Source organism: Nipponia nippon, unplaced genomic scaffold (genome assembly GCF_047370975.1).
Source record: "Nipponia nippon isolate SJK-2023a ecotype South Korea unplaced genomic scaffold, ASM4737097v1 scaffold_9, whole genome shotgun sequence".
Taxonomy (NCBI): domain Eukaryota; kingdom Metazoa; phylum Chordata; class Aves; order Pelecaniformes; family Threskiornithidae; genus Nipponia; species Nipponia nippon.
Genome location: NW_028262413.1, coordinates 7,682,897 through 7,827,075, shown reverse-complemented (window position 1 = coordinate 7,827,075; position 144,179 = coordinate 7,682,897). Strand labels below are relative to the sequence as shown.

Below are 144,179 nucleotides of genomic sequence, written 5' to 3'. Positions count from 1 at the left end.
GCACAATATTTCTTCTGTCTCTCGGTTTTTGCTCTGCTACTGCTGCTCACTGATGCCCTGCACACATCCATGGAGGAGGCTTGAAGGGGACCAAGCAGGACTTGCCACCCTCAGAGGGGCTCACTGTGCCAGGACTGGGTTTCACTGGCAGGACGTGAAAGACCCCAACGCAAGCATGGAAAATCCAACATCGTTAACCTAGTGCACATTTCAACTGCGGCATACCGGAGGGAGAAGCATTGAAAACCTGCTGGAGAGTTTTTGCAGTAAAAAACTAAACCCAGCTTCACTGTAAGACATATGAGAGTCCTGACCTTAACTTCTAGGTCGAAGACTCAGCCCTGCCCACAGTGCCACCTCAAATCCCCAATCTTCACCTTTCCCAAAGTCTTTTGCAGGTGGGTGACCACGCTGTAGTAATCCCTGAGGGGTTTTGTCTTTCCAGCTAAGTGAAAAGTGTATTTGTCATGCAGAGGCTGCTGGGCAGCTCTCCCGGGGCCCATGCTGCTGCGGGAGAGGTTTACCCCCCGACGTAGGGGCAGGAATACACCTGACACCACCCAGGCACCTGCTAGAGTGGGTGATGTTCCACCTCACTGCTGGGGTGCATCCCTCAGGATCACTGGGCAGGATTTAGCCCCTCATTGCTATTCAAGAGCCAAAAGACACTTGTGTCTCATGGCTCACATCCTGCTCACCCCCAGTCTCTGCTGCCGTGGCGGGAGCTCTCCCCCACACCCCCTCCCGCTCCATGCGCCAGGATACCAGGGAAAGCAAATTACACCGGTTTTAGGGTTAACGTGTTTGCATTCATATTCCAAGCCTTGCTTTCACATCTATAACTCATTTTCCAACATCTTCAAGCAAATTTCACACTGTTGGAAAAATGTCAAGGGTTTAATCTGATATGTGTGATATTTACTGATGCCACTAGGGAGAGCGATGATCATATCTTCCATTTCCCATCATGTTTCTTAGAAGAGTGAAAACATATCAGGAGAATTCACTGGGTTTCGCTATACTTGGTATATGCAAATGAACGTAAATCAAACTATCTGAGGAGCACAGGCAAGTAACATTGCATATAAGAGACCCAAGGAAGATCTTATGTGACCGAAAGCTTATCTGTTTTTTCCAGTTGTATTAGATGGTCTTAGGGTATGTGGCTTTGCCGACAAGCCTCACCACAGCTGTACTTTAACTGCGTCAGAGAGCAGGACCCGAAGCCTAGGACCAGCCTCCTGCAAGCCTTATGCTTGGCATCAACTGGATTGAGTGGAATTAAAGAGAGCAGGGAAAAAAGGTAGATGGATGAAAACTGTAGTGCATCAATACTGGTATTTTCCTCAGATTAATTTATTCCCTGGAATATCAGCAGGAAAAGAGTCCTCCAAATCTGCAAGAAATCCAGAGAGGGCTTTCACATGCAGCAGAGCGGTCGGTGGCAATCTTGTGCCACAAAACAAAACAAGCAGAATGAAGCAAGCAGCAATGTTCTTTCTGGTTTGGGTTGATTCGAAACCGAGGATTTAAAACAAAGCGGCTGCAAGACTGGAAATTAGTGGTTTGCAGAGCTGTGGTGGGGCTGGGGCTCACAACGGGGTGGCAGGGCTGAGCTGGGCACGGTTGCCCGCTCGGCAGCCGGCCCGCAGAGTGGCACAGAGGGGGTCTGTGCCACGGAAACAGCTGAAGGAGCTCAGCGTGCCCAGTGCCGGAGGGAGCGGGGACGGGCTGGGGGCTGCAGCCCCGGCTGCTCCCACTGCAGCCGGGCAGCCAGGCTTGCACCGCTCCGCATCTTGGGCAGAAGGAAAAGGCTCCAGTTAAGCCCTTTGCTGTATTAAGCCCTTTTCTCTACCAAGAATACAAATGCTCTATTTTAAAGCTTGGGATGTGGTGAACAGAGAAAAAAAAGCTCAATATTTGAATTTTGGTCCCCTTCAAACCTGGGGCAGTGCAGGAGGCAGGGACTGGGCTCCAGTACCCATGGTGGGGAGGACACCCATCATTGGGTGGAGAGGATCAGGCACGTCAAATGTCATCCCAGCCTGGCCAGTTCCAATAGCCACAGGGCCAGGAGCCCTCTTGGGCCTGTGCATTAAATTCAGCTATTATTAATGCATGACATTCTGCTGATACCCAGATATCAGTCAATATTATTGACTTCAGTAAATTTTCCTCTGAGACTCTAACTGTAATTTAATTTTGCCCAGACCAAAAAAAAAAAAAAAAAAAAGCCCACTGCATGAAAGCAATATTCCTAAGGCTTCATTTTAGAAAGACATTCAGATCTCAGAAATAGGACTTGAAGTGTTTGTGGCAAGGAATATGCTTAATTAGATTCATGTCTGAGAAGTCCCCAGCTGTTCTGCAGACAAACAGAAATATCTGAGATTTCTTCCAGCTCTATGGAGACACAGAGATTGGCTCCTCTCCCTGTTGCCTCAGTCTGAGAGATTTGCACGTATGATTATTATCTGGTGCTGTTTCAGACAATACAAGATGCCACACAATTTCTGAGCACAGAGCAAATATTCCAGCATTTTGTCTCATGATTACTTCCACCCTGTTCGCTTCAGCATCTGAAAAATTCTTTGCTTTTTTTTTCATGTGAAAGGCTTTCTGGAAGTTGGACATAACATGCATTCATTATGAAATGAAAATACCTCATGTGTTCAGGATGGAAAAAAAAATCCCTGGCTTTCAAGAAAGCTTTGTGAGCTTATTAAAAACAAGAGCGCTCGCTATGCATGTCGTTCTGCCAAATGAAAAATTCCCTCCTCTCTTCTCAGGCTTGTAAGCTGCTTTGTGTGCTCAAGACATCTCTTTCCAGAGTCCAGCACATTTTCATGGTTAGGCTAACTTGGAATAAAATATCAGCTGCCTTGTAACGACAGAAAGGGACCGCAGAGCAGCCACACCTCGGCTTCATCGTCATTGGAAAGGGATCCTGGGGAAGCCACCGGCGACAACACCCTCCCAGCCCTCAGACCTTGGGAGCAGACCCCTGTGCCACAGGGAACCGTCATACCCAAACCACGCCTCTGGGGAGAAGCTGAAGCAGGAATCATGTGCCAAAACCACAGCCGGCCATAAACACCACAGCTCGAGAAGAAGCGAGCCGTGAGCGCTCTCAAAATCCACATCCCCGGGGCACCACGGCAAGTCCAACCACAAGCGGAAAGATGCAGTTTGGGAACTCCAGCTCCAGCCACGATTCCCAGGCCCATCTCACCAGCCTGGCCACTTTCCCCTTCTCTTTCTTGCTCCCCATCACTCACCCAATCCCTGTTTTTAGGGGTCCCAGCCCCTCTCCTGACTAGTGCTTTGAGACAAAGCTGCAGTACATGGTGGGGTGGTAAACATAAGGGTTGGTCCTCCACTGCCTCCTTTCCTTTAATTTCTCCTGCCACCCCTTGGACTTCTCCATAGCCAATCCCACCACCTAGGCTGGCCCAGGAAGAGGTGCAGATAGGCACTGTGCAAATCAGGCAACCGATCACTGCACATGGAAGAGCCCAACTGGGCATCTTGGCACAACCGGCTGCTGTGCTGCTGGCTACAGCCCTAAACACGTGGCATTTTGGAAATGCAGCTCTTACCGAGGTTTGTCCCAAGGTGTTGGGGTTGGATACACAGCGGAGCATGAGGACAGGAGAGCATCAAACACCAGTGACCCTTGGGAAAGTGACGTTAACCTCTCGTTGCTGGAGCTACTCACAACAGGGAGTCTCTGGGTCCTGGTGAGACACATTGGATAAGGAATACTGCCCCAAACCCCGCTGTGGTTGGGCTGGACCTGACAGTGAACAATACATATTGCAAAGATCAGACTAGCAAAGCACACCAGCAGACAGTGGAACAAGTCAAGGCTCTAACTGGTCAGTTATTTAAAAATAACTTATTTCCAGGAAAAAAGCCTTCCCGAGGGAGAAGCAGACTTTTTGAGCTAGCTGGAAAAAACTGCACAGACCAGCTTAATCTCACATATCACTGAGATCTCCCTCCCCACCCAAGGAAGGCCACACACTGCTGGCAAGCACCCAATAGTTTTCCCAGAACTGGGATTATTTATTCCCACAGGGCAGAGCAATTCACCCAGCACGGCTGCAAAACTCTGCGTTTCATCTGACTAAGGACAAGATGAGTAAGAGCAACTACAAGGATGAATAAACACTTAAAAAGCTTTGAAGAGCTGCTCTCGGTAGCCAGCAGCAGCATTCATTATCCCATAACCACCTGCAATGGGACCTCTCGGTCTCCCTTGCACGCTACGAGCCAAGTCAGCCAGTTGGTAGGTGGTGGCATTTGGGCGGGCAGGTTGGTAATTTGGGACGATTCAGTACTGGATCACACGCGGCTCATTTGCTACAGCAGATCACTTTCTCCATGTGGATTATCTGCAAGGCTCTCTCTTTCCCCTAGTTCTTCATTCCCATTTATCTTACAAGCAATTAAGACTGTTTAAGAAGACGATCGCTTTGGACTTTGAAGCTTTTTTCTCTGATCTGGTATGTTTGTTCCTTAAAATATAACTTCAAATACTGTGGCATTCTGTATGTTTTCTGTTTCAGTAACAGGCTGGTAATTGTAATTAGTTTTATCATGGTGGAAATTCAAAAAAATCTGCTCTGAATGCGTTCCTTTGAATTTAGTTAAAAGGCACTTTTTGAGCTGACAATCATTTTGACTGTAGTTTGTGAGAAAGACACAAATTTTAAACTTACTGGAAAGGCTCGTTTTACTGCAGGGTTGAGAATCCACTGTCTCAGAGCTCACTGGCATCGCGAGGTGCTAGCGAGAGCCAGAGCAAATATTTCTCTGGGCTTCCACTTTCCTGCAGTATGTTTTAGATTACATTTAAGTGGATTCAGGAGAGGAAGCTGGGGGTGGTGGGAGGGAAGGACGCAAGTAGGTAAGAATGAAAGGAGGCAGTACATGGAAAAATGGAAGGAAACGGTCAACTAAAGAAAAAAAACGATGCATAGAAAGAGTGAGGAGGTACTGGCAGGATTGAGAGTAGATCATACAGAAAGCTCAGAGTTATAGGTACCAGAATGAATAGATAAGATAATAGATAAGATAATAGATAAGGATAATAAGGAAATACCTAAGGATAACGTATCAAAGGATTGCTGCTCGGCACTTAAGGAATAGCTGCGAGTCACTAGAGGTGGGATGGAGAAAACTGGAAAAGGGGAATGAGTGAGAGGGAAACACCAAGAAGATGCTAAAAAGGTTAAAAGATGTTGAAATACTCAATATATGGTTCGAAATACTCGATATACGGTTCAAAGTATTCAAAATACTTTTTTTCATGTTTGGAGAACTCTGCAGTACGAGAGTGGCAGTTGAGCAACGTGCCCAGGAGGGAGGATGTGGCAGGGCAGAGGCTGTGCCCAGCAGGAGCCGGTGCTGGGGTGCGGCGGGGGCAGGAGCCAGGCAGGGCTCAGGCTCGGCACAAGCCAGCACCCACACAGAGCACAAACCGGCTCTTTCCACCCTCCTCTTTTATTCTAGCGGGTACCAAACCTGGCTCCACTGCGCCGTTGGGAATTCGTGTTGGGCAGTGGGTTACCTTGCACCAGGCGAAACTACTCCTTTCTACGAGTCCTTCCGTGGGTGATGTGTCCTCTTCCACTAGCCAGAATACGCTGCTCCTTTCAAGGATAAGATGGCTCTGCCCTCCAAATAATTTCCATGGCAATATGCGGAATGCAACATATATTATGGTAGCCTGCAGCTCGTGCTAGTGGGACATACAGGAGATATGAAAATAAAAAATTGAATTGAGCATGAACTTCTGCAGTCAGATTCTCAGATGGGCAAGAGCAAGGGCAGCTTTGCAAAACAGCAACCAAGGGCAAGGCTGCCTCTAACTCTGGGGATAATTGTCATGGAAACTACAAGTAAAGGAGCACAAAACATAAGCAGGTATGAAAAAGGTAGCAGAAAATAGCTGCTCCAGGAATGTTTCTTTGCAAAGGTTCTCAACATTAAAAGTCAATTGAATAAACAGTTTAGTAACTTGAGATGTTCTTGGAAAATAAATTTTAAAGAGCAAAATGGGACAAAACAGAAAATTACGGCTCGGTGAAAACTCCAGGTGAAAAAAGCTCTGAGAGGAAAATGAATGCAAGTAAGACTCCTGCAAGCTTTATTATATACATACCTTCATATGCATGTGTGTGTGATTACATATATATAGTATAGTGTGCATATATATAACTATATATAGTGTGTATACATACATGCACAAACAATACACATACACTACTGAAAAAATAATACTGAAAAAAGAAGTCAGCAAAAACCAAATACTTCCTGCATCAAACTGAAGATGACAGGGTTTCTCAGAGGTTAACTGTGCTGAAGTCCAAGGCCTTGAGCAGGAAAGCAAGTTGTTTGATGACTTGGACCGGTGTCTAAATGGCATCTGACCAAGGATGGCCATGACCAGAAAATACACACTGAGGGTGAGATCCAGCCACCCAACAGCAGAATGGATGGATTCCAAAGAGCTGAAATAATCAGAATATGCATGAAACAGGGAGCTCAGCGTGTCTGCAGAGCGTCCTGATGGGCAGAAAGCAGGGGTACAGCCTCCAGCCGACTGGGAGGTACTCTGCAATGAACAGCAAGTATTTGATGGCCGCAAACCAGGACACCTTTGTCTCTGCTCAAGAGAGCAGTAAACCGCGTTTCACAAAGTGCTTTTTCTTTGCTATGAGGAGCACTGTGCCAGACAGACGGCGGCACATCTGGGGTTATTCTTCCAGCCAAAATTGCCGGCGGGCTGATGCATGTGAGCTGCAAGCACAGGGGAAGGAGGAGGGGTGCCAGTCCAGAAAGCAGAGCAGCAGGTACAACCTCTGTGGGACGGTGCTGGGAACGGCAGGGCAGGATTCAGCGTGAACACAGAGGAAAGCAGATGAGATGTGGAGGTACTGTCATGCAGGTCGCACTAGGAAAACATTAAAGGGCAATTTATGCACTTAGAGAGGAAAGAATTGAGCTGTAATAGGGAAAAATGTTAGCTGGAAGATGCAAGAAGCAGCAGAATATGTTATATCACTCACCAGCACACACTGCTGGCTGGGGCCAGGATAATCCCGCTCCATTTTTTATGCCACATTGGAATAAGCATTGAATAAACGGGAATAATCCTGCGACAGCGAACAGTGTCCCTGTGCTAGTAACTGCCAAGCGGTATGTCTCAGCAGGCGAGGTGAAAAGAGGTTGGTTCAAGGGCGAGGAAGTGCTCTGGCATTGCACCAGGTTCACGTGAGTTGGGGGGAGATTTTAGAAGCTGGTCATATCCACACCATGTAACATATAACGATCAGAAACTCGAACTACACCCCAAAAGGAGGCAACAATGGGAGAACCATCTCATTTACCAGAGGAGGTAACACAGGGAAAAAAGAAAAGTACAGAGAGCAAGAGATGAGGAGGGGAACGTCAGGGAGAGTTGAAAGGAAAATGGAAATCAAGGGAAAAATAACCCCACCAAAGAGGCAATTCTAATCAGCTACAAAAGCAGAGCTAAACGCAGCCCCAGTTGCAGAGCAGTGTGCCATGGAGACGGGCGGATAACTGAATGCTGCAGCCAGCCGGGGTTTTACAGGGCACTACCCAGGTATTTATGAAATATCATTGAGGCACAGGCTCCTTTCTTTACTTCTGAGCAGTTACAACATAGAAAGACACCAAAAGGAACTGATTACATAGGTTTTTTTACTCAATAATGTCAAATCACAGCTGAAGAAGATTAAATATGCAACCAAAAGTTACCTACACTGCCATAATACCACTAATAACACTAGCATTTATAGAGGGCTAAATCACGCTTTCCTTGCTTAAGGCCCTTCTCTCTGACCTTTGAAGGTTTGATCTTGAGACAAGATGTAAATCATCTGGAGAGTTTTCTTCACCTCCACCAGATGAAGGATATTCCTATTCTGGGAAAGCAGGGTTAGTCTTCCAAATAAAAGAAAGAAAGATACTGGCGGTACTTGGGCATCCCAGCTCTCCGCTTCCCAAAGTCCCTCAGACACCTCTGTGCTGTGGCAAAGCAGTTTCCATCAGCCGAGGAGCACCCTCCAACACCGCACACTGAGATGGACTCTCAGTTCCAGATGGCTTGAATTTTCTGCACACTTATTAAAACCGACATAAACCTCCCTAAAGTAATAACCCAGCTATTTTCACCCAAACTGAAGTTTCTCAGGCTAGCAACTTGCCTGTTAGTAAAAGTACACCACTTAGGGCGACTGGTGCCGGGGCAGTAGAGCACAGCACTCTGAGTGTCTACCCTCAAATCCCACTCGCTCTGGGACTCGTAGTGCACTCAGGAGAAGGAAAAAAAGAGCAGCTTCTTCAGTTAAATTGATGTTTAAGTCAATGGGCATTTGGTAGATGCTCTCCAGGTACACCAACAGTCTGCAGCAATGGCCAGAGCTACATTCCCTTATGTTTTAGAGAAGTACCTTGCCCTGTGAACTTAGCAGGACATTCAGACTGCATGCACTCCACCAATGGGTTTATTGTAAAAGCCAACAGGGTGATAAAACATCAGACTGGTGTTTGCATCAAACACCACTTCCCCTGGTTAATAAACGTGTGCCTGGTTTGCTACAAGATCTCAACAGAAGTTACACAGCACCTCTCAGCCAAGCGCTTTTCTTTACACAATGTGAAAACGACTGGCGTTATAAAGAGTGAAAAAAAAAATAAACGAGACTTGTTTGACAAGAAGCTGTGGAAAATACATCAATATTTGTAATTACAGCAGCAGCTGCTGCTCTGTGAGCAGTCATGGATGAAGGCTGCTTTCCCACGGACCCCATACCACTTCTCCCCACTTCGCCCCCATCCCCACCATGGCAATACTCCCAGCTTTTCCTTCCTACGTGCCTCACAGCTATATATTTCCCATCCCTCCAAGCAGCCTGCAATGGCCACACAGCAGGCCTTGCTGCTGGCCACGTTCCCTAAGTACCAGCTAGGCAAAAGGCATTGCTAGCACGGGGCACTGAGATACAGGCGCTGCAGGGCAGGATGGCACGGGTTAGCCAGAACGGTCGATCCTTTCCAGTTTGGATCTGCTATACCCAATCTGCACATAACTTCAAGGAACTGGACAGTGTCAAGAGCTCATGACACCTGCCAGATTTGGTTCAAGTTGACCAAGGGGTTCAAACGCATTAGCGCACAGAAACCCAGACTGATGGGCAGAGGGTAGATTCACATGAGACTATTGCCTTAGGAAAAGAGGCTTAAAAAAATCATCAAAGGACAAAAGTCACTAAGGCACCACAGGGAAGGCTGACAAGGCTGAGCTAAGGAGGAGGAAAATGGAGTAACTCCCCAGAGGACTGAAAGATTTCAAAATCCTTGCTCTCCATTTCAAGTTATGTCAGTAAATTGGTAACTATCACACCAACCAGCCAACAACCTGAGGATTTAAATATGCTTTTTGCTACCAGCACATGTAAACCCCAATGAATTCCAAACAGATGGTTTATTTAAAGATCACATTATATGTACTATAATCAATATCCAGATTACAGCGGGGCTGTTGCAAGGAAAAAGATATAATTGTAGACACGTAAAAACCCTCCGGTTTGGACAGAGACTGGGCAAGAGTAATCAGCACTTCTTAAAGTCTTAGAAACGTAGTGAAAGAGCTGAAGTGTGTGTAATTACCAGTGAGAGGCATTGTAGCAAAGCAGATAAAGTTAATTATACAGTACAGGAGCATTTTCAGTGGATGTGGTAGTAATCATAGTCAACAGAGAAGTGCCCAACAGAAGGAACCGCATACAATAAAAGCAATCATGTGGTGAAAGTGTGCAGCACAAATTACCTAAAAAACAAAGGCAGATACAGACACACAGCTGGAGCTGACAAATCTTAATAAAGATTTGTGGATCTCTACATGCAATAGGATACCTTAAAAAGCAGCAGCCCTTGCCCTGTGGGTGGTACCCCCCAAAACTGTCACATCAGTCTGGAGGAGGTACCAATATTTGTGCTCCATGTGGGGAAGCAAGGGATGGATCCAGCACCAGCCTGTGACAATATTCACACCATTTGTCCTGGGAAACACCGGTTATGTCCTGGGTGCTGCTGCTGTCTATGAAACAAATGCACCAGCGGGTTGGTCTAGAGTACCAATTTTCTGAAAGCAAATCTGTACTTAGGAGAAAAGACGCAGTAAATAGATCTCACGTTGAAATTCAGGCTCACGGGCTACGATTTCATACAGACCATTCAACGTCTACATCCACCAGTCTGCATTAAAAGCAGGGAGGCTGGAACACAGGACCTAAAATGAAAGGTTCAAGTGTGTGTGTATATTTGTGCACCTCTACAAACATCTTTTCAGAATCTCTTGGTTTGATGATGGGACAAACACGGCACAGAATTTCACCTCCCCATGCTGGCAGCAATCTCTCCCGCTCCTCATTACAAGCCATTTCACCCAGGAGCTACCTCTTCCCATATGTTTTCGTGGCATCAAATAAAGTGGGTTCTCACCTCTTCGAAAAGCGCTTTCCCCCCAAGATTTCCTGAAGCAGTGGCATTAAACAAATCCAGTCTCAGGCAACAGCATGCCATCACCCTCCCCTGCACCCAGGGCTGCTGCAGGTATGGGGTGAAGGAAGAGGCTCCCCCGCCATCCCAGCCCTACCTGCCAGTTTGATTTCTCATGGCCGTTAGACATTAATAGCTTTTCAGCTCTCCAATTAATGATCCCGTTTCATCCTGTCTTCCCAGGATAATAAACACCCCTAACATAGCTGTTTGTTGGAACCCCTCGATTCACAGACTTTAATGCTGTAAAAGACTTAATTTGGGGACTAGGTGAAATGTTCTCCTTCAAAACATCCTGGTGCGCTAGTGGGGAAGGATTTATTGATTTGAAAATATGCAGATAAATAAATAAGAGACACTAATTGCTGTGAAACAGATACCTGGCTGATCAGACGCAATTAGCAGTACGGAGAGGGTGACAAAACATCAGGAAGGTCAAGAGATGCCGAAATCCCACTCCAAGGGCATTTTCTAACTGTCCTCACACTTGTGCCAGGGCTTGTCTAGTGCCAGCAGGCCAGCAGAGCTGTGCGGGCAGAGGGCTTGACCCTGTGCCTTTCACTCCTTGCTAATACAGACCGTAATTTCTAAGAGCCAGACTTGCAGAGACAAGAGACATATCTATGCCAACAATAATTACTTATGAAAACAGATAATCTCTAGGAGCTTATTCAGAAGAAATCAATGCCTAACACCTGTGGGTTTATATAGTGCAGCTCTAGGGCAGATATGAGTATTGCTGTCAACACTTCCACTAGTGAAGGATGAAGAATGAAGCCAGACATGACTCAAGTGCCATCTTTTCCAAAGTTAAGTTAAAACAGCCCTGCAAATGAAACAAATACATCGGCCTTGAAGATGCTTGAGGATCACAGCAAGCATAAAGAAAGCATAATTGGTATTACCGAGGTGAGCCTGCAGCTCAGGTTGGTGGTTGTGCACAAAGAGCTCTTCATTAGAGCACAGACAGGCCAGCCAGCTCCCACGACCCTTCACGCTTTTCATGATGGGAATTAAAGCCATTCAGCAACACTTGGGTCCAATCCGAGGCCCTGCTGCGGATCCTGATCTGCTGGCAGAGGATGCTCACAGTGCCGGGGTGGTCCCTCTCTCTGAAGCCCAGGTAGTGCCACAGGACCTCCTTGGAGAGGAAAGCAGAGCACTTCTGTGACTTGTTGCTGGAAAGTGCCACGTACCTGGAGGTGATGTGAGCTTTTCCCTTTGCGAGCTGGGACAGAGGAGCCCTCGCACCCGGCAGGGCTGGATGAACAGAGGGAGCAGTGACAGCCAGGGTCCCTGGCTCCATCCATGGCACTTGCAAACAAAACGCTCGTATCCCTACACTGCCATAACGGGGGGCTCCCTGCAAGCAGCAAGTCTGGGTGCAGGAGCCTGGACACCAGGCAGTGGCTGGGGAGGGGGACATGGCAGGTTTCGGGTGGTCTGTCCCAGCTATGCCCCTGCAGAAGGCTGGTGGCCCCCAAAGCTTTCAGTTAGCATCTAGTGAGAGCAGACCTTCACTTTGCATGCCTGGGGCAAACCGAACACCCAGAAGGTAGAGATGCCGCACAGTTACTGCTCTGAAACACTGTCACCTTGTGGCTGCTCAGCCGCAGTCGGACATGCTGCAGCCGATGTGCCTCACTGGACATTGGGGTGGCCTGGGCACGGCTCCGAGGGCGAAGGGCTGGCCAGGACACAACAGGGAGCAACCTCACACAGGGGCCTTGCTCCAGGTAGCATTTAGTAACAGCTATTACTGGGGAAGGCAGAGGACTGGACATCTGTATTTGCACTTCCAGCTCTGTCTAGTGGCCTCCCACTTCTGCAAAAATAAGAACAGGGAGGGTGGCATTAGTTGGGGTGCTGGTGATCACCTGTAACTGCTGGGAGTACTGACCACGTGGGATGTGTCCACCCGGGAACTGCAAGGAGCAACCGAACCTGTCTGTGTGTCTGAGCATCCCTGGGGGGACTGCCCATCTGGGGGCTGTAGGTGACAGACACACCAGGTAACGGGTCACGGGAGAGTCTGCAGGACTGTGCCCAGCCCTGACCCTGCTCCCCACGCCTGCGTGCCTCATCCAGAGACACCCATCTGCTGCTGCTCCTGCCAGCACGTCATGCGCCAGGGGAGCGCGGGGGCTTCGCCGTCCTCCAAAACACCCGGGAAAGGGAGCCCTATGCCATAGAGAGAACGGTCGGAATGCCTGTGCCTGTTAGACACTGGAGAGTTGTGATACTCCTTGATTTAATGAGCAGATGGGAGATCTCCGCTCCCTGTGAGAAGAGTGCAGCCATCAGCTGCACAACAGGCAGGACTGGAGAGCTAGGCAACAGCAAACAACACTGTATTTTGCTCTTTTTAAGTTTGACCGCACGGCCACAGGTGCTGAAAAAGCTGTCCTGCTCCAAAACCACCATCAGGCAGAGGAGACCTGCTTAGGCGCCCTGAATGCCACCGGAGCCACTCCTGGGGTTAGTGCAAGCAGGAAGGTGGACCAGACCAGCGCTTTGCGGGTGCAGAGTCGTAGGGAGGTGCTGAGGAGCTCCTGCCAGCTGCAAAAGGGGCTGGCTCCTACTTTCAGCTGGATAACCAGCGTGGATGATGCCATTAAAACAACCTGCAGCATATCTATATCATTGCTCTTCAAGCAACAGAGCATCATCAGAGTTATGAGGAGCCACCACAGAGCTCCTGCTGCATCTTGCAAGGAAGGAAGCAATCATTTGAAGTCCATTTTGGAAAAAAAAAAAAAAAAAGTATTTATTTATTTGGATCCTTTTGAATGCTGTAAGGCCACGTGAGAATTATGGTCACCACAAGGCCTTATTTTGTCATATAAATATTTGAGATATAAATATTCTCTCTGAATTTCCTTTCATGTTTAGTAGGGAACGTCACATACGTGTAGCCAGCTCCCTTGTTCCCAGTTATTGCTTAAATATACGTAAATATAAAAATGTGGGCAAATATTTACAGACAATAAATACTGGGGTTTTTAATTAACTAGGGTTTCATACGGTTAAAAAAACAAAAGAACATTTCAGCAATAACTAAACCCAGGAAAATGAAATCTTGGCTCCCTTACTCTTCTCACACCTAGCAACTTGTTTGGGGGTCAATTAAAAGGTGGCAAATCCAGAAAAGAGAGAATGAAGAACTTTTTCTCCCCCAGCACATAACGAAACTGTGGCTTTTATTGCCACAATGAACTGTGGATGCCAAAAACACAGCGACGTTAACAGGGCGTGGGTATTTCAATGGACAGTAAGAATGGCCAGAGCTATAATAGTTACGAATGACGTGAATTTTGGAAGAGAGGCAGACCTCCAGCTGTGGTTGCAAACCAATCTTTATTAGGGATTAGGAAAAGAGCTAAGGTGACAGCCAGGTTATCTGCTTACAAGGGAGCTGAACATACTTGCCACCTTCCACCCAGCGCTGGAGAGACCGGCTGCAATAACTGGACATTGGAGCTGATTCAATTTTTTTTTTCTTCTTCAATTTTTGTGAGCTAATTCCAGCTCGGCTGCTCACACGAGTAACGCTCACCCGTGTGTGCAGTGCCTGAGCGTATGAAACATCAGCTTTGCTTAGCAGAAAGAAACCAACCGTCCTTTTCTTCCTAAACAAGGCACGCTAAGAATAAACAGCATACCGCAGCACCAGAGCACACTGCCCAAGAAATATAGCTGGGGACGAGATTCAAAAGAAAAATATGCAAGAGGTCTAAAAGTGTCTGTCATAAAAAAAAAAAAAATCTAATAGGTCTCTGAGCAAATGCAAAGGCCAACAGGCAAATAACATAAACACTGCCGCAAAAAGACCCCCGTGCAGTTCTCTGCAAAGCATCAAAGCAATTCCTTATTGTGCAATCAATACAAAAGAGATTGCAACTCAAAAAAACAGAAACAGAAGACAAAAAAAGAACCTGCTCCTAAAGAAACAAAGGAGCTACCCAACTTAAAACACAGATTCTCCTTTATTTTATTCTAAAACACTAGAACTACAAGCCAATGACTTAAATGAAGGAAAAAATAATCAGAATCAACATAACAAATATTAGCACTTATCAAAAGCTAATGTGATACCCATCTACAAGAAGGGTCGGAAGGAGGATCCAGGGAACTACAGGCCTGTCAGCAGGTCATGGAGCAGATCATCTTGAGTGCCATCACGCGGCACATGTGGGACAACCAGGGGATCAGGCCCAGCCACGGGTTCATGAAGGGAAGATCCTGCTTGACCAACCTGATCTCCATCTATGACAAGGTGACCCGCTTGGTGGATGAGGGGAAAGCTGTGGATGTTGTCTACCTGGACTTTAGTAAGGCCTTTGACACTGTCTCCCACAGCATTCTCCTGGAGAAACTGGCTGCTCACGGCTTGGATGGGTGCACTCTGCGCTGGGTAAAAAACCGGCTGTACAGCCGAGCCCAGAGAGTGGTGGTGAATGGAGTTAAATCCAGTTGGTGACTGGTCACAAGCGGTGTTCCCCAGGGCTCAGTATTGGGGCCAGTCCTGTTTAATGTCTTTATCAACGACCTGGATGAGGGGATCGAGTGCACCCTCAGTAAGTTTGCAGACAACAAGAAGTTGGGTGGGAGTGTCAATCTGCTGGATGGTAGGAAAGCTCTACAGAAGGATCTGCACAGGCTGGATCGATGGGCCGAGGCCAACTGTATGAGGGTCAACAAGGCTCAGTGCCGGGTCCTGCAGTTGGGTCACAACAACCCCATGCAATGCTACAGGCTGGGGGAGGAGTGGCTGGAGAGCTGCCTGGCGGGAAAAGACCTGGGGGTGTTGGTCAACAGCCACCTGAACATGAGCCAGCAGTGTGCTCAGGTGGCCACAAAGGCCAATAGCATTCTGGCTTGTATCAGCAATAGCGTGGCCAGCAGGACCAGGGAGGTGATAGTGCCCCTGTACTCGGCACTGGTGAGGCCGCACCTCGAGTACTGTGTTCAGTTTTGGGCCCCTCACTCCAAGAAGGACATCGAGGTGCTGGAGCGTGTCCAGAGGAGGGCAACGAAGCTGGTGAAGGGTCTGGAGCACAAGTCTTATGAGGAGGGGCTGAGGGAGCTGGGGTTGTTTAGCCTGGAGAAAAGGAGGCTGAGGGGAGACCTTATGGCTCTCTACAACTGCCTGAAAGGAGGCTGTAGCGAGGTGGGGGTCGGTCTCTTCTCCCTAGTAACAAGCGATAGGACGAGAGGAAACGGCCTCAAGTTGTGCCAGGGGAGGTTTAGATTAGATAGTAGGAAAAACTTCTTCACGCAGAGTGGTCAGGCACTGCACAGGCTGCCCGGGGAAGTGGTGCAGCCGGAGTCCCTGGAAGCGCTCAAAGCAGGTGTGGGTGCGGTGCGTAGGGGCACGGCTGCCAGGCGGGCCGGGCAGTCGGGGGGCAGGGCGGGCTGGGTGACCGCAGGGGTCCCTTCCAACCTCAACGACTCTATGACCGATGCCATGAGCCGAGCAGAACCGGCCCCGGCCGCGGCCGAGGGCGAGGGCAGGCGGGCCGCGGGCACCGCTCGGCCACACGGGGGAGGCACCGGAGCGCTGCGCCGCTGCCCCCTATAGACTGCGCGTGCACGGCCCCTACAGCCCGCACTGTGCGTGCCCAGCTCCTACAGCCAGTGCGTTTGCAGCCCCTATAGCTCGCACTGGGCGCCTACAGCCTGTGCCTGCTCAGCCCCCACAGCCTGCACCAGGTGCACAGCCTCAGCAGCCTGCACGGTGCACGCCCACCCCTACAGCCCGCACCGTGCCCATGCACCTATAGCCACGGCTGCCGCAGCCCTACAGCCTGCGCGCGCCCACCCCTATGGACGGCGCTGCGCACGCGCGGCCCCCCCAGCAGCACCCGCAGGCCTCCGGGGCGGCAGGGGGCGCTGCGAGGCGGAAGCGCGCCGCCGTTTCCGCCCGTCGCGGCTGAGTCACTGGGCCGCGCCGCCGCCTGCCCGCTGCCGAGCCGCCCCGTCGCCCCGTCCCGGTCCCGGTCCCGGTCCCGGTCCCGTCCTGCCGCCATGCCGCTGGAGAACCTGGAGGAGGAGGGGCTGCCCAAGAACCCCGACCTCCGCATCGCCCAGCTCCGCTTCCTCCTCAGCCTCCGGCCCCGCGCGCCTGACCCCGCCGCGCGCGACGAGCTGATGGCGGCCGTGCGGCTCCACAGTGAGTGCGGCCTGCGGGGGGTGTGTGTGTGTGTGTGTGTGTGTGTCTGTCCGTCCCCCGTGGAGCTGGGGCGGCTCTGTCTGTCTGTCCGGCCTGTGTAGGCAGGGAGCCGGTCTGACTGTGTTCGGTTACCGAGGGGTGTGGGTGTGTGGGTGTGTGTGTACGTGCTTCCCAGCGGGAGGGCATCAGGCTGCCCCCGGGGCATGGACAGTCCGAGAGCAACGGGGAGGGGGAATGGGGGGTTGGACATATCGGTAAGGTGCCTTGTCCCCAGCTGTGGCCGCTGTTACATCATGCTGGTGTTTTAAAAGTTGAGCACTGGGGTCCACTGCGCTCAGGGTCAGATAAATAGTCAGGGAAGTGCAAGTGGGAGGGGTGTAAAGAGAGCAGTGGTAGTAAAGAATCAGTAAAAAGAAGCGTGACAGGCAAGGGCTGCTGAAACACTGGCTCTGTAATGTCTGGATTTAATAGGTACCTGATTGTAGAAGGGACGTGGCTGGCATTGACGATCTTGTCCTTCAGTGCTCTGCTCTAGAAACACGCACACGCTCGTTGCAGCGATTAATAGCAGAAGCCTTCCTGCTTTTCTTCTAGATATGGCTCCGTATTATGAAGCACTCTGCAAGTCTCTCGAATGGCAGATAGACATGGATCTGTTGAACAAAATGAAGAAAGCTAATGAGGAAGAACTGAAACGTCTCGACAACGAATTAGAAGATGCGGAAAAGATCTTGGGGGAGAGTGAAATCCGAGATGCAATGATGGCCAAAGCTGAGTACCTGTGCAGGATCGGGGACAAGGTTGGTTCATGGCAGAGGCTTTCACGTTAAAAACACTGCATCATAATCCTCTTAAGCTAGGCAGGTTCCAGTGAGCGCCGTTCATAGGGAGGAAGCTGCGTGACTTACAGTGCTTTTTCTCTATGGCACAACTCAGACACGGGTGGGAGATAGGGGAGGGGGTTACAGAAATTTAAATTATCTCGAAAAAAAACAAGCAGGCCTTAAAATAAAACATTTTTTTCTTGAAAAGGGAAAAAGTTATTTTCCATTTGCAGATGTTATCTTTCAATTTCCTTGTGTCTTTAGTCTTTTCTAAACTATTTACATAGTGCCACTTAATTTCAAGTTACAGAGTAGATTTTCATAGTCCTTAGATTTAAAAGATTTATGAGGATTGGCTCTTTTAACTTGATTTAAACTTTGATGCTTGAAGATTATTCAGAATGCATAATGTTAAAGTTCTGTGGGAAACTAACAAAGTCACGACTGTCAGCAGAAGACAACACGTGTACTTATGACAGACATTTTGTAAATATTCTAGGTGCTTTTAACATTCTTATAGTAGAAAATACTGTCTTGCTAGGAGGGAGCTCTGACTGCGTTCCGCAAGACTTATGACAAAACTGTGGCACTGGGACATCGTCTGGATATCGTGTTCTATCTGTTAAGGATTGGCTTGTTTTATATGGATAATGACCTCATCACACGGAACATTGAAAAGGCAAAAAGGTACTGCTTGGGTTGTTTGAGTGCACTAAAGCACTTTTGAGACAAACCGTAACAAAAGGCGTGGAAGATAAGTACCTTGCTGTCAAGACATGACTAAGACTGGTTCTGAGGCAGAATCACAGTGATGGGCGGGTGTTACCTTGTACTAGAGAGCTTCCTGTTCCTGGATTTTTTTTATGAGGGGGAAGAGAAAAGAAAAGTTCATGTTTTGTGTCAGCTATTTTCTAGCAGCTGACTTGATTTTAATTTGTAGCTCACCCCTTGCTCCCACTTTTCAGTTCTGTAGCTGTTGGAAGACAAATAACTTTGGGCGTGATTAGATCGTACGATTGCCAGCTGAATCCAGCTGCTGCCGGTGCCACCCAGCTGGCTCTGTGAAGTGCCAGCTTTTCCTCTAGCCTCAAGAGCCCAGTGTCAGCCCGGTGTGCTCTGGTGCAGCTCTCCTTCCCTCGTTTCCACTGTGAGCTTCAGTGTCTCTGTGCTCCCAGCACTCTGAACTTCAGTGGTTCCTGTAGCAAGGTGCGGTTTCCAGTCTCTTTGCTGGTGCTGAGACACCAGGGCAGAGGGTCTTCCCAGTTATCATGTTCCCTGGGCAATGATTTTTTTGTGTTGCCTTTTCAGCAGATTTTGTCTTGGCCTGCGGTCCTGCTTATAGCCACATCAATTTTGTGTTAATGTGATTCTTGAAAAGCGGCAACTTCTAAATTTTTTCTATGCTGCTAGTTGGATGGCTTTGATTTTAGCAGCATAGGCAGTGGAAATCATAGAATAGAATCATAGAATTGTTAAGGTTGGAAAAGACCCTTAAGATCATCGAGTCCAACCGTTAACCTATCACTGCCAAGTCCACCGCTAAACCATGTCCTCAAGCACCACGTCTACCCTTCTTTTAAATACTTCCGGGGATGGAGACTCAACCACTTCCCTGGGCAGCCTGTGCCAGTGCCTGACTACCCTTTACATGAAGAAGTTTTTACTAATATCCAATCTAAACTTCCCCTGGCGCAGCTTGAGGCCGTTTCCTCTTGTCCTGTCGCTTGTTACTAGGGAGAAGAGACCGACGATATGTTGCCACAGCCAAGGTTGGCAGTAACATTTGCGTGCACATCTCAAAAGACAGTTGTCACGACTTTAAAGGCTTTAAACTCTTCCTTTCAGCTGAAACTTGCACTGTGCAAAAGCGTCTGGCCTCTCCTGTCCCAAGGAAGCCACTTCCCTACCCCTGACAGGTGTACAAAGCCTGGACTGTTTCAACAAGCTGTAACATAAAACAAATTATTCTTTCTCTAATCGCATGGTATCAGTTGAGTTACTGTACTTGTTTCATATAACTTATTACATAATACATTTACGTAAGTAAATATTTCTTTTTTTCTATTTTAAGTCTAATAGAAGAAGGAGGAGACTGGGACAGGAGAAATCGTCTCAAAGTGTACCAGGGCCTTTACTGTGTAGCTATCCGAGATTTCAAACAAGCAGCAGAGCTCTTCCTTGATACAGTTTCAACGTTTACATCCTATGAACTTATGGATTACAAAACATTTGTAACGTACACGGTCTATGTCAGCATGATTGCATTAGACAGGCCTGACCTTAGGGAAAAGGTAAGGAAAGCAGATGAAAACACCAGCTGAAACAGACACAGCCTTTCTTTAACCTGCTCACCTCTAGGGTGAAAGTGATGGTATTTAAACATGTTGTTGGTTTGCTTTCAGGTTATTAAAGGAGCAGAGATTCTGGAGGTGTTACACAGTTTGCCAGCTGTACGACAGTATCTCTTTTCTCTTTATGAATGCCGTTATGCAGCCTTTTTCCAGTCATTAGGTAAGGCTGTGTTTTTTCCTACAACGCTGTTTCAGGTGCTTCAATTATTTATGTCAGATCATGCACAACTTCTGTGGAGTAGCTACAATCTAGAACTAAAGCTACTTCATGCAGGAAAAAAAATAGAGATTTCTTTGTTTTTTTTTTTTTAAACAGCGACCTAAAATTTGCTGCTGTTTGATTTTTCAAACAAACCAACCTTTGCATACAGTGAGCTTTTTGAAAGGTCCCATCTGATGAGGTGGAAAAGCATTTTCAAATGGCTATGGAGCACTGTCTTGCCTGAAGAGCCAGGTCAGACGAAAAAGCTTTGAAGGGTTTTATCTTTGGAAGAAGTTATAGGACTTGTAGTCTAAAGACCCTGAAATCTCGACCGTAAAAGATACTACAGGGAAAGTTTTCATGGTTGGTGTTACACTGGCTTTCTGCTCTGGTTGCTCTGTTAAAGGGTGACACTGAAAAAAAGCTTTTCAGAAAACTCATTCTTGCCAGTTCTCAGACTGCTTGTGTTCCTTCTGTGAGGTTTAGAATACAAGAAAAGAAGATATTGAGAGAAAGCAAAAAAGAACCCTTCGTTTTGTGGAAAACTAGGCCTGATGAGATTAAGAGCTAGGGGCAACATTTTTCAATCGCTGGCCTTATCGCTAGCTGAGAACTAAAACTGTCAGGAGAAAAAGTCACTTCAGTGCCTAGAAATCCTTGTAACTAATTTAAGAGCTAGTACCAGAAAGGTAATCTTATTTCCTTACCCAGCTTTTGGTAACAACGTTTCTTCAAGTAATTAGGTACCAAGCACTGCTTGTTTCCCAGCACCACGTTGCTCCTGTGTGACCGCGGCTCCCCACGCCTGCCTTCAGTGGGGTGGTCCCCCTGCAGCAGAGGGGAGACTGGCTCACGCCCCAAAAGAAGTATTCTCTGCTGACAAACGGGGTCATCAGCTTTGCCACAATATTGTTTACTGCTTCTGGCTCTAGAAATTACACAGATTATACGAATTTACTTCTCTTTAGTGTAGAATAGCTTTCATATCCTGAAGTATGCAAGAATACGATAGTTATGTTCACACTGATTACTTATTAACTGCTGTTATGTGCTTTATTTACATAACTGATATTTTACATTTCTTAGAGATTACTGACTCATTTTCTTTTTTTTTTTTTTCCTTTTCAGCTATTGTAGAGCAAGAGATGAAAAAAGATTGGCTGTTTGCACCTCACTATCGATACTATGTACGGGAAATGAGAATTCATGCCTATAGCCAGCTCCTAGAGTCTTACCGGTCATTGACATTAGGATACATGGCGGAAGCATTTGGAGTCAGTGTAGAATTCATAGATCAGTAAGTTATTCGGCTTTTTAAGTTCATAAAGATCTCACTTTACACCTTTTAATTATTTATAATAATCCCATTATGAATAAAAGTCTTTGTTCTACTTTGATTCTAAACATGCCAAGTTATGTTCCTATGGAAGAGCTTGGCTAAATTTAAGTGAACCTTTATGTTTCGGTAAAGAAAATAATCCGATTGCCATCCCTCATGACAACTTTTTCCAGTATTTCTTCCACCCTAAACACCATATGAGAAACTAGTCTTTTATTAATAACTTTGTTCTTTATACTGCTGTATCTGTTGACCTTCATGTGTATGAAACTTAAGATTTTAGAGGATGACTTAGTTCACAACTATGTGAAAACTTAACTGTTACAACGTTAGGGATCCACACATTTTATGTATCGTACAAGTCTCCTTATTTAGTTTTGCTTGCTTTCTGGTATATGGACAGGATCTGATGTTTTCTGCTTAAGTCAAACACACACTGTGCTCTCAATTTGCAGTTCTTTTCTAGTGTAAAACCAACAGATTTAGATCATAATGAGAACTAACGTGAAGTGAGAAACTGACTTTTACTCTGTGTGTGTGAAACGCTTTGTTTCAAATGCCTTAAGAGTCATTCTTCTTTCATAGAGAAGTTTCAGATTTTCTGACATAGAAAAGTGTTACGGAAATATGAATACTGCTTGAAATATTCAGAAATGAATTAATAGGTGTTTCAAGAGAAACCAAATACCATTCAATTCAAAGGTAAATGTTTTAAAGTCATGCTAGTTCTTATGCTTCCCAGTAATTTATTAATAGTTGGAACTTGTCTTACTGTTGATCGCAGGAATATTTTCTTCTACAGTAATGTGCTGTAGACCACCAGTTGATTAAGCAAAATAATAATTTTTAAAAAGCAGCATATTTAGAGCTCCTGGAGAGTAGGGAACTATTAAGAGACTTCTCTAATGAACTGACTGGCAAGAAGAAATTTCCATCAGGATAAATTCCGAATAGGCACGCTACATGATTGTGACCTTTGAATTTGAAGAGTAGCTGATGCTAAGCCAAGTGATAAATTTCACTAACTCAAGTATCACACTTTGGCATGAGAAGAAAATACTACGACGTTTTGTATTCAGGTCGCGAGAATGATTATTCTTGTGTGTAACGTCCAAGCTTTAATAAGATGAGGATGCATAAGATGATACCTTGTGAAAATACATAGGCTGTTGCTTCAGAAATACAGTGTGGTGACAATGTTGTTTTGTAGTAGCAGGTTCAGCACTGCTAAGTCTGCAAGTCCTTGGTGAAACATGATTTAACGCACTTTTCTTTTTCCTTAGGGAGCTTTCAAGATTTATTGCAGCTGGGCGATTACACTGCAAAATAGACAAAGTAAACGAGATTGTAGAAACTAACAGGTATGCTAACAATTCCTAGGAATCGTTTTTGACGGCCCAGTTGAATTCTATACGTTTTGATGACACTTACTACAGAAACGTAAGTGGTTTGGTATAAAACATATTCTCACTTCTAAACCTTTTTTTTTTTCCCCCCACAATTCCTAGGCCCGATAGCAAGAACTGGCAGTACCAAGAAACCATCAAGAAAGGAGATTTGCTGCTAAACAGAGTTCAGAAACTTTCCAGAGTAATTAATATGTAATTTTTTTAATGCAAGGAACGCAAAATTTAGATGTTTAAAACATTTTGGAAGTAACCTATAAATATATTGTATAACTTGGTATACTGTAGGTAAAAAAATTACTAGCGAGAGAGGTAGTGTTTTTACTTTCCACTTCATTATGTAAAAGACGTTCTGTTTTGGTGTATGGATCCCAATTCATTTATTAAATGTATGATACAGTTGGTGATCTCTTGTAATATGCTTTGTTCCTTTACTTGACTCTGTATACAGCGTTCAATATTTAATAGCAAAGCAGGGCCAAGAGCTGTGAACAGAGAGAACTAATGTTGATTCTGTGCTTGCTTTTTTAAGACTTCTGTATTTGATTCAAAGGTGAAAAGAATCAGTTGCGTAATAGTAAAGCAGCCAAAAATTTTAGTTTGTGTTTTAGTAGAACAAGAGGGTTACAGGGAGAAGGAATAAGGATACAAACGACTGCGGTGAAGCAGTAATATAACCATGAAAACTGTAAGGACTATAACTTTGGGAACATCTTTAACTGAAGTAGCCTCTCCCTTAAAATGACATTTTTGCTAGCTATTGACAAGAAAGTCAGCACATGAGCAAAGCATTACATTTGTAACTGCTTCCTCTCTTAGCTTTGCAGATGTCAAAACGATGGTAGGAAGAGTGGAAGATCCTATTGCAGTTGAACACAACTGATCACATACTGTAGGGGGTTACGGTTTCTTTCTCCACAGCTGCTGAGGAATAAACATTTCAAGTAGGCTGCTGCCATGCTGATGACACATGGTTTCTGGCCGTAGCAGAGCCTACGGCAGCAGCTGTTTACCCGGTTTGCTCGGCTTGGCTTGAGGTTTCTTTTTTCCTCCCAAAGAAAGTCTGCGACTTAGTTCTGTTGGCTGTTTGATGCTGCTGCGCTTAGCAACAGAATCCATTTACTGCCTGTATTCGCTGTGACTTTAATGCTTGAAGTCACAGCAGGTAGAGGTACGCACAGAACCAGCCTGACGCTTGGACGCTAGGAACAACAGCTCGGGGCAGTGCGGAATTTCACCGGCCCGCTCCTCTCACTGGGAGATCACGGAGGATCTCCCGTCTCGGAATCGCTGCCCCCTGCCCCAGGTGAGACTCCGCAGCCACAGCATTGAGGGCCCATTAATATTCTCTGTTGAGCTGTTCTGAAACCCAAAATACGACCTAATGATTTTTGGTTTTCTTGCACCGATTAGAAGAAAATTCTGATCTTTGCTTTCCTTAGAATAGCGAGAGTAATAAGAGAACCCTAGTTTGTTTACCATGCGGTCAGCTATTGATTCTATAGTTTGTATGTTCACACACATATCACTTCTTACAAAGTTCTAATTGATTTAGGCCACTATTCAGACTTTTCAGAGCTGCAATAATACCAGTTTTTCTAGATCTGTTCCATATCAGATAAAGTGTAGCTAGCTAGGAAGACTTTAGTTCTGGCTGCCTTTTGGTAACATCTTTTCCACCTTCCATACACGTTAAGCAAACGTTAAGCGTATCAGAAGACCGTGCTACAGACAGGACGTACGGGCCGTAGGCTTCACTGAATTGAGGGATTTCATTTCTGGTACACGGATGAATTTTCCTTTCCAACATATTTGTACGTGAACTGACCTTAATTAACTATATCGAAGTTTCATGAAATAAATCTCAGGACTTCCATTCAGCTTATATATTACCATATATATTTTTAACTGTAAGTTGAAGGGAACAGAATCTTACTCAAGAAAAATAGGCTAATGTAGGCTTCATTCACTTAAGAGAAACCTTGCTGCTCTTTTAGTATAAGTAAGAGCAACAGGAAAAAAAAAACCACCATACCAGAAATGTCTACTTTGCAAGGAAAATAAAAGTATTACTAAAGATTCTTAGCGTGCTGTGAGATATTTGCAGAGCTTTCACTTTTTATTTTATTTTATTCTAACCATCACTATCATCCTGAGGGAGCCAAGCATTTCAGAATCTGGTGTTGTCTGCTCAGGTGGGTGAAAAACCAGGATGTGCAAAGCGGAAGCGCATGTATCCTGCCAGAGCCAATGAGAATTCATTTTCAGGGTGCCGCCGATAAAACAAATCTTTGTCAAGATCTCAGCATCATGTAGAAAAACGCTAATTGCACTAGAGAGAATTTTTAAAGACGTCCTTGCCTTGCTCATTTCTTGATCTCAGCCTATGTCCTGCAAAGGAGGATCCGGGAGGAACCTGCAGAGCCTCTTGAAAAAGCTTTTTGGGCCAAGGCCCGGCAAGAACATCACGGCAATTTTACCTGAACAATTGTAAGGCCTTCAGCCTCTCAGCCATGCCAAATAGTGGTGCGATAAAATTCTGGAGCTGTAGGGAAGAACAGCTCCTGAAGGCCGCAGCTGGATGCACAAAGCATAGCTGAAGCAGCTATTTATTGCTCTCCTGAAAAAAGAAAAAGCAATATCCGGTGCACAGTCTTTTCCAAAGAGTAGGAACGCTGAGGGGTGCGGGGTGTTCAGGCCTCCAGCTGATCAAGGGCACGATTTTTTTCCTATTTCATCATTTTTAACTGCCTGCTTCAATTTCCGTGTCAAATCAGAAGCGATAGGATTTCTGCTTCCTTTGAACCCTGAAGTAACTTCAAGTTGCCTTTCACTGTCCTGTGCTCACGTTAGTTTTACCTTTCATTTATTTCATCTCACAATTTCCATTTATTTAACTCTGATGGTGGCTGGCACTCCAGACACACCCGTTCATGCCTCGGTCTTGACACCTTTCCCTGGATTTATAGTCCACATGCCAAAGTTGTACATTCGCTCTCGTAATTTAAGCTTGTGCAGTTCCTTGAACTAATGCCATTCTCCAATTTCGCTTTGGAAGGCCGACTTCCAAAAACAACAAGGGTAGCCAGAATCAGACACAGATTTCAAGACGCAGCCACAGCGCAGGGCCGTTCGCCACCTTGCGCTGCAACGCGTGCGCTGCCGTTACGCTCTGGGACCGCAGGAGGGAAGGACAGGAGATGGAGCGTTGTAGGGCTTGTCAGGAAGGTTCTGCTACAAAACGGTTGAGATCTCGTTTGTGTGCAGACGTTTTTTGGCTCACCTGCCTGCTGGCCTGCCAACGGTGCCATTTCTTCTCCCACTGAACGCTGGGCTCCAGAGTTTAAGGTCTGGCCTTGCAGACAAGAGACAAGGCGCTCGCTCTCGAAAAAAGTCACCTGTTGTGGACTGGAAGGGACAGAAGTGAAGGGAGCTCAACTGCCAAAATGGAGGACAAAGAAAAACTCCAGCACTGTGTTGGAGAGCAGCGAAACCGAGCAGCAACGCACTGGGCCTGCTGATGCTGAAGAAAGCTTTTGTACTGGTTTGGCTGGAGATGTCAGCTACAGTCATTCCCCGTGGGCTTGGGCCAAGGTTTTTGACTGACCGCATCGCTCAGGCCAGTTTTCGTCCTTCGCAAGTTTGACTCCAGGTTAGTTTGAAGAGCTTCAAAAAAAGTTTGAGATTCCCCTGAAGTTTGGTGGGCCAGAAAAATCAAAACCAAAACAAGCATATGCCGCTTTTCCACGACAAAGATCCCATGCTGCTTGTTAGGAACAAATCCAGCAGCTAACGCAGTTCTGAGCCAAAGCTCTGAGAAAAGCATTCAGTCAAATTAAGAGTCCTACAGGCCTGGATCCTACAGGCCACGTGTGTTTGATTATTTCTTGCAGCAGAATGTGATAATAATGAACCAACAGGAATTTGCATTTAAATAAAGCCAATTGCAAGCCCTTGTATTGGTTGTTTCAGTAGTTGGCACCAGTAGCGGCGGCCACAGAGCACTTCAGCCTGCAAAGGCAAGGGGTGTCGGGGCCGTTCGCTGCCGGCCCGGCGGTATGCAGCCAGGGCACCGGGCCAGCTGCGTGCCCCAGCCTCCAGAGCTGCACACGCTGCAGGCACAGGACCAGGATTTAGGACTTTTCCTACCAAAGGTGGTAGCCTTTGAGCCCAACATGTCTCCACCAGAAGGCTGACACCTTCGGGTTCAAAGGACACATCACCAGCTTCCATTTTAAATGCACAGGGTATCGACAATATGTGCACGTACACAAAGGCGTACACACAGAGAATCTCTGACATTCGGATTTGTGTTGCACGCACTATCAGGCTCAAACTCCATCACAAAGTAGCTCTCCCTGGATATAAACTGGAGCATTTTCCTGTGAGACAACAGTGACAGGAGAGAAACTGCTCTCTATCCACTTCAGGGAAGTCTGTGTTATGGGGCTCTACTCCGGCACCTGGTCTGAAGGCATTTTTCATTACAAATGCCTTTACTGAACCGATCGAGTCACTGGGAGCAGCGATAACCACCGAGCAGCTCGGCTCTCTGCCCCCAGGTCTGGGCTCCTGGGCACGGCGCTGCGCGGTGCCTGTAGCACGGTGCCCGGCGCAGCAAAGCAAGGGGAGAGGGAGGACGCTCCAAACCTGCTGAGCTCCAAAAGACCTAAAAGAGCTCAGGTTTATATGGGATAAACACAACTTTTCCCCCCTCTTTCTTCACCTTACCAGTTTGAGAGGCTACAGAACCCTACTTTAAATGCAGTTAAATGCAGAGTTAATCCTTCAGTGCTGCAGCAGCCGCCGGCAGCCCCGAGTCACAAACTTGCCTGAAGGTGGTGACAGGCGGAGCGCCCTGCTCTGCTGCGCCAGCTCCCGTCTCCTGCACGCTCCGTGCTGCCGTCACCTGCGCAGCCCCGCGCAGCCAGCTTCCCTGCCGACAGCGTACAGGGTGGCGCAGAAACTGGAAACTGCTACTAGAAAAGAAAGATATTTGCAGGAAGGTGAGACAAAAAATAAATAAAAACCTGCAGTCAACACAAAAGACAAGTTAAATGTAGAAATATTAGAAGTACTCATTATAAAAAGGCAAAGCAGAACCTGCTTGCTGCCTGACCCCCCCATTTACATCTTGTAGCGTTTATTCCAAACACTAAAGAAAACTTTGTTCTTACTGTTGTAAGAGGAAAAGAAGGGGGGGCTTGGGGGGGGGGAGAGAGAGAGAGAATAAAGGCGGCATTGCCATGGATGCAATTATGAATCCCACTGACAGGAGTTTTACCGGTTTTACAAACTGCTCCTCAGAAGTCATCCACCACCCGCGAGTCCCGAGTCACACGCAGAGGAAAGCCTGCAAGAGTATTTAACCTGTTCAGTTCACACACTGGCTCTTTAAACTGTGAAAACACCGAAGATGCTTTTTTGGAAGGAAAAAAAAACCCAAAAAACCGAAACACGATCATTCCACATACCGCATTTGGGGTTGCAAAGGCTGCTTCTCATTATTCTACTTAGAAAACAATTTAAAGTGTGACCCCGAAGTAACAAAACGTCCTTTGCATGGGAAAAACACTGCGGAGCTGGTACAGGTCCCTCCGACCACCAGGCTCCCGAACCCCCGCAGCACGCCAAGGTCCCATCCTACCGCGCTGACCCTGTGGCCGCTCGCGCGATGCTGAGGTTCAGCGACAGAATTTGAGCACGTCCAATTCTCTGAAATTAGGTCACATAGGCACCGATACAGATAATGTTTTCTTTAATGGTGAAGGATTTTATAATGAAGCAGAAACATATAATGTATTCCATGCAACCAACCTCATTTATTGAAAAGTCCTAATTTTATTGCCTTGTTTAGTAACATGTTTGTTCAACAAACTAATCTTTTTCATGAAGCAAAGCACAACTTTTTCTTATAAATAGTATAAATTATTTTATTTACAGAAACTTGTTACAAAACAAATAGACTATATATTTATTTTTCTTTTAAATATCGAAAGTAATTTTTCTATCCCATGACATTTGTTCAGGTACTATACAGCAGCCAACACAGAGTTCAGCTGATCAGATGCTCTTGATTATGTATACAAATTATCAAACTATTCACACATTTTACACAGGAGATTGCTTTTAGAACCAGGCTCAACACCGAGCAAGATGCTTTCAAGGCCTACATTCACATTGACATTATGTAGTGCTCATTTTAAAATTATCTTTAAAACGTAAAATATCTTGCACAAAAGGTAAAAATGATCATTTTCTGCTGAACAGTGAAACATCTAAGAATCTTTCTAAGCCCAATTCCCTCCTCCAGGACAGAATGAGTGAAAGACGAGAGAGAGATTCCTTGGCAAGAGAACTCTTACAGGAAGACAACTGCCTTAGAAATGTCATGTGGAAATCACATCTTTATCTTTTAATGGTTTTAAGAGGTACTTACTTGGGTTTTTTGTTTGTTTTGTTTTCCTGGAATACCAACTATCGTGAAGATTTTCTATATTATTTCATTTATGAATGAATAACTTCCCCTCTCCCTCCCTTCCCCAAAGGAGACACTTAAATATATTTAACGGCTGGTTAAAACCATATTTCGAACCCTTGGCGTTGTATTAAATGTGTTATCAGTGGGATTGTTCCAACACAAGGTATTCTAATTAAAAGATTTTACAAAAGTTACCAGCATCGTTCGCTTTCTTTTGTCAACCCATCTCATTAATTTCAGAAAATATATATATATATGTATGTGTGTGTATATATATACACGGACACATACATATATATACGCACACATATATTTATATATAGGTGGAAAAAGCAAGCTCCAAAATTTCAACTGAACATTCAAGTCTTTTAAGGAGAAGCTGTCTAAACAGTCCAAGCTTAAAACTAGTTATATCAGGCACTTTCAGTTTTTCCGTTAGTTTTAAACCACATGAGACCCACACAAATGCGCACGCACACACACGCACACAAACACTAAAAAAAGAGAAGCAGTGTGTCACTTAACTAAATGTAGTCTTCTGGGAATCAGGCAACTGACAAGCGATGCCGTATCGACCGTTTCGGCTCCGATCCTGCGCTCGGGTTCCCGCGGCAGAACCCGACCGCAGGACCCGGGCAATAGCTCGCATGTATCCGCTCCCAAGACGCGAAAAGGGACACAGCTTTCACAAAACGGAGGCATCCCTTAAGTTGCAAAGTAGGCATGTTAACTATTGGCTTGGCAGTGAACCACTTCAAATTATAAAAAGGTATTTGCTTTTTTTTTTTTTAATTAATTAATAAATAAATACTAGATGATCTCAATTGTACCAAAACTGGATATAAGAAAAAAAGACCTGTGCAAAAATACATATTTAAATATGTACAATCAATTAACAAAATATGTCTTCTGAAATAGGGATACTTCAATATTTATAATAGAACAAGAAATTCCAAAATAAAGATACAAAAGTATGTTTTTTTTCTTGTATAATTCTTTGTTCATCATTGCAGCAATTTTTTAGGTTAAGAAAACTGCAGGAGTCATAACGAGAAGTTGGAAAGACTATAAAAACTGTATCTCTTAAATTAATACCAAAATCTGTCTAGAAACAACCCAGCCACTGCAAATTCAATTTTGCAAGGAAAATTAATTTTAAGCTTCCTTAATTATTTACAGTAAGAACTATGTGACAATAAAAGCTTCAGGAACAATGTTCTGCTTATAACCAAGATCTAAAACATACTATTTAAGCAGGTCTATGCTCAAGGGCAGACAGAATTTACGATGTTCTAACTCTTTACCCCCAATGGCTTAAACCCACACGACGCAGGTGACTGCAGACACTGGCTCTGTACGAGCAGCGCTCAGAAATTCACTTTTTAAACACGTCTGCATGCTATCAAAGGAGCACGAATTTGCCATTTATGCTTTCAGATCAACAGAACCTTAAAAAAAAAAAAACAAACAGAGGAGGGTTCGATCACAAACCCGCCGGCGTTCAATCTTGCCAAATTTTTGTTTCCTTTACCTTTGTCTCTATCAAGAGTCAAATTGCACTTGTGACTGACGCTATCCTGAAGTGGAAGCTCTGCCCCAGGGACTTCATCAGAGCGTGGATTTCACTCCAAACATGCAGGATTTAATACGCTTTGATTTCTCTTTGTGGCATATCACTTTGGTTCCTTTTACGTTAAACCAATCGCAGTTCTAACAATCCTTTCAAGAGGGCATCATATTAAATATGAATCCTTTTGTTCCTGAAAAGGTGTCTATTTTTTTTTTTTTTTAAAGTTTGCATAATAAGTGTCTCTAGTACGTTGCTTTCTCAATGTGATCTTTTATATGAATGCAAAGTTAACGTGTCTGCATAGAGGCTTCTTGTTGTTTTGCTGTATCACACTGATTTTGTAGCAAGTTCAGGTTAAACTGAAAGCATCGTTAGGTAAACAACTAAGCAACTGCTACTCAGAGTGGCTTTGGATTCCCTGATGTACTACTTGCCACCAGAACTGGGGAGAAGGCTGGGCTACGCGAACAATTGGACAGGCTCAGATTGTCTCTTCTCAGCAATAGCTGGTGCCCCTTTAAGGCAGAAAAAAATATCTTCTTGGTCAGGAATTTGTTTTCCTTTGCTTTGCCCCTTAATAAAAGTTGAGTCAGTTTTGAGACTTTACTCGATGTTTAAAAACTTAACAAAAACATCCAGACAAATCAAATCATAATACAATAAGCCCTTTAGCAGAATTAACTTTTGAGGTGTTTCGAAGCAAGACAAAATATTTCATAAAAATTGACTGGACTGTATAAAACTGTGTAAAGCCCCCTTTATTCTTCAAGCCTGGGTAGGTGTGGGCTGACTGCGATGCATACATCTGCGCTTTACAGTGAACTCGGCTGTCAAATTGGCGTTCATTCCAGAATTTTGAAAATCTTACTCTGTGGTTGAAAGCGTTACATGTTAAGGATTTAGTTTTACAAACAAGGCATAAAGTAACTGACTTCTATGTTTTTTAGAAAAGATTTAAATACTTTAAATACTTAGTTTTAAAAGGGCTATTTTTACCGGCCGGAAGGCAAACCCAGCCTAATTTAACCAATACAGTTGTTATTTTTTTTAAATAACAAAGGCCTATGGTACACAGTATAGGCCAATAAATACGTTCTTTGGGCATACAGTTTTAGAGGTTATTTGCCTTTGTCTGTTATTTTTGGATTTTTTTTGAAAAGCAAAATTAACTTTTATTTTCTTCTGCAATCAAATCTTATTCAAAAGAATAGAAAATAGGTTTTGTATCATGCAAGTATGACATTTTTATACTTGTTTTCTGAGCGATGGCCTCAAACAAGTTTTTCTGGTTTTTGTTGGGTTTGTTTTGTTTTGTTTTTTAAACTCCTGATAGCTTCTTATCCCAAATTACTTGCAAAAGGCTGGGCAAAACACAGACTATTTTTTGAATTGTGCTATTTTTATATTCCATTAAAGGAACATTGCTATAAAAACACTAAAGCCATATTCCCTTCTTGAGGGCTTCTTTCCATTGTGCCTCACACATTTCTCCCCCTTGTCGCGGGGTCCTCTCCATTGAGGGTGTCTGTCTGGTTAGCTATCACCTACAAAAGACACCATCAGTATAAAAATAAGTCCACAGTAACGTTTATTTCCCCCCAGAAAACATTCGTTTGCCCAGCCAATCTATGTCAAATAGTGGCAAGATGACGTACTCCTGTAAGTAAAATCTCACAGATTTGTAGCAAACAGTCCAGACCACCGTTAACACTGATAAGAGCAATTATGTGGCTGAACTTCATCCAGTGTCCATTTCTAGTATATTCGCTGCTACAGACATGGCTTCAGGGAAATTCCTTGTTTAAGTGACAGTCCAGTAGCTTTCCACACCTGAGGACCATGGGAAGTTGGGAAAAGTCAAGGCATCTTGGAGTCCAGAATTCCAGATGGAGGTTTTGCTTGTAGTGAAAATTGTCCAGTTCGTTTCTCACCATGGTGCATTCAGCTATCAGGGACGTGCCTTTGGCTTTTGAGCAAGCAAAAGAAAGAGGAGGATGAGTGAGCCAAGCTGTTACAGCAGATGCCCTTAAAAGACATTTTTACAGATATTTTCTGGATAACAAGAGCATATTTGGGGGACAATCAGCAGGCACGATGTGACACCACTAACATGCGGTTGGCTTCTCCAAGACTTGACAATTCTCAAGGGAGAGCTCTTTAAAGTTGTAACGGTTTCAGACATGATTTCCTTCCTTAATTCACTCAAATTACATTCCCCCTTTATTTATATTGCACAGTTGAAATAGTAAGTATTAGATAAGTCCAAAAATAAATTCAGCCGTCTGAATGCTTTTCTGGTTACAGTAAACACAACATAATGGTGAAAATCTTCCTCTGTGGCTGAAACTGAAAATTCAGAAACCGTTCTGAAAAAGCTCTTACTGACCTCCTAGCTCTCCAGGTACAGATTGCAGGTTATTAGCACCAGAGGAAACAAAAAATTTCTTGGGTTTTCAATCTTGAAAAATCTAGTTCTAAAGCTACTTTCTACAATTCTTCTAATATCTTCTATACTCTCCTCCAGCTGTATGAAATTATTTTTACCCCTCCAAGTGATCCTCCAAGCCAATTTGAACAGTTTTATTAAGAAGTCTGAGCTACTGGTTTCTAAATTATCTCTCATCCCAATTTCTCAAGAACTTTCTCTCCCAATACACTACTTTTCCAGTGGAATTTGTTTAAAAAACCAAAACCCCAAACTAATTTTTAAAATGGTATCTTACATATTCATGAGATCTGCTGCCTTTATAGTAAATCTGTTTGCTTTACTGACTAAAAAGGTTTCTATCTTATTTATAACATTTAATCTCGTTATTACTAAGAAGTTAGCCAATGACACCTTGGGATAATAGGCTTATTTTATCACAGTATCACAGTTCTGTTATCAGCATCGTTATGTTCCACTTTGTAGGATGTTTATTACTGACTCAGAAACAAGAAATCAGGCTGAGACATGCAGCTCAGTTCCATGGCAGGCTGGCAAGATTTACTTCTAAAGTTATTTTTTTAAAGCGTGAGGACTGAATTTCATCCAAGCGTAATTCACAGGCAATACTTAAGGAACTTGGATCATGATATTTAAGGTTACTTTAAAAAAGAAAGCTACACTTTATGAGAGCGTTTATAAAAATCTTGTGTAAATGTACTATAAAAACACTCAAAATGAGTAGTGGACAAATAAGAGAACTGTCTTTTACTTGAACAGGATCTGGAATTGGCTAGCTAATAATTAAGAGAACACATCCAATACAGGCATGTAAAGAGCCATGTTCATATTGGCTTAGTTAGAGACAAAATTTCATACCTGATGAAAAAGAGAATTGTTCATCAGTCCTTGTGTCCCTGGGATTGCACCAGTGTGTTTTGCATGAACATTGTTCACCGATGTCAATTTGGCAACTTTGTTTGATTTGCTGCTGCTGCTGCTGCTGTTTATGCTGCTTGAACCAGGTGAGCACTTTCTTTTCTTTCCTATTAATTTGTCGAGGGAAGTATGCGAATGTGAAAAACTGCTGTGTGAATTTACAGTCAGCTCGCTGGACTGATGAACAAATGGCCCTAAGGAGAGCGTGGAGTCGCTGCTGTTCATCATCACACTCATTCTCTTTATCGATTCTGCAGGGCTTCCAGTCGGAGGACCCCTCCCTGATTGGTCATGTTTGAGGCTAACAGAGTTAGCTTTGCTAGTCATACAGTTGAGGCCAACGCTGTGGGACGAAGCTGTCACCGATGGATGATAGGAGGTCCCAGAGTTTCCAGAGTTAACCACACAGTTTTTTCTAAAGGACTCTGTGGAATGAGAAGGTGCTAGCAGTGCGGAACTGTTTTTACGCTTCTTTCCTGAGCCGCCGCTGCTACTGACGCTGCCGGTACTGTTACAGGTGCCACTGCCAGCAGAAGATTCCTTAGGTTTAAAAGATTTGCTGGATTTCATTTTCTGAGGTTTGCTGGGCATAGGTGAAGGTACAGAGGAAAGCACTGTAGGTGTTGAAGGGGATGAAGACACTTGTCTTGATTGCATACTGCAGACAGGATCCACTGCACCCAGACTAGCAGGATTGGCATTTAGTGTCGTTCCATGTGATGGTACCGATTTATTATTCAGAGACACACAGGAAGGAGATACCAATGCTGGCGATGACATAACCGTGGTGGGTAAGAGGAAACCTGCTGCACTGACACCGTACTGTGAAGCAGGCATCGAGTTTGTCCGATGTGGTGCACGAACTGATGCTGTGTTACCAGATGCTGGAGGAATTTTCCTGCAGGTGAACAGAAAACCAAACAAAAACCTACATAGCTACCATTCTTCGGAGTAACACCCCGTCTCATTACGGGGGTATCTACATTAAAGTTGATTGTATCTTGAGGCTGATTAATGCCACTAAAATATTTCATTAAATTAATAGTTAATTGTTGCAAAAATGTAAAGCATAGACTATCAACCTTTGATCCGATTAATCTGAATACAAGGTTACTGTTCTGTAACTAGAATCACAGGCTTCATGTATTTCTACAAATACCAAGAAGAGTAAGAACTCTTTCACTTCTACTCACTTCCACATCTGTGAATTAAGATGCTTCTCCAACATGAAGTCAAGTGCACATCGAATATGGTTCCACCGCTTGTCAAACACGTAATAACCTCTTCCAATTTGCCGACTACCAAATGTGCAAAACTGAAAAGACAGATTTTTATTGGTGTTTTCTACTTTCAGTAACAACTCTCTGAATAACAATGCACTTTTTAATAAATAAATATGGCTAAACAAATATGCTTTTAGACGTTTAAATCAAGGATAAAAAAATGCATTAGAATTTTTATTTCTATGGTATAACAACTATTTTAAATTTCTGGCCTTGGTATATTGGGATAATTTTCTTCTCATCTGATACTTCTGGCCAAAAGCAGTGGTCAGATTTGAATCCCTCAGATTAAACAGGGAAGTACAGTAGTGTGTGTTTGTGTGTGTATGTAAAACCATTATTTAAAAAACAGAGACAATTTTATATACAGGCTAGGCAATAAAGCTTGTGCTTTTAGTTAGACTAACTAGCTTTTGTCAAGATTTAAATATTAAAGCAACACATTACCACTACCCTTACTGTGATGACTGGCACATTGAGTAAAAAATGTGTGTGTGTGTGTGTGGTCAAGTCCAACAACAAAATCTCACCAAAAAGGCACTGTCTACATGTCCTTATTCCAAAACCACAGCCCTTTAGAGCAGTTACCAATTTCATCTTCAGTATTTTGGCATTTTGATTTCGTTTGGACTGGGGAAGTGAGCTCCAAACATATTTCTTTAGCACATTTACTTTACAACTACAGTTGCCTTCACTACCTACTAGGCAACAAAACAATTTTCTTAACATCTAGAAAAACCAAAAATCACATACCCAATAGGTGATAACCCATAACCACCCTTAAAACCCCCAAGTCATTTGTTTACAAGTTCAGAGCCTGCAAGAGACCAAGGTTAACTTTTACTTAGAACGTACAGCGGCTGGTTGAGGATGATGACCTGAATAATGACAATCCAGTTTTTCAACAGGCTCTTCTTTTTCATCACATTCTCCCTCATCACTGGATAACCGAGATGCTGGCTCAGCTGCAGGCAAGGGAGGGTGCGGGGACTCATGGACAGAAGGAGACTCGCTAGGGGCATTTCCACTGTGCTGGGCTGGACAGCCTGGAGGCCTGGGCAAGGCAAGCAGTAAAGGTGTTACTGAACTAAGTCTAGATAAAAATTCCAAGCTTAAGTGCTTACTATTACTGACAGAAGGAAACCTACATTAACAGATTTCTGATATTTTCCGTAGTCTCATAACACATCTACCGTGAGGAAGGACAGGAGGTATGGTACCCCTGGAAAAGTAGCACTGCCCAATCGCTGCTGAACTGCTTTCATCGATGCAAGTCAGCTTTTACTATTTCAAACACCATACCCTCCTTGCTAGGAGTTACAGCTCAGCATGTAATTGCTACTTGCAGACAGACAGTCACCAGGCCTAAAGCAAAAATACTGCCCCGTCCAACAGATCCACATCGCTCTTTCAAAGTCACCTGATGAAGCTACCAGTATTAATTTCATACCATTGGATCTGCAGATTTTCCTTACCTTGGAAGACTGGGGGGGTGAGGTTTGGGTTTATTAGGTAATAAAGGCTTTGACTCTGTAAGAGTAACTCCATAAGAATTTTGGTGCAGCTCCTGGGAAGTTTTAGTAGGTGAGGGATGTGGTTCCCTGAGAGGGGGCATCTGCTGATGATGATCCGAATGTCGAAGAAGTTCCTTTTCCCTGGTTTTGCTTTTGTGCTCGGCTAATAACACATCAAATCGTTTTCTTCGACCCTGTACAGCCCTCCGCTGGGTTAAGGAATGTGTCTGCAAAACCATGAATAAATCATTAATCCCAGGCTATTAGATTTGTGGAAATAAACACTCAAAACACGTGTCTAGAGCTCTAAACCAGAGAAAATCATCACACTCATGGTTTAGTAAACAAATGGAAGAATGACTGAGAAAACAAACTTTAAAATTGCTTGGTGGATGATTATATCCCTGTCTGATACAAAATAACAAAACCCAGCAATTGAGTAAAAGGCTTCTTTCAAATTTCTTTTTTAAAAAGAAACTGCAAAAGTTCTTATAAGGTTAAGACTAGAATTGAAAAGTCTTTTTTACATTGATATTTTAATTGCCAACTAGTGCACAACCAAAAATGCTAAATATTTATTTTCACTTATGAAAATATTTAACACAATACTGTTTAAAATTACACTTTTAATGGGAGACATGAGAAATATTTATAAAAATACTTTGCTTCCTTCTAATATATTCCTTGAAAACTAATGTAATCAAATAGATATTAAGGAATGCAAAAAATACAGCGGAATCCACAGTCAGACGGAACTCAAAGTCCTTTGAGTGTCCTGAATGCTACACATAGTAAGATGTATATGTGTATATATGGCACAAACTCTAGGTAAAGTGAAATAGATGGTAAGTTATTTTTCTGAATTGTTAAAGTCACATACGATACCTTTTTTTTTTTATATGGCATAAAAGGTTTGATTGGGTTCGTTTTAGTAGGTAAAAATTATCACATAATTCAGACACAAATACCAATTCCGAAAAATATTTTATAAGTAGGTATAATATAAGGAATTGCTGAGAAACATTTTTACTTTCTTTCTCTTTTACACTTTTAATTTGCCTAGTTCTCTTGTAAAATCTTGATGCTTTTCTCTCCTCTATTAGCAAAACAATTGCCTCCCTCCTGTAATTCCAAAAGGGCAACTGTTCAAGTTCAGTTCCTCCGGGTCATTAGTACCAGCTTCATTTACCTTTGTTCTGTAGGTGGTTTATTTACCAGATGCTTCCCCTACTGACAGCTCAGCTGCTTTGCAGGAAAGTCGCTAAATATTACACAATTGCAGGGGATCTGGATTTTTGGTTCCTCCTCAGGACTAAGGGATACCCCTCTGTCCCCCAAGATTTTTGAGCTGGAGGACACATTTCACGTGACCAAAAGTTTTTACAGATTGTTTAATTTAGAGCTTGACCTCTAGGCATACTCCGTGGCTTTTTCAGAATACTCATTTCCGAGTTGGCTGTAGCGGTACACCAAGCAGCATTAGCATTTACGCAAATACCTCCTAAGTATCTGCTGCAGACTCTGCTGGGGGAAAAGGTGGGGTGTGAGAGGGGAGGAGCCTGATTTATTTAAATCCTGCATAAACAAATAATACTTCTAATGTTTATGAGGAATTTTAAAATTCATGATCTATGACTCAAAGGTTATCCCCAAAAAGAAGAATGTGTTGGCCCCTTACTACCTACATGTGGCGTAACATAATCTGTCCCATATCAACATCCATGATTCAATAGTTTATACAGAGATACAAATCTCCAGGTTACTTTAAGAAATACGGTTTTGAATAAATAATTAACTGAACTTTGAAAACAATTCATTCTTGGTTCTGGGCAACATGTTTGGAGAGGTACCATTTACAGTGGTAATCACTGACAGCAAAAATTTGTACTTCTCTATTTCCTGTCATATTCCGCAGGAACTTGAATTAAAACTTTAGATAATCTTATTCTGATTAAGATATCCTACCTTGCATGTCAAAGACCTAGTACAAGGTTTCCTGGTTTCCACATCAATGACACCACAGTATATATCAGGATCAAATTCTCTCTCTGTCAAAGGTACACAGTATCGAAAAGTTATCCAAAGACATTTTGAAATACTAACATTTATTTTCATTATAAAAAGGAATCATACTGGAAACTGTTTTCAAATGTAACACAGGCAAATGTACAAATAAAAATGCACAATAAAACTGTAGAAATAAAGTTTTCTACACTCTCAGCAAGTTTATGGTGTGCTGAAATACAGATCTCAAGTCTACAAGCAGAATGGAGAAATTTACAGCTGTAAGGGACCCCAAAGGAGGAGTAGATCCTCCACGTTAGGATTAGAGGTCACCATCAATATGAACTGCGATAAACAAAGGATGGGTTTTTGTTGTTGGTTTTGGTGTTAAGAACTTTTCTACCATTCTACTCACACTCAAAGTTACTGTGTTTAAAAAGTGTAAAGAGCAGACTGGGTTTACATTTTTGAGTTTATGCGGTGCTAGTTGTTCCATTTTCTATGTACATTTGGATCTTCCATATAGAAAAAAGGAAAAGAAAATCTTTAAAGACAGTAGAAAAACATAACTTTAAAACTGTAAGAACTGACAGGCCTTTGAGGTCTGTATGGTTTCTGAAAGCAACAGCCACACTGCAAGTTGTTTGCGTCCTTTAGAAGTATGTCAAGTTATAGATTTAATTTCTAATACATAAAACATACCTCATTACAAGTTACAGTGCTATAAAAGTGTTTAATTTACTTCTGAAACTTATTTCTATATATCCTATATATGTATTTCTATAGATACACTACTAAAAGGAATATAGCAAATAATAATTAAAAACAATTACCTGACAATCTTTTATGTAAAAATTTCCTATTATTTGTATTTTCTTCAGATTTCTTTTCCAAAAATGGAGGCACAGAGAGAAGACCTTTACCATTCAGTATCTGTCCAGGGGAAGGCAAGGGTGGCTTTGGTATTGAGGGACAATTAAGGCCAGTCTTTATTGAGGAACTCACAGTAGTAGAACAAGTTGGACCAACAGCAGCTTTCAGTTGGGCACCATCTATCTTTGGATGAATCTTTTCCACTTTGACAGATGGAGTCATACTATTATTTATGAAAAACAAAGGGGGGGAATTGAAAATTATAGTCATAAATTATAAGGAGTACTTTAAATATGCTATTATTCGCCAATACTCTGATCTATTCATAATGCAAATGTAGACCTTCCTCTTTCGTTCCCAGTTTTCTTATTCTTATCTTTTTTATTTTCACATTTTTTTATGATGTCCATAACCTCTTCTGTCCTCTTTTCCCCATTTCCTCGTAAGTATTTCAGAGAGACGTCAGGGACTTCAGAAATTGTTATTTGGATTCACAGATACAGTGTATCACCAAAGCAACTGGAATGGGCTTGTTGTGTCCAGTGAGAAATGCCCCATTCTGTGACAGTAAGTTGTATTACCAGTTCTGCAATCTCACATGTGCAGGTCAAAAATCACCTGAATCAGAGCTCTCTTATAATCAAAGTATGCAGATTAGATCAAAGAATTAAGAGCCCCTAGTAAAACGACCTTTATTTATAGTGATTCAAGACGCAGCTTTGCAAGCGTTCTTGTTCAACAGTCATAAGCATTATCTATAATCTTAGACTAGGTAGCTGGAAAAGATCTGGAGGAGTTTAAAGTGATTATCTCTTAAACCAAAAAACCTCTGAAACAAAAGGAAATTCTACCGATATAGCAGTGTCTATGCAAATAAGAACATTTAATTCTTTGTCAAAACACATACTCACATTTTATCATGGGGAACTTTGCTATGCTGTACCGAATGCATTAACCTGTTGTTTCCGCTGATCTGCAGCTTGTCTTTGGGCGATTTCAACAACTTGGAATTTGATGATGATGCACTAGTACCTCCACTGGATGAACGATTGCTCCCACTTCCACTGCTACCTTTGTTTTTTGAAGGGAAAGATGAAATGAGGGAAAATACTGAAGAGGAGGGAGGAGTCAAAGGCGGCTTGCTGGAGGAGCTGTGTCTTCTTTCTGAAAAGGAGGAAAAAAAAAAGGGGGTTTAAGCTCCCATACAGAAACAATTCTTAAATACTTCATGTTGTCATTTACTCCATTAACATTTTTCCTTTATTGGCTTAGGAGGTCCCCTGCCACACACAGAGCATAGAGGATTCAAGCCTCACTGTATTCCATGAGGCTCCACTCATTGCTGGTCCCCAGCTGGTTACGGGAATCTCTTTTAACTTCGGGAGCTACATTCCTCAGCCACTAAAGCTTAGCTTTTAATAACACTCCCCACTCACTCTCCATCTTAAAGAACAAGAAAGTGAGAATCAGACCTAGACCTCAGACACACAAAGCAGAGACCCCTATCCTCAGGCCAAGCAAGATTAAATATCATATTTCCTCAAAGCATAACAATTATCTGTAAATATGTCTTCTAATGGTCAAAATTACATTGGAGCCAACATTTTAACTTTCACTTCATGACAATCTTTTGGTATGGTCTACCAGACCTTCAGGTGGAACGCCCCTGAGAACAGCAGCTCAAGTATTGACCTAAATTGTATTTTTGGGGTGTTGTGTTTTGGGGTTTTTTTGCTTTGTTTTATTTTCCTCTGATTAATTCGATAGGATTTCTATTTAGGAACAACATCAAAAGGAGCAACAGATATTCTTCTGCCAAAAAAAAAAAAAAAATCTCAACATTTGAATTAAGAGTGGTCAGGTTCCACCAATGAATGTGTTGGAAAAGAAATTATTTAGTTAACATTAAACCATTAACATTAATATATTGCTAGCACCATTTCCGTTAAAATAGCGTATGTTATAAAGATAGTTCTTTGGAACAACAAATTCTTAGTCAGAAAACAGCTGACAGCTTCAGGGAGTACCCAGCTCTGCCTACACATGGGCACCTTAATTGACCGTTTGCTCGACCGATGCTTGGACACCTGTGCTTCCTCGATGATCAGTGTAATCAACACCTGCTTAAGAGACATGTCTGGCAACCAAGTACATGCAAACCACAGATCTAAGAGAGAACCAAGAATCAGCAGGTCTATCAGGGGAGTGGAAAGGCACTTCTCTCCTCGACAGTGGTAACACCTCTTTCTCAGCCAAGGTGAAAGGTGCCCAAATCCACTATCGATCAATCCCAGGATCAGCTTACAGATTTTGACTTAAGTTTACTTAAACTACGAAAGAAGCAGGCTACTCATGAAGTTACACCTACAGCCAAGAGTGAAAGTCAAGTCCAGTGCAACTTGTACAGAAGTCTGTAACACTCTGGAAAATGTAAATTAATATACCCGTGTTCTGCATATATGACCTATTTTCGCCCCAGTCCTAAATACAGCAATCATGTGCCACGCAGACGATGACCAACCAGGACTCCATTCATAGCTGGAAGCCATCAAACAAGCCAGCACCAACCCTGCACCAACGTTGTCTGGCACATCACCCGCTGCACGGCGCCTGCAAGCAAGACTGTAACAGCAATAACCAGGGGGGAAAAGGCAAGCCACGGTGCAAGAGGAAGGCATAGGAGTCTAACACCTGGCAAGCTAATTTCTTAGAGAGGTGAGGAAGCAGCATGTAAAATATGTTCATTAGCTTGGGGTGGGAAACATAGAGCTTAGACTAGGGAACTCCAGTCAAGAAATGAGACCTGAGACTGATCCAAGTGATGTGTGTTTCTCTGTTTAACTGCAAAATGGATGCAAACTACCTAATGAACCTTCTGCAAAAGAGTCATCACTTCTTAATTAGTATTTACCAAAAAGCTCCGAGAGGTCAGGTGAAACACCCAAGAGAAACACATAACAAATGCAGTAATTTATCACCCATCTCAAGAAACAACTGCTTCAAAACTATAGTATTTAGAACAACTAGTTACCTGTGATGTCCAAAATCATGTTAGTTTTCTCGAACCAGATGCCACTGTAGAGTTTGTAAGTGAAGTATGTTAGCATATTTATGTTCTAGTAAATGGCTGTGCTTCTAATATGACATACTGCATATTGCCAAATGTCTTTTTATAGCAATGGCAAGAATCCCTGAGCAGCTCTGATAAGTTACTATTTGAGGGCCATTAGTTCAGCGATGCTACACCCTGTGAGATTACTCTGCAAGATAATGAGAAAAATTGCTCAATACTCTTCCACCTTCTGCATATTTAGAAAATTCAAAGTCCAAGTTCTTATCACAGTTACAAATAATCTCTAATAAACCAGTGGATGACTAATGCAATCTTTGGGAGTTTGTTTTGATTTTTTTTTTTTTTAAAAGGAAGAAAGGGTGTTACTTCCTTGGAAAAAACCTGGCAGATGAGAATGGGATTAGAATAAGACTGAGTACCTCCTTGCGTCCCATCATTAGGAATAAGCTAGACAAAATATGAATCTCAGCTATTAATCCAAATGATATGAACACTTCTTTTCTGGCAACTTTAACTGGTACTGTTCTCGTACTAAACCGAGATGTTACGGACTACTACTTACATGAATGTTTCATAGCACCAATCTCAATACAAGTGAGTTAATATAAAAAGAAAGTGTTTTAAACTGCTGATCATAAAAAAAAATTACCTAAGACAACTGAGGCTAATGGCTGATCACACACCAAGATTAGAATCTACCATCAGAGAGAATTTCCATTCTACAGACAGACATATGATTTGGAACACACACACGCATGCGCACACACACACACACAAAAGCCAAATGAGCTTCTTCTAGAATTCTGGGAGAATTTCTGAAAAAGATACTGTAACTTTGTAAGTCTGTGAAACCTTCACTTACTCCTTCTGTACGTAACCAGGACTTGTGTAGTTTATCAACAAAATGAGAAGACTTTTCAGCTAACTTTTTGTAACCTGCCTGGACCTGTTTTGTGTTGACTTACACACAAGTAGAGGTAGGGCTGCTACTAGGATTTGCTTATATTTAATGTTTCAGTCTTTTTATAAAATTCATGTTTTTAAGTGAAATCTGCTTAAGGTCTGTTTTGTAAACCATCTAATACAACTGATGTCTTATTGGAGAAAGCTAATATTATTTTTGAAACCAGACATGTTTTAAGCATGGCATACTTGATCTAATGAACGTATTTATTGACAGACTGACAGAGTCTCTTAATTGAAAAATTACTACACAAACCGTCACTGAATAATCAAGACTACCATGCTAAGCATATTATAATGATAAATTCTACTAATCACCTGCCAATCTAATATGGTTCCCATTTGCCATTAACTCTGACTCAGCCTGAAAACATTTAAAAATGTAATTATCTCCAGGTGTTCAGTTTTCAAATTTTACAAGTTAGCACTCATGTCACTTCCCTTCACATAACTCTTGAAAGAAAAACAATTTTTTTATGTCATGATTGCTTTTACAACATGTCAAACTGGTATTTCAAACACTGTGCCTGTATTACACAGTTCTAAACTCTAAAATCTGGGAGGAGGATTTGGGGGGCGGAGGGGGTGTTGCAGGGAGAGGTTGTTTTTTACGTATCACAAAGACGTAAGTTTTGGCTTCGGACAAAGAACCTGGAAGTCTTCCTTGATCCCACAGCACTGGGTAGTATCTGACCTAAAATGAAAGCTGCATTTAACACTAAACATTAACAGATAAACTCCTCCCTAAGTATCTTTGCATTGATATAACATATTTGTGACCCTAAGAAGGGCTGTACAGAGAGTTAGAAAGCTGTGAAAAGAGATGACATGCCAGCAAAGGCCGTCTCTGCTCGGTGACTGGGCTATCTGTTAACTATCAATTTGGAAAAATGCAGCGATAGTTTGTGTGCTATTGGACTTATGCTTGAGCAAGAATTACATATGCATATTGCCAAAGCACACAGGACTTCCTGATAAAATGGATATTGATAATTTAAATCTCTTCAAGAGCTCTAACAAAAAAACCCAAACAAACAAAAAAAACAAACAAACAAAACCAAACCACTAAACACCTTTGCTTTGCCCTTAAGAGTCTGGCTGCCAATTTTCTTGGGTCTAGAATCTTCTTTTCCATTGCATATTTCCTACTAAACATGCACCGATTTCTGACAAAATGCAAAAAAGTAACCGGGAAGGGGAAGAAAAAAAAGAAAGCTTCTCACTGTGTTTGGCTACTACTTATTCTTCCATCAGTGGGTAAACACTCAGACTTACTGTGATTCATAGCTTTATTTTTGTATTAAAATAAAAGAAGATACCCTTTTATAGAGAAAAATAGTCTGGGTTTCATGAAATGCTACTTTCTTTGCTGTATACTTAAGAAAAAAAAAATTAAGAGTAACAATACTCTTAAAATTTTTCAAAACGTTCCTCCCAGGTCTACACTTAGTTCTCAAAATCTAGGAAGTGTTCTGTGCTCTTCATTCTCTCTGGGCATAAATTAATAGCTTTGGGCAGCAAATACAAGATGTACAGATCAAATTCCATAAACCCATTTTTTTATACTGACTTCTTACGTAAGTACTGGGCAAAAAGTCAAACTGACCTGTGTCAGTGCTAGCAGAACTGTCCTTAAAAATGAAGCACACCCATTCACACACACACACACACAAGTTTAGCTCAGTGAAATACGTTGCAACTTCAGCTAACATTCAGAAAGATAGTTTTAACATAGGTTAGCCTAGGTAAGAGTGTAATTCAGGCTATCGAATTAAATGTGTATATTGAAACAAAGCATAAAGGTAACTTTATGTTTAAGTAATTATTATTTCATGTATCTGTCTCAAAGTATAAACAGGATACAAGTGCAACTTAAAGCAAACTTTTTTCCCATCATACTGAGCTTGTCATTTGAGAAATTGTTTAGCACAGCCATATTAAAACAAACATCTTTTACCTGAGGATAAAATTTATTTTCTGTCAGCACGACTATTACATTTCTAGAGTAATTGCGGAGAGCTAATTTACTTGATCTTCTAATTTCTCTAGAAGGATCAGATCCAGGACATGACAGGAGAGCACAGACTGGGACACTGCTGTGGAAGGGCACCTCAGCATAGCTCCAAGACTTTACTCAGCAACCAGCTAACACCCCTTTTGCGGCTCTACTCCAAATGCCTGTGCTGGGCTCTGATCCACCACCACTCGCACCTCAACACGACAAAGAAAAAAAAAAATTAAGATAATTAGAATTAGATCCATGAGGATTTCACAAGGGGAACTCGGGAGCTAAAACAATCATGGGCATAGCAGGCAAATTCCTCTTCCTTTGATGCCACCGTGGCAGCGTGCAGCTGCTTGGGAGCAGTCGCCTGCACGGGATCTTGATCTGCTGCTCGCTCACTTATTGCTGCTTCATTATCCCGCTCTAATCACGGGGCCTAGATACCAAGGATTCTGCCTTAATCTTCCACTGATGTCCCTTTAATCATCCCATCAGTTCTGTTTGCACTGTAAGTCAGGATGAGGTCACTCCATCTTCCATTGTGTGGTGTTTGAACTTACACTCTGAGCTGAACAGACAGCACCTAAACAAAGTTATATTTTTCACTCCAGCCAGAAAGTTACAGAAAAGAATATTTACGGAGTCCAAGCTATCAGTATGACAGACTGCCAAGGCTTGATTGGCACCAGTACAAGCTGTCATGTCTCGAGAGAGAGTTCTTACTATTTCATAAAAAAACCATTGCTTTGCAACTGGCAGTTGATATTATTGTTTATCACTCAGTGTTAGCAAAACCACGAAGAGAATCTGACTGATAGTAGTCATGTATGCTTATGGCACTCCACTCGCAGAAAAATAACACTTTAGCAGAAGAGAAATAAAAAAAAAAAAAAAAGGAAGTATATAATTTATATTTGCAGCATACCAAATGCAAGTCAGGGTGGCACATACATAAGCATTATGTTGCTTTATGTATTTACATCAATTACCACAATGGTCTTCCTTATCTTGACCAGAGTTCTTCAATATTATAAAGAAATAGTAATAGGTATGAACTATTTATCTAAGAAATAGGTTTATATAATATCTTTTATACAGACTATGGCCAAGTTAGCAATATCGATCCAGCCTTGTGTCCTGCACTTCCTCGCTTTAAAAATATTCAGCGCAACTGCAGTACAGAATGTTTCTATTGCCTGTGTAGACACCACCACATAAAGAGGCAGTTAAGCTACAATGATAAAACTTTACTTAAAATGTGTCTCTTCTCAAAAATCTATTAAAATGCAAGACCTAGCCAATTTTGAAGAGTGTATTTTAAAACCCAGAATTTACCTTCACAACTCGATACGTTAACAGGTTTGCTTTGCCTAGCAGAGATTTACAATGTGCTGGTTTATATGTTTTTACATTACATCTTCACCACATACATGCTACAGCATTGTGCAAAGACAGTCTTACATTTACATGGAGGTGGTGAATACCCAAGAAGATAAAATCACCTTCTTAGGGGCAAAAGATAGAATTTAAGTCAAAGTCATACGTTACAGAGGAAAATATAACTACAGAGATCAACAATTTTAAAAATTCCCATTAAAATATTCTTTCACATTAAAGCAATTTGTGGAGGCTTCAGCTTGGTAAGCACAAATACATCAAGACCTTTCTAATTGCTGACGGGGTATGCTCCAAAATCATACGTCGGTTCCTACGACATTTTTACTTCTCAAGTGAGGGCAGTATCACCACTAAGCTTTACACATCATCTGTTTTCTGCATCTTTGTTTAACGGCAGTGTTGGCGCGTTTACTTCCCGCTCTGCTGTCCAGCACCCCTCGTCAGGGCTAAGGTCCCGCTCTTCCAGGTACGAATTCCTGCACCATTCCCTTGTCAATCACCTCCAAAACACACACTACAACTCTCCCTGAAAAGCATATAAAATCTGGCTATGCTTTAACTAGGGTGCACAGTTTTTGGGTTGGGGTTTTTTTTGTTTTGTTTTTTTTTTGTTGGGTTTGTTTGGGGGTTTTTTTTGGTTGGTTGTTGTTTGTTTGGGGGTTTTTTTTGGTTGTTTTTTTTTTTTTTTTTTAAGATATGCTTCAGTTACAAATGCTCAATTCAGAACCCAAAGGTCTCATATATACAAATATTTGGGTTTCAGTGTATCATCCCAGTTCCAAAATCCCTCCACAGTAATTCACGCTGATTTAAGACATGTAAATAAAACATATGTGGATGTTTATGATGGTCCAGCACACTTAACTAACCTTCCTCATGAAATCCAAACTTCAATGCAACCAAAAGCCACTGATTGTTTTGAATGATGTGTTTGTAATAGCTACTTTAACTAAAAGTTTCAGGTAACCTACTTCCTATCAGTCCAGAAATCCTAGACTGACAGATTTTTAGCTCAACTTTCATTTTGGTTTGTTTTTAAAAGCAGGTTTACCAGAGCACTTAACATAGGAAACGCAAGCGAAGTTGGGAATTGGAAAACAACCTCTGAGAAGTATTTGGGCTTTCGTCTTCCCCAGCCTCACGGCGCCACGTTCGGCGTGCCACTTCAACCCTCTGAAGTTCCCCAACATTTAAATTTGAATATTTGCAAATTATTTACTCAACTCCCAAGAGGTGTTATGATGGTTAGTTACTTAACCACATCCCTTTGAACAGAAACAGAACACAAACGTTAGCTATTCGTATTATTTTGTTCATTTCATTACAGTAGTTATGGAGAACCACTGACTACTTTTAAAACTGTAAAACCAATTACTCGACTTCCGATTTCTAAATATGTATGTTTATAATTTTCCTAGAGATTTACTTTTGAGAACCAAAATCCACTCGCAAGTGATCACTGTGCAAAATACATCAGATAAAGGAGCGTGAAATTCAGCGCGAGCGGGGTCACAGTTTTGTTACTGCCGTTGAAGAAAACAGAGGGAGGAGTGGAAAAAAGATCATTTACACTAGTAAGATTCTGAATGCCAACTTCAATACTTTAAAATTGTATTTCAAAAAGGAGATGATCCTTTAACTATAATTTAGGGTATTTAAATGATGCTTTTAAAAATGGTACAACTACAGCGTAGCCAGGATGGTATTGTAATTCTCTAATAGCACAACACTAACTGGGCAGGAACGGCCATCTCCACTATGGTAACTGCTGCAAAACAGCCCCAAACCTAGCACGCTTCCCCTGATCGCCAAGATTAGCACCACAGAAAGGAGAGCGAGAAGCAGACTGCAAACAGAGTTACTAAGAACATAGCAAAAAAAATAGCAACACTAAAACGTATTTAAATAAATAACGTTCAAGTACACCCCTTTGTCCACTGCTGCCTCTGCACAACTCTCTGTACATTACTAAAGCTATTTTTTCCATTTTTCCGTATTTGTTACTAATCCTTTCAAAACCCCTCGTATTCAGCGCACATGAGTAGTTCTGCAATCAATTTCCACAGGATTTAAAATTCCTCTTTAAAATACACAGGGTTTGCCCCTAAGAGATGTAAAATAACCCTTGAAGCATCAACCAATACATACTGTCATCCCAAGCCTGCAGACAGACTAGGGTTTTGCTACGTTGTGCAGCTCTCTCGTGCAGTGGCAAGCTGGAATTAGGGACGCTCCCATCAGGTTTGTTTCAGCTATTCAGAGCCTCCTGGAGACCAGTAAAACTCTCAAGAGCAACGTGGGAAAACTGACAGAAACAGGACATTAAATTATTCATGGAGCAGAACAACAAGCAAAATGAAGCCAGGGACACCAACTGTTGGGAGGTCCCCCTTCGTCACCCAGAGGAGGATGTTCTCCCCATCCTTCTCCATCCCCCTCTTTGCTCAGGTAAACCCAAATGAAAGGGCTTGAACACCTCAAAAAGACTCTGGCATAATATCCAAGATCAAACTTCTGGTACGCTTTCCTGAACAAATTGCCAAGAGGTGGGGGAAGGAAAGGACAGATTTCTCACCAGGGAACTGGCCCTGGACATTTCGGTCGGTAGCTGTCTGGTAAATCTGCCAAGCACTGGAACATAAATATTGCAAAGTTATTATGGAAGGACAGTAGAGTGTCTTAGATGGTAATCGGGCCATGGAGAGATTATAATATCCACGTTATGAGCACTAATCTCTGTATAGCCTGTTGACGACATGACAATACCTGCACTGTCTGATTAAAAAGCAGGTATCGAATAAATCATTTTTTTGCTATTAAAAAAATTGTTATTTGGAAAAAACTTTAGAGAAGCCACAGTGATAATAAACAAGAACATCAAAGATAACCAGTACAGATTAGCATCGTACCAAGACACAGTATAGGTCAGTTTCCTCAAAAATACAGCTGGAAAACTGTTGTCTCATATATGCTTACCCTGAATGACATTAAAGAAAGGTTTCAGTTTTTCAAAACAAGCATAAAGCAAATTAAAAATAAAAAACCCCCATTATTTCAAACTTTTAATAAAAAGTTGAATAAACAGAAGTTTAATAAAAACTGTGTGTTGAAAGCACGGGAATAAAGAATTAAGTGAAGAACCATCACCTAATTTCCGATTTTCTCTCTGCCCATTTTCTACCCAGAAATCAGGTTTACACCTTTAACACCATGTTCTTCCCCTTCAGCATCAATAATACTTCTTACAAGACCTTATCACATAGTATTATAATATTGTGTAATGTATTCAGATGAGTTCATATATCCAAATGCCTGGTTAGTTTTCATCTTGCTAATGCTTCTATTCACGCCATAATGAGGAATTTTAATGTTTTCCCCTGTAGCTATTTCTTTACATGTAGCAAACTTTAACCATTGCATGTTGACTGTCAGACTCGGCTCTGCTAAAAAAACCCCAAATACGCTGACATTGAAAACTTGCTTAAAAGCTGTTAGTGAACCAAAATACAAAGGGGGTTAAGGGCTAACTGATAAAGTTCTCGAGATGGTGTAAAAAAAAAAGGGTCTTGAAACAGAAAGCTCTCCGTATGAAAGAGATCAGGAAGAGTGAATTGACTTTGTTTTGAGCAGGAGAATAAGAGGAAATATCACAGGGTATACAAAAATAGTAAATCACATTCTTTGATTTTGTCATCAAGAAATGACAGGATAAGATGACATTGAGCACAAATATTTTTCTTACATGCTGCACGATTAATGAGTGACATCCGCTGCCACACGATAGAAAAGGTTTGTAAGATTAAAAAAAAAAAGATAAACATGTACATAGCTACTTAGAACTAGCCACACGCCAACTACGACAGCCCCTCCTCTCCCCCGAGGCGTTACTGCTCACGGCAAAGCCGAGGAAACGCTGACTGGTAGAGCTGAGAAGGAAGCTCCCGTCGCCGCCTCTGACGTTACCGTCTCTCACGTCTGTCCCTGTACGTACGGCACTCACCACGCACACCCAATGGATGTGACAACCCATGCGCTTCCCTGCAGCAAACGGGACAACAGCGTTACTGAGCCTCTACACCCACGGGCAGTGCTCGCTTGCAGGAAAACCTCGTGGAGAAGTGAGAGCAGCATGAGGGATCCAGGCTGGGCTTCTGCCTGTGCGGCTAACGCCCCGTCTTCTGTCCAAGTCTTTAAACACAAGAAATGTTGAACTTTTTCAGGATGGAAAATGAAGATGGGAAGCAAACCTGCGGTAGGGCGAATTGTAATCTTTTTAAAAGATGTTTCAAGAGCCGAATAACTTTCTAAAACTCAAAATCTCTTGGAACATAAACGCTCAGTCTGCAACATCAATGGAAAAACAGAGAATAAATATTTTGGTTTCTTGTTTTAAATCAGATCCTTATGTTATTTTACACTGATTTAAGGTTTTTAGGCATTAGTCATTTTTCAATTATAGAAAGGATCATTACAGCTTATTTCATTAACACTGGTCAATCACAATTGGCATGAAACAACTGTTTTCATGTTTAAAAACACTGACCATGTTAACTATACACTAATTAAAATTTTACAGCAGCATTAGCACAGCGAAGTCTCACAGAAATCAGCAATACAGTCAAACGAGGGCACGAACCTACTGTGCTTGCACAACAATGTCTTTCAAATTAAATAAACCAGTCCTTTCACATTTCACTTCAAAAGAACCAAGCAATGCTGTAATTAGGATGTGCTAACTAAAACGTTTGTGCAAGTTTAACCTTTTCAATAAAAACACAACTGCATTCCACGCATCCAGGCTGCGCCTGTATTTCCTATTTCCTCCAAAACAGAGATACGATGGCACAGACCATCCTGCCCACAGCCAGCCACACAGAGCTGCAACAAGGAATGTATTTGCCCTCTGATTTATAAATTACACGGATGAGCGCACTCAGGAAAACAAGCTAAAACGAACACGCTCTTAATAGTTTCTTTCTTTAATTAACACTTTGATTAACAGCCGCCAATTTACCTAGAGGCCTGACAGGATTGCAATCGGCTGTCTATGCTTTTATTGCTGTTTTCTCGCCTTGTGCTTTCCCCATTAGAGCTGCAGCTTCAGCGCAGTTTGGAGGGATTTCACGTTTCTGAAGGTGGCTGCCTGCCGCAGTCCCCCGGTCAGGTCCGCGCACGGCTCTGGGGAAAAGGGGCAGCTCCCGGCGCGGGGCTCGGCAGGGGCTGCGCGGCACAGGGCAGAGCAGAGCACGGCACAGGGCACAGCTCGGCACAGGGCAGAGCAGAGCACGGCACAGGGCACAGCTCGCCACTTTGCCCCTGCTCACGACAAACTCACCACCTGCCTGCTTTTGGAGCCGGGCCAGACCGCTCCGGTGACATTTCAGAAGGGCTCACGCCAGCCGCTTGCAGCGCGTAATCCCTCCCTGTGAGATTATCCATGTCGCTCGGCGAACTCCGCCGAGGCCCCGCGACACTCGTGGGCAACACCGCCGTCCACGCCGGGCCGCCTCGCCAGCGGTGCTGGGGCTCTCAGCCAGCCTCGGCCGCCTCAAGGCAACCAGCCGCCCCCAGGGCTGCCCTCGGGCCTCTGGCCAGCCCCAGCTTTACCTTCTGCCTGCTGCTGACAGGCACTAGAGCCACGGAGAAGGCGGCCGTGGCCACAGGGCGCGTGGATGGAGGTTAATCCCCTCTCCGATTCCCACAGTGAGCTGCCAGGCCCAAGCCGGCAGCACTGGGACGGCTCCCCTGTGGCCACATCACCCAGCCCGGGGGCAGCTGGCATCTCTGGAGCTGCAGCTCCCTGGGCTGTTGGTGGCCCATGGCAGCCCAGGGTGGGTGGCCCCTGCCGCCGCAGGGGACACTCCTGGGATGCATCTCCAGCAGCACAAATTCACTTCCAGATAGGTCTTGCCGTCCTAAATTTCCAGACTCGCATGTCTGAACATCGGGGTCTGATTTCCACCCAAAGTGAGTGCATGGATACTAAAATCTAATTTTTACCAAATTACTAATTTCTGGACCATTTCCTAAGTAATCACTAGGAAAAATTACAGCGTATCTGCTGACAAAATAGAATGGGAAGAAACAACTTGTGGCTTTTGCTCTTGTTTTAAATTACCATAATCAAAGCTGAAATTTCTGGCCTCCCTCACTCATCAAATTACACCCAAATTTGGTTTTAAAACCAAGCAATCACTTTTTCACTAAAATAAGAAGTTTGCCAAGAGGAAAGGCATATGGCTTCTACAAGTGCCTTTGTGTATTAGTATTAGTGTGTCAGCGTATTACTTTCTTTTCATAAAGAAGGGGTAAACAGAAGCAAGGGAGCACCATTTCAGCAGGCTGGGCTTCGGGTTGTGGTTTTTTGTGGGCTTTTTTGGGGGGGGTGGGCTTGGTTGTTTTTTTTTTTTTTTTTAAGGAACACACAGAAACCTGGAGACTATTGCTCCCATTAACAAGCTTAGAAACAAATCCTAAACCACAAATACTAAATACTAACTTTCCCACGTCTGTGCACTCAGAATATGAGACAGCAACCAGTTCCTCTTTCGCTCTGAATTTCAAGAGAAGTTGACAGCTCATGTCACCTAACCATGAATTGTTAAGGACAACTCAGGAATACAAAGACATTTCCTTGGACTATGCTGTTTTTAAAAGACATCTCCTTCCATTGCTAAAATTAGTACCAGAGGCATGCGTGTTTTTGGAGGATTTGTTTCTATTGTGTACTCTTCTGCTTGACACCCATAATTAAAACTGGGTAAGTCTCCAACAGATTTTAGTGGTTCACAAAACTCTTGACTTTAAACTACTACGTGCGGAACCAGCACTGATGTATTTGTTTTCTTACCAACTAGAATTTATCCTTCCTTAGTCTTTGATTTGGTCTAGTCTCATTTTAGGACCAAGTGGGCAAGTAACTTGTATTTTTTTGCTTTCTCCACAAATAAACCAACCAAGATCAGGCAATTTAATTCCCACATGGAACAATATAGAAAGCTGTCTTCCTTCTGAATAAGACTGAGGACAAAGACCCCGATCGCTAAGAAACCCCAACAGCTGGGCATCAAGGCAGGAGCTGGAATGGAAGGGAGAGGCATGACGGTACATTCACACGGGGAGAAAACAGCCGCGGCCCACGGGAAGGCACACAATGGCCAAGGGAGAGAATGCAGCAGGATTTTATGCTTGCATATGTTATAGTCGCAGCATATATGCCAACTGTCTCAATCTGTGCGTTTGTTTTTATTTACTATTTTCCAATGATTAAAGGCTTCTAAGTGACTTTATACAGTAAATATTCACGGGGTTTCACCTTGAAATGGATTGATGTACCACAGTTAAATCATATGCTGCAAGTGTACTCTGACAAATGCAAAAGTAATTTTAATTAGTGTAGTAAAAACAACCCATTATATAAGACAATGAAATTATGAAGTTCTTTTCCTGGTATTGAATATCACAAGAGGTTTTACGTTTTATTTTCTACCAACATGACTTGAAATCACTAAAAAAAAAATCCCCAAAATACCAACATCAGATTGAATATAAATGCTTATATCATCAGTTAACACCTGAGTTCAGAGGCCTAAAATTAGCCTTGGAAGCTGTGATAGTACTTTGTGCAGATACCTACACAAAGGGACATAAACCTGCGCACACTGCTCGCTCCCAGGGAACGGGGCTGAAGTGACGAGACTCCTGCTCCAACGCTGGCTCAGGAGGACAGTGCAGGCAGGGCAAACGGGAAAGAAGCAATTCTATCTCCATCCCTGCAGAGAACCCAATTTCCAAGTCTTTGCTGGTACAATATCATCCAAGAAGGACAACTTGAACTGTGTTGAAACCATTGCAATGGAAGAAAGTTTGCTTCCTACTGCTCAAGATAACGTAAGGAACAGCATCAACCCCCTCCTTTCTTCATTTCCTCACTGAACACATGTAACATGAAAAGATATTTATCATGTGTGATGCTATCACTATGCACACACATATAGTAGCTTCCTAGTATGAGTACTGCAGAATGTTAAGAAATGCAAAAAAAAAAAAAAAAATCATTCTATAACCTGAAGTACTCTGCACATTTTGCAATGCCAAAAAAATTTTTAAGATTGCCTAGAGAATTTTTAATCTTTTATTTACATTATATTTTCTTATCTAGCTTTGTGAAGTGAGACAAATGCAGCTGTACCACATCTCCTTCCACCTGTCTACATTTTAATGTTCTCTATTTTGAAATGATAGGTTAATTCTAAGTAAACGGGAGAGCTGGATTTGAGGCAGCATGCCCTCCCGCCCCCTCTGCTGACAGAGGTCCTAAACATACTGGGGTTTATCACTAGCATTAAAATCAGCATTCAGACAGCAAAGGTAGGACCTCTCAGTGCTCTTACGGAAGGAAGGCAGGCAAGATCTTCACTGGCCGGTCATCATGTGCACGCTCCAGCCTAGCTGTGGCATGCGTATGCCTTATTAAACTGGCAGGGGAAAAAAAAAAAAGGGGGGGCAAAACATGACATGAAACCTGAAGCTATGTATGTGCACAGAGCAGGAGGTGTTGCAACGGGAGGGAGAGCGATGGCAAAACACACAGGACAAAGCCAGAGATGACGAGGCTTCATTATCTCTGTTGCACATGAAACAACTCATTTATCCTTTCTCAAAATTCAGCCATCTCAGGCACCAATTTCACAATCACTTCAAGCTGGCTGGTGCGAGCCAATACTGCCACAGCAAAAAGCATTCCTGCCCTCTCCCCCAATCCTGACCGCTCAGTTCGAGCCTTCGCACCATCTGCTCTCTCCGTAACAAAGAGCAAAACCATGCCTTCAAAGACCTGACAGTCTTGCAAACCGCAGGCCTCCTTGTGCCAACGCTAGCAATTAACAGAGCGAGGACCAGCAAGACCTAAAGTGTGACTTGATCCCAGGGAACAGGCTGGAGGCCTAAGCAACTGGGTATGACAAAGAACTGCGTTGTGAGCTGCAGTAACGATTAGTTTGCCAGTTCCTACAAGTTTTGAGGGGGGCATAAAAAAAAAAAATTTAGACTTCCAAGGAATTTTCACCTGATTGATACCAACACTGCACAAGCTGGGCTTGCTTACACTGCAGCCTGCTTATGTTTACGTTTAGTACTGCCTAAAATGGTTTTGTTGTAAATATTTTGTTTTAAAGAGGTTGTTTGGTTACTGGCTACTATTATTATTCTTCCCGGAAGGAAGAGATTGATGGGCCTTGAGCCAACACCAAACTTCTTAAAGTTGATCAATTGAGAACTCCAGCGTGGTTACTTGGAAAACTGACTTTGCTGCTACCGGGAGTGCACAGAAAGGACCCTGCCACACACTATGCGACACCATGAAACCAGCCTTAGTGAAGGAAGCAGCAAAATCATATAAAAAGTAGCGCTACTGACTTAGTATTTAAGGCCTTGTGTGTCTTTTTTTCCTGAAGCTGTAAACGAGTGCTCCGAAGTACCATCATGAATGAAATTCTGAGAACCTCCAGAACGATAGGGCAATGGATTTTGAAATCAACGGATTTTTATCTTGAGTAGCTGCCACTTTGGAGAGTGTCTTATGTGCTACAGAAAACACAAATACATCAGGCAAGATTTCCGATTTTGGGGTTTTCTTTTCTTTTCCAAGTGGGCATGCTTAGAAGTTCCTCAGGTTTTAGAAAAGTGGAGCAAGTCCAAAATAAAATGGATGACTGAGTAGAGGAACAATGTGACAAGCTTGTTGGTGCACAATCAAGTGACAGCATTTTATGCCTTAGTATCAACTCCACTTGCACAACGTGCTTGTTTATACCAGAAATACAAAATATAACTGCTACCCATATAGCATCGTGTACACACAGAGAGCGAAGGCTTCTATATAGACTTATGCCATTTTCAGGGACTAAAACCAGAAAAAGACATTTAGTACATTAGATTTCAAGCATACAGACACAGCTATTGTGGACCACCGCCACCTGGACAACTGGGACAGGGCAGAGGAAATAGCACGCAGCCCAGGAGCTCGTCAGGGCTTCCAGCACGTCCTATCTGCCGTGCCTCCAGCCTCCCCAGGTACATTCTTGTGATCACAGAAAAAGGTGACGGGTATGGTCCTAAAGGTCAGTATCCTCATTCTGAACACTGATCGATCCTATGGAGAGCATGCTGGACTGAGAAAGGAACTGGCCACTATCAAAATGAAATGACACTTGCTGTCATTCTCAATCCGTGACAAGCCAGATGTGAGCATCAAGCCTTGCAATACTACGCACATATATAAGTTTATATCATTTCTATGGCTATCAAAGCAGTCACGGGTATTTTTAGAAGCTGGCTGGTGGATAGCTTTGTGACCCACATGATGACCTTTGGTCAAAGAGTACATGGCACTATGAAGTGGAGGGGAGTGAACTGTGGTGGTTTAAAAACCTTTCCTTTGACCTTAGAGGCCAGGAGAGGGACAAGATGGCATGCCTCCAGGCATATACACGGTTATGTGTGGCTTGTCAGAGGCTGTAAGCCAAAATGAAACTGAAGAAAAGTGCTAGCTAGTCCCTTGCCAATGATGAGAAGGGCCAGAGCCTTAGAGAATACTGTAAGGCTTCTCATTATCATCCAGAAAAGTGAAAGAAATGAAAACAATTACTTCACTAAGTCCACCCTAATACAGCAGAACATCAAAATGCTTAGCCTGCGAACCCAAAGGAAGACTTCAGCCCAGTAGTAACAAAGGAGATACAGACAATTTTCCCCTTAGCAAGGAGAGGAGCCATGAATTCCATGTGAATATTTATGGACAATAACGGACAGCTCTTAAAACTATCAAAGTATATAACACAAAACTTCTGATCAGCTCAAATGCAGCTCTACAAATAATCCACAAACATCTGAAAGTTTCAGGCTCAAAGGTGAAAGGGCGCACTGAAAGGGGTACACCTTCGCCTCACGCACGGAACGAGCTGCTACGCACCGCAGAAACCAGGGCTTTTCCCACCACCAGACACGACAAACAGGTTCTCTGCAACCCATGGGGTCACACATAGAGGACACGGCACAATACAACTTCTGCCTGGCAGAGGATCAAAATCCTATGGGGTAAAAATATAAGAAGGTGATCTGGCTAAAAGAGAAGGCTTCCTTTTGAAAAGCTACTCTTGTGAGTTAAAGATTTTCTGACAACCTTGCCAAACAACGAGGAAAAACTCAGTTATGTAGGAACTGCTTCAACTCTCCAGGAGCCTGGTCTAATTGCATCCTTTACAAACCAGTGTAAAGAGCGAGAGTTTCATACCAACATGGGCAACTCATTAACTGGGAAACAGAGAACAGAAAAGAGGACAAGATTCTCTTGATGATGGCTCTTCTTCCTCTAACACAACCTGAGGAAACAAGTTAAAATGTAATTGCAATCTTTGTGGCCAGCAGTGCTCTCAGACATTGCAAAAGTTGTATGAGGTAGCAGAACAGGCAGAGTTTATTAGGAGTTTACATATTAGACAAACCGATGGCTTTTTCTCCTACATCATGTTGCTATTGTTCAAAGGGTTAACCTGTTGCCCTGCTGCACAACTGGAGGAACATCTACATAAACTATAGAGTAAAAATATTGATTTTCTATACAAGCACTACATTATGTTTTTGTTTCATCAACAGCAGATAATAGGGTTTGGAAGTATTTTGGCTCTTACTGCCTGAGATAGGTAATGATGGCCCATTTAGTCAATAATAGTATCACAGACCTATGTAAAATTTCATATCGTATTTATCTGTTTGTTATTTTCTGCATTTTTAAAAGATATTTGTAATTGTTTTCAAGTTTCACATCGTTATGGAGCTCTTACAGAGCTGGGTACTGCAAAAGCTAATCCAAGACTGCTATTGAAAAGCTGTTTAAATCTTTGTTACAGGTAGACACAACACAACATTTACGAATCTGAATTGACTTCAAGGCCATTTACACTACTTGGTTATAATTATTTAGTGTTAAACTGAATTAAACCTAATGAGGAGCTTAAAAAGTTGGCATTAATTGTGCTCTTTTGAAAGGGAATTCCAGCCTGCATTTTTTTTTAACTTATTACATAAATCATGTGGTTATTGATTGCTATTCATCAATAAACTTACAGGTTTCATTGTATACAAAGTGTTATACACTCCCTCTTCTGGTAATATCTTAAAAACACAGTTTGTAGACTTTATGTGTATCAAATGTTAGATTTTAAGTGTATCATATTGCCTGGAAGAAAAAAAAAAAAACCAAAGCAGTATCGTGTCAATACCTGGAAGTTTGTTTTTAAAAAGTCAGCAAACTGGTGATCAAAAATGAGTAAATAAGTAACAGGTGAAAATTACTTGACATAATGCCTAAGCAAACTAGGTAGCAGCCTACCTACTTTGTAGCTGTGCCTAAAAGCAAAACGTTATTGATTTCTTTTAATTTGGTAAGAATAATATTGTCTCAAGTTTTCCTAGAAGCAGGACACTCGCATACACACCTGGTTACCATATGGTGCACTATTGCTGTAGGTGAGGATATGGCTTTCAGAATGCTGCCTACTTGTCTTGAGGCAGCAGGTGAAGAAGTTCCTACAAACACTGCTTTTATGTAGGTCCAGCGTGGGTAACTTTCTTCCATCTAGTACACTACCTCCTTTTCTCCCTGCTTGTAGAGAACTGGTGGGCATTCCTCTTACTGCAAAAGCTGCATGAAAGCTACATGTACATCCTATGCACCTCCTACTCTCTAAAAAAATACATTATTTAGAGTACTGAAAATAAGATTTTTTAAATAAACTTCAGAAGTCCAGCATGGAACAGTAAAAGGGATGTGTAAGAAAACAAAACAGAAGATGACCTATTAATAAGTGCACATGCATGCACATATCCATCTCTTTCCTTGATGATCGGTGCCTGATAAAGCCGGGAGAGGTGTCTCAAGCAGGACGCACTGCTGTTCCCCCCGCCCCCCACCAAAACGTGCAAAATCCAAGAATGCCATGACGATACACAAACCACACTAATAGCATTGCTGCCAAAACATTAAGAGAGGAAAAGCTAGTGAAAAAGCTTTTGTTTGTTTTGCCCTGTTAAACCTCTCCTCCTTTCTTCCACTTTTCCTCCTCAATACAGAGTAATAAAACCAGCACCATACCTACTTCATTCTCCCTCCTGCAAGGTCATTTTCTCCTGCCTTCCTTATTTAGCTTCCTCCTTATTGTCTTCATTATTTCTTTTTGTATGTATTTTACTTAAGTTCTTTGTTTTACGTTTCCCTTTTTAGCTATTCCCCCATGTCCTCTCTTTCCCCTCCTCGGACACACACCCACCCAGCCTGCAAACCACTTAATTCTAGCTGTGCTGAACCAGCCCTGCCAAAGCTGCCACCCTCCTGCCCCAGCCAGGTGCTGCACAGCTCTGCGCTGGGAGCAGTGGCATCTTGGCAAAAAATTAACGTAATTGATGGTTACTGATGAGATTTCCTATCTGTCCTTTGTAGCTGTGCTTGCAGAGAAAAAGAGATTACGTGCAAATCCTCTCCCTTCCGAATGTGGCAGTTGTTTGAGAGTCGGCTGGTGCGATGAGAGGGTACGGTCTGTGCAACTTGAAACTATGTGCTTCCATGAAAAAAGGCAAAAAACAACCCAAACTATTTTCTTCATGACATTGTTTTACAAGCTTCTCAGAATACTTCTCCCTGGAATCACGAAGCGCTGTGGCGTTCATCTGAGGTCTGCAGTTCTTGGAATAATCTACACAGCTCATGAGAACATATACTTCTCCCCAAAAAATAAATTAGGAAGTCCTTATAAATAATTGATCTGCATGTCGTTAGCTTTTGAAATTAAACTACTTCTAACTCCACCCTCCAACACCAAGTTCACATCTCGATGGCTCTGACACATGCGCAACTCTCCTCCACAACAGCAGAAATCCTGTTTGTTTTTATTCCGATCCGGGCTTCTTCCACCTCCCCAGCTCTTAAACAGGTTGCAGCTTCATTCTTCTGCACTCAGCTTAGGGCTGCATGCCAAACCCTGCGTACCCATGGCCTGCCCGTGCAACACGTGCCACCTCCTCTGGCCGAGCTCCAGCTTGAAGGAGTGGCTTCGGCCTTAGAAAGAGCCCTTTTAGCTGTGAAGGAAACCCTCCAAGGATGTGGAGCACGTAAGCTGATGCAGAACGGCCTTCCCTGAACCTGCAGAAAATCTGAAACGGTGGTGATGGGAGCTGTGCTCTGCTCCATGCGCCATTTCATCATTCAGAATGAGTTCTGACTGATGAAACTTAACATTGACTTTCAGATCGGTTAACTCTCTCATTGTCAATCATTTTTAATTGTAGACCTGATGCGACTATCCCAGCTGGCTTCTTCCAAAGTGAAGCTGTAGTCAAAGATACTCAACAGCTACTTTTTATTAGAACTACTTGTTCTCTCGAGATCTTATGCCAATCTATTGATCAACGTACTAATGTTCACCCACTTGCTGAACAACTATTTCTGTAAGCAACAGTGAACGCAGCATTGCTTCCTTTTCCCACAAAGATAAATATCTTTGTTTTTCTTTCTTTCACGTGTTCTTTCCCCGTTACTGTTTACCTTGAAAAGGGAGCAGTCGGTCCCAGTCTCCAAATACCTAGCAAGGAGATCACTATAAAGGAACAGCGTTTTTATGGAACCCTTGTACAATTTTGTATGTTGGCCTTGTTTTAACTACTTTAACATTTTACTAAGACTAGAATAAAAAAAAAAAAAAAGATATTGTCTATCCAGCCAGTAATAAAACACAAGGATTTCTGCATGTAGGTCTTCTGCTATGGCAGAACAGCATGAAATTCGATTGACTCTAACTGAACGTGAGAAAAGCCAAAAGCATACCAAAGCACTTTAAGTTTGCGATATTTGAGCGCACACGGTGCTGTAGGTAGAGTAACATGAGTTAGATGGTAAGCAGTAACTGAACAATCAATTTCTTTTTTAAATCTGAAGCTGAACATCACCTTTTTTGTTAACTGATACTTAAAATTGCTTTATGTCTTCAACCAGAGTTTGACAAATCCATGTACCCACAAAAAAGGAGGAAGTTTTACTAGAAAACTGCCATCAGCTTCTCAGAGTCTCTATGCTTTCACGTAATAAACAAAGACCACAGCCATTATGCTTACACAAATAACCTTCTGCATGCGAACCGTTTGCGATGTTACAATTAACCACAGCGCCTAACTTCATCGCTCCATAAAATTTGCATGGCGGAACTTGTTTGTGACTTTAAATCCCAACTAGCACATTTGGTATTCAGCTAATGGCTTTGGGGTACACATTTCACAGCCCAAAATATATTTACAGAGTTTCTTTCCAGGCGGTAATACTTCCTTATTTAATGATGCGTTATTTAAAAATAACTAAACCAGCTGAAACGTTTTTTTCCAAAACGAATCCTGTCCTGACCTCTGAGCCCATTCCCTTCTGGGAATATGCCAAGATGATTCTTGCAAAAGCTACAGAATTTCACAAATCTCTGCCAAGAAGAAATTGAGCTAGCTGTTGCTGGACCTGGAAACTAAGATCCAACTACTGGAACCTGGACTGTGCGAACTACTGTGAGAGGACTGTGTATTTAAACAGAAGCTGCTGAAGCTGCCAATGATAATTTGTTAAATCATATACATTAACTCGAGCCATAATATGCCAAATGCCACCTGTGCACGTTTGGCAATATGCTTGGCACATTACTCCAGCACATCTGTGACACACCACATAATATTCAAGTTTTATTTTGGTTGTTAGACTACTACAGAAGATTACTGATACCCAAGAAAATTCTTACGGTTTATATAAAACGTTTTCATACTGCTTTAAAAAGACAACAGTGGACGCTTAATTACTGAAACAAATTGCTTGCTGCCATAAGTATGCAGGCCATAATGAAGGCCCATCCCTCCAAAACACAGATGAGCTCAGGCAACCTCCTATGAGGGATGCCCCCCGCCCCCCCCCCCCAACCTCAACACAAAACAAAACAAAAAACCCCACCAAACAACAACTTCTCCCAATCCTCAGGTCCAATGGCTTTGGAACAAGATTCAGTACATTCCTTTCTTTTCCTATCTGCTTCAAATGCTGCCTTGTACAGACACTTTATCTTTGACTTTGTAATCCATGCTAAACACTCTCTCTATTGTATTCTAAACAAGCAACATCTGCAGAACTTTGAAAAATAAAACTTAAAGATATCAAATACCAATGTCAGGTTTTTCAGAACAATTAGCTGATGCCAAATTTGAGATAACAAAAAGAGGGCAGGACAAATTTATATTCAGTTCACAGTATGTCAGAAAAAAACAAATATGTAACGCTGCAGGGACTGTAATACTTAAATTACATATGATAAAACATCTGAAATACAAGAGGATATTAGCAAGGATAGTTAACGGATCATTTATCCTGATTACAGTCACAACAAATATCACATGGTCTCTCCGAATTCAAGCACTTAACACCAAAAAACCCCCTTACGAGTAGCCAAAGCAGTAAATCTGCTAACTAAAGGTGGGTGTGAGAACTGGCTGAGGGAGGAAGGAGTTGTATATTTGTATATACGATTGTATAATTGTAATTATACAAGTAGATGAAGGAGATTCACGAGAGACCTTACACTGACTTGCAAGATGGACCCAAGTAAATAACACAAGTGAACATCTCTCTCTCTACTGCCAGGATCTGCCCTCAGACTCTCCAGGCTGGGTACAAGGTTGTGGGATGACCTTCTCTATTCCAGTCTCACAACCTCTTAGAAACCACAAAAGGTGTGTAAATCTGTATTATTATCCCATTTCTGAATCCTATACTTCAGGTTTAAACATGCAGTGATCAGAAACTGAAACGCTTAAGCGATTCCCCACCGGCTCAGAGATCAGCAGCAAGCAAAGCTCACGGTATCGCTCACCTTTGCCACTGCATGCCAAACCTATGGAAGTTAATCAAAACACCGGGCATAGCCTTTCAATGACTCAACAGCCCAACACGCTATCATCATCTCTTTTCAATATGTACTGTATTAATGGTTTTCACAATCGCTACATGACTCACAGGCACTCTCAGTTTAAGTTTTACAGGTAGCCTTCATTGCTGAGAGTTTAACCTCACTTTATATGTTACAGAAACCAAGGCACAGAGGAAACAACCCTGCAAAAAAAACCTAGGAAAAATTAGAAGGAAGAAACCCCACAGCTCTACACTGATGCTGCTTCCACACTGCTGAGCTGTCTTGTCTCCTCTGAGCCACAAGGCAGCCCAGATGGTGCAGAGAAGCATCTCTCCTCAAACAGGAGGCTGATAACCACAGGGAGATGCGATAAACCCGTGGAACGGCTGAAATACCAACGAAAGGTCATACAGCCCGAAAACCACGTCACTTCAGGGTTTCCACAAGCAACCTGAAATAACTGTCGCGATGGCTTCCTCAAAGAGCAACCTTTCGGCGCGGCATGGGAACCGTATCTAGCATGTTTTTGTGGGAAGGAGAGAGAGGAAACAAAAAGGGACGCAGGCACATCCCGCTGTCTGCCGAGGGGCACTCTTGAGAAGCACGACTGTTAGCAATTTGACAGACAGCACAGTCATTTTTCTTGTAAGAATTTATATATTAAGAGAGAAAACCGTGCAGGGACTTAAGACATACATACAATTTAAATACAGAGGGAGAGTCTCCGTGGCATGGAAGCTGGAGAGGCTGGCACGTGATCATCCAGAGCGTAGAGAGAAACTCCAACTGGAGAAAAATACTGTGTTTTTTCAGAATAGGTCATCACGCCAAGCAATCTCAGGTGCTTCACCCACAAGACTGAAGGCCTGAACATCATACCTTTTTTTCCCACCTTTCACCTCTGAATTGATCTTGAGCCATCCAAGGAAGATGCTGATACCATGCAAGTGTAACCATTCAAAAAGCAGCAGCAAGAACAGTGGCAATAAAGGACTTAAATCCCTTGTCCAGCCCCACAAATGAAGCAGCTGAGATCTGACAGAACAGAGGATTTGTCTTGAAACAGCCTGGCTGGCCTGCCCCTGCCCCGCCAGGTCACCAGCATCACTGCCACCCCAGGCCGAGAGGGTACAACCCTCGGAGTGTCCTGACGGTCAGCTTCAGGGCACAGGCCAGAAGAAATACCACAAGCAGACTTCAGATATCTCATGATATTAGATTGCTTTTAAAAACTAACTTACATGTGGTGTTATGCATGCCAAATATGTCACCAAATTTTACAAATCAATGATAGTATATATGCTAACAGTATAGAATAAATTATTAAAGTGGCAATTCATACTCCAAATGCATGCTTAGATTGCTTCAAAAGGTAGAATTTTTAATTAATATCTCTTCTAGTCAATTAAAACCCATGAAATATAAAAGTGTCAGTTACATACAAAAATCTGTGATTTGTATCAATGAAGTATTTTACTCAAAAGCTCAAATATTCTGATCAACAAGGTTACATTTAAATTATTTCTGACTATTTGTGGTCCAGGGAAAAAAACCAGCATATGCCCTGCAGTGCACTTTCTGCCTACCTAGCTAAGTAGTTTATCACAAATATGCTTTGGAAGAAATTAATTAGCTCATTAGGTTTAGCTAAGTTTGTGTAGCCTTCCTTTGACAAAACTGACATTTTAAAAGAGCGCATTCTACTTCAGAAAACAAAATCCCATGTGACAGGTTTCAAAGAACACCAAGTACAAGCGACACATACCACCAGGAGTTGTAGAATATTTTAAGAGATTACTATTTCTCTGGTAACAATTAAAAATAACTTTTAAAAGACCCTAAGAACATCACAAAGGTACAGCTTCATTGATGCATTGTAATTTTTCAGAACTTGCTGAAGTCATCTCTCCTTTATCAATCCCAGAAATAATGCCACAAATAAAAGACCTAATTCAGAGAAAACCGACTGCGATGAATCCAAAGAGTGTTTTATTTTCTTGTTCTCATGATAGCGTACTTTTCATTTTAAAAGAACTGTGCATTTTGAGGACGTCAGCAATTTTCTTCCCCTGAAATACTCCGTGTTAAAAAAAAACACACACCATTGCCTGGCAATCAATCATCTGCCATATTTATCAGCTTTCACATTCAATTTGCTAAAATGAGGGACAACTGCGTAAGGATTTCAAGAATGTGATGGCTGATAAAAAGTGAGAACACTAGTTGTACTCAAAATCACCAAGTCAGCCTTCTTACCTTTCTGAGGCTATTAGTTTGGCAAACCAAGGTCCTTTAATGACATTCACCCCACCCAAGCCTGTTTTTCTCATCAGAATGACCCCGCCTGTTTCCTTTGCACGCCGCAGCCCTTGCCGAGCGTCTTCATTGTTCAGAATGGGCTTAAGAAATACTAAGAAAAACCTCGTCATTTCCATCCCCCCTTCTACATTTCTCTCAAAGTATGACTCTGCCATCGGTGTAAGTTTTACATCAGGGGAAGTTCTGTGTTTAGAGATCACGCTCCTACAACGTGATACAGAATGGGAACATTACATTAGTACTTATTCTTTTATTTTTTAAAAATATTTTCCATACCTTCATTTTTTAAGTTCCCTCTTCACTCTGTCTCTCTTAATTTGCAAGTAGGGCTTACAGAAGAGTTTGAATTAACTTCTCATAGCAAGCTTAACACTGGTACAAGCAGCATTACGACACCCCATGTTTCATGTCACGGTCAAGAAGCAATGCCATACCTCTTCTGTTCTTGAACTGCTTCTTCAATCTGCCCACAAGGCTGTCACACCAACAACTACAATACTGGTTCCTACAGTACGGATACCCGTTTGTCAGACAGTATTTGGAGATACCTGCTCATTTCAGAAAGACTACCCAAAGTGTCTGCAGATATCCACAGCTCTCCGTCACTGCCAACCTGAGCCAGTTCCATATTACTGACCTCAAGACGGAAGACTGAATATGCCAAGACTCCAAACTGGGTACCATCCAGTCCTCCCCCATGAAATAATTTTTAACTGTCAGAATCAATTTAATATGATATTTTAGAAGGACTTATTGGACATCCCAAACTGGTATTCAGTGACAGGTGAGGAATCATGCTGGCAAGGGATGGACTTGCTCTCAGCTGATACAAAGGCTTAGAGCAACCAGAGGAAGAAAAGCTGATGGCCTTCTGTTCTTCTGGCTCCCTACAGCTCTGGAGACTTATGTTCACAAAATTGTGGGTTTTTTAAAAATTTTATTACTGCTGCCATCCACAGAATAACAACGAAATGAGTAAGAATTATGTCACAAGACCTATCAGATTCCTCTCCAGGACACACTGTGTGACACAGCTGCAGAAATCCAGCAGCAAGGGTAGAGGTATAATCCATAAGGCATTACAACACAAAAAACCTCAAGCGAGTGATGGAAAGGATAAGTTCACCCTCTGCACAGCGCAGGAAGACCCCCTTCCCAGTCTCTGGGAAACAGAAGTGAGTATGCCTTTTCTTGCCAAAGGGCTGGAGTATTTAAGATGCAAGAAAAGTTACCCCTTCTTCTCAACACTCGAAGAGCCTCCCCACCCATATCCAGTATCTTCCGTCCTTTTAAACACCGAGGCAATCAGTGGGTGCACTGGGCTAGGAAAAAAGGGAACACATACAAATACTCACACGCAGAGGGAGGAAGTCCGTCTTTTTTATTAGCACTTGGTTAGAAAACATCTCCTGAATTTCTCAAGAAACAAAAAGCTGAATACCCAACACCTCCTATCCAAATATTGGCATGAAATTGAGATTAATTTCTAGGCTTGAGAGGAGTATGAAAAAGAACTGGCAACCACCCCCAGTTAGGTTTGCAGGAAGTAACAGAGCACTTGACCTTGCGTAGCACTTCGCATTTTCTCAGTCCTCTATAAACACCGGCTAACACCAACCAATACAACAAGAGCTTCCTAGCATAGTTTATATACAAAACCATCGGACCAGTAAAACAAATACAAATTGATACTTTTGAAAATAAATAAGCAAGCTCACTGGCCACTGGAAGCATACTATGTTTTACAACAAAATTTGTAAGTTTAGCTTTTAGCTCAAGTTCACAGTTCACACTGCAACAGAACCCGTGTAAAAATAATTTGTATAAATACACCAGGAGAAGTGACACACAGACACAAACACACTACACATACTGTCTGTGAAATACACTATATGTCATTTCAAAATTGACCTGTATGTATGCAGCATTTCAAGAAGGCATTAAAAAAATTAAAAGGAACAAGATCTTTATGTAACTGCATTACAATGTATATAAAATAATTAAACACAGGTTATGTTCTTTGACAATATTTATAATGTAATGATCTATGTACCATCAATTTAAAAAAAAAATTGCCAGGCTTAATCCTGATTTAACCTCACCCTTAATTATTAAAAATAGTTAAGCACTTACCATAATGTGATTGAAATGCCTGTGGTTTTACGACCTGATTACAGTGGTTACACATCACCAAATAGAAATCATCATGAGCCGGGCAAAGACCAAATATTGGCATATCTAAAAACAAAAAGACAAAATGGCATCTCTCAGCTGCTGACAATTATTGAAAAAACAGTTTAATTACAGAGCCATGACACTAGTGTTGAATCATAATTTTAATACATTTGTACCAGATTTGAAAATGAGGAAAAAAGAGCATATAATGCAATAGATAATTTTGTGCTGGAGTATTACAAAAGCAAAAAATCTTCCTACAAAGATAAATGTAAAATAAGCGATTACTTGTAGAAAACATCTATTAGAAAACTGATTTAGGACTGATTATCTTATACCAGATGCAAGAATGTAATAAAAAAAAGACTGACTTCAAATGACAAACACAACATAAGAGAGGATGTTTTATGTATTCTGAAAGGGGTCTGGATTTTATTCCAATTTCCTTAAATGAATTCAAAAATGAACTTTATTTTCTATTTAATTTTTTTTTAAACCATTTTAAACACACGGTCGTTTACCAGGCAGTATTACATGCCTAATGGTTTTATTTGTTTAAGAGTGCATTATAGTCCAGCCATCTGCTGCCAGAGATCTGTGTAACAGCTATATAAGAGAGAGAAATAGAGATAACAGTATGTCAGAGCATGTGTGGATTTCAGAGATAACACACATACTTGCAGACCTTTACTAATAAAATTAGTTTCTACAATTTTGTTTTTAAGAATACAGCTTCTTAAGAATACAGTTTAACAGTTAAAACTGCATTCAGAGACTACTGGAACATTAAATACAACATTTACTACACAACTTAAATGTATCTATTACATTTATATAACTAAAAATGTTATTCGATCATTAGAAGACAAAAAATAGGAAACTGCAAACGTAAGAGTATAAATTCATTATTGCCAAAGCACGTGGCTAAGGGATCTATAACACTATTTAAAGGTTTAAAACTGATATAAGAAAACTTATTTTCTTAAAAAAAAATACTTAAGTAATAGATTTATGGTAACAGTAACTCAGAAATTAAGTTAAACTTATTTACCTCTGTGCTAGAACTGACCCCAGAGTTTTGTTTTAAAGCTACTAATGTGCCTATGTGTATTTTTAACAACATCCATAGTTTTGTTCGTTACTGGAACACCAATTATGAAATCAATTGAGTGGGCTGCATTTTAGGAGCAAAGGTGCCATAACCCAAGGTAACCGCTGGCAGCGCGACGCTGGCAGCCCTGCAGAGCCCCACAGACTCCGCTTTTTTTCCTCGCAGACAAAGGAACGTATCCACACCGAACAGCTTCCAGAATTAAGGGCTCCCTTTGTAGTAAGTATCTTCTTCATAAAAATTTAATTACCTTTCTTTAAAAAATAAGGTCTATCCCAGGTTTTCCAAAAACCTTATTAGTGCTACATTAAAATTAAGCATGATACCAGCAATAACAGCTGCAACTGGATTTTGCAGTTGGACACAAATACAATGACCATCGACATCTGACACGGCTGTGATAGATCAGAGCTACCTAAATCACAGGCACCTTTTTGTAACTGAGGTTACATTAAATAAATAATAAATTATAAACTGATTTGCAATTCGTTAAGTAGCGACTCTTGCTTATTTATTTATAAGATATTTATACATATAGTGAAAAAAAAGTATTAAGACCTCAGGCACACCTAACTTACTGCAAACTAGGCAAAACTGAGTAAATATATGCTGGGAAAAGAAGTCAGATAGGAATAATAAACTTCTATTTTTCAATATCTACTTTCTGTGATGTAATATTAAGCTAGTGAAGAGCAAAAAAAAAAAAGTATAAACTTAAATGTCATTGCTAATACTCCACGCAGGAGCTCTTTCGCTATGCCTGCGTAAAAGAGTTTCCACACGGCAAGCAAATACTCCAGGGTCACTTCCATTTGACTCCTAATAGACCACGATGAATGGGACAATAACAGCACGCACTGCCTGCTATTTACATTGTTAATAGCACACAGACAGGCAACTGCGGTATAATGTCTAACGAACTGTAAATCCACACCCTGTAACCTGCTCTCAGAACCATACCTTTCGGACAACACTGGATTCACAGACTTTACACCAGCTTGTACAGAATGCAGGGGGGAAAGTCATTAACAGGAGGAACGGATTGCTTGCGTCTCTTGCAAAAGCTAAAGCACTCCTTGACACTAGCCCGAGACATCACGGTCACTCTATTTAAGTACCCTTTTATGAATATTTGCTGGAAATACAGAGCTGCAATTTGAAACAAGTGAAACAAACTGGCAGAAATCGACGTACACAAAAGTGTTTTCTTATTTCAGTTTGGGGATCCCAAGAAATCTGAATAATTTACGAGCATCCTTTACACTGTATAGCACATCTTCAGAGTTTTAAAATCAATGCTCCAAGTGACAGAAAGCAATGCCAAAATACTAGGAAATACACAAACTTGTAAAGAACCATTCTAAGAGTAAAACCACTTGACACAGCAAAAAAAAAAAAAAAAAAAAAAATTTGCTGCACACCCAAAATCACAACCGTGGTTTCAAAGGAAGTCACGCACAAGACTCCAGCCAGATCACACCGATCAACGTGAAAGATCTTCTGCCCCCGCAGTACTCTCCTGCGGTGCTGATAACAGAGCAGCATCTAAACGTAACCAGCAAGGGAGCAGCAGGAAAGCTAGAGTCCTAAACGCAATTCCTTTTGTTTTCTCATATGAGGTAAAATAAACTATAGCATTTTATTATCAAAGCATTTATTTAAAATAGATACAATCAAATCCTTTTGTTAGAGAAACCCACAGGGCCCCAAATAAGACTGGAACCCAACTATGCTGAGCACTGCATGAACACAGGAGACCAGCCCACAGACTGGATACCAGGGGGCAAACAGCAGTGTCCGTACTTCACGGAGACCTGAACGTTAGCTTTAACAAGGGGTTTGGAACTGTAAGGAGTGTGACCCAACCACGATCAGTTAAGACAACTGGAAGAGACCTGAATCCACACTTCCCAACCCGGGAGCCTCAGTCTTAGGCAGGTAAGCACCCCCGCATTTAATGTGCTTCACTGTCATTTTAGTTGAGCAGAATAAGAGCAGGTTTCAGGGAAATCCTGTTTCTGTGTTCCAATGGGGCAAACATCTATGCGGCACTGTTATGAGAATGACAAATTAGACCATGCAAGTGTTAGAGAACAATATACAGAATAGTTCAACAAAACTTACGTAAGAAGTACGTACCAAGAGCAGGGGATGGATGCCTTATTTTTCTGTTCCCCCCCCAGCCACTTCTGAAAGTTCACCCGTCTTGCAGTTGATATTCTACTGTCTAATACTTTATACCTATTTCATTTAATGGCATGCAAATTCTCTATTTAAAAGTCTAATGAAGTTTATAGTATTTCACCAGTGTCATTTCAAACGCACTGTTCCTCCGAGTTTAAAGATTACTTTTTGAAATACTTCACTGTAAATGTAAAGCCTGTGCCTCTCAAGGAAGAGCCTAGCAACCGTGATTCATATGTTCCTCTTTCAAAGCTGGGCTCATTTAACTCTCTCCATCTGGGAATGTTTTTCAAGGTCAAACTAAAAATTTAAACCAAGACCTCAAAATTTCCATTTATTTTTCCGTAAATGCAGTATTTATACGGTATCAACATACAAATACTGTTATAGGAGCTGCTAGTTACATTAATTCTGTTAACACCAAAAAGAAAAACAACTTCATGTACCTCCATAATATGAAACCTCTGAATGTTGTGACCTCCAGAATTCACTTCCCCTTTCAAATGTAACTTAGTTACAGCGTTTTTAAAAAGGTAACTTTAAATGATATATTGCTGCACTCTTCACCAAGACTAGAACAAACCCATGCCATAGGCAATTCGGAGATACCTTAACTGCATTATTTGTTGAGCATGTAATAAGGAAAATGCTTCTTATTTGGAAAAGGCCAATATAGTACCTTTTCTAATAAAAAAGGAAAAACAATAATGGACAATCTGGCATACCGTACGTCAAGTAACACGGAGCTCAGCACGTCTACTCTGAAAAACTTCCTTAAACTGAGCTGCCATCTCCTCTTCTCCCGAGAGATGTAGAAGCACAGAAGTCACCTAATAATGTCTTAGTATTTTCAGCATTTTCTTTCAAGACGGTTACACTACAGAAATTCATGCTTGTGGTCATTAAAAGTAACTGTGTCTGTGTACCCTCAATTCTATTATTTAACATCACGGACAACAGAACAAATAAAACAGGCTAAATCATGCAGCTGGAGAACAGGCCGGCAGTTTGCATTTATTGAGCCACTAGATTCAGTGACTGCCACAGCTCCACTGTGTATTTTTATTGGATTTTTTTTTTTTTAAACCCCAATATTTATCAACTTTCCTACAAATCTTGTTGTCCCTTTTCAGGCTGGGACCATTGCAAAGTCCATCTAACCTAGCAGGTAATAAGACAACATCCCTTCTAGAAATGAAATGAAATATCACCAAAAAAGCGAGGTCGAGATCTTCTCCAGGACAGCAAACCCCAGAGGCAGAGGGTAAAAGGAGCCCTAATCCTGGCTGTTTGCAGAGACCAGAACACAAGTTTCCTATTTTGCAGAAGTCTGCTCACCGCGACTGAAAAAACAAGGAGGAGAGCGAAAACTGAAAACAGAGGAAGAGAAAGCAAAACTAGCAAGGGCAGAAGTGAAAGGGCAAAGAACAAACTCTATCAGAGGTAGGGCAGAAGAATAAAAAAACTTGATGAAAAAAGTGACAAAAACACATAAAAGTACTGCAGAACTATTTTTTTAAGCCAGAACACAGCTAATGCTCACCTCCTCCCTATCCATTCTCAGCATAAGCATCTGCTTATTAAGACTGATTTTTAAAGTCTGAATCTGATTTATCACAAATATGTACATCCTGCTTGCCATTTAGTGTAATTTGACAACGGATATTTCATGCTGATGCCCGATGTGAACAGTAAAATGTTTTGACTACAAAGATCCCCACAGCATAGCATAACATGCCTTCAGCACACCGCCAGCCTGATTATACTTCCATAATATTTTAAATAACTATAGTTAATATTCGATGCATTAAAACACGATACCCTAGACTATTAACACTCACAACAGAGATATAACTCCCTATTATCTTTACAGCTCCCCAAACACAGAGTTTATTTTTCTTTTTACTGGGGCCTGATCTAAATCCACCCTAAGTAAATGTACCAACTTTTATCAATTCGCTGGGCTTTCCATTAAGACATCAGGGAACTGTTTTGGAGGTACTATACAAGGAAACTGTAAATATATCCCATTATTTTGAAACGTTGCCAAATCTGGATTGTTTGAACTATTTACTTCATGGACCAAGTAAGTTCAAATAGTGTTCACAAAAGCTATCTTGAATACATTTGCTCCATACTAGCTGTGTTTTCTCTTCTCATTAGAAGATCATTAGTCTTGATCACACTAAGGTGAAAAATATGCGAGTACATCTCATTTTAACTTGACTTAACTGGTAGATCTCTTTCTCTAAAGGCATGCTTTTATTAGAACTTTTCTTTAAGATAACACAACTCTTCAGTAACGTCTGAAAAAAATTTTGAGAAGGGGAGAAAAAACACAGCTGCAGAAACTTAAAACTCGTCGACATCTTGAAGGAAAAAAAAGTTCTGTGCCACCTCCTGGAATTTGCTTATAACACTTGTCCCAGCTACTGTCAGATCCTGCTAAAGTAATAAAAATATTTCTATTGGTTTACCCTTTATGGTTGTGGAGAACATGAATGTCACTTTAATACCTGAAAGCAGACAAAACCTCCCAAATTACTGTTTTTAAGAGCTTGTGATTTGGGGGAGAGAGGCCCAAGAAGGGAGAAGGAAGGCGCCCAACCAGCGTTTAGGGACCACACGAAACAGCGCACACCAAACCCGGGCAGATTTCAAACAGAAAGCTGAGCTGGGTTACAACCAGGCTAACGGCCTACGGTCAGCCCAAAAAGCTGAAATTCTGCCAGGAAATCTGCACACCTGGATCTAGCGCTGACATTAGTTGTCAGTAACAAGTAGTTTTCAGGTGCAAGGAGGATCTTAGACACAAGCCTGAGGCAGCAACCTTTCTGCACAAATAGCACTACGAGGTATCTTAACTTAGTTATCTTAAGTAAAGCTCCCACCAATTCTAAGCCATATAGTCCCTTATTTGAATTGATAGGAATGTTTAAAAAAAAAGTGATCTAAGTTAGCATCTCAAAACTTACCTTTCATACACAAATACTTCACTTTCTGCAACTGAAATATTATTTTCTACACAGTATGTTTCCAAACTATTTTCCAGAAACACTCAAGTGCTTATCATTCACGAACACACATGCGGTTTTGTATACTTATCAATGTTGAAATGAAATTAAACTACTGGGAAGTTTTTTACTGTGTATTATGCAAGATGATAACATAAAAAGAACATTCCTAAACAGATATTGTGAACAAAATAACTAAAACCACATAATATTCAGAGTGCTCTGGTTTACACAAGTTTTAAACCAAAATAAGAGATTCTAGTAAAATATACACACTTGAGGGTTTTCTGCAAAATTTCAAGTAATGAACAGTTATGTATTAATAGAACAAAAGTATTTTATGAACCATATGCGCAGGCATAACAAATTTGAGCTTGCAAAGAACATATGCATAATCAAACAAACTGAACATAAAACGATCAAATTTACATACAGAAACACTTTCTTAAAAAATTTGTCCCATAAGGTTTGTGCTCATGTTGCCTCAGATACAAAAGAACCTTTTAATACAAAATAAAGCAAAACAAATGGACATTTCCATACCCAAGCTGTTTCATTTAGGCTCAGAGGGAAGCATTGCTAAAGTATTTTCAGCAAGGTTATCTATTTTTTTTAAATTCCTTGCCAGCTCCGCTCTGTCCATTAAGTAACTTACATTTTTTGCACACACAGCTTTGAAAGCCCAGCTATTTGAGGAGACGTTCGAAAGGCACGGCTCTGCTTGGGTTCTGAGCACAAGTGCGTGAACTTTGTTTCACCGCGCAGTTGTTGATTGATCGGATGAAGGAAGGAACAGCTGAGGACTTGATTAAATGTTTTTACTGCATTTTCCACTTTGGCAAAAATAGCAATTACACAGCGTTCTATTGAAGTCCTAAGAATACCCAAACCTCAAAGTTTTGGCTCAGAGAAATGACTTTCACTTCAAGACCAAAAAACCCCACAATCTAGTTTAACTGGGCAGAGGAGCCGCACTATGAGATTTGATCGGTTGTAGATCTTTACTAGCGTTAGAACGCTTTATCTCTAAAAGCAGAGTCCTCTCTGTCCAGTCTCCTTTCCAAACTCAAGACAGTCTATTTTTCCAAAGCTACGGTTCTGTAGTTTTCACTTCGCTTTCCCAAATTCAAGGCAGAATCTTGCCCAGCGAAACCTGAAAGGGTGAAGGAGGACCTACCTCTCCTGCCTCACGTTTTCTCTGGGTTCAGCCATGCTGCATTTCCAAAATCCCATCCCCTGCACCACCTCCTCCAGCTTCACCTCCGGCAAAAAAGGTTTGCCACATGCTGCAGGCAGTACCACTCCTCCGTGCGTACCCCAGCGGCAAATCCAAACACCAGCCCTTTTGCAAGGCTACGGGCACACAATCACTGCAATGCTCCTGTAGCCTTTCCTCTCTCAGGATGCAGAATGCAACGCTGGCAGTCACTATACCTCCTGTTCTCTAAAATTTAACAGTCTTGGGAAATTTCTGCATCGTGGCCACTGATAAAAACCGAGCAGCAGATACCAAAGAGAAGTGTGTCATGCACACGTGCACCTGCAGCCTAGCGCGCAGCTGGGAGTTCTAATTTTAGGCTCCCAAGATTTGAATGTTCCTGTAATTATATATAAAACACATATTAAAGCAGGCATCTAAGTATTTAGTTAAATTCTTTGTATACAAATTCAGCTACACACAATTAATCTTTTAGAAAATCTAACACAAAAAGTATGTCAAATTGTTCATTCAAAACTATTAAACAGTTTTTCTAAGTTTATTATTCAGAATAATACAAAATTTCAGTAAGCGAGTTTACAAAAGACTGATTAATAAATTCCTCAATGAAACACAAGTAGCATATTTAAAGCTTTTCAGCAGATGAAAAATTCCCCCCCACACATTGTATTCTGTTACATCAGGTTTTCGTCAGCAATTTGAATGAAGTCAGTCATATGCAAAAACTATGTCCATTTACTCATTAATTAGTTTTCAGAGTTGAAGATATTTTAAATTTCTCCAGACGATTTGTATAATATTACATAAATGCTGAACATACAACTTGTCACATAAGAAATCTTCAAAGCCATCCATTATTTTTAGATGACATGATCTCACCGTGCCACTGCTAGATTTTAGCCAACAAATTATTATTTATGTTTTTGTGGCAAAAAAACCCTATTTGTTACATACCTAGTCCTAAAATACCTTAAGGATCCCTCAATGTTGAGTTAAATTTTGTGATTATGACACAAAAATTAAACAGAACTCAGGAAATAAACTTGGGATTTACACAGCAATAGTAAAATCTGGGGTAATTTAACATGAAAGGGTACACAGGAACATTTCAGTTGTTATGCAGAAAACCAGGGTCTACTATGAGGGGACAAAAAGTTCTGGCCGAGCAACTAGTTACAGTCATAGCCTCAATTAAAATTAACTGTATCATCCAGAGAACATTCTGAATTGTATCTTAATTCGTATACCCCAAAGCATGCTACTATTATGAATTGTTTTAACATCAACAGGCCTGGTACTTTTCTCCTCTTCCACACACAGCACTGTGTACTTTGCAGCACCTGTACTTCTGTAGTAGGAAAAAGGAAGCTTTTTAAAATCTAAACTCACAGTTTACATAAAACCATTCATTGCAGCAGAAGTATTTTGATACATTGTGACTGCAAATGGTGACCATGTTCCAAGCTCCTCACCCTTTCACATCTCTTATCTAGCCTTTTGAGGAAAAAATAAAATGGCATGTGTGGTTTTTGCCATCTTTCCCTATGTAACTGTCCACGTCACAGCGATGCAACTGGGTGCTGGCTGTAGCTCAGCACCCAGTAACTGAGGAAGCAGAGAGGCAGCAATCATTCACTTGGATTTACACATTTTTTCTTACTAACTGAGAACAGGAGGAATACAACCTACCCATGACTGTATCTTTTGTGATATGAGAAAACAACAAGATTCAGTAATACTAAAAAAAAAAAAAAGTGACATCAGAAACACCAGAATCCATACAGTCTTTAGAAATATAAACTTTCTCAAAACCAATAAAAACAAGAACTAGAGACAGTTACACATCTCTCGCATGATTGCATTACTGCAGTCTTCACATTAAAACCATCATCAGTTAACACGTTATTTTCCCTGCTACAGAGGACATGCGTAGTGCTCATCTTTCAACCTCTTCTACCCTCTCTCCTGCTGACCCCAACTCCTGGGGGATACCAGCACAGCATTCTTTAATTCTGCAAAGGCAATGCGTCTTTGCACAAAGAATACTCTCCCCATACATTTTACATCATGCACCTGATACCTGAGGGAGGAAATCAGCATATGCAAAAATAAATTTAAGGAAAATGATACAGATGACCTGTCAACTGAATTCTATTTCAGTATTTTCTTTTATTAGGCAACCCAACTACCTAAAACCACCCCACCCCTGCCACTCCTATTCTCCCCGCACTGAAACATCCACTTCAAAAATAAGACAATCATGTCTAATATAGCTATAAGGAAACTGATGCCTGCCAGTTTTCACATACCAACTTAAATTTCTGCACCCCTCTCAATTTGGCAGGCACTATTAGTTTTTCCCTTAAAATTTACCTCCTTTGCTTTACAGATTTACTAGCAGTTGATTTGATACAATTAAAAAAAAAAATATAAGTTGCACAGCAACAGACATATAAATGTACTATAGCACAAAAAAACCCAGTACTGTGATATTTCATAAGATTAAAAGATAAAGTGGAAAATAAAACGTTTTAGTTGTTACAGTGTAGTGTGAGAGCTAACCCACTTCTTATGTATTTGAACACACATGTAGTGACACAAAGTATTTTAAACTTGACCGTTGCATACCTTTAGACAAATAAATATGACTGAGTATTTCAATGGTATAGCTGAGGAACCAGTAAACCCTAAGTCTTTACTTCTCACAAATTATATATTCCAGCACATACAGAGCTACAGTCGTCACAGCTTCCCTTCTAAGAGGGGATCTATCTATTCAGAAGTGTTAGGCTTCGAACCAGTACCAGTTGTTTTTTGAGACAGTTATATTAACTAAATAGGTAAGCACTGAAGAAAATCAGGCTACCTGTTCACAGTACAAGGTCAATAATTCCACTGCTGCCTGTCTGTGATACAATACAAACCCAGTTCAGCCTAAAAACTCTTTACGGAAGTGATTTTTTTTTTTTTTTTTTGTTATGGTATTTCAAATTCTTCTAAAGAAGAAATTTAGGTTTTGCCTTTGCATGTCATCTCCCTTTTAGAATAAGCCCATCGCTATACTGATTTCAGGATGTATTTCTTCACTGTTAAGAGTGATTCGCCTTATTTTAGGAGCCCGCCTTCACAAAATTTTCCAGAATTCCATCTCCAAACATTACACATAAAATACATGGTATCTGTTACAGAATAAAAAAAGACTCTGAAAACACCGGGTGAACAAGTCTGTCCCAGGTATTACCCCTCCATATCTGGTACTAGTTCTCTGCTACTCTTAAATAGAAACAGGTTGGGAAGGACTGCAACTTTTAATATTTTTAAATTTAGATGTATTCAAAAACGAAGATCACTTAGATCATATTATACACACGGAAGATCTGAAAGAGCTGACATGCTTTAAAGTAATTTTTCTGCTCTTTCATGGTCTGGGCCTCTATAACATAACTGGAACACCAGCCCACTTGTGATGTACACGAAAGGTAATACCTGTAACAAAATAAAACAAAAGGGAAGGATACAAGAATTTACTGAGACCACTTAATGTACTGATTTGGTTGGTTTGGTCTAACTCACGTTTTTGACAGACACTTCCAAGACTACTACTCTCCTCCGGTCCCCCTGCAGCTAACAGTGCTCATCACACTTGGGAAGACGGTATATGGATACATATGAATGGAACTAAATACACAGGGGGAGGGGGGAAAAAAGGAGCTTTTCTCCTAGGAAGCAAAATGCTCTGCTCTTGGGGGGGGGGGGAAAAAAAAAAAAAAAGTACTGAATTGGGCACAAATTTTAATTTTTAGACATCTCATGTCAAAAAGGACGTAAGAACAAACCTGATTACAGAAGCAGCAAGACAGAGAAAGTCATCCTTGCAGAGATACAAGAAGATTAGACACATTTGGTGTATGACTGTGCAATGAGACACAGGCGAGCGGTGTCCTGCCCCCCCCCCCCCCCAAGGACCCCACAGACCTCAAGCGGTGGTCCCGGCACATCGCGTTACAAGACTAGGCCTGTTAGCAAAGGTCTGTGGAGGAGATGCCACAGAAGACATATGGAGTCAGTATTAAGCAAGAGGCACGGCAAAGAACATACGGAGTTGGTATTTAAAAAAAGGCACGGAAAAGAACATTTCAGAGCACTAGTTAACTGCCCCTAGATGACTCAGGATGACAACAGTATGTGAGATTAAATAAATAACAGAAGATTGAAAGCTAAACAGGATCCTTTGATATTATGACAAATTTGTAGAGTTTACCACCCTCCAGTACACTGAAAACAAATAACACATCCACCTTCCTACAGCAGACAAAAGATAACTACTGCAAACATATCTAGGATAACAAAACCGTGGTTTACAACAGAAGCGGATCCTTTGCCAGACGCAGCAGTTGCACGCGCATGAATTTCAGGACCTAGGCTGAGGTCTTCTGCGCAAACCCGTCCGAAGACTATGGCAATCTCTACTGGTGCCTATCCAGGGTAGGCAGGAAGCCAAAGCCACTGCTGCCAAACTTGTTGAGCCAGTCTTCCCAGTGCTGGCCCACAATGCACCGCTTTGTTTTTGGAAATTGCTCAAAAGCTTTTGCTTCCAGCAATGCTGCAGAGCACTTGGGGAAAGATGCCAAAGGAGTCCATAAACGGGTATCACAGGGCCACCATAACAGCACGGACACCCCAAATGCTCCTGTCAGTTGGTGACGTCACCCTGAATCACTGCGATGACAAATGACACGGTGCTTCCTGTGAAGCCCTGATCTCACAACACCACTCACAGGACTACAGGAAAACTCTTAGCGTGATTAAACTATAAATAAAAGTGCTGATGTTGCACCTTACCATCACGTCTTCCCATTTTACAGTGCAGAGCACCATCCATCCAGACTGTGAGTTTGGTCCTTTCCCAGGACAGGGGCCTTCCTTCACATGGTCGTGGTTATCCACGATGGCTCTTGATGGTGTCAGCAGGATGACAGAGAACTGCAGCATTGCACAGAGAACCCCCTTCTCATCCCAACCAGTTGTAAACAAGCCTCAGACGAGACACACTGACAGCGCGCTTAAGATTTTACTCCTGTGCTCTACCTACTCCGCAGATAAAAATAGCATTGTTATCTCCAAGGCTATCAAGCCAACACTTCAGATCATTAAATTCAGGCCACAAAAACAACAGAAGAGACTTGCAAGTTTTATTCCAGCAATGACACAGTGGTCTGTGCCCCTACATTTCAGGGCATAGGCTGCTAGTCAGGCAGAACCAGAAGGAAATTTCCCAAACAAGGGCTGATGCATTTTGGACGACTTCTCCAAACACCCCGTGGAAATAGCGGTGTTGAAATAGCCAGGCAAAGCAAACCAAGTCAGCCGGCTATTAAAGCAGGTCCTACAAAAGGAACAACAGATAAGGAGAGGGCTCTGCCGAGCCCACACACAAGACATAATCAAACTGTATCAGGTATGGTTCAGACATCAGTATTTTGCCCCAGGTCCCAGAACACAACTGGTACTAGAAGTCTCCTTCAATCACTTAGCCACAAAAAAAGAGCATTTAGGGTGAAAATTTGCAACCTCTTATATAAGCACGTATTACAGTAGCTTTGGTAGGCAACGCAGATACATTGAATTTGGCTCAAAACTTCTCTGTAAATTACGAACTACAATATGGAGCAGAAGCTCCTTAACAAGTATGATTTCTAGACAGTTGCTTTGGGTAACACAACTTACACAGAAACAAAAAACCAAAATTGCTTTCCGAAATTCATCTTCAAGTACTTTTACGAAGTAAACGCTGCTTACAAATATTCCTTACAAACCAAAGCCTTCTAGTTGTCAGAGGCAAGTTACAGTCCTTTAACACATTTCTAGAGTCATCCTAATTGAACTGGAGTGAAACAGACAATTTTAACATTTCCCAGGAAAAGTGGAAAAATTCCTGGGAAAACTTATTTTGAAAGCTGCTTTCCAAATTATTTTACATGGCTGTCTCAATAATCCAACACCCACAGTGTCTGACTATTGGGAACAATTTTCGTTCCTTTGAAATATCCATCAAAAATACAGCCAGTTAACCCAAATTTTTGCAGAGTTTGAGGCCTCTGGATATTCCACGCTACTACAGATTTGTTCTGAAGGGATAAAAAGAATATTTGGTATGGATCACATTTACGTATACTGTATAGATGATGCCTCTTTCTCCTTTTGGCATCATTTGCAACAGCCCTCCAACAGGAGATAAAAATAAATGACGTTTTAACCCTTCCTCAGCAGAGTAACCCAGATTCAAATGGTATTGTCTCCAGTTCACAAAGCTACTGGGAACCGTCTCAGGAATTTCAGTCAAAGAAACTTTAAATTTCTATTACCTAGTTTTCTAACACAGCTAGTTACTGAAAATAAATTTCAAAACTAACCAATATGATGTTAAATGATATGAACTAATTCTTACTTGCTGTTTACTTTTCACAATACTCTTACATATTATAACTGATCCCGGTTTATACTACAGTTATTCAGGGATATAACATCTCCAACACTCTTAAAGATAACCAAGATACAAGATCTAATATACCATACAATCACATAGGTAGCCATGTAAAAATCAGATCAGATTCACCCTGAAAAGATATATAAGCAAGTATGGCCCAATGGATTCTATGATTACCAGACCAAATACGTGCTGGAAAATTCAATATCTTCTTTAAGCAACCATCGCCTTGTTTTGGAAACAACTTTAAAGTTAGAACGAGACCATTATTTCACAAATGTTTTAATCAGCAGAGATGGAGGAGCTGCTTAATCCAGCATTACTGGGAAGAAAAAAAAAAAAGATCGTAGAACCACACCCTAGGTGTAAACCAATACAGATTTTCTTCTGTATTTTAGCCTGAAACAATAGCCAGAGGGTGTCATTTAGGCTATATACACCTTGACAAAGCAATGGCTACAATATCTAGGGACTGACAATTAAAATGTTTGCATAGCGAAGTACCTCTCTGTCTGATCACAAGGCTGTAGTGAGGTGGCTGTCTCACACATGCAAACTCTCTCGCACACCGAGCCCCATGACCTGGTCCTGCGTCCTCCCTCCAGCCACAAGCAAAACCCTTGTTGGCTTCAGTGGCTCACGACAACACCTCGCATCCCCAGATACCACTTCATAAACTGGCAGAACTCCAGTTTTCCCACTGACAACATCTACTACATCATTTATGCAGTCAATGAAAGAAAAACTGTAGACAGAAAACTGAATTAGTGAAGGGTAAAATAAAACAGGATTTGACGTTAAAGGAAAACAAACACCCAATTTACCGTGCATTCAGTGTATTACTTGTTTTTCAAATTTAACTCAGTAAAGCTTCTATACTTCATTTTCATGCAAGCTGCTATAGGACTTCCAGGCAACTGTATCAGCGCGAAATTGTCCAACAAACTTTCTTGCAAATAAAATCATGAGAGCTCTAGATTTCAGAACAAAAGCACACATCACGGACTTATAACCTCAAAGCTGCTCCCTATTGGATTTTAGCCCTTCAGCTGCGTTGTACACGCTTCTTCAGTGCCAGCTGAGAACACTGCATTTTCTATTAGACTACAAACAGTTGATGCAAGTCCTGCTTAGCCACAGAAAAGCTGATCAAGAACACTGCGTAAGTTTTCTGGCTGTTATAATCCCACCAGAAGAGAAGGGAGGCACAACCAATTATCCCTTTCACCTTTTATTATCAATGAAGTTTGTCTATGGGCTACACTGAAGCTATTGAAAGTCAAAATCAGGGTGGGGGTGAGCTTGTAAATAAACAATCTTTCTCATGGGAAAACAGGTTACCACAAAATAGTTTATTCCACAAGGGCTGACAAGCGGCATTTACACACAAATAACTGAGCATTTGAGTATTTATAATCTACTTGAGCCAATAACCTAGAATATTTACCATCGCAGTGACCATTTCCAAAGCTAGCGATCATGACTCCAAGTGATGTGGGAGCAGCTGCATGTGCAGTTTACTTTGATGAAGTCATACCCCGTAGTAGCTAGGGTTACCACGAGTATCTGACTTACCACGAGAATCAGTTTGAGAGCCACTGCACCACCGGTCCTGGCTCACAGCTGCACGCAGCCTGCACAAGCTGGCTTTGACTGCGCAACGCTTTCTAGCAACAGAAACACCAATTACAACAAATTCATTGCCTTCCATGACAACTGCTTTTACAGTCGTGCTACTTTGCTCTGTTACACTTTGAATTCCCTTTGCCAGATTTTAACGCTCGCTTCTAAAAACTTAAGGTGTAAGTACAAAGCTGTATTCACCTCTGTGCTGTCACCTACACTGAAAGAACGTCCAGGAAATAACGTTGAGTATCATACATAGAGGCAACTTCCACAGCAGTGGTGATTTTCTTCATTAAAAGGGAAGAGAAACCATTTTTAAGCATCTTATAGACAAATCAAATATTATAATGATTTGCGAAAGATGAAATCTCTTCTGTCTTGTCAGTGGTAACAGATCACACGTATCCCCAGCCGGCCTTCGGCAGTTACAGCCATAGGCTGGGCAGAGGCAGAAGACGTGCAAGAACAGTATGCGCGTTCTTTTATAGACCCACTGCAGTGGAAGAAATAGCTTTTAAAATAGTTACCTTAGAGAGAGTAATCTGCATCCTCTTAACCCAATTTGTTTAAAAGTAGCCTTCACTAAGCCTTTTTGTCTTTCCTGCTCTACTTAGATGGTAGTGTTATCAACTCACGTGAAAGTCACATTTCTACATAATATTTATCGCATTGTTGTTCTCTTACTGAGCATTTGTTGTTAAACACAGAACAGAAACTACACAAAAAGCAATATTTAATCTGTATTATCAAGACATCACCTCTGCACAGGGATAACCTAGCTAATCATACATACCACTTAAGAAGCGTTAGATAACAGTGAATTCCTGACTGTTATGCACGTGTATAGACAACTATTTCAAAGGTTCTTATAAAAAGAAAAAAAAAAAATCCTGCTTCCTCACATATTATGGATAGATTGAGGCAGTTCCAGCGGAAGTCCCCAAGGCCTTGCGATATTGCACTAATAATATGGTAATATCTAAAACCTGCAAAGTATCTTTAAAGCATAAAAGATGACACAGTTCTAACTTGCAGTCTAACATCACAATATTCTATTTATAACATGTGACTCATCTTGCCAGATATAATTAAATATTGTAAATAGAACTTGGATTTAAGGGGAAAAAAAATAACAAGATGAAAATGAAGGCCAGTTACTGCAGATAATCTCAAAAGTAGCATCCTTTCAAATTGCATGTTTTTCAAGCTCTCTCATAAAATCTCTACAATTTTCTTAAACAGTTCAATGCACTTTTAAAGTCTCCTTGTAATTGTTTTACGATAACCAGTCCACAAATCCCTAAAACACTCTGTGTAAATAGTCAATTAGAATGCAATGAAATGAAGAAGTGATTTATCTGATTACAGACTGTGAATAGCTATGCAGAATGTCAAAAAAGCAGCATGGCACTTTGTACTGCTACCTTAAAATATTTATTTCAATCTATTAAAAATTCTCACAGTGTATTTGCAGGCAGTCAAGGACTATAGAGCCCTCTAAGCATCTTTGACATGATTTAACACAACAAAAATCAACTCAATTGAGCACCTCCCAAGGCTGAATAAAAACAAATTTAAATTTGAAATAAGATGCTGTCTCTTACTTGTATTTACAACTTAATATTGGAGCAAAAGTTTCACCAATGCTTTAATTATTTATTGAACCTGCTGCTGGGAAAATTCTAGACCTTGGGTCTACGTGATAAAGATGCTTCTAGTGAGCCTTCCTGGCCCAGTCCTGGATTTCAGTGCTCAACCCTGCCCAGCACAGGCTCAAGAAGCACAAGGGTTTGTTGCATAGCTGTCCACCCTCACAGCTCTGGTAACTTCCATTAATAACAATTAATATAATAAAATCTCAAAGCTTCTGCTGAATGCCCTAGAGGTTCATGAAGTCTCTTTTTTTTTTTTCCCCTCCCTAGGACAGACTAACTGTCCAAGACCAGAAGTTCAACTGCTATCAGGTGACACGATGCTGAATGGAATTTGCTCCCACCTGCTCTCCTGATAGATTCCTACAGTCATAAAAATCTTCTGGAGTGTCTTCTGAAGGTGCTTCCCAAAAGCTGATGATCTGCATTCCCACAGAAAATTCAACACTTCTTTAAGACCAGTATAGCCTAAAAACTGTAAGAATGATACCATGCTACATCACCACACAGCCAGCATCAATTCTGACCTGCAATACCTCCGAGCACATCAAGCGCATCAGTGACCATCGCTCAACTAACCTCAACCTATAATAAAGTAAGTGTCTCCTCTGCATCTCCCTCTGTGTCCATCGAGAGGATCACCTCACCCGAAACAGTTCGGTTCTGTACAGAGAGCAATCAGAAACTTCCTCGGGATTCTCTGAAGCACCAAGTACAAACAGTTAGAATAAATCACTGGCAGACTGTGTGGAAGCTGTAAGGGTGGCAAAGACCTCTTTTTAGCCAAGATTCAACAATCTTGATGAATGACAATTGATCAAATCAAGCTCAAGACTCAAGTTACAAATGTTCTCTCCTCCTCCTCTACTTTGCCAGTTAGCTATAAACTACGGTGACAGTACTAGTGGAGTGCTTGAAATAGGCAGTACCAAGGGGTTTACCTCTCAAAGGATGTAACACACACCCCCAAAAAAAAGGGGGGGGAGGGCTGTATGTGTAACTGAAAAGATGAGATGCTTAAGCTCTTGCAAAGACACCCCATGGTTTCAGCATGCACTGAATAAGCTATCAAAACCAAACACTCAAACAATTTTAAATTGTCTAGCCAAATCCCTCTTCTGTTCTCCACATTTTTATTTTCCATTCTCAGATGCTGTAGATTCCTTTGCATTTTTATTATTACACATTTCAAAATTATTTAATGAGTCAATATAAGAATCTAACAGACTTTCACTCCAACCACTTCAAAAGGGTTGCACGCATGAACAAGTATTACTGCGAGTAACGGTGATCTTTGTTAAGAGCAGATAGGCTCTCTGCCTCTCCAATACAGCCGTGGGGGTCGTGGTGGCTTGGTTTTTTTGGTTTTGTTTTATTTAAAACAACATACAAGATAACTGGTAGCACCTGGAAATTTACTGTGGGGAGAGTCAGAGTTTCTCGGGGGGTGAAGGAGGGTTAAGCCCCCTGTCCCAATGAACAGCTTTAGGCCTCTCTGTTTCTACTCAGAGCTTCTCTACTCTTCCACAGAGCGAAACAAGCCAACCTGTCATCAAATTTTTCAAGAAGAAAAAGTTCACTCTGTTGATGCCTGTTAAAGTTATCACAAATGAACTCTATGCTTACAAACACAGTTCTATTTAAAGATCATCTTCACAACAATAACAGGCTAGAAATTTTTTTTAAAAGAAAACTGAATTCAATACAGGTTAGAAAGAATCTCCTGAAAAACAAACTTGTTTGCCGAAGCGTTTCAAGCACTGATTACAAAGTTTGACACTAAGAATCATTTTCTTCAAATGAAAAAAGTATCAGATACTACAGACACATCAACCTCCTTCGAAGCCCGCTGCATCTCCGAGATGAACTGAGTGTATGCGAGCACGTTGGCTGTATCTGACAGTACACGCTCCCAGTATCACACAAACAAGTTTGAAAGACGCACTTCAGCAAAGTTTCGTGTTAAAATATAAGAAAAATGGATGACAAGGACTAGATTTTCTGCCTCACTGTTTTAGAATGCATTTACAGATCATAATGCAACATGCTATACTTGCTTCGTCACAGCGAAAGCTGTGTGGCAGGGGAATCACACCTTTAGCTGGTTCACAAGCAGTAAGTAATTGAGTGACTGCATGAACTAAAAGATTCTGTCATGTGAACTACATATGAAAATAACTGAAGCACAATTGCTTCCAACACGCTCTTACATTGATAGTATTGCTCATCGTGAGATTATTTCAGTCCACAAAGTAAATTTTAAAGGGTACTTTAAAGTAATATTTTCCCATGATGGAGGATGCCCCTTTCTCATTTCCATCTGTTGGGGATTTTCTGTACCAAAAGTGAGCCAAGTCCAATGGCCTGCACCTTATTCCTGCAGCTCTAATTTCTACATCCAAGCTCAGGGTGGACTGTTACTGCCTCAAAAAGCAACATGTAGGAAAGCATCTGGTGAGTTTCTCACTTTGGTGAAGGTCTGCGAGGATCCCAGCAGGAACGATTGCACGTTATGGATTAGCAGAATAGAAAGCATATCAGAGCAGTGAAAAAGAAACAGTTAAGTATGAGACACAAACACTGGGAGTTTGGGAAGCCCAAATTCAATCTCTAGTTCTTACTTCAATGAGAGCTTGGTGATGTCAGGGAGGGTTAGATACAGAAAAAAGTGTTTGAGACTATGAACTAATTTTAGTTTCCTGATCCCTACATGGAACCAGCATCACTGACAGGTATTAAGGACTCATCAGGCTTCACAACCATCAGCATGCTGAGAGAGGAGCTGCTCGATCAGCAAATAGGAAATGCCAGTGACAAAGGTGTATCTGAAATCCTGCCTCTCTCCACAGCTTGCAAATGTTGTCCTGGAATTACACATTTATGTCCTTTATTCCTTTAAAAGATAAGAGGCATCATTCTTTTCCTTTACCAAAAGGAGAAGCTGGTAATGTTAAGCCCCCTTTTAATACAGTGTTATGGCAACGGGAACACTCACTCTTCATTCAGGAGACCCAGACTGTACTGCCTGCAAGCCTCTCACCAGCAGGCAGGCTGATGATGAAGCCATTCCCACCAGAAGACGCAGAGAAACAGCACATGGGAAAGGAAGCAACTACAACCCATAACCCAGTGGGTACAGAGGCCGGCGGCAGCCTGACCTGAAAGCTGACAGTTGGTACATAAAGAAAATAGTTCTTGGTTTTGAACCCAATTCTAATAAGTGGGCTGTGAAGTCATGTTCCCTCCTTCGCTCCCTCTCCAGGCCATGAATATTTAATTCTTTTATGCAAACTGGAAGAGTTGCAATGCAAGGTTAAATTAGCCTAAATAACCTTGAAATCCTTTTGTGAAGTCAGGCCTCTGAGTCAACTCCCAATCTGTAGAGAAATAACTTTCTTACACTACAAGTTCTGTTGTTAGCCGTATTTAAAATACCATGTGGTACCATAACAAAAATCTTGAGGTTAGAGTTGATTTGACAAAATTTATACCTTTGGTTCACCTTTCTGTGTTAAGATCCATGGTTTAGACAGCCCAATTATTAAATAAAGTGTTTGTTCCTCAATTCTGAATGCAAAATTCTTCCCAGGAAAAGGAATCACTTACAGTAGTCTCTAAATTTTATTTGATAACACACCATATACATATGCTGGCATGTTTTGCTGCTCCCCTAGCTCTTTAAGTGCAAACTTAATTAACACTACTTTTTCTTTTGCTTTATTTTGCAGTAGGCCGAGCTCCCTACAGACTAGCTACAGGTATACGCCAAGTCAGTGTCTCATTCGTATGTCATAAAGCAACCAAAATAAATAGAACTCTGGAAGCCTGGCAGAGCTACTAAGTTTCACTTTTAACTCTCAAAGCGCTTTATGAACTTCCTTCAACTCATAACCCTACAGATCATTCACATGGCTGGAGTCAGTGCGGAGAAGCTGCGTCTCAGTGGTCAGCCTATGCAAAAACAGTTTCGTGATCTCTCTCCAGAGGAGAGAGAGAAAAAAAAAAAAAAAAAAAAAAAGATTATTCTTCACCCTGCCAGCTAATCTTTAAAATCTGGAAACCTTAGATGCTTGCATTTTAAGAGGTAGAAATAAGAAAGAAGGTTTGAAAATCCTTATTAGTAAAATCTTTACTAGATTTGTGTATGCTTATTGTTATAAATGCTGTTTTAGCACTTGAATGATTTGCCTATTCAGAAAAATTAAATATCCAACACAACTATTAGATTGGAAATCGGCAATGAAGTAATAAAGTGATTTTTCAAACGCCTAAGAACTTACACGTACACTAAGAAGATGGCAAAATGGCACAAGTGTTTCTGAATGCCGCAGCATAGCTATCGCATCTCTCTTACAGGTCAGTAACCCCTGACTCTGGTCCTACGAACGGATTTTTTCCAAATTTTAGCAAGACTAGCAATTCTACAATAAATAGACATTTTGATTCAGCCTCAGTAAGCTATACTGCCTCCCAGTCTTACTTGCCCGTGCCACCTTGCTTTAGTTTTCATTTGCTGTTTGCAGCTCACAAGTAGGTAAGTGCTGAACCAGATCATCTCCTAAGGCCCTGGCAAGTCCTGCCTTCTGTGACTGTAAACCAAGTTTACAAACTCAGCCTTCCATTTCTAACAGCGTCACATAAATGACTCGGGTCTAACTGATCTAGTATTTAAAACAATGATGCCTAGTCTACGGCATACTTCTCAGTAACAGAAAGTCCAACGGAATTCAGCTAGCGCCAGCAATATTAAGAAAGTTTTAGAATGTTTCTCTGCTATAAAACAATCATTAAACTGGAAAAACAAAAAAAGAAAATTGAACATCACAAATCAGACTCATCACTGTTTTCTCCGCTCCCTGTTACAAAGTTACCAATAATCTATAGCTTTCATTCATCATTTGTTTACAACTTCAAGTAGCATTGTTACTCCTGAAACCAACTGGGCTGTTAATGGGCTTTTGCTAATCACAGGTGAAAGGTCACTCTCATTTAGCAGTACACTAAGACATAAACACAACGCGTTGACATGACAGAGAAAGGGATCAGTGTTCAAATACAGACACGGATTATATTAAGAATCAAAATATTTTAGCTCAAGAGAAGATATTATCAGTGCCGGTCACACAGCTTCCTAGGACTATTTAGAGAAAAAAAAAAAAAATCCAACTAGAAACATGGTAAAGACAATACAATAAGTAACCTATGCCCTACCTTAACTTGTAGTTTTGAGATTATATTTTAATAGTAACGCTAATAACACCATTCACTGACAGGCTGCAAGTCCCAAAAGCAAAGCGATAGGGTTGAGGATAAGTTTCCTTTCTCTTTCCCACGCACGTCCTCTTGTAACTAGTTACGAGCAGGAAAACTTCTGCATACACTTTTCTTCAAGAATAAATCGCACTCACCTTCTCGGCAAAGTCGCATCGCTTCTCGGTTTCTTCCGTATTCCTTGAAACTTTCTTCTAATGCTGTTCCTAAAACCAAAAAGCCACAAGATCTCAGTCCACGCAGGAGTCACAGAGCAGGGCTGACCCCCCCCGCTACGGGAACAAGCCGGCACATCAGGGATACGCGCTCCCGTCGCTGCGGCAGCAAACACAGCTTCAGAGGGGCCGGGGTCCGCCGCCCCGGGCCCCCCGGGCCGCTGTCAGCGCAGGGGGGACGCCTCACCTGGGGCGGGAGCTGCCCCCGCCCCACGCCCGGGCTGCACCGAGGGCGGGAGGTGCCGGCCTCCGGGGGCCGGCTCAGACCTCCTCGCCCCGTGCCCCGGATTACAGGAACTGGGGCAAGCGCTGCCCGCTCCGCGCCGCTCCCGAGCCCCGGCCCGGGGAACCGCGTACCGGACAACGAACTCGGCCACAACGTTGGGGCGGGGGGGCGGGGGGGGAGGAACGGACCCAACCTCCTCCCCGGGCCCGGGCCCCGCGGCGCCCTCCTGCCGGGCACCCCGCCGACTCGCACCGGCGCCCCACGGTCCCTCCCGCGGCGGGGCCGCGCCCGGGGCACTCCCAGCCCGGCGGGGAGCGGGGGCCGGGCCGTTAGAGGGGGTTGGCGGGGGCGGGGGGGGGGGCGGCCGCTCACCGTCGTTCCCGTGAAGTTTAGCAGCATCGACCCAGTGGCTCCAGGGCTGCCCCAGCATCGCCTCGGGGCTGGGCAGGGACCTGCGCTCCCCGACGGCCGCCATTGCCGCTGCGGTGGCGGCGGGGCCGGCGCCGCTCCCGCCTCCTCCGCCTCCGCCTCCTTCGCCGTGGCGGGGCCGCCGCTGCCGCTGCCTGGCCGCCGCCGCGCTGCGCTGCTCCCTTCTGACGTCACCCGCGGCCCGCGCCGACATTCTTTCCGCTGCTATAATGTAACGAGAAAAAGTCATCGGGCGCTTAAGGTGGCGCCGCGCTTTTAAGGAAGCGCCGCGGCGCTGTCAGCCCGCTCGCTCGCTCTCCTCCCCGCGGGGGAACCTGCGGCCCTGAGGCGGCGTCGACTCACCTCTGCGGCGGCCCGGGGGGCAGGAGCCGGGTGCCCATTATTGTACGGGGAGCGCTCCCTTCCTCTTCACCGTGTAGGTGAGGCGCGCTTGTGTGTTTGCGCTAACAAAGCAGCGGAAGGGGGCGGGGGGGCAGGGTTACGCCTCCCGCCGGGCGCTCCCCGGCCCCATGGGCCGCCTTTCTCTCTCCGCACCGCGACCCTACAAAAACAACGGCCGCATCACAACCCCGCCTGGCACCCGCTGCCCCGGGAAGGGGAGGGGGGCGGACCAGCGACGCGACGCGGCGGGGCGGAGCCGGGCTTTACGCGCCCCGCCCCTCCGCGCCGGTCCACCTTAAACCCGGCGCCTCCTTAAAGGCAGCAGCGAGCAGGAAACTCGCTCGGGGCGGGCGGCTGCGCCCCCCCCCTCCCCCCCCCCCCCCCCGCCCGGGGCCGCCGGGGCTGGGGGGGCGCCGCCACTGCCTAAACTTTGGGATGTAAACCCAAACATCGGGAATCAAAACTCTAAATTAATACTATTTATAGTCTTGCCGAGGTGTGTGTACGTGCAGGCTTAGCTACCGCTTTGCTATTTTCATTTGAAGTGTGGAACTCTACGAGGTGCAGCTGTTTCTTTCCAAATTTATGCATATACAAGACGCATAAGTACAAGCTCATCAGACAATCGTCACAGGGGACTGTAATTATAAGAACAGCTTCAGTGTTCTGCCCAATTTATGTCACGCTCAACGTATCTTGTAAAACCGTAGATCTAATACAGAATAGCTAGTGAGATTTGTCTCTCCTCTTGATCACCCTAAGTTTCATTTAACTGGTTAAAAAAAGGCAAACACCATGAGATTTAGACAGAGGTAGCAACAACGACTTCTACCGCAGACGGCTGTAGCAGGATTAATTAACAAAGACCATCAACTTCTTGAGCTGGGCCCTGATCTTTCAGGTACACATGGTCGTAGCGTCCCAAAACAGCGGAACAACTCTTGGGTGTGAGCAGGAGGAAAGGCGTTCCTGCCAGCAGGGTCTAAAGACACATGACGAATGGAGGGCATTGTGGTTTGATTAATTATCAAATAGTCTACAATATAAAAAACTACTTATAATTAAAGCTAAGAGCATCACTGGAAGAAAAACATCCATCAGGTGCTAATTTCTGGACAGAACCTCAGCTGCTTTTGTGGTGTAGAAGACAGATAGGGAAAAAAAAAAATCTGTAAGTGATTTCTTTCAAGCTTAGTTCTTCAAGTGCTCCACAAATGGAGCCTAATGCAACATCCACAGCTGAATTCAGGCTCCAGTCATAGGACAGGGCAAGTTACAGACAGAATTATATTCTCGGTGTCAAATACTCTGGTTTATGTTATAAAACTTTGCTTCATTCATACAGCTCTCCTTTGTTCTGGAGGAAGCTGTCAGAAAGCTGCCTCAGCTGCAGTTTGAAAAAGATCCTCGATACGTCCGAGTGCCCACCAAATTCGTAAAGGCTTTCTCTATTATTTATTTTACGTAGGTCATAAAGCAAATATAGCGATGGGTGACCAAACAGAGCCATAGAACACCAATGCCTACCTTTTAATAGTGACAGGTTTTACCACGGCGTATCAATTTAATGTTCACACATCACATGATTCTTTTCTTTAAACATTGCTGATGTATGTATGTCAAATTATGCAAAAGTAAAATGGCTCAATTTGGCAAAACTGCATCGATTAGCTAACTACTTTAACAAGCCAGTGGATTATCAACTTATCAGTTTCTAAGGTTGACTCTCGTCAAGTTACTCAAAAGCACCTCTTGCTTTAGAAGTGCCATCCAAACAAGTAAAGCACACACCACCTTTATTTCATACATCGTTGATTATCTCCTTTCGTGCTCTTTTTTGCTCTTTCAAACTGCTTGTTGCATTTTTTTCCCCTCCACAGCTTTTCTTTTTTTCCCTATATATTCCCACTCAACATCTAATTCTGCAGCCTGGGCCTCCGGCTGTCCTTTAGTAAACCTCCTTCCGCTAAAATATTTTCCCACTCTGTCGTGGATACACCGGTATTCCAGTAGAGGGAGGAAAGTGGCAGCAGAAAGATCAGTTCATCAGCTCAGTGCACAAGACGGATTAGTCAGAGAAAAGCAATAGGGGCAGATGAAAAACCAATTTCACAAGGACTGGAGGTGGAGAGAGTTTTCCCACAAACTCACTACGCTGAACATATGTTTGGGGTTTTTTTAAGCACACAAAGTTCAACTCTCTTAAATTGTTTCCATAGTGCTATACACGGATGCATTGACGATTTTAGGGAAAAGATGGGAAAACACTGAAAATCCATCATGTTAGAAGGAGACCAGAATTGAAAACACATGTACAAGCTGTAGACTTTGAACGGAGGTGACTGTTACAGATCGGAGACATCCAGGTCAGGAGTACGGTCATCCAAAGCTCCCTTGGCCATCAGCAGAGAGCCAGGGATACTTTGGGATCAGTTTGGTCATTCCTGGTCCAAAGCACTTTTTGAAGAAGCCCTTCTCTTCCCAGTGACCATTGAAGGAGGCAAGGATGACCATGCACACAGATTAGGCACCTCCATTAGGCACCCAGAATTAAGTGGGACGAATCTGCTTGGGAGTGGGCAGAACACCGAAGTGTGGAAAGCGCTGCTGGAAGCCAATGCTCCTTTAAGAGAACAAGAAGTGGTCCAGAAATGCCACAATTCAAAGGGCTTAACTGAGGAAGCAAAACAGCCCAAGAAGTAGCACTGGGACTGAGACGGTGTGTGAATAACCACAGACTGCTTGGATGGGTGAATGAGAATAGGTATTCAGAGAACGGAGAGAAAAACCATGGAGGAGTAAGCTAAGCTCGGATAGAAGGTGGAGAAGGAAAAATGTGAGGCAGGAAAACAGCAGAAAACAGTGGATGATGTAGAAAAAACAGCCAAAGGGGGTGAAGAAAGCATAAACAAACAAAAAATATAACACAGCCTGCAAAAGGAAAGAAAGAAAGGAGTCAAGAAGAGGAAACAAAACATACAAAAAAGGAAAACCCCCCGTTTTAAAGCTCATCAAATAGATTTAACAACATATTAAAGATGGTTGGCGATACTATGCTTAAAAGTATGCCTACAAACAGCATGCAACTGCTTAAAACTGCAGAGGATGGTTATTTTGTGGCATGACACTGCAGGCATTTTTTCACCTGTACCGGCAGGTTTCATTCTTTTGCCAGGTGGTCCGGGAAAGCTGTTCAAACAGGGAACACCCACCTCAGCTGTTCAGTTAGAATCTGTAAGACAGCCTCTGTATAGGACCTGAGATATGATAATTCTTAACTGGAATGAAAAAGGAAGGATGGATCTGCAAATGAACTCTTTTAAGAACAGAAGTAGTACAATGATAGGATTCACTGGTGATTTTGCACAACGAAAGCGAAAGGATGCATGAATTGAAGTGCAAAGGGAGAGGCAGGTGTCACTTTATCAGTACTCAGAAGAAAGAAAAATAGTGAATTCACAAAAAAGTCTGTGAAGGAAAAGATCTTAGGGGCATTACAGCATTAAAGGAAATCTAATAAGTTAATTGTAGCCAAAAGGTACAAAATGATCAAGAAGGGCTTAAAAACTAAGAACAAATATTATTAGTGAAGACTCCTTGGTAGATGAGATTGAAGGATGAAACGACAACTCAAGTAGCTGATACGCTGAAGTGAAGTCCCGACCGTCCCGTCAGCTCCCCTCGACAGCGGAGGAACTGGGAGTACATTTTGTGCATTTTAAAATATGTCTCCAGTATGAGAAGTATAAGAATATAATTGGGCAAGTAGGGAAGCAAGAGATAGAAAGTTCATATAGATCAGCATGTCCAGATGACGAGAGAACTATCCAGCCATAACAAAACAGACCATTTTGTTCTAAGTGCCACCATAGAAAAATATTGATACATTAAGAAAAACGCATTATGGTAATCTGTACTTCACTGTCACCTCCAGTGAAATCAAGCAACTTCTGCCTTTATAACTCTACACAGGACCGCGACCCTGCAGATTAATCATCATGAGCAGAACACAATAAAAAATTATACAACAAACCATGCCAGTCTGTTATCCTTTTCCCACAGATCCTGGAAACAGGTTGATGTGTATAATTTTATTTATGAGTAACACTTTAAAGAGGGAGCTGAAGATGCTCTGAAGTGCTGGGATACAGCTACTTTAAATACTGGAATACGAAATTATTGTGGATACCTACTACAAACCACCTGTACCAGGGGAAAGAACAATATTGTTAAGATCAGACTAACTGAAAGTATCCTTTTCTGAGGAGAAGGAATGGGGGAATGGAGGCTAATAAATGTAAGTAAATCTGAGAAGAATTCTGCATTAGGATGAGAATGCAATAGATGCCCCCAAACTTCACGATGACTATACTGAAGATAACATAATATTTTTATACCCAAATCATCAACCTATGCTATTGCCATGTGTTAATAAAATATACAGTATCTGACAAAACATTGCAACCACTTCCTTCTTAACTATCAAATATGTCTTAAATGCAAATCAAATTTCTGCAAGAATTGATGACATGGTAATCTAAAGCAGAATAAGGAGCATAAGGAATAACAGGAACACAGATCCTTGCCCTGCTTAGATATCACTAAATACCATCAGTTCTTGAAGAGACTTTCACAGAGAAAACACCGAACAGTGACACAAAGCTTTCGAGTGTTAAAGGTAAATAGGTAAAACTATGCAAAATACATCCAGTTAATGATTTGCAAATCAAACTAATCTTTATTTATTTTACATAAGGTATTGAAATCACCTTTTGAATTCGGAAATGTTAAAACAATTTTGGCAACCTAACTATGCAGATGAATCATTTTAATCAGAGGAATCAGAAATGGGTATGACCTTTTAAATTCTCATTTATACACAGAGAATACGATATTACAATTTAGAATGATTAAAATACACAGCTATTCAGGTCAATTGTAACAAAACATTAGTGCTGAATTTCCATTTGTTGAAATCAAAGCACTTAACAGGAACAGTTTGATATCAATGATCTTCCGATGGAACCTAACTACCACATGAGGTTTCATAACCCTGCCTGGTTTCTTGCCAGCTTGTCTACATGGCTCCTTGGCAATTCATTGAGGCAGAAGACTCTGGGTCCAAGCATAGCCCGCAGGACTCAAGAGTTCCTTGAGACCACAATGATGCCTACCTATGATGTGAAGCTGCCTGAGTCCTCGTACCCTCAGAAGTTTGACATGCTGATTAACATCAAAGCAAGGATCCCGAGAAGCCTGGCACAAGGAAATTTAAACTTATACCGTTCTTCTCACATTTGATTGCTGCTTGCTGATGCTACCTGCACTGACCACACGCTGAAGAAAGTTAGCAACAAAATATGGTATAAATTGGACATGGACAGGTCTATGGGACTTGACAGGATGCACGCAAGGGTGCTAAGAGAGTTAGTTTGAAAGGTCATGGATGTGGACCATGAGACTGGTGGCAAACAGGCTAAACTGCCGTGCTCAAAGGGTGGTAATGGCTCAAAAATCAAACCGGCAATCAGTCACAAACGGAGTTCCTTGCGGGTCGATTACTGGGCTCAATCCTATTCAGTATCTTTTAAAATGATCTGGATGATGGGAGTAAATGCATCCTCACCAAGTCTGCAGATGACACGAAACTTGGAAGGCAGGTGGATACATGGGAAGGAAGTGTCACTATGTACAGAGACTGTGACAGGCTGGAAGACCGGGCCAGTTCAAGAAACATTAAAAAACTGGACACGGTCCAGCAGAGGGCCACCAAAGTGATTAGAAGGTTGGAAAACTTACTGAAGAAATGAGAAAGAATTGGGTTTGTTTGGCCTAAGGAAGAGAAGGCTCAGGTGGGATGTAACCACAGTCTTCCAGTAAGTAAAAGACCGTTATAGAGAAGATGGAGGTACTCTCTTTGCAAGAAACACAGTGACAGGGCAAGAGGCAACAGGCACAAACCGCTTCAGGAGTTCTGTCTGGATACAAGAAAAAAATATTCACTGTAAGAACAATTAAATATTGGAACAGGTTGCCCAGAGAAATGGTGGACTTTCCCTTGCTGGAAATAGTCAACACTTGGCTTGACCAGGCCTCGGATAACCTGCTTTCAACAGAAGGTTGGACCAGATGATGTCCAGAGGATTCTTCCAATCTAGACCTTCCTATGATTATATGAAAATCTGATAGATGTTGTGGCCCTATTTAGTGCCGAGGAGCAAGGAGGTAGATAAGAACAATGCCAATTGTAGTTGCAACCCCAGGCACTCTGGGTTCACTAATACAGCCACTTCTCAGGCTGCTGGAAAATCCAGGGGAAGCATTTTGTTATAGAAACCTCAGATATTACGGTTTCCAATGTTACATATTGCAAGAGCCACACCATGACAAACACTCCTCGCTCTTCTTGAGCCGAGATTAACTCTGCCACTTAAATAAATTCTGCAGACCGGCTCCATGCTAACTGTAATGGCCCTTTCTGCTGCAGTCTATTTTAAGATATATTAAAAGATGATTTGCACAGCAAATACTAGCCAGGCTGTAACAGACTGGATTCTTCAAGTCTGTGCATAAGAAAAACAGAAACTTAGAGCGAAGTCTTTTCTTTCATGATGTCAAGCAAAAATACACAAAATGAAACCTACAAAGTGAAATGCATGTGATAATAAAGAGTAGAGAAAAACGGAAAGGAAACAGAGAAAGAAACAGATAATATTTCAATGAATTAGCAGTACCTGATAAAATAATCTGCACTAGCAGCTTTTTAGCCAAAATTTCAATGTATTATCATAATTTTCTCTTTTTCCTAACGTTCTGCCAGGAACACTAGTCACGGAGAAGAACCCCACTGTGTTAGGCAACTGTACAGTCTTTGCCTCAGTTTACAATTCTACCTTCTGAATGTGTAAGGTAACAATTATGGTATATACCAGTGCCTAATAGGCTTCAAATGCTTTAAAGCATCACGGAAACGTGGAAATAGACAAAAATAATTATTCAGAAAAGGAAGTTTACTTCTTCTAAAATATAATAAATAAACTAAAAATATACCTGGCTGCTACACCTTACTTATCCAAATCACTTCATCTAAGTGATTGAGATATATAATCCAACTTACTTTTATTTTTTTTTAAGTTTGACTGTTCCACACATTGAACTCCCTTTAGGTTGATTGTAAGGTCGCTTTATTTCCCACTGAAACATATATTAAACACCTGCATTAAAAAAAAAAAAAATGCTCCCCACTGCATCTGGTAACACTTCAGACTTGCTTTGCAACCCTGCTAATATCCTGTTCTCCACGCTTCTCACATCTAAAGTATGTGAATATTATGCTTAAGGAAAATATTTGGGTAAGCATGTCACAGTACCTTAAAAGTATGGTGAATCGCTGGGTTGATTTATCAATTGATCTTCATCTGTTCAGATTTTGGAAGCTTTTTCTAACTTGTACCTGATTAATTCTGCAAGAAAACAAAAAGAGTACAGCAATAAGACATTTGAAACCTTATCTCCGTTTCATAACTATAAATGTATCTATTTAAAAACTAATATGAAGCATTTTATCAATTTTACAAATACAGTTTCTGCAATGGATTTAAAATTGAAAGGTAAGTAGGGAGCTGTTATGCACTCTTATGTACAGAGCAGCTCTTTAAATGGCAGCCTGACATTACCAGAAAGGTATGCATTGGATGAAATCTCAATCTTCAGCCCAGTTACTGCACTTACATCGACTATTACTGACCAGATTTCCAAGCAGACGGTTGTGTCTGTATCACAAGCTGGTAACACGACAGAGCTGTACTTTCTACACAGGATTTTTCTAGAATATAGCACGACTCCAACAACAGGGGCTCTCTGTACGCAGTCATTGACATTTTTACCACCATGTCATAGAACGCGGATAGCTAAAAATGATCCCTCACGTAATAGTCATTAGTGACTAGTACTGTATCACTGATGAAGAATTTAACAAAAATTAGAGAGATGTACAGATTGAGGCCTTTCCCACAAAAGGAACTTTTATCATCTCAAGCTCAGGTTTTTAAAATCCTTTCATTCAATGCTTATATACTTACTGCTTACATAAACCAAATATAAGCACGGTTTGCTTTGGTTTAGCATAAATCAATGTCTAATTGGTCAAAGCTAAACCAAAGTCCTGTTAAAACTTAAACAAAGAAAATTACCCATCCTTGTGCACAGATTACAGTAAAGATAAAATAACTGATTTTTATAAGTGCTTTGAAATTCAACTAGTGATTTTTTTTCATCTACTAAAAAGTCATGAAGATAGATATAAATAAGCCAACCTAGTGCTGGGACCGGATGACACTTCAGAGAAAACTATTTTTTTCCCCTCCAAGGATTAAAGTCCAGACAAGAGGAATGCAGTCCAAGAGGGCATCCAAGCCATCCCACAGGCTGTAGGGCTCTGCCCCAGTGAAAGGTGCAGAACGAAGCTTTTCCTGGCTGCTGCTGCTCCTCTGGGAAGCTGTCTGCAAACTGAGTTAATGCCTTTAAATTCTTCTTATGCACCGAGGATAAAACCCTTTTTTTCCTTTTCTTTTAAACTGCAGCTTAGCAGCTGACACTATCTTGACTGAGATCACCTACAGATATCTTTACTATTTCTAAACCTTACTCGCTCAGTGACATACTTGATCCTAAGAAGCGTATCTGAGCTTAATTATATTCTAGTTACTCAACACCATCCAAAATTTTCTGGTCTGCAGTGGACAATGCTTGAGAGCAAGTACAATATTATTTTCTCTCTCTCCTCTGCAGTCATTTTTCTGTTTTATGGTCAATAAAACTGATTGTTAACAAATTTCTACACTAGTATAAATCTCAGAAAACATTGTATTTCCTTGTTACACATACAAATCTAATTGAATACTACAGTATAACACTTTCTCTTCAGCTCTGGCTGCTGCTCACTGGGAAAGGCAACGCAGTGTTTGTCAAAAATCCTTTTTTTTTTGTCTGGTTAGGACAGGAGACTGAATTCATTTGGACCATCCCCTTCACAGAAGATCATTCAGTGTCTAGCCCCAAAGTCCCAATCCCTTCAAGCATATGTCCTCTCTGCCGTGGAAGTAACTCACTCCTTCATCTCTACCCCAACTTCTTTAGGGGATAAGGGAGCTCTGCATGCAAAATGCCCTTTCTTTTATCCTGACGTAAATGTTATTTGTTACGTAAAAGGCAAATTCCATTGCTTCATGCAAAAATGAAAACAAAAACTACCTATAAAACAGAACACTTCTCCAAAGACTTAAAAATCTAGAAGTAGGGCAGTAAGTAAGTGGTAAGCACAAAAAATGGAGCAGATGCTGGTGAAGGAAGGATCAGCAAAAATTTTATTCCTATATACCAGAGATCAGAGCATACTATGACACCACCTGTGAATTTTGCTGTAGGGATTACATCTGGAGTTGAGCTTGAAGGAAGTTAAGAGAATAAGTTTCAAAAGAGTAAAGTGACAGCTTAACGACCCTTTAAAGAGAACTCTTTCTCCGGATAATGGGTGGCAAAGAACAGGAATGATTCTTGTTGAGAATTTACAGCAGGTCAATTACAACCGCAACTGTCAGCAAAGAGCACTGCAAGGAAGCGATGGGATGATTGAGAACAAGCCAGGAGGAGCTGTCTCTCCAGAAGGTAAGCACTTTGGTACCCTGGAAAAGGGAGAGCTAGTTGAAAGATGGAAAGATGACAAAAGTAGTTAAAGCGGCAATTGAAGAAAATGGAAAAAGGCCTGCATTTTCAAACCAGCAAAGCAGACTTAGCATTATGTCACTCTCAATGCCTGACTATCTAAGAAACTTGGTTGCAATTTCTATTTAATACTTTGAGGAGTTACTGATATGCAAGACAGGAAACCACAGCCTGGCAGAGCAAAAGCTATACCCCAGTCAAAACTGTATCCGCATAGACGTATATAAAAAAAGGCATAGCTATGATGACTAATGCGTATTATCCATTTAAGGGAAACATGCTTACATGAAAATTGTAATTGCAGAGCAACTTATTAAAATAAAGGAAATGTAAATGTATGCGATAAAGCAATCCTAACTTTTGAAAGTATCAAAGCTAATGCCTCAGCTATCCAAACTCCTTTAACTGTTTTTCTTTTCAGCTGTCAGAAATAGGCACCAAAGAATGCGCCTCAATTTTGGAACATGCTTTCTCCTTTGTTAGCTACTATATATCCAAATTTAAGATAAAACACAATGTATACATTTATATAAACAAAGACCTGCTAGGTATAATCAGCCCAATACTGGGCTTCATTTAGACATTTTATAATTATGGGGATAACCTAATGAGGTCGTCTTCTGCCCCTTGGAAAAATGGGTGCAGGAGGTGCATGTTGAAAGGACACGAGCTGGCCAGCAGAAGGCTCGGGGCTGCTGTTACGGCGAGCCAGTAGCTCAAGGGTAAATCAGAGCGATGCTCAGGCTAATCTCATTTGTGCTGGAGACTGACTCAGGACCCGCCAACTACAGAATCTCAAGGGGTCAAAGACGGTGTAAGAACCGTAAGCGCTACCAATGAGAGAACTGGCCCTCCTATTCCCTTCGGGAAACACAATTCTTTGTATCTTCGCAGATTAAAAAATAAGTACATGCTTCAAACAGAGATTAGATACCAAACTTCTGTAAATACCAATTACAAAATTGCAGCATCTCAAGATTTCTTATAGTTCCTATATATACCAATATAAAATATTTCTCAGATTTACCTAAATATTTGCTATTATTTGTGCAAACACAAATGCAACAGAATATTCAGTGCAAAATATAATAATGATACAAGCTATTTTGAAATTATTTCAAACGTCCATATGTACCTGCATAGCTAATGAGGAGGGCCAAACTTAAATAATTAATCTCTTAGTTACTAAATAACACCTTTCAGATAATTCTAAGTAAATTGCTAAAAACTGCAAAATAATTACACATGGCAAAGTGCACTTGAGGAGTCTTAACTTCAACTACCATCGTTTTCCTTTGTCTAATGGCAACAGGAAAAGATTTGCATTCATTATTTTGCTCAGCAAACCATGTTATCACTAATTTTAATTTTATCTTTCAAAAATTTCTCTTTTAACTTAGAAGTCTCTTTAGCAGTAAGATTAACAAAGTCATAAGAAGCCTTTGCGTATTGCGCTTCAACTCTTTAAGTACAACCACACAAAGCATAGAACAGACAGGTTAAAAAAATACTTGGTTTCAGAAATAATGAAAGATATTCTATAAGCGAGTATCTTGTCTTACATTTCAAAACAGCTGCATCTTGCAGTATGATTTATACCACCATTTGGAAGTTCAATCCATAAAACACATTAGCTTACTGCATCCAAGATAAATAAGGACAGTTGAAATTATACATTTCCTTAAAAATGGTATTTATATACAACTGTAGAGAAGAAAAAGAGATGTTCTGCATTTTATGCCATAGGAATATTCCATGCCAATTAGAACTTGTATTACATCAGAAACACAAACAACAAAAGACTGGTAGCAAGCAATTAGACACTGGACATCAGGATTTTCCATTTTTTTTAAATAAATAAAATCCTGATTGGCTCATTTAAAAGGGTGCACGAAGCAAAACAGTAATGTTAAAAAGAATATACAAAGGTATAATATAAACATACTTTTCAAGACAGTAAGGCACAGCTAATCAAGACAATGCAGAGTACATGATTAACATGTTTTGCAAAATTTATTACGGAGCTTCTCTGTTAAAGGTAATATTATTCAAACTACACCGTCACGGTTATTGCAGATTAAAGATTTCAAATTAGCTCCTCATGTATATCATTATTGTGAGTGGTTGCATTTTATCTGTCTAATTTTAAATTACTGCAGGCAGATGAAAGTCATCTTAAAATCTGACTCATAATTTAGGTACCATACCACTAACCTTAACAGAGATGCTGGATCTTACACAGGTACAACACTATTCTCAATGTAAACAAAGGACACTGGCATGCACCCCAGGCTAAGGATGTCAGCATTTTTCAGACACCTTTCTGACTGTTCCATTTTATGGTGATGCAATATGACCTACATTTTCAATGGCCAAAGAGAGACAGAGAGATAGAAAGGGAGGAGATAGAGAAAAGACAGACAGACAGACCTTTCCTGTCCTTATTCTCCATTAACTACAGCTTTAACTGTCCCTCTTGGGGATGGTAACGGGCAAGAATAAAAGCAGAATAACCTTATCGTAAATTCTGAATGAGAAGCTGAAAGATAGGCTAGCATAAGAAATAGCAAGATTCTTTTCTACAATCCTGTGAACAACTACATAGTAATATCCTCAACGGGAAAGAACAGTAGAATCAATAATTTTGCAATCAGTTGCCAGTACAAAGCTGCCTGTAATACAGATGCTTATTTTACCACCTTATATTTCCCATCATGTTCCTACCGCTTCATTTCTATGCATTCCCTTTAGATCTCAAAACAAACACCAAAATAATCCACATCATTATCATCATTTCTACAGAAAGAGAAACTGAGGAAGGAGGAGTGATTTGCCCCCAGTTACCTACCAGGCCCAAGGCAGGGCTGGGAACAGAAAGCATCACTCTTCATTATATCCGTACTGTGCAAACTACTAGGGACTGTGATACCTGTCATCCTAATAGATAATCTTGACATAATACCAGAATTACCTCTATCTTGTCTATCTTGCACATGAACTTCTCACAGAAAACTGTACTAAATTACTGCTAACTCTCAGAAAGCTTTCCCTCACAGACGATACTCCACGTTTCTCAAACTGGCTCTGGAAATGCACTTGACTGTGAATTGTAAAACTTGGCATAAAAAGTCAATGGTATTTTTCATTATAAACATGTAAAAATAAAGACCTAATTAAAGCTTTGGTTGCTTTTTTCATTTTTCTGCAACTAAAGCACCTTTCCTTTAAAAAATCAGTAGTTTTCCACAGTTAAACTAGTATATTCAGAAATTAAAAGTTTGTTGCTAGGATTGTATTAAGCAAAAATCAAGATCTTCTGATTTTCAGTTACTCATTTTTAGTGCAAAAAATGTCCTGCAGAATATTTGCAAAACGCTTCCAGGATCACAGTCCCTTTCCTAATGCTGGTAGTTAATACAATACGCAACACAACAGTAAATCATTTTCTTATTACTGAAACTGAAGGCCAAAACTTGATCTTAAGTATACCTCTGTGAATCCAGAATGACTCCAGTGCTTTCCAAAGAGTTTCTGGGGATTTGTACATACGTAAACAAGACTGTAAATTGGCACTGCGTTTGAAACCAGAGATCAATAAAATGTATAGATTAATTTCTGGTTTTGAACTGTATTTATTATAACAATAGCTCTCTTATCAAGCAGCATTCATCTCATGAAGTGCAATCACCCCGACACAGCAAGTGCTGAGAAACTGTTGTTCATTTGCTTGAGTGCTGCTGCCTTTTCTAACTGCAATGTTACATCAAACTGTTTAGTGGTGACGAGTTAGGAAGGCAAACAGCACCTATACAAAGAAAGGGAGAGAAAAAACTTAAAGCCCGTCCTACTTTAAAGAGAAGAGAGAGAGCGGAGTCAAAAGACAGATTGCTAACAAGTACGAAGGAAAGCAATTACCTGTAAAATGATGGGACGGAGTTTGGAAATGCAGAGAGGATGGACACCGTGAAGGAAGGATGGGGGGACAGGGCACTGGTGGAAGACACAAGGTCTTAAGCAAAAAGAGAACTATTTCTCCAACATGTGCCCATGAGACTGAGGAAATCCTCATTCGATTAAATGAGATTACAACCACACATTCCTCCACTCCTATTATCCCTGGTTGCACCTTGGTCAATCTATTTTACTCTTTGAAACTGAATTTAGTGGGAAACTGGTATTTCTTCCATCATAAACAAATTTACTTCTATTAATCTAGGACAAGAGTCTTGCTGATATAAAAGAAATCTCTTCACTATTGTCAGCATTACTAAAGCTCTCTTTTGTGAATGTTTCACTACAACATTTTCTCGGTTTCTCTTATTTTTTGCCCCCTTTTTTGTTTCTTTCTTCGTAGTATCTCTGTTGCAGTTCGGAAGGGAGAGAAGCTGAGGTGACGCTTCTACGGCTGTCCAACACCATAAAAATTCCAGCTAGAGAAGCCAACCTGTGCAGAGACTTGCAGGGCCCAAGCCAAGCAACCCAGAACGATTCTTCCCTTTGCCTACCAGTGACTGCCATCTAGAGTCAGAGTGCACCGCCTCACATCAAACACAGCATTGGTAACGAGGAGAAAAATGTTAGAGCAATGAAAGAAATGTTAATCCCATTCAAAAAAACCCAAGAACTCACATTCTAGAAAGTTACAACTAGCTTGAAAATTTAAATTATTTGGGTTTCTCTTCTTAACATGCCTTCTGACTAATGAGCATTTGCCCGATGTCTCCCTGCTTTTCTCCAACAGCTGCAATTGCATTTTGTTATAAACACTTAAGGTGTACCTGTGGGAAAAATATATCTAAAATAGCAGTATACTCTTTTTCAAGTACATCCTGTGTTTCAGATTGTTTGCTAAGAAACAGGCTAGGCCATGCTAAGAAACTGAATACAAAATTTCATCATTAGCTGAAGATGCAAGTCACCTTTCAAAGACTACCTGTGTAAAAAATGCCGACAAAGCTTTAACATTAATGACATTAGTGATACTCATGAGATTAAAAATGTCTGTCTAGTGACATGAAACTTAATTTAAAAACCTTTACATTTTCATTTTAAGAAATACATTCATACTGACCCAAATATACTAGTGGCTTAAATGTCTACAAAAGCCCACCCAAGCCAACACTACTTCTTACACACTGTAAATTTGACACATATTTATATACTATATTAATTCACTGCTGTTTATTATACTATATAAAAATCATATCTTTTTCTAACTACTACTACTTATGTAGCTATTAATAGGGCACTCAATACTCAAGCATTAATCAACCAACCACTAGATACTCTTTAACTGAATAAAAGGAAGGATTTTTTTGTTATTATTTACCTGGAGAATATAATAATTTGCATTTTAACACATTCCCAGTAGCAGTTACCCTCTCTGCAAACCATACACAGATATGAAGCCACAGCTGTGTAAGTGCTAGCATACTCTTTAGCTATTAAAATAATTTATTAGCTATGGTTAATAATGTCTTGTGAAGAAATCAGTTCTCCAGTTTCCTCGCTCTTCTGCTCATGGTCAAGAAGACTGGTAATGAAGCATTATAAAAACACAAGATTTCTTCTGACATTTATTGTTACAATAGATAAACAACCTCCAGGTCACACAGTATACCTCCTCTTACTGCTAGTCCCACTAAGAAATTAATTTTTCCTAAGGGGATACATATTCACAGATAAAATGAAATTAAGTGGGATTACAAAACTCACTGTTGAACATGGCTACCTACGTATGAACCAAATGTCAAGTAGCAGTCTATTGAAATCAACAATTTCTACCTCATGCATGCATGCAGCCAGCTGGAACAATTGCTCATTCAGATCCACACTCAGGCCACACTTCTTCCCCACAAGCCACTCCAAGAGTCCTCTTAGTTTTTCCAAGTAGAATAGCAATTCTATAACTGCCCTGGATGCAACACTACAGCAGAGAAGAGTATTATTTAAATGGGAGGACAGGTACTTGCTATAGCATTGTCCTGCAGGATGACATGCAAGAAACGCCCCAAAAATCCAAACCCACTGAAAAACACGACCTTTACTTGACAACTACCATAGCCTTTCTTATAGATAAAACAAATTCCAGTTGAAATACAACAACTAAACAGGTCACAGAGGTGGGAAATAGGTTTCAGCGCGTATCAGTCTTGTACTCTGATCTTATTAAAATCCGTGCAATGTGTAATAAGAGGTTTGTTAACCAAAGGAGGGATGGAAGGAACCTCCAAAGGTCAGATAGTTCGTCACTCAGCCCCAGGGCATGATAACTAAACTACCTGGTGGGAACAATACGGGTAATCGAACCTGTTCTTAAAGACCTCAGGCAATGGAAGCGCCATTGTCCCCGCAGGTGATTATTCCAACGTTTCAATACTTCCACTAGAAAACTGTGTTTGTCCATGCTGAATCTTCATTGCTGCAATTTGACCTATTTCTTCCCCTACCTGCCATAAGCGCCCCCCCCGCCCCCCCATCTTTGCAATGCTCTTCAACAGATCTGTCTTCTCAGTCCCCTCTTACTTAAGGAATTGCCTTCTTTTGGCACTTGTTTATGCATCATGTTTTTCAGCTCCTTAGGCAATTTCACTGGCCTCTCCACACTTCCTCTCTCCTAATTTCGTTCAATACAGACCCTGTTGTCCTGCCTGCGTGCAGTTAATGAATACTTTATTTCAAAACTAAAGAAGACCTAGCAGTCTGATTTTCAGAAACTCAGGATCCTTAATAATGTATGCATTTTTTTATCTAACAAAGTTTAGAAAGCTCAGCTGGAACACAGTAGGCACTCCTTCCATATGTAGTGTTTTGTACTTATAAATAAACCAAGTAAAAGTATATGTGATATTCCTATCACTTTAAAAATTCAAGTCATGTTCCTGAGATAATAAAATGTCACTATTATGGTGTGAGCACAAATATAAAAAGGAGGTTGGCCAAATTGCCCTGCAGCAAAACTATGCACTTTCCTGTTTATATCAGAGATGGTGCACAAAGAAGAGCTGGTGAAGAACTAGAAACACAGAAAAGTACTCACCAAATGGCAAGAAAAATAAAACGTCAAAAATTAATCTGAAAGCATCAAAGTAAATCTTCACAAAATATGACCACATAAAAGTGAGTTTTATCTTTTTTATATCCTTCAATATTATATTTATGTACATAAACTCTCAATAGTTACATTTTCTATTTTTGAAGCATTTATATTTCTAATGCAAATTTTACTCTTAAGCTTTAAACTCTCTGATAACAACAGACAACTATATCACAGTCTCAGCATTCCTCTTGATGAAGACACTTGCCTGGGAAGATCTTTGACTTGACATCAGATGGTTTTTGGCGAAAGAGATCATGGAATTTCCAATGACTCTTCCCTCCTTTGTCAACAAAAAGGATTATGGAGCCTAGCAAAGTCTGGGCCCTGCTGACAACTGGATTAGCAGGAATCATTCTTCTTTAACTACAGTGACACATAGTTAAAGTAATATTTTCCTATTTCTGTAGCTTTGTAAAAAAAAAATCATATTTTGACATGAATTACTGTAATACTTGTCTCGACCACAACAAACAGCCCTGTACCTTACCCGTACCTACTAGGCGCTGTCTTGTGCTCGGGCTACCCGTTACTTATTTTTCCCCAAGCAATGACAGTATTGCAGCTGCCTGAAAGACACCACCTGCACAGAAGCCAACAGAGAACAGCTGCTTATTTAAAGACAACTATACTTGCCGAATAACTTTAAGAGGCCTCTTTGAGGGAGCAGCACATTCTCATAGTATCCATCTCCACAGAAGAGCAACAAGGAGAACCACCACCAGAAAAAAAGATAAAGAATAGCAATTATACTCACTGATACAAGCAGAAAAAGAAGAAAATGTAGGTTGCAAAATGGCTCTCTTAGAGTTGGAACTCTCTGTGCCAAATTTAGTAGGCCAGTCCTAGAAAGACACGATGGGGAACAGACTCTATAAAGAGGCAATTACAAATAAAGAAGATTCAATAATAATAATTCAGTCATTAGGAAAGTTGTTACCTGTATCATCATCATATTAGAAGTCTACGCCAACATTTGAGAGGACTAGTAAAGCTCAAAATCGGTTCAAGAGCTTGCAAGACCAGGACAGACTTCTTTAATGTACACATTTGAAAACAGCAGCTCTTGAACTATTTCCTTCCATTTGTTTGATGACATAAACTACAGTTACAGTCAGTTGCTCCTGTTTGTGCAAGTCTTTCACGTAACAACAGGAAAGAAAAGCTTTACTAGAAAACCTGACGGTAAATATCCCCTTATTCCAATCCCAGCAAAGTGGCTGCAGCTCAAGTGCAATTTAGGTACTTTTAACATTAAATTTCAAATTCATGATACTTTAAAAAAAAAATTCCCATATGTTTTATTGTAATATACATGCACACAATTTTATTTCAGGATATGGTATTGTTCAACACGATCCTAACTTTACATATATATATATATATATACACACACACACCAAAAACCACAAGCAGATCTCAAAAATGAAAAAAAAAAAACAACCAAGCCATAACTGCCAAAGCGACACTGGAATGAAACTGAAGTGAAAATATTTACAACGAACCACTAAATCACAGGTGCATACTTGTAGTTATTATTAGCATGGCTTTGTTTTACTCTCATCTCTTACAAGCCAATCTTTATTCATTTAAGTTATAAAATCCAATTTATGTGCCTTGCCTCTTTTATTAGTTCAATTCTCTCCATGCATAATCAACATTTAAATTTTTATTAAAATAAAGGCAAAAGGCAGAGGACCAAAAAGAACTCCTCGTGGTTTTCAAACATTCTGCACTGACGTTTTGCAAAAGAAAAAACAACAAGCAAACCTGAATGCTTGTTTATATAAAGTCTCTACTAAAACATTATTATAAGAAAAGTTACTTTGGGAGTTTTGTAAATACTATTAAGAGAAATAACATTTTGGGCTTGATGTTTTGGGTGCACATATAACCACTTCCATACCTCAACTGAAAATGTACATGTATATATAAATACATATGTATATACATACTTTATACAGAACATATTTTGTGTCCAATTCCTCTTTTTCCCAACGTTTGACATTAATTTTTCTATTTATTTTTTTCAACCCACCAAAACAGTTTATGAAGCAGATCATTTTATTCCACAACTTGTTTTCTTCCGTTTACCTATACTTCTCAAGTCCAAATTCTATTCCTGCTTGTACATAAATTCAGAAATTACCAGGAAGGCACTCATACATCTTTGAACAGAATCTGCTCTTCAAATGTAATCTTTGCCACACTTGCATGTTTTTCTCTTGCACTTCTGAAACTACTAGTTTGCTTTTATGGATTAGTTCCTTAAACACCTTAGTCCTCGGTCATCTAATACCTCTGTGTTGGGCAGTCTTTCTGTCAGCAACACCGCATAATACTAGTCAACAGCCTGGTGATTACAAAATTGACTCTGATGGAAAGAATTATGGGCATTAATCCCCTCAGGAAGGAGGAGAGCTGGGTTGAAGTCTCCCACACACGTGGTGAGCGGATAACAGCTCTGCTAATGACGAAAAGGGAACCAGAACCATTGCCACCTCCTGGGTTTTGAAAGCAAAGATTGACCTTTGCTCCCTTCTTGAAAGAAAGGGCTTATGATACTAATTTCAAGAGAGCGTGAATCCGAAAGGCTCCCTAGAGAAAGGTGCTTAGCCCTGGATATAGGCAGGATTTAAACGCATTCCTACTTTGGCTACCGAGTAGAAAATGTGCAGATTCATCATCTCCTTCAAGCTGCTCTGGCTGGTATAATTTTAATGAAACACCAGCAAATACTAGAGCATTTGGCCCCCTCCACCTTCACGGAAACACAATCCAACTGGCCTCAGCCAGACCAACCTTCCCTTCCCAGCTTGAGAAAGGTAGGGAAATGCCATAACCTGGATCTGCCCCTTCTGGATCTGAGAGTCTCTGCTGGAAAAGACCAGTTATCTTCCATCATACATCTCTTAAATACTTGATGGCAATCGAAGCAATAGTTGAGAAGCTACATTTGGCCCACTCAAAAAAGAAAAAGAAACTGAGGAGAGCATGCCTTCCTCCTAAGAAGGCCACAACTTCTCTTTGGGGTTTTACCCTGCTTCCAGGCACTAGCGGTAGGACAACGATGGTGAGAAACAAAGTTCAATGTTTTCATTTAACATATGACATACTAAAAGCTAAAACTGAGCAGGCATCACCAAAGCACGCGACCATGCCTCCGATTATTTCTGTTACACTGCTCAGGCTTGTACTTCGCTCAGAAATCAGGAGGTGAGAACATGCTTCAGTGTATCATGTTTTATGGGAACTGTAAATTGTAGCTGTGCTTAAACACTACCCACTGACACAGTTACTCTATTAAAAGAAAATAAACCATAAAATAATCCAAAGCAAAATATAAACCCAATTTAAAATGAGAAGCATATGTTTATCGATATAGACCCAATACTCTCTTTCTTCATCTTCTGAGATAGAAGCATTTCTTCCAACATCTCTCCATGGCGCAGCCAAACTCAAAGCCTTGTAAAATTTCTAGGTCACCTTTTACAGATTTGGACTACTTTTAGAAAAAAATAATGACACAAACCAAACCCAACCCACCAACTTTTTTAAACTTTGAAAAGCTGACTCAGAAGCTGCGCAATAGCTCTGATTCAGCTTTCTTAGCCGAGTCAAAGCATCTGGCCACGTGATTCAGAAAACGCCGCTCTGAAGTCGGGCAAGAGCTGCCTTCCAAAGGAGGAAATGCCTGTTTTCCCTTTTAATCTTTGTGCAGAATTTCCTCAGTAGCACTAACAGATATTTATTTAAACACGATACAAGTAAATAAGATATTCACAACTCTCTTATTGTTCATCCAATGCTTCAAGCCACAGTTAAATACAAACATTTACCATTTGGCCCAATGCCAACAGAGACAAATTCTTCTTCTTACTCAGTGTAAAACCTCATTCAACATCCACCTCTTCCTCTGAAAACTCTGGCATGCCACTGGTGATCTTCAGGGCACAAGGTAAATGCTACCAAACCCAAGAATTGAAGGATTGGGGAAGGAAAAATAAAAATATGCTGTTTTTTTTTTTTATTAGGAAAAAAATAAAATAAAGAAAGCCAGACTGAAAACATCCTGCCAACAAAAGGCCACTAGATAACTGACTAATCCTGCCAAAAACAATTCCAAAAGAATAAATGGCTGCTTCCTTACAAAATACAGGAAACACGAAATGCCACCCTAAAATTACCTGACAGTCATTTTAAATCACAGAATGCAGACGCCGTGTGGGATCTCCGAGGCATTGCACAGGCAGCTGAAGTCTACAATGTTAACGACTTTTAGATTAAAAGAAAAATCTAGCCATCTAATCCGTCTTGCAGCAGTTTCACGACACAGAGTTTCATGAGATACCTGTTAAAACACCTTGACTTTCTTGCCAAGTGGGAACCTACCAAGTCACTGGGAACAGGTATCACGACCCAGTGTACCGCTTCTGACTTCTGATAATTCCACTGCCTCAACTAAAGCACCTTTGGACACGCATGCAAGGCGTGCTTTCATTTGCTGGGCACATCCCTGCACCCGCAAGCTCAGTTTTCTACACTGAATACCCGCATTTCCAGTATCATGTAGTTTCAACTTGAGTTTGACAAGCTTTAATAAATTAGTGACAGATCACCTTAAAATGTACAATAATTGATCTTCAAGCTTCAGAAACATTCACTAGGATCCAGATATGAAATGTAGAAAGCTGTTACATAATTCCTGTGAAGATATCTGAAAAACGGCAATATCAGAACACCACCTGTATAATATAGATTAACCAAGAGACAGAGCCCTTACTTAGGAAAAAGTTAATTGAAAGGACCATGCAGCACTATTTTTTTAAACGACTAAGACAAGCTTTTGTCTCCCTTCATGAGAAAAGTAGTAGCAAGGAAACGTCTTTCTAATGAACAAAATATTTCCAGGACCTGTATTTTGCAAAGTGCTTCTATCAAAAATTCTGGAATTTTACAAGCTTCTTTCAGTTACAAAGTGAAAAATAAGAAATAAAAACAATTCTGTAGCCCACAACTTGTGGTTACATTATTATCTGACAGGAGCCTGGTTTTTAAAGTACGGTATTAACAGTACGTTTAATCAATCTTGGTAACACAGGCAGTAGACAGCAAAATTGATTACTGTTCGGATAATAAAATGTTGCATTTTTAAATTATTGTTATTGTCACTAGAGTTGCAACAAGTATTTTCACTCTCCCTTCTCTTGTTATGTTGTAATTCTATGAAAATGTGCTAGCTCTGCAGAAACACAAGGGTCCATGTTAGGAAAGCTTTTTACAAGGCTAAGAACCACACTGCTTAGTATCTAGGAAAAAAAAAAAAAAAGAAAGAAAGAAACCCTCCTACTTTTTTACTGGATTGAAAAATTTCAGGTTCATCTGCCAAAAGTGAATATTTTAATATCTGCAGAACTAGACAGCCAGTGTCTAAGAATTTTTACAGAACGAGATGACAAGCTCTTGAAACACTGATGCTAGTTTTCAGTAAACGGTAAGGCTAAAGAAGACTGCAAAGAAAACATAACACGCTAACATAATTTAAAACGAGAAAACAGGGTGACACCAATAGGTTAGCTTGATATCAGTCTTGCACAAAATCACGGTACGCAATCAACAAAGAAATAAAGGATGGTGGTAAAAAGTAATGCTAAACATAGGCTTACAGAAAATAGGTCTCACTAAATAAATTTAGTATGGCTTTCTGACAAGAATATAGGTTGGACTGGATAAAAATACCTTGTAGTTTCTGACCTACTATACTTAGATCTCTGTAAGATTTAGTGCCACACAACAGTCTGATTTAGAAGTTATTCAACATGAAGAAAACCTGGAATCTAAAACCACCTCATAAATTATTAGGGAGGCTTAGGAAAAATGTTTTAAATCCACCTCATCAATAGTTAAAGCTGTTTTCTTAGCTCTAAAAATCATAGCTCATTATAGCCTGGAATACTACAAAAACCTTCTTCCCCTTTAATTTTTTCTGCCATTGGAAAAAAAAATATATACACAGTTAAAGAAAAGGGGAGGAGGTATAGAGTCACATTAAACTTTGAATCTCATAGATTTTTTTTCAGGAAAGAAAACTTCCACATAAACAGATTTCCTCAATTAAAAAAAAAAAAATCTGGTGTACTTAAAAGCCATTTTTTCAGGGAAAAAAAAAAAGGATACTAATGAAAAATCTGAGCTAGTTCCACACACATGTAACATCTTGCAGTACTAAACTTACCTAGCTTACACTTCTTGTATCCAGAGTCACCTGGAAACCTTACAGAGGATCATTTAACACTTTTGACAAGGACAGGTGTGCAACAAATTATTATGTATAAGCTGCTTCAGGGTCTTACCATGTGGCATACATAAAGGAATTCAAGGAAAGATGGAAAACGACATCACTTTTAGCTTTGTTGAAAGCTTGCACGCACAGGTACGTATTCCAAAAGAGCTGGCATGGAGTAATGTGCTATGCCCCGTGCAAGACATTTTTTCCTACTGCACGAATCTCCAATACTGATGCCTTAAGGAAGGTCCAATGCTACTCTATTTCTGCCAGTCAGCTGAAGGATTATATAAAAGACTGCAGCTGATAGAATCTGCACAGAATACACGAACTGGTGAAGGACAAATAAATAAGAGTAGGTCAACCCTGCTCCAGAGATCTACACCATACATGACACTGAATTAATGGAAAAAACATGCTTGTATACAGTCCGGTGCAACACGCACTCCATACATGTGAAACAAGGGTTGTTTCATACTTACAAGATGAGGGACTCCACTTGGAAATGGAGCAAATCCAAAGAAGACTCTGAGGGCATAGTGAATACTCAAGTGCGTATAGAAACCCAGCAAGCTGGAACTGGCTTCCTAGGAAAAATCATCTCGTGGATGTTTAAAATGGCAAAAGGGAACAGGAAAGAGAACAGGCTATGACATCAATACATAGCCTTAGTGAGACTGTTGATGATGTATTTACCAAGTTCTACTTCCAGTTCTAAAGGAGAAAAGTTAATGAACATTGATGATGCCTCAAAGCCCTGTCTTAAAAAGAAAAATAACGGCTTTGTTCCCTAAACTGTTCTTATGAGCCTAAGACCCAGAACAGAGAATTTGTAAGAATCTTGTAATTAGTAACACATTTGAAGAGAAGAACTGCATAAAAGTCATTAAATATTATTAACTAATCATAGGGACTGCTGTATTCTAAATTAATTACTCAAGGACTATCTATTTGTCATTGTAGAGAGTTTAGTAAGACTATCTGACCAACCCTGGAATGATGAACAAAAAGTGAGAAAATATTATATTGGATTAAATGACAGAAAATAACATAAAAGTATTCCAATGTGATTAAATAAATAATTGTGGATTTTCACCTACAATAGTTTTCAGATCAACTTCTCTCTGTGGTAGAAACAAAAAGGGCTCAGAAAATGGAAAGAGCTCAGAGAAAGGCAAAAAAAATATTAAGTCTTGGTAAGACTGGATGCTTCAAGATGCTTAAGACTTCCAAGAGGTAATCAGTGGATAAAGAGGGAAAGGCAGCAACAAACCACACTGTGTAAAGTTTGTATAGAGAAGTTCAGCTAGGTCTTCTTCTCACCCTTCACCAAAACACTAGGGCTATACCATAGTGACCAAAGCCTTAGGAAAAACAAAGGTTTTTGTCAAACCAACTATATTAAATGGCAACAAATTCAGAGTTCATAAAAGTGAGGTTTTTTTTAATAGCGCATACATAGCTCATGAATTCATGGCCTGTTCTTTGGCCCAGACTTTGTAGAACTGAATAGAGAGTTAGGTTTTCACATAAAATTATATCACTCACAAATCACATAATAATACATAAAAATTTCAAGAACAGAAATCACTTATCCAGGTTTTCTACGTTGGAAACGCTTTATTCTCAATAGTTCAGGTGGAGTTTTAATGGCCGCTCCCTGTAATGCTTTCCCAATAGCATCTTCCAAAGAATCTGACCAGTTACCTATTGAAGACAAAGTACCAGCTTGAAACAATCTACCAATCCGTAAATAGCTGTTAAATGCCGCTATCCAGAACAAAAAAGCCCCTAGTATAATCACTCACAGCTCTAAACCCAGGAAAGCACAGGTTATAGCACACATTCGCTTTGTTCTTTTCTTACCCTGATTTTCTCCACCACCCTAAAATTGTCAATGCAAAGCGCTGAGCAGAACAAGTCCATAAGTGTCCGAACCAAAATGAAGAGGGAATATGAGGGTGTCAGGCTCTAGACATACATCTCACGCACCGTGACATGTACTACAGTAACGTTGCCAGTTTTAACACTGCCCAAGCGTCAAAGTCGGTAGACCAAAAGCCTAAAACTCAACACTTGGTGTCGGTAACACCTTAATATCTCTTTTCTCCAGACACCTCTAGCCTTTTTTTCCAGTGCCCGCTTAGTTTTTCAGGGTAGGAAGAAACAACTTTTGTTCCTGTCTACTTGTGACAGCCAAACTCCCCAGGAAATGTATCAGAATTATGATTTTTGCACCCCCTGGGCCCTGCTGCTTGTCTTCCCAGCATCGAGTGGGGATGAGCCCAAGGGTGGCCCAGAGGAGGCCAGCCCGGCTCCCTCACGCCTGCGCCACGGGCATGTCCTCCGCACCCTCGCCAGGGAGGAGGCACCCCGGGGCTGGTGCTCCCGCTCCCTCCAGCCACAGGGGCCGGCCAGCCACCGCGGCGGCTCCCGCCGCCCTCGCCTCGGCGCGGGGCACCGTGGCGGGACCGTCCTCCCGTTCCCCTGCGCCACCGCCGCCGCCACCCTCGCAGGGCCGAGGCCGCGCGGGCGCCCCGTCAGGGGAGGACGAGGCCGCCAAGGGCGACGGCGACGGCGGCCCCGGGAGAACGCTCTGAGGCAGGAGCGCAGCGGGAGGGCGGCCGAGGCGCACCCCGGCCCGGCGTCCTCCCCGCCGCGGCGCGTCGAGGGTGAGGGAGCATGTGCCGGGGGCATGGCGGGGCGGCCCGGGCGGGGGGCGGCGGGGCCGGGGGCGCGGTGGCGGGGGCGGGGAGGTGGAGCCTGGCTGCGGGCGCGGGGACCGCCGCTTCCCTCCCCCGTCGGCCCCTCACCTGGCGGGGCCGCCCCTCGCCAGGGGGCCGCTTCCACGCGGGGCGCAGGCCTCGCCCGCCGGCCCTCCGCGCCGCAGCAGCCGCCGCCGCCGGGCCGCGCGTCCGCCGCCAGCCGGCTCAGGCCCCAGCCGCCGCCGCCGCCTCCCCCTCCATGGCCGCCGCTCTCGCCGGCTGCATTGTGGGAAGCTGACCTCACTCGCTGCTGCCGCCGCCCCGCCGGCTCCGGCACTCGCCGCCATGGGGGCCGTGACCGACGGTGAGACCTCCCTCCCTCCCTTCTTCCTCCCTCCCTCCCCGCGCCCGCCGCCCCGCGCCCCGACCCCTGCCCGGCCCGCTCCGCTGGGCTCGTCTCGGCTCGTCTCGGCTCCCCTCAGCGCCGGGCCCGCCTCGCCTCCCGCCCGTCGCGGCGCTGCCCGCCGCCTGGCCCCGGCCGCCCTCCGGCGAAAGGCTCCCCGCGCTTCGGCTTCAGGCCTCTCTCCCCGGCCCCCCGAGCCCGACCTCCGGCCTCTCACCCCGCGGACGGGCCTCCATCCTGGCCCCCGCCCCACAGCCCCGCTGCCGGGCCCTTCGTGCCGGGGCACGCCCGGGCCTTGGGCGCCCCCCGCCCCCAGGCCTCTCCTCCGCCCGGGCCCCAGGGTCCCTCAGCCCCGCGCTCCGGCCCGCGGCCCCGAGCCGCCTCCTGTCGAACAGATCCTCCCGGTTTAGCCCCGGGAATCGTTCCCCGGGGGCCTGGGGCGAGACCCGCGCTCGGCTCTGGGGTGCGGCTGCCATAGCGTGAGCATTAAACAGGAGTTTTTCCTCAGATGAAGTTATCCGCAAGCGACTTCTGATCGATGGCGATGGTGCTGGTGACGACAGGCGGATCAATTTGTTGGTGAAGAGTTTCATTAAGTGGTGTAATTCCGGATCTCAAGAGGAAGGGTATTTGTTTTCTGTTTTCTTTTTGGTTTTTTTTAGTCTTGGAACCGACTAGCTCACATTTCAGTGGAACACTGGGCTTGATCCGTTTTGGAAAGATCCATGTTAAAATGTATACATCTGCTTTTCAGTATGGCCCTGTGGTGTTCCCAGTACAAACGCCAAGCACTGTGGTAGGAGATGAGGACTAGAGACGGGTCAGAAATTACTGAGGGCTGCAAGCTGTATCATGAAATCTGCCAGCGCCACTCGAATGCCCTCAGGATTGTCGTGCCGCTGCGTGATCCGTCCGGGAGTCCCGCTATTATAACAGGATCATGACTCGAATATTTTAGTTGGCAGTTCTGCATTTGCCCTGTTAGGGAAGGATAGTACTGCTGGTATTTCTGCTGCTACCTTTCTTTTTTTTTAAAAAAACAACAGGCTAAAGTGGTAAGGGATGAGTGACAATGTGCTCTGCTGTGGGGTCCATACTAGTACTGGATATAAATTCCCGGAGGACACAATATAACGGTTGTGTGTACAGAGAAGCACTGCAGTTTTAAAATACTGATCTCGGTGGTCACAGAGCCAGCCTTAGCTGGGAAGTTTATAAGCCCTGGATGAATCTGCCCGTTGCTTTAATACTCACTTTGCACCTTTGAGGACATGATGGTAGAATTAACGGGCGCAATGTTTCTAACTGCGCTTTCAAAAAATTATTCATTGAATCTTTGAAATATTTTATTTCTTTAATAATTGTTATTTAGCTGTTCCTTATGCTACATGAGCCTTTGTTTTGTAAAGGTAACAGGTGTTTTTATGCTGCTGAGGAATAAATATCCTGTGTGTTTCCAGTTACAGCCAGTACCAACGAATGCTGAGTACTTTATCACAGTGCGAATTTTCAATGGGAAAAACTCTTCTGGTGTATGATATGAACCTGAGAGAAATGGAAAATTATGAAAAAATCTATAAGGATATAGGTAAAGATGAGAAAATATTACTGTTTTCTGTCTGACAATTTCTCTTTTATGAACAAGCTTGAGCCAGTCCTGGTGAACATGATATATACATATGATGAGAGATTTGTCTTTTTTTTTTTTCCTTAGTAGATAGCACTCATACATGTGCCGTAAGCATCTTATCAGTATATGAATTACATACAAATAAAAGCTTTTCTAACCCATTTAAGTGTATGGAAGTTTTGAAGCTGGTGGAGCTAGCAGGCCACCATGTTGCAAACGGCTCTTTATCTTTTTATAGTTTAGCAGAATGGCTTGATTACATGTATTGTTTGATTTCAGTATAACTCTATATGTTTTGTTTTGTTTTGTTTTTTTAAAGAAAATAGTATAACTGCAGCACATGAGAAGATTTCTGAATGCAAAAAACAAATCCTGCAAGCAAAAAGGATTCGAAAAAATCGGCAGGGTAAGGAGCAATATCTGTATTTACACTGATCAGTTTTGTTATTTTGTTATCTTTTAAAATACATTGTATCGGAAAACAGATTCCAAATTTTTGAAAGTGCAAGGGAGTATGCTGGCATCGTGAATACTATATTTAGTCCGGTGAGTTCCACACCCACTACTGAAAGTTTTTGCTGGATGAGGCAGGCGAGATTGAACCAGTAGGTCTCAACGACATGCAGCATCAGGAGAAACCTAAAACAGTAGTTCAGAGAGATGTTTTCAGGCCAAAGAAAAACCCCGAAAGCATCCTATCACCGTTGAGGTGACTTGAGAAGAACTAAAGCACAGTATTAAGAGTGAGACAAGAGCTGAATAGACCTACACGCAGCACTGAAGATCATGCAAGTGTATTCCTTCAGCTGAAGATCATGCGAGTGTATTCCTTCAGCTCTTAAGGGAAGGTAATGTCTTGGCATACTCAGAGACAGTGGTGCCAGTTACACACTCAACAACTCTGAATCTGTCCTTACTGAATACCTGTTATGAGAGGTGTATTTTTTCCCTACTCTTAAAAGTATGTGCTGATAACGTCAATTGAAACTTAAAGCATTTCCTTGTAATACTGTCTTATCAAAAGATTAGCAATTGAGGAGAAGCAAGAATTTGGTATTTTTCTTGATAAATCAAATGCAAAAGGAAAACGTTTAGAAGTACAACAGATGAAAGGTTGTGTGATCAATTTTGTGGATAATTTTAGACTCAACTGGAAATTAAAAGAACCTTAACCGGTAGGAATGTAGAGTTCTTACATCTTCAGCAACATAGGTCTGAAGTGTTTGCTTTTTGATATGTTCTGTCCAGCCTGCAGCACAGATTTTTCCATGTGAATGAGGTAGTTGGCGTATGTACAATCTTACTATCAGGAAATGGCTCTGTTAGTTGCCTATGTAACCATAATATTGTTCTGAGTATGTAATACTGTTTAAAAAAAATCCTGGTGTTTCTCATGCAGCATTTTATACTTTTTTCTAAAAATCTTAAATGTTTATGTGTAACATCAGCACTCTTTTCTGTACATATACATTATCTAATTATTAGCATTATCTAAAACCAATGCTTATGAAGCATACACAAATGACCAAGTGTGCAGCAACACAGAGCTATCTAAAGGTTGTGTTTTATGGCCTTGTTCTTTACGAATCACTAGCACTGGGTAAGTTTGAGTGAGTAGATAATGGCCTACAATCATATCTGAAGTTTATTTGAAATCTCTTTTGACGTAATCATCTACTTTGAAACATTATAGCATGGTATCAATTATAAACACTTTTATATATGGATATTTGCAGGTACTTTTTTATATATGTAAGGTGTTACGTACAAATTTGAAAAATGTTATCAGAGTTTTTCAAGAAGGAGAAAGAATCTGTACCGTTCTATCTCACCTGATTTTTGGTTCTTGAATCTATACTTTCGGAATTATTTAGACTAACTATTTAAATTTCTTTCAGAATATGATGCGTTGGCCAAAGTCATACAACACCATCCAGACAGACATGAAACACTGAAGTAAGTACGAGACTGCATTAAATTATAATAAGGCAGTAAGCTAGAAGTCATCAGATCTGACATTTCCTTGGTTTCAGTTTGACCTTTCTTCGCTTTTATATAATTTCTTTTGACACAAGAAAAACTTGGGTTTCGTTTTAAAATTGTGCCCTTATCAGTTTTCTTTAATTAATCTCCATCTGTATGGGTTCAGAAGCATTGCTAATCGTTTTGTATTTGAAATGTTTCCATTGTTAAGGTGAATAAGTGAGCTCAGATATAAATGCACATCTAATGTCAGGACAGTACGAGTTGCTCAGAAAAGAGAGATAGCGGGAAAGTTCTGTAAAGCGCGCCAGCAAGGGACTCAGTAGCCACGCAAAATACATCACACACAAGCAAGTAAGGTAGAATGAGAGAAAGCAGGAGAAAGCTCTTAGGGGTTTTTTTTATGTTTTCCTTGTAGTAGTTGTTCCTGCATGCCCGGTTATAAATTACTGTGTTGTCTACCACAATATAACCTGCCCCGGCATGCAGGTTAGACCTACCTGTTGTCCAACTCGTCTTGCATGTAACTTAGAGTATTGCTTGTGTCATCGTTGGATTTGGATCACTATCTGTGCTTTTGGGTCATTTTGGGCAGTTGTGGGGACATAATCTTTTTAACTTCATCAAGCCACAGAAACATTCCAGGACTCATTGCACCTATGAGTTTGTTCTTCTTAACCTGATTAAAGATGTAGCATGGGGTTACTGTTCTCATTTAAGCACAGCTTGCACCTATCCTCTTGCCCACTTCCAGTGAAATTGCAGAGGGAGGCTGTCTTTTCACATTCCATAGCCTTTTATAGCAAAAGGAAGATTTATTTTTTTATTATATTATTACCCTAATAGTAGGATTTTTATAGCTATAAGCCACTGAGAATACTTCGCACATTTCTTTCTTGCATGTTGTTTTTCTGTGCCTTGATTTCATTACCACAACTGTGATTACTACAGGCAATTCTTATGAGGCTTGACTACTTCTTACTTCATTAGTCAGCATGCGCCGTTTATCAAGTGAGGCTTCATAATAAAGAATTATTAAAAGTGAAGTTTTTCAGATAAGTCAATTGATTAAGAATGGAAACAACTAAATGATAGTACTTTTTTCTTAGAGGATGCCAGGTTGTTTAGGTTTGGAGGGGCTGTTCTAATTTTGATTAACACATCCAAGCATAAGTTTCTTGAGCAATGATAAAGGTTGGTGTAAGTTACAGCTAGTAAATTAGGCATTTTGTCTTTTCTTAAACTTAATTTTAGCATCTCTTTAGAAGAGTATATTACAGTTAGAAATACCAATGTGTTCATCCACTGGAAGAACGGCTACAGCGTATGCCCTTTCGTCCTTAGTCCTTCGTATCTGTAGTCAAAGACACAGGCTTGAACTATAGCAGAGTATGATCCCCCATTTTACAGATGGGGAAGTAGGACACAGTAACAGAACGTTTTTAAAGGGAGCTTGGTTCATAGGTATTGTAGCTTTAACTGACCTCACTAAGTAAACAGATTTTAAATATAGGAACTAGATGAAGTTTTCATCCAGTGTTTTCATTACAAGGCTTCCTTTCTCTCCAGTTTGAGGAAAGTATACAGAAAATCGTACTATGAACCAAGAAGGACCACCCTTAAATCAGAATGGAGGAAGCTTCACTAAGAATGTCACGCTTTTTGTGGAACTCTTAATCACTAAAAACGCTTGAGAAAACTTCTTGTGAGGAGAAATGATGTGGTTTATTGCGAGAGTTACATTTAGAGCTTTTGCAGGTCATGTGGCACAATAGGACAAAGTTCAGAAAAATACTTTCTTTATGCTTTTAAGGGACTGTCTCTTGGAACAACTAGTCATCCAGCACAAAAGAAGAGAAGGTGTTATCAGCTTAGTCAGAAGTAATGCACAGGAGCCAATTCAGGAAATGACAGGAGCTGAACTACTAAATGGCAGTGCTCTCAGTGAAATTAGATGCAGTATCAGAAGAGCTGTTGAGAGGACTGAGAAATGACACGGAGTCTTAGAAAAGGAGATACAAAAATAAGAAGGCTAGGCAAAGATTCCCTGGAGCGGGAAGTAAAAGAAGTAAAATTCCAGATGTAGCTTGGATGTTACTAGAAAAAAATTGCATATCTTCTCACAGTCTGCTTGTACGTGACAGCACGGTATAAACAGCAAGATTTGGCCAAATAGAAGTCTTCCAGAAACTAGAAACCAAATACTAGCGAAATCACTGTATGAGCCTGTAAGCTGTTAGCCTGTTTCCATTATAGGATTCTTTGCCCTACCTCAAAAAGGATCGTGGTGGTCCATGGTGAGTCCAAGTGAGAACAGAAAACAATCTTGCAGAAAGATCCCAAAGAGGTGTTGAAAGATGATGTATTTCAAAAGGATATGAAAAATAATGAAGATTATAGGTGTTGCATGTTTCCTTTATATCTTAATGCCAGAGGCAATCAATTAAAATAAAAACTGGCATTTGAGAAGAAAATGCGTATTTATATGGGTCACAGTGTTAAATTCTGTGTGCTGAGGCATAAGCTGTATCATGTAGTTTCATCAAAAACGTGGAGTATTCTACATATGCCTACTGTAAAGCCTACATGTTATCCTCTACTCTGTCTGGTCTGGCCGTTGCCCGAGATAAGGTACTTGACTACGTGTTTCATCAGTTGTTGTGTCTGGGAATTGTTGTGTTTGTATGTTGGGTATGGAGGTTTATCAGATACATTCTCCCTGCGATGCTATGTTTTTATTTAATCTACTCCTGTCAACATAAAGAAATCCGTGAAGTAGCAAAGCCTATGAAAATGCCATGGGTGTTTAATGTAACCCACTTCTTTAACTTTAACTGTATGGTCAAGTAAATAACATGTTTGTGGCCGGATTGAATTGTTACAGTCTGAATGCCCAGTGTACTCCAGCTTGGAGGCCTTGTTTTCTGTACAAGTTCTGAAACTGCAAGTTTATGACATAATAGTTAAACATTTATGTGAAGTGGCCTTACCTCTAATGTCATTTCATTTGTTATGCTTTCTTTACCTATGCTGTTTATTTAATGGTTCTTTTCCTCCACTTAGTTCAAATCTATTTTTCAAGAATTTTACAGGACTTTTTAAAAATACTATGACAATTTCTTTTCAGGCAGCTAGAAGCTTTGGGAAAAGAACTTCAACATCTTTCTCACATTAAAGAAAATGTTGAAGATAAGGTAGGTTTTTCATAGAGATTGTTATATAATAGTTAGGAACATAATTAATGGAGAACCTGCTATGGGTTGTTTGACTGTATGTGCTCTCTGTTTCCTAAAATATATATTTTTATCATTCCAGTTGGAGCTGAGAAGAAAGCAGTTTCATGTTCTGCTGAGCACCATCCATGAGCTTCAGCAAACCCTGGAAAGTAAGTGGTGTTCCTAGGTAATATATATAACTGGGTTGGCTTCCAGCGAGTCAAGAGGAGTCACAGCTTCCAGCAGTGGGCTCCCTATGTGCAATTGAGGTTGGTGACCTCTGGCATCGGCAGAATTTTTTTTCCCAGTAGTAGTCCAGAGCCTGAGACTGCTCAGAATTTTTTTCTTCTACAAGCTAGCCACCATGTCATTTCCTGACTAGCTTCAGATTAATCTGTAGGCAACAGACTTCTTATTTAAAATGTGGGGATGGAGAATAGCAATTTGAGGCTGGTTTTTTTAAATAGAAAAAGTATTTCTCGGAGAAAAGTATTCTTGTGCATAGTTTCCAAACTTATTTGTATAATTCCTGTTTCAGTAGTTTTGAACATGTCACTGCCATCATGGTGTCATTTGAGGCTTTACTAAAAAGGAATTGAATACAGGAAAGCTAAATGACTTACCTCCTCAGAGAGTGAGTCTGTAACAGAGCAGGGACTAGAACTAGCATACCCGAGAGCTAAATTCAGGAATTTAGTCATACTCATCTTTTGTCATACAAATACTTAATATTTTCAAATCAGCGCTTAGTTTTCATGCTCTAATATGGATAATATTGTTTTAAATATTATTTGCTGGATTTTTGCTGTGTCTTTCCAAGATGGAACAACTGGTATAGCCTTTGAGCATGACCTGATTAACATACATAGATGGCTATAAGAGCAGACTTTCATTCTCTAAGGCCATCTAGATCTTCTTAAGCAGAATGAACTGTTAATCCTAGGTGCGCTTTAGCAGAAGGTTATTGTTATTATGTGTTACTAACACTTGCTTAAGTATTAGTCTCTAAAATACATTTTCACATGAATGTATAGATTACCTTTCAGCTTCTAGAATTTTGTGAAGGAAGTAACATTTTAGTGGAAGGCACAGCTTCAGTTTGAAATAAACTATTAATAGGCAAAGAGAAGGCATGTAATTTGAAGCAATCCGGTACTGTTTGCTTGAATTGATACTATAGGATTTACCCCATGTTTCCTGCAATAGCTGTTACAGATAACAGCCTTAAAAACTTTGAAGGATTTTTTGTTTGTTTGTTTGAACATAGCATTTTGTATAATGAGATACTCAACTACACATTTAAGGCAATCAAAATAAAATTTTTAAGTGGGGGACAGCTCTGCAATGTAGTCTGTAAATATAACCAAGCATATTTGACTAACAGTAATATTGAATTTTAGATGATGAAAAACTTTCAGAAGCTGAAGAATCTCAAGAAACTCAGATGGAAACAGAGACCAAACAGTAGATGTAATATGAAGACTGACTATATGGTTGAAGAAGGTCCAAGTGTCTTCACTCTGTGATGAAACCAGCAGTAAGAGAGACGGAGCCAAAAAACAGTTTTCTACTGCTTCTGTGAATTTTTAAGCAAAAATACTTGTTTTGCTCATGCTTCAGGGGAAAACAGTTACAGATCTGTGCAGACAGGCAGTTTGCGTTAATCCACAAACTTTGTAATTTGTGACAAGAAATATATTTTGTTTTACAAAGGAGGAGGCTTCTGCACAGTACTTGTGAACTAAGGTGTTTGCAAAACATTGTCAATAAAAGGTGTTTACAAACAGTTTCCTGGTTTTAGTAGGCATTGAGCTTGATAGTAAGGGCTCCTTTTCTCACTTGACATTGGACTGAGGGCAGTGCATCTTTGCATGAGTCCCAGCTTCCGTATCCTAGTCCAGATGCGACCTAAAACTGAACTACGTAGGGTCTTAATTTTTCAAAGTAGCTGCCATTTTAGAACTCACCTGTGAACAGACTAGAATTTGTTAGTTTCATATAAAACAAATTACCTCTATAGAATTAATGCTTGTCAAGGGGTGTAAACAAAAATCATACTACTAACTTCATTTTTTCCTTAAGGTGATGCAAAGAACTGCAGTGATCTGAGCCTCACTATGCTGTGTTCTGTGCAACCACATCAAAAGTCACATGTTTAAAACTGCAATTTAAAAGCTTTGTTCTCGTAGAACCAGGAATCTAATCCTGATACCATTGATAATCTGCTTCGGGATTTTATCTGTCAATTGACTATTACGAAATAAATCATAGTTCCTGAAATAGATGATGGAACCCTTCCTTTCTCATGATGACAAACCAAAGCAGTAGAGCGGCAGTCATAATGTTAAAGAATCTCAGATATTTTAGTATTAATAGGGAGGGTGGAATCTATCCACCCGGCTCATCCTGCAGTCCGAGCAGTCTGTTGGGAGGTAGGAAATACAGGTTTCAACCTTCCCAACAAGAGAAGAGACTTGAGGAGGCTCTAAGCTTTTGTAAAGCAGGGAGGAAGGAACAAGGGGCAGTAGTAGGTCATGTCACTACCTGTTAGCCATGTTTTTCGACACCTGTTAGATCAAGCCTTCCACTGGTTTGGGTAAAAGAACACATTTTGGATCTCGCTCAGACTGAGTCATAAGCATATACGGTTGAAGTAAAATGATGATTTTATGCAGAATAGAGCCTCCTCCTCAAACTAGGTGACAGCTGAGGGGGATTTCCAGGATTGTGCCTTTGTTTTTTCATAGTCTAAATGCCATATAATCCTCACTCTCGGGGGCTCTGGATCTGGGTGCGTTGGGCTGAACAGACATATCTGAGCTTGTTTTGCTGTCATTCCAAGTTTCCTAAGGGAACCCAGCGGAACGAGAAGTCATACAACTTCAGTGGCTCAGTGCAGCCCCGTGCTGGTTTTGGCTGGGGTAGAGTTAATTTTCTTCATAGTCGCTAGTACAGGGCTACGGTTTGGATTTGTGCTGAAAACAGTGTTGACAATACAGGGATGTTTTCATTACTGCTGAGCAGGCCTTGCACAGAGTCAAGGCCTTTTCTGCCTCTCCCCCCACCCCAGCAGCGAGGGGGCTGGGGGGGCACAAGGAGCTGGGAGGGGACACGGCTGGGACAGCTGACCCCAGCTGGCCACAGGGATATCCCACACCGTATGGCGTCGTGCTCAGCACATAAACTAGGGGAAGAAGGAGGAAGAGGGGGACATGTGGAGTGATGGCGTTTGTCTTCCCAAGTAACCGCTACGCGTGATGGAGCCCTGCTTTCCTGGGGATGGCTGAGCACCTGCCTGCCCATAGGAAGGAGCGAATGAATTCCTTGCTTTGCTTTGCTTGCGTGCACGGCTTTTGCTTTACCTGTTAAACTGTCTTTATCTCAACCCACGAGTTTTCTCACTTTTACCCTTCTGATTCTCTCCCCCATCCCACCAAGGAGAGAGTGAGCGAGTGGCTGTGTGGGGCTTAGTTGCCAGCTGGGGTTAAACCATGACAAGCCCTGAACTAATACGCTGTCAAAAGTCTTCCAGTTCACAGCCGGTCACCTCAGAACACGGGGAAGCTCAGGTCTGCCTGACATGTAGACATGCAGTGCTTCTCCTGCACTACAAATTTCGCAGGCTGGCCAGGGAGGGGGCGATAAGCAAACAAAAGGGATTTAATATGAAAAATACACTGTCAAAAAGTATTTACTGCTCTGTGTTTTTTCCCCTCCTAACAACAGTGAATAGTAAAATCTTCTGTAAAGCAGCAATACTAAATTATTGCCAAATCAGGGAGGAGTCACTTTCATGAATGTATGAATTATGAAGATCATAAATGACAATGTCTCAAGACACTTTTAAAGCATATTAACATTTTTTGTGGTTGAAAGGCCCTCCGCGAGCTGCCTGGACTGTATTTTAGCGCAGAGGTGGATGACATTTACCAGCTAAAAATAGTCTCCATAACGAAAACCTCAAATTTTTCCATCCGTTTTACAAAGTTCTTTGGAAATTACTCAGATCACTCAAGTATCTTATCTCAGACCTTGCACTGCTCTGTATAGAACCTGACCAGAAACCTGACCAACGCATGAGTCTGTCCCTCTGGTAAGGAACACACACGCAGAAACACAACCTGTACGGAAGAGAAGCAACACAAACGAAGGAAGGAGTATATTCTAGTTTGAATTACAGTGGTGCAGTTTTGGAAAGAAATTACTGCCCTAGAAAATGAAGTTGCCCTGGCGCAATGTGGCAGCAGAGGGTGATGTCACCGTGCCACCTTGGAGAGCAACCAAAAAAAAAGAAGTGACATCACTTCATTGCAAATGCAGCCTCAGTGGGACATGCGAAATCTCGGCTCCTGTTGTTTTCAGTGTTCACGCCTCTAACCTCCTGAACATTAGATTTGTACCAAAAGAGAAACAAAACCAAATGAAACTCTAATACCAGGCAACTTTCACCATGCTCTGTTATTAAGCCCCGAGTTCCAGGTTTGAATCTGCTATGCATATGTTGAAAACAGATACCTGCATCTCCTTTATTCTTCTGTTGAAGTTTTCTGTGTGCCATATTTCCAAGGCACAGATGATAGTCACTGTTTCAGTCCTGCCTGGAAAGCTGTCCTGCTATGATGCTGCTTACCTGCATTGACTCTAAATGTACATATATAAAAATCTGTACATATATAAACTCAGGATCTCAATAACCACACTATTTAAATAAGAAATCTTTCCTGTTCGTAGGATTTGCCTTGTCCCTATCTGAGCTGAAAGGTTATTACATGCCCAAGTGCTCCATCTTAATGCCACTGCCATGTGTATGCAAAAATACAAGCAGAAGGAGAGATGCTGAAGCGATAAGCGGACGTTTTCTATGCCAGGGCTTGTTCTTCTGTCCTCTCCAAGCACGAGAGTGGTAGAGGGAAAGTGGAATATTGGACAGAATTGGTAACCTGGGCAGAATTTTTGAGAGAGAGGTTTAGCAAGCCCTATGGAGGGATGGAGGAAAGAGGAGAAAGAAGGTCACGGTGACACACTGCCAAGTGATGGATACCTCTGAAACCACGGTAATTTGAAGACAGCTGCTGGCAGTAAACAAAATTGCAAAAAATATATCCCAAGGATTTATGAGACAGAAGTTATTAATTATTTTAGATACCTGTCATGTAAGTTTTCCAGCTGTCACAGCTGACTGGTACCATCCTTTCCCCCACTTCTCTTCTCAGGTCTCAAAAGGTTCCTTTTTTTGTGAGTTTTAAAAAAAAAAAAAAGAAAAAAGAAAAGAAATTCAGAAATACAGGCAAGTACTGTTAGTTTTGCTCTGGGAACCTGTGTGATTTTTATTTTCTAGAATACATGCATTAGGGAAATACTATACTAGTGTATGAACCACTCGAAACAGATAGACACAACAGACCCCAGGGAAAGCAAGTTGGCAATAGAGACGTGCTCTACCTTTCATGCTTCATCCTGACTGTCAAACGTGTTCTTGGGTTACCTCAGCCTTCATTTCCCAAGTCTATTTTAATAAACGTTATTATCAGTGTTGCAGAAGTCCCTAGAAGTACCACTCGTAGCCCAGGGCCCATGTGTTGCTAGGCGCTGTGCAAAGGCAGAATAAAAAGGCTGTTCCTGCCCCACGTACCGGGCAGCACCACAACAGCCGGGAGGCAAAGGCAGGCACGGCAGCCTGCCTGCAGTCACCCCGACGTTCACCCTGGCCTGGCGCGATTCCCCTGCCCGCTGGCAGCGGGCGAGAAGCCAGCAGGAGCTGGCACGGCATCGCTGCAGGAGGCTGCTCCGTTACGTGCCGGAGGGAATGGGGCGCCGGGGCTGGGGACCCAGCGCATCCCCGCCGACAGGACCCGGCATCCTCGTGTCGAGGAGCTTCCCAGGTAGTCAAGAGTAATCCTAAAGCCAGGGACGCGGTATGCCGCGGTCTTTGTCCAGGTTAGCAGAGCCCTGCAGGGAAGGATGAGGGGCCTGCCAGTCTCCGTGCAGAATGCGATGACGGAGGGCTCGTTTCGTAGAAGGAAACAAGGTCTGGGTCTGTCCTTGCTAGAGGCGGGCGGCTGCTTGTGTTGGGCAGCCGCTGCTGGTGGTGCTGGCTGAAGGGCAGGAGCTTAACTGAGGAACCCACAAGGAAGGAACTATGAAGCAAACTCGGTTTTCTACATTTGCTACGTTTGTGTTTTCTGCAGCTTGCGCGCGGGGCCACACGCTGGGATTGTGCGAATGACGGCAGCTCCCGGGAGCCGGGCAAGCGGGAGCTGCCAGCGAGGTGCTGGGCTGCCTTACACCACCCAAGGGCCGGGCCCCGGGGCTTGCTGACGGCTCCAAAACTGGCACCCGAAACGCTTCATCGCTGCGCAGCGAGCATCGGCCCGAGCGCGGCGGAGGCAGGACGAGCTGGGCGGTATTTGCTTTCCGCCCCGCTGGCACAAAACTAATTCCTCATTTTCCGGTACAAAACTAACGGCAGAGCCCCCACGCTCGTTTAGCACCCCTTCCCCTCTCCCCTGCACCCCCGGCCCGCATCCCCCCCTCCCCGGTGACAGCCCGCCCTCAGGCTCCGCGCCGCGGGCAGGGCCGGGGCCGCGGCGGGGCCTGGCGGCGGCGCGGCCGGCAGGGGGCAGCAGAGGCCGGGCCGGGCGGCGGCGCTGGGCCCGGCCTCCCCGCAAGGGCGGGCGGCGGAGCGGGGCTCGGAGCGGGGCTCGGGGCTCGGAGCGGGGCTTCCAGTCCTCAGCGCTGCTATCTTCAACATTTCCCGGCCTCGCGAGTCCTTTTTAAACCTTTTCTTATTGTTCAGGTTTACAATTTTCCGTGCGCGGACAGCCCCGCCCGTGTCTGGAGGGGTTGAAAAGCGCAGAGGGTTTTTCCTCTCCTCACCCCCGTCCTTGGTTTTCAGCGTCTCACCCTGCTTCTCAAAGCCTCTCCTATAACGCCCCAAAATACGTAAAGCACTGCCAAGGAGCTAAAAGGTGCAACGCTGAAACCTTTGCTCATTGCAACACCCACGAGGTGACACAAGCAGACGGTAACCAATACTTTGTTTTTCCTACTGATGTTAAAGAGCAGACAGATACCGAACCCTCCGAGCTGCCTCTCCCACGCAAGGGCAGGACGAGCAGAGCCTGACAGTGCTCGCAGCAGGGGCCAAGCACCCTCCGGCGTACGAGGGTCCCCTGCCTCCAGCACACCCGGCCCCGGCAGCCCGAGGCCAAGGCGAGAGCCGTTTCGGGATCATTCGATACCGGGATGCTCAGAATTTGCAGCATCACAGCGAGAAACACGGCAAAAAGTTTGCTGAAAGTGTTACACTGCGTGAGAATTCCTAAAATAGACAGCAGCCCAGACACATGCATTTTTAAATCGCTCTCACATTAAGGAAAAATAAAAACCAAACCAACTAAACAGCCTTTTTTATGCTTTGCCAGTTTGCTTGCAATGAAAAAGTCACCACTGAGAGAATTTAAAATGATGGTTTATCTCCAAGGAGGAAAGGATCGTGCTCTTCTCAACAAAAAACTGATTCATCCTAAGCACACGCTGGAAACAACAGCATGTACTGCATGTAACAAACAGGCCCCACTAGTAGCCCTTCTGTGGAACAAAAAACAACGTGTAATTTAAGAGATGGCAGGGCAAGTTGTCTGCAGCCACCTTTCCGATGACACTTACATGAAGCATTACTACACTTCCACCTCCTTATATGAACCCGAGTGACATTCATTTTTACATTGAACTTGCTGCACCAAAATCCCCATGCATTAGCTCCTATTCCAAACAAAATATTTTCCCTAAAGCATTATATTGTTGCTGAAAAAACTCCCAAACGACACTAAGCTTCAAAGCTGAAAACAAAAGCCTCTGGTTGCTTAACCAAGCGCAAGAGACAAGTTTAGACACAACACATGGAAACAACCACCGCTCTCCAGAGCGGCTTCTCCCAGTTCCATTCAGGAAAGTTTTACAATGTGGTGGGAATTCGGAGGTGGAGATGTTTTAATTTACTTGACAGGAAACCTGGGAAAAAAAATAATGTCTTGATTCCTTTCTTTTTCTTAGTGCCTGTGAGCATCGGTGTCTTTTGACTCATTCTGCATGAACCCGCAGAAAGCTTTCGGATCAATTCTGCTTTGCTCTGTTATTGTGACCGCTGGAGACGGAAAGGGCCGTGGAGCGCTGGGGCCACCACCCCTGCCGTCCATGTCATTAGTGTCCCCAGCACCCAGCAAGGTGCAAAATCCCAGTGGGAACATCTCCCATGGCGCGAGCATCCACTACCTGACTACACGTCCGCGAATGCCCCGGTGTTGGGAGACAGGTTACGCTGGAGCTTTTCCCCGGGCTGGCTGATACGTGCCAGTCATTTTTCAAAGCTTGTAGAACTGTGTGGGATCTCTGCCCTTCTGACATATCAGCGTGACATTTTATTGAGGTGACTTGAGAAGTGATTGAAGGCAAACTGATGGTCCTGGTGATAGAAACCTTCCCTGGGAGTCCTGTGCCTCGGACAAATAAAATGTAAGCATCAAAACTATTTGCTGGCATGTAACAGCAGCGGGATTCACTGAAAGAACGAGACGACTTCTGCATCTCGGGACTCATCCTGTCAAGGGCACGTATTCATACAGTTTCTCATATATAAAAGCAGGTTCTTCCCAGCACTCCCTGGCACATTGACAGAGAGAACAAAATCCCCAGGACCAGCCTTTCCCAGCCCCGCAAAACCCAACAAAGCCAAGGGAAGATTTCTTCCCGTACGTTGCGTAGGCTCTGGCAACACCCGCGGTCCCTTCGCTTGTGTACGCGGGGCAGAGGGTGGCAGCGAGGGGGACGGGGAGCGGGGCTGGCCGACGGGCAGCGCTCCGCAGGGCCTGCCGGGGCGCAAAGGCCGTGCCGAAGGGCTGGGGGAGCAGAGCGGTGTGGTTGGGGTGTGCATGGGTTCGACTTCTCAGTACTACTCATTCAGGAGGGTGCTGTAAGAGACGGCAAATCCCTCTTTGAATAGACAGATTATATTTGTATTTAACTTGTGCTTAATTTATCTCCCTTTCTCCTCCTTACTGCCTAACGCATCAAACCTGCCAGCTGCTTCACTAAGTACACCAAGCAATGACAAAGGATCTCAAGGGGAGGAAAAACCCAGTGTAATCTCCTTGCTCCACTACAGTAAATAGCCAGCATATTTACTGAACGTAGAGATGTAAAAAGGGGATTTGTGTTCCGCTGCAGCGTCTCTCAAGATGCAGACAGAGACATTCCCTAAGCTTGATAGGACTAAACCCAGATCCCAATCCTACACGCGCGTCAGCTAACGCTGGTATGCCTATACCATCCTACACCAAATAATGTAATACGCAATAAAACAAAACAGTTCACCTGTATGTCGGGCCTCTCACATGACACTAATTTGCTAGACACCATATAACGGCTGCAGCTAGCACCCAACAAGCACTGCTCTTTGGGGACAGAGTGGTGGCAAGTCTTAAGAAGCAAACACCACTGCTCCTCTGATCAGGGTAAGGGGCCATGCTGAAAACGATGCAGGGAGGTTGCAAAACCACTCAGACAAAACAAAACAAAAAAAATCAAGTGAGAAAGAACAAAAATGTCATAGCATGGTTTGAGGGCAACATCCTAAGGAAGGCCAAAGGGTTGTTTGGCAGCACAGCATTTCCACAGAGTTTCAACTGCAGGACCAGCAGAAAAGCTGTTGTGCAAGCCCAGCCTTGGTGACTGGGGACCGCGGGGACACTGCTTGCCCAGCGCAGCAGCGGGGTCTGCCTGGAGCTGCCTGCTCCCTGCTCCCCCAGGCTTGGGCTTCGCCAGTGTTTACTTGGCCTGTGGATGCTTTTTAATCCGATGTCATGGGTTTTTCAAGTGTGCCAATTCCCGCTGTAGCCTGCTGCCAGATGATTGATGGTTTATGCCATTAACAGCGCCTGAGGATGAGAATTGCTAAAGAGCAGTGGGAATATTTACTTTCTCCTGCTAATGCAAGTAGCAAGGAGAGGACTTCAAAAACCTTGTAACCTGCATGCAGCTAGCTGCAGACCAGGCCTGGCTGTGGGTGGAAAAACTGTGGGACACAGCTCCATAGGGAGAAACAGCTAAAATATAACAAATCCTCAGGGCAGAGTGCTCAAAGACAGGACGTAGCATTAAACCACTGCATTCCCTGCAGGGAGTGATCATGTAAGAGATACAAGCCAGTGGATTTATTTTCTTAGAAGAGCTGAAATAAGAAAAAAGAAGCAAAAAAGAAAGGAAAAGCAAAGAAAATTAACTGTGAGCTGACTGTCCCTGCCTTATTCCCATTCTCCATCACTAGACCTTTAGCCTCTCTATGTGCATGTATGCACGCACGTGTGCACACATACACACACACACGCACACGCATCCCTGCAACTGGAAACCTTGCAGACAGGCGCGTACGCTATACAAAAGCACTCCTGGAAACTTAAACTGATTAAATCAACACACACATCTCAGTGGCTCCCATTTTTTTTGACCGTGGCTCAAAGTCTCACATCCATTGCTGCCACGGCTTCTCGATCGAGCCAGCCCAGAGCCACCTCCGCTTCTTCCACTCCCACACCTCCACCAGCGATACAAACACAGAGCCACAGTGGAGGAGTAAATACTTGTTCTTATTTGTCTTGACTCTTGGGGCAGGATTGGAAAGTTTGGCTACCTTGCTATTTCACGTTGTCCTGTTATTACCCCTTGCCAAGCTTCCTCTGCTTGTTTGCTTTACAATTGCTCATCTCTCGGGGGAGCGGCAGAGGAAGAGACCGGGCACATGGAGCAGAGAGCAGCAATTTCACTGAGAAATAATAGTAACTGACCAAAATGAACTGATTACATGGATACGTCAGCGCAAATGAGACAAGAAAGATTCCTAGTTGTGTTATCTCCAAATTGCTACCTGCCTGTTGCTGTGCCTGCGATTAGCTGCGTCAGCGGGCTGGGTTCAGCACCTCATCCTTCGCCTGCTCATTAATTTCAGCAGCAATTCCCAGCAAGTGCAACAGGATCAGGTTCTCTGTGGTCACTAAAATGCTGTAAAGCTCCTTGGAGGGTGTGCTTAAGCCAGAAAGACACTGAATCGCTCTGAGGTGTCTGGTCCTGGCATTCCATAGCAGAGCAGCTCCGGGTGCACACGCAAGGGACCTGGCGCGCCTGGGCACACTGCGGGGAAGCTGCATGTCCCTCCTGTCCCCTCCTGCACACCAGGTGACCTGCTCCTCTTCATCTTTTCTTAGCTAGCAGGTAAAGGTAAGGCACCTGAACCCACCTGGCGTACAGGATCATTCAATGATTTAGGCTGCAAAGGATCTTTGGAGGTCTCTCGTCCAACCTCCTGCTCAGACCCAGCTTCAGCTTTAGGCCAGGTTGCTCAGAGCTTGGACCCAAGTATCTGAGTGTCCCCAGGAATGGAGGTCCCACAGCCTCTCTGCATCCCAGTTTCAATGCTTAACTGCTCCCATTGGGAAATTTTTATTCCTTGCTGCCCGATTGACTTTTCCTTGCTGGCCGTTGTGCCCTTGCCCCTGGTCCTTGTGGCCGTGGGACAAGCTGGGCTCTGTCACACAGCTGAGCAGCGTCATTGGGATGCAACCTTCCCTTGGCAGCCCCTCCCCAGCCCAGCCGCGCTCTCGGGAGCTTTGTGTCCCAGGATCTGGCCACTGAAGTCGGCGTGCAATTCTGCTACTGCTCATTGAACAGGTTAAAAAAAGCCCCTCTATCAGTGGCGCTCCATTTTTTTGCAGCAGAATAGGAGATGAAGAGGTAGGGTTTCACACAAGATGGGAACCGAGCTCTCGGAGAACATTTTTACCTCCTTGCCATCAGCGCAGCCACGCCGGCTTTCCAGCAGCTGAGGGGAGAGAGCAACCCCAGCGTTCACCATATCAGATCCTACTCTGCCATCAGCCTGGGTGGCTGAAAACCTCACCCCAAAGCTTTTCTTTCTGGAAGCACTTTTGCCTGCAGAGTCACCTACTGAGCACTCACACCGTGCATTGCACCAGCACGGCACACTCCTCCTCCGGCAGGCTGACGGGATGACCATATCCTTTCTAATAATATTTTATTTGAAAATCCTGAAGAAGAATAATTACTCGTGCTCCCCATCAGAAAGCCAAACAATTACAGTGGTGAATGATATTGTAGCAGTGCCTATAATTAAGGAACTGCCAGCATTTTAATTATAAACTAATATCTTCAGTGGCTGACAATCCAGCTGTACAGCAGACCCATCAAAAGCGACATTGCCAGTTCCAGAGTTGTAGACCAGCAATTAAAGTTTTAGGGAGTTTTTGTGGACTTCTTGTTTATTAAGATGTGTTTCTTGCCTCTTAAAAGCTTTGGGGAAATTTCAGTAAAGTCCTTATGTTAATGAGTAGTGGACTTCTCATTAACTTTCAATGATTCCTCCATCACAGCATGGGGTGGGGACATCCTGAGGCAAGGAAGTGTCTCCCTAGGCTTCCTCCTGTCACACTGAAGCTGTCACACTGCTGCTTTAACATTTTCCAGCTTCAAAGCACTGGGCCAGCTATCGCTCAGTACCACCGAGGAGCTTTGCTGAACTCTGTTTAGAAGGTGCCCTAAGTACCAGTAGGGATTTATTTAGTTATTAGCTAAAATTTAAAAATACATTTTCAACAATAAAACTTCATTAAGCATAAAGAGGCTAAGAACTCACCAGTTCGCAATATCAAAAATATTAAAAAGAAGATGAAGCTCGTCCCTTCCCTGGCTTCTGCTTCTCAGCCACTGCAGAACCAAACTGTGGTTCACTTTATTCTTCCTTCATTCAGGAATTGAGAGAAAGCATTCAAACTTTGCAGACACGGTGTCCCTCCAGACTGCCCGTCCTGCAAGGGCTCACACGCTCCAAGCCGGTGCTCGAGCTGGCGGCGGAGCGGCTCGAGGCGAGCAGAGCAGCCAAGTGGCAAGCAGCGATGGGCCCTGAGCACACAGGTACCAAACACACCAGCATCACCTACTTGGTGAGTTTTCTGCCGAAAAACTTTCCTACCCTGCAGCAGCCACCGCACATCCCAAGATTGCGATGGAAATACCCCCTGGTAAGTGGTGCTATTAGGTCAAGCTGCTTCAAACCAAGCCCAGGCTGAGAAAAAGGATAACAAAAATGACAAACTCTGATCCAGGGAAGTCTGCACAGACTGTGGCCATTCAGTTGGCACAGCAGTGATCATCCAGACGTGCCTTTGCTGACTTGGATTTTGCTGACTGGTCCTGGTTCAGATGGGCTGCAGTGGAAAATGCTCAGGGCAGCCTGCAAGGTAGGAGTGTGCAGCTACATCTGATCTCCCAAGACTCAGGAGTTATAAGCTGTGCTGCCTGGCTTAGACAGCTAGCCTTGCCCTCACTGCAGTGGGGACAAAATCCCAGCCAGGGCATGGCCTCTCCTCACCTCCCTGCCTTTCCCAGCGCAGGTCTCCAGCGAGGACTGGTGTGTACAGGTTTTTCCCTCGTCCCCTGCCTGGGGACATGTGGGGATGCTCAGGCTTTGCACAGAGGCATTCACTACCTGGAAAATCACCCGCGCTGGCATACATTTCTGAGAACATATTTCCACCCTTCAGGCCTGGCTCAAGAGAAAGGTCCCCACAGAGCTCAGCAGAAGCAACACTTGGGAATAAAAACCTGCTGAACGAGACGCGCCGTATCTTAATTACACAGAACCGGTATTCCCAGCATCACTGACACTTGCACTGGAAGACAAGACATGAAGCCTGACAGGTAGGGAGCTTCCCGCAACGCTGCCTGGTGCAGGGGTCCCTCCGGCAGGCAAGCTCTGGAGCCCCCGCTCTCACCCACAGCCTGCTGCCTGCAGCCCTGGGAGCATCACACACCCCAACCACCGCAACACCGGGCTGGGCGGCACGAGAAGACCCGTGATCTAACAGGTGAGGCCAAGGCATTGATCCCAGCTATGAGAGCCACCAGGGCAGCAAGTTCACTCAGCCAACTTGTTCCTACTCCTCCAGCCACTGTGTCTCGGCTTCCTCCACCACCGCTGGCTCCCTCGCTGGGTGCGCCTGCCCTCCCCAGGCACCGTGCCCCCCTCCCCTCCAGCAGCTCACTCATAAACCAGCATAACCAAAACCAGTGCTGTTTGCAGGAGCCTTTCAGCCTCCAGAGGTTCACAGGGCAGATGTTCAAAGCTTTTAGAAGCTTGCGTGCAGGGACAGCAGCACCTACTGGGACTTCTAGAAACATCTTGAGAAAACCATGAGACCTCCCTCCCTCCTTGACCATGCTGAAGATCCCAGTCAGGGACCTGCCTCTGCACTTCTGCATCAAAGGGCCTTTTAAAAATTTTGGCCTGTGGGCTGTCACGGGATGGAGGCAACGTCCTTACACCAACAGCACCTGCGGCAGTTCGGGAGGAACTGGCCCTTTCCAGAAGCAGGTATCACTGCCTGGCCTCACGGGATTTTAAATGCCACAAATACACTTATTTTTTTTTCCATTACTTACCTTTTGCATGTGTATTTTTCTAAACCTCAGATTATTAAGCACAATTTTCTACGCTGGAGAGCTCACGTACCTAAACACGCAGGGGTATGCCATAGCACTCATCACCACACGAATACCCCAGTTTAATCCACATGCAAGTGAGTAACTGCTGTTAGCGTTGTGCCCTGCACAGGGATGGCAGGTACACGTGCAGTTACCTGCTGTCCATGGGCAAAGCTAACCCCAGGGCTCGGAGCTGGACTCCTCCAGGAGAGATGAGAGTCCATCTTCCTCCTGCAGAAGGATGCAGGCACCAAATGCACTATAAACACAAACTTCTAGCAGGCACCAGTGGCATTTGAGCTATGATAAAATACTTTTGATTCCTGCTTAAATCTTATGAACCACATTTTGACATCTTTTCCACAAGCTTTTGAGGACCAAAGGAGGGAGGATTAGCCTCGGGGCAGGGCATGAGCAAGGGCAGAAACGGGGGGCTTATTCATCACTCAGATGATCACTTCTCATTCCAGGGATACTTATGCAAGACGTTAATTTGAACTGGCGGCAGATTTTGCATAAAGACATCTCAGAACACCAGTCAGCCCCAACATTTGCCATGGAATTTAGTTTTCATATTATTAAAACCTTATAATGAAATATTCCAGTGCAGATCTTGCTTCAAGATTTGCTACAGTGACATTCAATCTAGTATAGAATACACTCACTCCAAAGGATAAAGAGAGGAGTATTATTACTGTTAAGTGTCCTGTGCTTGGCCTGAACTTCTTCACAGTATAGAAATTTTGGGGTTACACCCATAGGATTTGCAGCATCTTTCCTTCCCATGTAGGTGACAGGACTGCCTAGAGCTTTTATGCAGGAGCAAAGCATTTACTGTTGATGATACTGGAACTATTTCTATGACATCTTCTTTCAGTCTAGAATGTATTTATTTTAGCCCTAACTAAAAGTGTTTCAGCTAGCTCTCTGTTTAGAAAGACAGTTCCACCAAAGAGGTTACCACGCTCCAGAGAATCCTCCTTGGACATGTTGCATTTCCCTTCTGAAACCACAGGCACTGCTGAAAACAGCTTCTTCCCATTTTTTTCTAATTAGAAAAAACCCTCCTGAACCCTGAAGTTGAGTCTTCAGAAGACTGATGGCAAACCCTGAATTCATTCACTTGTTCTGCACATACAGCTCTTCAGCTGTCACATGGTTCTTACCCACTCACTTTCAGCTCGTTGTTCAAGCCTCCCATTTCATATTTTAAAAACAAAAATAATCAAGAACAGACCCTGTGAAAGGACTTATTTTCCCCTCTGCTTGTGTCTCCTTCTCTCTGCTTACATCTCAGCAGCGTTTGGAGCAGAGCTCCCCTAGCATCGCTTCCCAGCCGGGAGGAGGAGAACCGCAGCTGACTCACCCCCTGCAGTCTGGCAGGATCCTGTACTTGCTGGGAAGTGACCCACAGTCCCGAGTGTAAAAGAAGAGCAAATAACAGGAGAAAGATTGCTGTTCTTTGCTCGCGCTGTCTAATTATAGGTGGTAATTTTACACACAGGCACAAAATGTTAATGTCAGGGAAGCAAATTTCTGTCCTGTATCTTCCCTTACTTACTCTGCACTCTCCTTAGGATACAGGAGAGAGCAACTCCTACATGCAATTTATATATATCTGTAGATATGTGTGAGAGATTTTTAACCAAAAGAGGATGACAGTTGCCACAGGAAATTATGAATACATGCATATATGCACACACTCAAAGACGCACCCTGAGCCTTTGAGACCTTTCAATTTCTTGAAGGAAATGCTTTCAAAGAAGGGTGATGCCCCTCTAGTGGCTCTTGCTCAAACCAAGAGCTCAGTAGTGAAGAAGGGGGTGAATATGCCTCCGAGCCCTCCTCGTGAGGTCTGATCTAAGAGAACACGTCATTTTGTGACATGGGCATGTGAATAAGTTGTCTTCGAGTAAGCCATAGCACAGCTACTCTAGTAAATATGCAGTTACCCTCCAGTTACTGCAAGGTAGGACATATGGAGGGGTAACTAGCTACTTCACGTGGCAATTGTGAGCATCAGCTTTCCTCTACAGGAGGGAAGAGTGGGGTTTCATTTATACTCTACCTTAAATGTAGCTACCAAAGAAATGGGGCAGCTTCACCCGAGATCCAGTCACTGACAAAATACATTAAGACCCTCAAGCTTTTGTTTTCCTCTAAAACTCCTGTAATTGCTACATAAGTAATCATTTTAGCGTAGGATGGTTCAATCAATCTGGCCCTGGGAAAACGTTAAGTAATAACAGTTTTGTGCAAGCTGCAGACTAAGTGTCTTTATTAAAAACCTACATCAAAGCCCATGCCTAGTCCAGTCTATTCATGCTACCACTATCATTTTAAATGTGCTCATACACCGAAGAATCCTGACGGATTGGAACCGTAGGAAGTAACCCAGCAGACTGAAGAAGTTAAATGTATTTCTTTACTAATGGGACTGATGCTGTTCAAAGCTCCCATAAAAATTCAGCATGAAGAGCTTCCTAAGCTCAGGGGTTTTATAGCCTTCAAGATCATTCAACCTTTAAGCAGATACAAAGAAAATTTTTCTCTGCCTCTCTCTGAATATATCCATCTCCTCAGGAGCAAGCGAAAGACTTTTATAGAGAACTTGATAAAATTCCTGAGACAGCTCATTAATTCTGGTCACTTCAGCAGTGACTTCCCTTCCACTTGTGGCACTCAGAGAGGTTATCGATTGCCTTAGCGAGAACAAATTCTATTCATTAGCCATTTCCCTGCACTTGCATATTAATATTTTCTGGCCTTGTTAAATACAGAAACCTGTTCTCTTTTAATCTGTCTTTAACAGGCATTTTTTTTTCCTAAGGGTAGCCACGAAATAATTGATAATGAGTTATCCCACCTCCAAAAAGTTTGTGAAATTCCCCAAACGGCCTCCTGTTGCTGCTGGGGAGCTGGGGCGGGCCAGTTAGCTCTGTGGACGCTGTGCTTGTACCCCTGTTTTGATGGGAAATTTAGAAACTTTTGTACTGCACATCCTCTTCTCTACTTTGTGGAGACATGATTTAATCAGCAGAACTTTTTTCTCTGTTACACATGTGCTTATAAACAGGATCCAGTGGTGAGAATAAGAAATAATAATCACAAACGGTGCAAGTGGTAGGTGCGAAGGACCTCGCAGGACCAACTCCTTATCCTCTCTACAGCTCAGCGTCACACAGCACAACCCAACCAAACACCACCGATACTCTCAAGTAACTCAAAGCCAGAAAGACTTGGCAGCAGCAGCAGGTAACTTGCTACCAAAGAAATCTTTATTCTACAGGGTAAAGAGAGTTCTGTTAATTTATTTGACTAAAATGAGAGCTGGTTGAAATCTCTCAACTGTGTTTTATTGAATAAGGTTTTTTCATGTAAAAAGAAATTTTGAAGGACCTTGGGGAGAGGTGGTGTACTGAAGAAAATGTTGCTTTCCTGGCAACAGAAAACTTAAAACTTTGGAGGTTTCCATGAAAATGAGGCTGTTAACTACATAAGGAGCAGTGTTATACCCTGACATAGGAAATGGGATTTTCCATCTTTTTTCTCAGCTTCCAAGATTAATAGCTTTACAAGAATCTAATCCTTTCAGAAATCCAGCACAAATATTTCCCTCTTGCATCTTGCAACAGCAAACTATTCAGCCAAAGTGGATACACAAAAACCTAGCAACAAATTTGAGCTAATTTGGTCATTCTGACGAGGCTGCAGGAAAAGAATTGGAGACAGAAGAATTACGGAGGAACTCTCAGATATTAAGTGGCAACCAAAACCCCCCCGGTACTGGCAACGCACCATAAACCAAGAGCAGTTGAAACCCATGGCTGCTGTTAAGCCCCGGGTTGCTGGTGTGGCAGCGTTTTCAATATTCAT

At 42.2% G+C, this 144,179-nt stretch overlaps 3 protein-coding genes across 9 annotated transcripts; 2 read left to right on the top strand and 1 right to left on the bottom strand.

Moving 5' to 3' along the window:
• Positions 1 to 16,491: 16,491 nt before the first annotated feature.
• PSMD6 (proteasome 26S subunit, non-ATPase 6) lies at positions 16,492 to 23,297 on the top strand. Its single transcript, XM_009469869.2, has 8 exons — positions 16,492 to 16,768; positions 17,363 to 17,568; positions 18,134 to 18,279; positions 19,664 to 19,883; positions 19,995 to 20,103; positions 21,274 to 21,442; positions 22,768 to 22,845; positions 22,993 to 23,297. Exons 1-8 carry the CDS (start codon positions 16,624 to 16,626, stop codon positions 23,087 to 23,089), a joined length of 1,170 nt encoding a protein of 389 aa, XP_009468144.1. The 5' UTR covers positions 16,492 to 16,623; the 3' UTR covers positions 23,090 to 23,297.
• A 4,427-nt stretch (positions 23,298 to 27,724) lies between these two features.
• ATXN7 (ataxin 7) lies at positions 27,725 to 100,175 on the bottom strand. Of its 7 annotated transcripts, XR_015701187.1 has the most exons (13): positions 92,674 to 92,877; positions 92,275 to 92,535; positions 91,599 to 91,667; positions 68,856 to 68,960; positions 40,891 to 41,143; positions 39,940 to 40,202; positions 39,068 to 39,150; positions 37,064 to 37,329; positions 36,444 to 36,642; positions 35,499 to 35,620; positions 34,246 to 35,203; positions 28,175 to 32,907; positions 27,725 to 27,869 (listed from the first exon to the last, which is right to left on the bottom strand). XR_015701187.1 is itself a non-coding variant. In XM_087742905.1 (12 exons), the coding sequence occupies exons 2-12, from the start codon at positions 92,522 to 92,524 to the stop codon at positions 32,890 to 32,892; spliced, it is 2,586 nt and encodes an 861-aa protein (XP_087599031.1). In that variant the 5' UTR covers positions 92,525 to 92,535; positions 100,083 to 100,175; the 3' UTR covers positions 28,704 to 32,889. The 7 variants fall into 7 exon arrangements, 6 of the variants coding, with proteins under 6 accessions (XP_087599033.1, XP_087599031.1, XP_087599032.1 ...); XM_087742905.1 differs by lacking the exons at positions 27,725 to 27,869; positions 92,674 to 92,877 and adding an exon at positions 100,083 to 100,175 and having other exon boundaries at positions 28,704 to 32,907; XM_087742906.1 differs by lacking the exon at positions 27,725 to 27,869 and having other exon boundaries at positions 28,704 to 32,907; positions 92,275 to 92,532.
• An 18,482-nt stretch (positions 100,176 to 118,657) lies between these two features.
• THOC7 (THO complex subunit 7) lies at positions 118,658 to 127,542 on the top strand. The gene is made up of 8 exons (XM_087742912.1): positions 118,658 to 118,886; positions 119,434 to 119,551; positions 120,386 to 120,513; positions 120,875 to 120,961; positions 122,454 to 122,511; positions 125,666 to 125,732; positions 125,854 to 125,923; positions 127,154 to 127,542. Exons 1-8 carry the CDS (start codon positions 118,868 to 118,870, stop codon positions 127,219 to 127,221), a joined length of 615 nt encoding a protein of 204 aa, XP_087599038.1. The 5' UTR covers positions 118,658 to 118,867; the 3' UTR covers positions 127,222 to 127,542.
• Positions 127,543 to 144,179: the final 16,637 nt, after the last annotated feature.

Coding starts and splice junctions, on each gene's coding strand:
- PSMD6 (XM_009469869.2), top strand. CDS start 16,624: ATGCCGCTGGAGAACCTGGAGGAGGAGGGGCTGCCCAAGAACCCCGAC. Junction 20,104..21,273: donor AGCCTTTTTCCAGTCATTAG/GTAAGGCTGTGT, acceptor TTTCCTTTTCAG/CTATTGTAGAGCAAGAGATG. Junction 21,443..22,767: donor AGTGTAGAATTCATAGATCA/GTAAGTTATTCG, acceptor CTTTTTCCTTAG/GGAGCTTTCAAGATTTATTG.
- ATXN7 (XM_087742905.1), bottom strand. CDS start 92,524: ATGTCGGCGCGGGCCGCGGGTGACGTCAGAAGGGAGCAGCGCAGCGCG. Junction 40,203..40,890: donor AAAGTTCCCCATGATAAAAT/GTGAGTATGTGT, acceptor CATAAATAATAG/TATGACTCCATCTGTCAAAG. Junction 37,330..39,067: donor CTAGGTCTTTGACATGCAAG/GTAGGATATCTT, acceptor ATGGTTTTGCAG/ACACATTCCTTAACCCAGCG.
- THOC7 (XM_087742912.1), top strand. Junction 120,962..122,453: donor GATTCGAAAAAATCGGCAGG/GTAAGGAGCAAT, acceptor AATTTCTTTCAG/AATATGATGCGTTGGCCAAA. Junction 125,733..125,853: donor AAGAAAATGTTGAAGATAAG/GTAGGTTTTTCA, acceptor TTATCATTCCAG/TTGGAGCTGAGAAGAAAGCA.